The sequence below is a fragment of the Schistocerca nitens genome, chromosome 9 (assembly GCF_023898315.1).
Source record: "Schistocerca nitens isolate TAMUIC-IGC-003100 chromosome 9, iqSchNite1.1, whole genome shotgun sequence".
NCBI lineage: Eukaryota > Metazoa > Arthropoda > Insecta > Orthoptera > Acrididae > Schistocerca > Schistocerca nitens.
In genome coordinates, this window is record NC_064622.1 from 309,615,117 (window position 1) to 309,759,295 (window position 144,179).

General features: G+C 42.4%; 1 protein-coding gene across 1 annotated transcript; it reads left to right on the forward strand.

The window, feature by feature from the left end:
* The first annotated feature begins 2,923 nt into the window (after positions 1 to 2,923).
* On the forward strand, positions 2,924 to 71,259 carry LOC126203369 (collagen alpha-5(IV) chain-like). Its single transcript, XM_049937665.1, has 12 exons — positions 2,924 to 2,992; positions 10,451 to 10,737; positions 14,805 to 14,969; positions 18,039 to 18,289; positions 38,737 to 40,748; positions 40,992 to 41,214; positions 42,730 to 42,909; positions 44,119 to 44,919; positions 49,617 to 49,762; positions 52,057 to 52,322; positions 64,729 to 64,895; positions 69,819 to 71,259. Exons 2-12 carry the CDS (start codon positions 10,452 to 10,454, stop codon positions 70,092 to 70,094), a joined length of 4,773 nt encoding a protein of 1,590 aa, XP_049793622.1. The 5' UTR covers positions 2,924 to 2,992; position 10,451; the 3' UTR covers positions 70,095 to 71,259.
* The last annotated feature ends 72,920 nt before the right edge of the window (positions 71,260 to 144,179 follow it).

The window sequence follows — 144,179 nt, forward strand, 5'->3', positions numbered from 1 at the left end:
CCTCGGATAAAGACTTTACCGCTTGGCAGGTACGAGGGCTATTTGTTTATTAAGGTCCGATCGGTCGCGAAATGGAAACCACAGAGAAAACCCGATAAAGCTTTGCACATATGTGTTGGGCAGTGTCTCTAGTATAGTCGTCGATTCCATCACGCCACTCTTTTGCGTTCTGAGCGCACAGTGATCACGTAAAAATACCTAGAAATTAGCACCTCCCGAGATGTATGGGTGTTTGCTGAGAGATTTCGCCTGATTTCAGGCACGTAACGTCACTGCCTCCTTCATGAAAATTCTCGTCCACACACTGCAGGGGCAATTAAGACGTTCCTGCACCATTTTGCATAGGAAATGTTTGATCACTTACCATTCAGTCCGGACTTGGCTTCCTCTGAGTTTCATCTCTGTTTGCGTGAGCCCTGACTATGAAGACAACATTTTGACACAGACAACTAGCTGCAGACCAGCACAGAAAATTGGCGGAAAGCACAGGCGGCTGCCTTCTATAACGAGGGTATTGGAAAATTAGTACGACCATACGACAAATGTCTAAGTCGGGGCGGTGAGTATGTAGAGAAGTAGCTGGAAGGTATAGTTAATTGTTGCAAATAAAGTATTTTTGATTTTCTCTGAGGTTTCCATTTCGTGATCGGTCGGCGTTTCGTAAACAAAGAGGTATCGTATTTACAGAATGACGACGAGGTGAGCGAGTCAGCACGTTTCCTGAACAGCCAAAATCCAGACTTCTACAATTAAGGGTTGTTCCAAGTCACCCCGCATTAGGAAATACATTGCTGGAAAAAAATTTGTACTCCCTTTTAGAAGTTTTCAATTCCCTCAAGATATATTGTTGCAACAGTGCATCCGGCGTCTATGAAATGATTACATTTACAGATCAATAGAACATGCGGTTTTGAGGTACCAGGTATCGACCCATGGTGAAACACCCATATTAATAAATGGGCGGCAACGCAGGCGCTGGTTCAAAATGGTTCAAATGGCTCTGAGCACTATGGGACTTAACTTCTAGGTCGTCGGTCCCCTAGAACTTAGAACTACTTAAACCTAACTAACCTAAGGACATCACACACATTCATGCCCGAGGCAAGATTCGAACCTGCGAACGTAGTGGTCGCGCGGTTCCAGAGTGAAGCGCCTAGAACCGCTCGGCCACACCGGCCGGCCCTGCCACTACGAAGGCCACGATTTGACCCCTTTCAAACTCGCTCAGTTGGTTGTTGAAAGCACGAATGTGTCTGTGAAGCATAGCTGCCTGCTTGTTTCATACGTTTGCACTGCACTGAGCCTTCTGGCTGGGCATTCCCTGTTAAAGGATAGACACAGATGGCACTCTGGTAGCTAAATCACTACGCTATCCGTTGGTGGACGACGTTTAATCCATTATCAGTAGATCTACATCCAGATGGAATATGCCGTCATCAGATCTACATCTACATCTACATTTATACTCCGCAAGCCACCCAACGGTGTGTGGCGGAGGGCACTTAACGTGCCACTGTTATTACCTCCCTTTCCTGTTCCAGTCGCGTGTGGTTCGCGGGAAGAACGACTTCCGGAAAGCCTCCGTGCGCGCTCTAATCTCTCTAATTTTACATTCGTTATCTCCTCGGGAGGTATAAGTAGGGGGAAGCAATATATTCGATACCTCATCGAGAAACGCACCCTCTCGAAACCTTGTGAGCAAGCTACACCGCGATGCAGAGCGCCTCTCTTGCAGAGTCTGCCACTTGAGTTTGCTAAACATTTCCGTAACGCTATCACGCTTACCAAATAACCCTGTGACGAAACGCGCCACTCTTCTTTGGATCTTCTCTATCTCCTCCATCAACCCGACCTGGTACGGATCCCACACTGATGAGCAATACTCAAGTATGGGTCGAACGAGTGTTTTGTCAGCCAGCTCCTTTGTTGATGGACTACATTTTCTCCTAATGAATCTCAACCTGGTACCCGTCTTACCAACAATTAATTTTATATGATCATTCCACTTCAAATCGTTCCGCACGCATACGCCCAGATATTTTACAGAAGTAACTGCTACCAGTGTTTGTTCCGCTATCATATAATCATACAATAAAGGATCCTTCTTTCTATGTATTCGCAATACGTTACATTTGTCTATGTTAAGGGTCAGTTGCCACTCCCTGCACCAAGTGCCTATCCGCTGCAGATCTTCCTGCATTTCACCACACTTTTCTAATGCTGCAACTTCTCTGTGTACTACAGCATCATCCGCGAAAAGCCGCATGGAACTTCCGACACTATCTACTAGGTCATTTATACATACTGTGAAAAGCAACGGTCCCATAACACTCCCCTGTGGCACGCCAGAGGTTACTTCAACGTCTGTAGACGTCCCTCCATTGAGAACAACATGCTGTTCACTGTTCACCATGATGGTGGACAACACACACACCCAGCAGTGATTTGGGAATCAAAATCGACATCCTCTTTCCAGATGTATTAACTTTTTTCCGACAGTGTCTGTACCACATTCTAAGGTGAATATGTGGAGAAGGGTACTTGCAAGTTTCATAGTCGCAGTTTGATTTATTGAGATGGTAATTAAAACCTTATGATCCTGCCACATGGTGTATCTGCATGACACACCACACCTGCAAAGTGGTTCTGGACTACGCTGCTTAATTGTCAAGCAGTTTCAGCACAGCGGGATGGCCCACGGTCCAGCTGAAGGAGGTCAGCCGTGAGTAAGACAGAGCAGCAGAAGCAGCAGCGGGCCTGGTCCTGGAGCTGGAACGTGCACGGGGGCGGCCGCAGGATTCCCGAGGGCCGCGGATGAGCGAGCGACGCTACGCGCAGCGGACGAGGCGGATCTTCGCCAAGGACGGCCGGCCGCGGGCCGCGCCGTATAAAAGCACGGCTCCGCCGGCGCCGCCTCAGTCGCTCTCGCACCGGGGCGGACAACACATACGTCAACCAGTGCCAACGGAAGACTCTTCAGCACGAGACACAGGTACGTGCTACGGGACGTCCACTCCCATGCGCTAAGTGATCTTCTACTTCGCGATCCAACAGTTATTCTCACGAAGTAATGAGTGCTATCGACAGGGGACGTTATATTGACTTCAGAACCCTTTTGACGCCATTCCTCACAAGTGACTTCTAATTAAATTCCTTGCCATCTCAGTTATGTGACTGGAATCGTGATTTTCTGCCAGAAAGGTCACAGTTCCCAGTGACTGACGGAAACAGAGTAAAACAGTTCTCCAAGGAAAAGTTATAGACCCTCTGTTGTTCCTGACCTACAAAAACGATTTAGGAGACAATCTGACCAGCCTTTAAGATTCTTTGCAGATGATACCGTCATTTACCGTCATGTAAGGTCATCAAATTATCATAATAAATTGCGAAATGATTCGGACAAGACATCTATATGGTGCAAAAAGTGGCAGTTGACTCTAAAAACTCAAAACAGTGAATTCATCCTCATGATCACTAGAAGGAATCTCCTAAATTTCAGTAACACTATAAATCACACAAATCTAAAGGCTGTACACTCAGCTTAATACTTAGGGGTTACAATTACGAATAACTTAAATTGGAACGATCACATACACAACATTTTGGGCAAAGCTAACTAAAGATTGCGATTTATTGCCAGAATACTTGGAAAATGTAACAGGCCTACTAAACAGACTGCTTACACTACGCTTGTCCTCCCTCCTCTGGAATGTTGCTGTGCGTGTGAGATCCGCATCAGACAGAATTGACGGAGGGCATCGAAAAAGTTCATAAAAGGGCAGCTCGTACTGTACTGTCGCGAAATAAGATAGAGAGTGCCACAAATACGAAACACGAATTTGAGTGGTACTCATTAAAACGAAGGTTTTTTTCGCTGCGGCTAGGCCTTCTCATGAAATTTCAATCATCAAATTTCTCCTCAGAGTGTGAAAATATTTTGCTGGCGGCCACCTACAGAGGAAGAAATGATCATCATGATAAAATAAGAGAAATTAGAGCTGGCACGGAAAGATTTAAGTGTTAGTTTTTGCCGCGCGCTGTACGAGAGTGGAATGATGGAGAAGTGGCTTAAAGGTGGTTCGATAAACCTCTGCCAGGCACTTAATTGTGAATTGCAGAGTAATCATGTCGATGTAGATGAAGCACGAAATGGTTAGTCACAACTGGCAACGGTAACTTTGGGCATCCTCTCTCATATCTGTTCTGTAATGGCTTCTAATCAACTTAGGCTTTCCGGAAAAAAATTTAGCAGAAACATTATGATTTTGGATACGCTTTTCACGAGTATTCGAAAGAGCTACGAAAAATTCTGCACGACGGGGATTAATTGGAAATACCAATATTTAATATTTTCAGCCGCACAGAAAACAAACAATTTCTTTCGTGTGTGTATGCGTGTGCGCGTGTATGTGTGTGTGTGTGTGTGTGTGTGTGTGTGTGTGTGTGTGTGTGTGTGTGTGTATGTGTGTGTGTGCATAGTAATATTGTTATGGTGAATCTGCAGTGATGAAAGACGAAGATAACCTCAACTACGAAAAAAGTCGCAGACGAATGAATGACTGAACTTAAGTCTAAGCGGAAGACATCAGTTACCTGAATGTGTGCTAAATTTTCTGAGACTTGATCGTTGTCATCACTGTGTTACCGGTTTCGTCTTTTACTTACCCGTTATTGATTTGCATATGAAAGACTGACAATCCCAGTTAATAGATATCCTACAGGTGTAACTGCTAAGGAGTTGGATCATTGCGACAAGTCGATCGCACAGAAATATCACTTTTTTTCTCTTTTTGTATTAGCGATAACACAATACTTTCTGTCAATTGCTTTACACTATACTGTACGAAGCGGCAATACTCCAGATGTATGTTGCTTTCTGTGTTGCTTGATCTCCTGACCAGATGTATCAAACAGTACAACTCCAAAATGGTCCTCTGGCGTTGGTTTCCAGTATGATACGTCACCATCTCCCGTAGTTTCAGTCTGAGGCGGTCTGTCTCTTCTAATTCATCATAGGAACGTATTGCATACACTCAGCAACCTATGTCCATCACGTAGTCTTCTTTTTTTTCCTGTTTCACGTTCATTCATCTACGATTATTTCACTGGGCTGTGTTTAGCGCCAGAGACGATAACACTCCGGAACACCTTTGCTTCGGGACGTAGTCCTACACTATACCATCCTCTGACATTAGTATGGTACCTTAGTGTTATTTCTGGTTAAAAGGAAGAATTACGGGGATTAAACGTACACATAAATAAATATTCTTAAGCTTTACGAGAAATACTTAATTTGCAATTGCATACTAGCGTCTTCTTGTGCTTGCTACACGAAAAGAAAGCTACGGAGCACGAGAAACTACGAAAATGTGTTGTTTTGCGTATAAATTAATATGCTATAATATTTGTGAAGCTAATAACATTCACGCGCCGTCAGCAGTAATATCCTATAAAACTAAAATATTTTTCAATTTTCCTCAAAAAAATACTCCACGTACCAGTTTTTGGAGATAAAAAGCAATTTAACGTTGGAGAACAAGTATGCCAAACACATCCCATGAAAGATTAAATTAATTATGAATTGAAACGCGGCGTACCACCCTGAGAGGCAGATCTAATACAATTCGTTTTGGCATCTACTGGCGGTAGATGATCGGTAGATATCGTTACCTTATCGAAGACAGACTGCAAGAGCAACCGAAACAATGGATTTTTTGCACCATGACATTACGGTAACAATAAATACTTTTCGTCAGAAATGATGCTGGAATTTTGTGCAAATATTCTAGCCCTGTTAACTACCTGACTTGTATGAAAACAGGGGATTTTGAGGTTTTCTGTCTCAACATTTTGTATTGGGTATCTATGTTTACATCTCTTCGCACTCTAGGCCAATGGGTGGTATAGATAACTACATAATGGGTCCTGTTAGTTGGGAAATAGTTTAATCTGTCTCATAGTTTTAGCTTCATATAACAGTAAAACGGCAAGATGTCTTTCAGTTGCGATGAAGCAGTTAATTTTCAGACAACATTGCTCGCTTTAGTGCGAGATAATTTACTGTACTGGACTCAATACGACATTTTACTGTATCTGCAAATGACTATTACTAAAAATGTTAAGCTACGTTCGAATCAGGGTGTTCAAGCCCGTATGACTCAGAAACACGGCCGAAATGCTATAGTTTCTGTATTAGCCTTCAGTTGCTTGTACCACTGGCCACCTCTGCCGTATTCTTCACAGTACGTGCAGTCATTGCAAACCGGAAATATGACGCTGGGATGACAGTCTGTCACTTCTTTACGAAGATTCGGATGGGAGCCACCACTGTTCCCAACACAGTTACTATACGCTTATGCCATGGCTTATATCACCTACTGTCCCGACGTACGGGAATCTGACCGTAAATCTCTTGCCTGTCCGTTTTGCACCGTTGCTTTCTAGGACAGAAGTCAGCTGTTAGCATCTCTACAGTCTCTGGTTTCTAAAACTTGTTGCTACGCTTCATCAAGCTGGTTGTATCAGCGATTGATCCATTTGTATTGCAACGAATATGTGGAAACTACTCGCAACGCACTAATTCTGCATTACCTCAGGTGTTGGGAAAACTTACATCTCCTCTTTGTCTATGGGCAAGTTACATGTACTCTGTTACGATAAATTTTGGTAACATGAAATTTTTATCGTATTAAGAATACAATAATACAAAATTTGTAAGCCTAGTTCTATATCTATTAGATAATTTTTCCCGAACGTCATACATAAATATCTACAAGGCTTTCTGTATTTCACTCTAACTGTTACTTAGAGACAACGCTTTTCAGTACTACTAAATATAATAAACTACTTGAAACAACAGACTAAAATCGACATTCTTAGGCCAACAGCTCTTACAGAGCTCTACATAACGTCTTCTTGATGCTCCCGAAGCTATTGTGCATTGGGAGGACAAGCAGCACCCCGATACAGCAAAACATCCAACACTGTTTAAGGATGTTGTCAATGTGTCGCTGTTCTGGTAGGTGAAAGAGTTCGTTTGTGTTCACCTGTGGTAGAAACAGTACCCACTTGAAAAAACGTGCTGTACTTACACAACGCTAATGTGATGAAGATGCAGGCTAATGGGAAACTAATAGAATCTTCAGTTCGATGGATTTGACTAACACCGTCAATTTCGACGACTCATTTCTCTTCGGCGATTCCGTGTTCTAGTTTTGCAATAGCTGAATGATCTCATTATGATGAGAAATCAGCTTCTATTTGTCAACGACTTAACGAATTATCTAAATAATACGCGGATTGCTAGACTGAGTTTTGGACCAAGGCCTCTTTTCGATTTTTTTGAAGCTAGAGGTATTGAATCTTCCCGGTAGATTAAAACTGTGCTGTAACGAGACTCGAACTCACGGCCTTTGTCGTTCGCGGGCAAGTGCTTTGAGGACAAAGCTAGTCAATCACAATCCGTCCTCACAGCTTTGCATATGCCAGTACCTCAGCTCATACCTTACTGAGGTACTAGCGATAGTAAAGCTGTGAGGACGAGATCTGAGTTGTGCTTGGCTAGCTCAGTCGGTAGAGTATCTGCCTGCAAAAATCAAAGGTCCCGAATTCGAGTGTCGGTCCGGCACACAGGTTTAACACAGGAAGATTCATATAAGCGCACGCTCCGCTTCAGAATGAAAAATTTCAGTCTATAGACATTTTTCTGTAATCAGAAAGTGACATTTTTGAAAACGTATCCGCTGTGTGCAGCTGGTGCTAAACACGGTTGTTCAGTTATGACATTTTTGCCTGACTTCATTCCGAAGTCATCCCGTATTACCACTATACTTCAGTTACTGAACGATGACATGAAGTCCAAAACGATTTTCCAAAGAGTCGAATGTAAATTTTTATTGCTTTAAACAACTATTGAGAGAATAAACAACTGTAATGCCACCCATTATCTACTGGTATCGCCTTTCACATTTTTTTCTTTACGTCAGAGAATCCACAGTAAAGCTTTCATTATTGCAGATGCAGCGAATGGATTTCTGTAACGTAACGTGTCATACAACTATTTTCTAGATACAAAAAACATAAGAGCACAAATAAATGTGTTTCTGAAATTGTATGGGTCGTTTTCTGTCATAGCAAAACAAGAATAGTTCTTTCGCTACGTGATAAGAATCAATCGGCAAAGACTTATCAGTGGTTAGAATTATCACTCGAACTTCTGGTCTCTCCATTCTGAAATGTAACTTCGATCTGAGACTTCTACTTGGAATAGGCACGAAATATTTTATTTAGTTCACTGGCATTACACTTCAGATCAGTCATCGAAATGCTGCCTTTAAAGCTTATCTATTCGTTAGTAATATGGAATGCAGAAGTTATTGCTGGATTCTTTTTCCTCGCAAGCCCAAACAACAGTCTGAGGTTACAGATTACTTCAGAACAGTATCAGGTAATCGAAACTTCGGGTCAGTAACCTTATGTGTTAGTTAGTTCGCCACAATTTCATGAAGACATGTTTGTGATGTCGAAAATAGCACATGCAGACGATTACTCTGTGCTAATGGAGTTCAGACCATACATCGGGCGAAGAAAGCACGGAGTGCTTCATCAAGTCAAAACACGGGAGACATTAGTGCACGGAAAAATGCTTACCTGAAGAAGGAATTGATTATTGGGGCTTTTGCTATGAAGCTCACTGTTTACACCCACGGTTGTTTAGTAGTAAAATAGTATAAGGATGTCGCTCTTACCAGAAGACATGTTCATTGTTTTCCACTTTGGGGTTGGGATATTTCAGTTATGCATTAACACCAGTGGTTTTGTTTTATTTGCTTGGCAACAACTGGTTGTTTGCGTAGTTGTTTGCGTTGGGTGGAATAGATGTATTTTCTCTACAGTTAGTCATGTGAAGTTTCTCGTTAAATTGCTTTCAGACGTGCGTATATGTCGAAGTTTTCGCGGTCATTCTTGGGATTGTTCTCGTTCTGCTACAGTTGTCGGTGATTCTGTCGTGGTGACAGGCCTGCATTTTTCGTTATATACTACTTAATCATACACAGACATGCACTTTTCTGATATTCTCACAATGAAAACAACGATTACTTCAGAAATGCTTTACTTGGCATAGAAAGAAGTAGTACAAGTGGAAAACAACAGGGATACACTAAAACTACAATATTTCTAAAAAATTATTCAAGTTGTTTCATGTAATCAGTATGAAAAAACAACAAGTTAGCACCAGGGCTGTTCGTTTTTTTAGATCCGATCGGTCGCGAAATGGAAACGACAATGAAAATGAAAAATGTTTATTCGCAACAGTTACCTATACCTTCCAGCTGCTTTTCTAGATACTCGCCGCTCCGACTTAGACAACTTTCCAATACCATCGCCATAGAAGGTAGCCGCCTGTGAATTCCGCCAATTCTCTACGCTGATTTACAGCTCTTTGTCTGTACCAAAATGTTGTCTTAATAGCCAGCGGCTCATGTGAACACAGCAAGCCAACTCCGAGCTTTATGACGGGGATCAAACACTTTCCCTCGAAAACTCTGGAGCAGCATCTTTGTTGCCCGCGCAGTGTGTGGCCCAGAATTGTGATGAACAAAGGTGTGCATTACAGTTATGTTATGGGGGCTGCATGAAATCAGGCAAACTTCTCAACAGACACTAATGCTTGGCAGGAGACATTATTTTCTAGGCATCTTTAATGGCTCACTGTGGACTCAGAAATGAAAAGACCGATATGATGCTGTCGACGAGCATACAAAACACACTGCCCAATACATCTGTGCAAACCTTCATCCGATTTCCACTGCGGTTTTCATTTCGTGATCGATCGGACCTTAATAACCGAAAAGCCCTCGTATGTTACAGTTGAACAACAGAGAGAGAAAAACTCAATCCGGAAACAACCACTAGGGGTTGGCTAAGCCATTTCTCAGTGATATCCGTTCTTTCAGAGGTGCTTGCTCAGCTGGGGATATAGAAGAGTTTCTGTGAAGTTTGAAAAGTAAGAGAAAGGTACCGGTAGAACTGAAGCTGTGAGAGCGGTACGTGATTTTCACTTTGAGATTTTGGTTAGTAAAAACATTCTCCATGAAAGGCAAGTTCAGAGTTACAGTCTCCGGTAGGCACACAGCTTCAGCCGACCAGAAAGTTTCAGAACAAAGTACACTACACTGCAGAGTGAAAATTACTTCTTAAGTCTTAAGATTAAAAAAGTGCGTACAAAATGCAATACCTTTTTTCCGAAAATAAGCGTTTTATATGATATATTTGTTGTGGTTGGTGAGACTGTTTTCAGGACTTCACTTCAGGATTATACTTCAGTTGCTTGTGTTCTAAATGTCCCATATAGAAAGCCAGTTTAAAATGTTAATTTAATTAAGCATTCAAGTACGTTAATGTAGGCGAGTAGCGTTTCGTGTTCCACAGAGGTGTATGTGTTTGGCAGGATGCGCGCTCTGCTACCCTTGCTGGTGGCAGTGGCCCTAGCGGCGGCCGCGGTGTCGGCGCAAGGCTACGGGCCGCCTCGCAAGTCGCACAAGAAGCCGGTCAGCAGCACCACGCCCGCGCCGCTGCCCTCCAGCCCTGCCCCCGTGCAGCCTCCCAGCGAGGACGAGCTCCAGCAGAACTTGCTGCCCTCTGACTTCGGCCTCAGCAGTAACAACGGTCGCTTCTGGTGGCAGCAGGGGGCCTTCAGTGGCGCCACCGCCTCCTCTAATTCTGGATCCATAGCTGGTGAGCACTGTTACCCTTATGCAACCCAAGCACATTTGAACGTCCTAGAAGGCGCTACAATATGATGAGCATTGTAGGCTGACTTAATAATGTGGATGTACGTTACCCAACCCTGTTCGACTGGGAGACTTCAATGCTCGGTAGGAACAGAAACTCTGTACCGAGTGAGATGGAGGTTTCGATACTGACTCTCATTCGGGAGGAGAATGAACCAAATCCCCATCCGGCCATCCACATTTATGTTTTCTATGGTTTCGTGGAACCTCTAGAGGCAAATACTTGGATGGATCTTGCAAAGGGGCCACAGTCGATTCCCTCACTCGGTACTGACAGTTTACGCTCAACAACTGTGCGGTTAAAAGGCAAATTCGGGTAAATTAAATGAAGCTCGTAACCAATAATGAAAACTGAAATAGAATGTTTTAATAACCATAACATATGAATGGAAGTATTCCACGTGATAAAATTCACGCTAGACAATAGCGACAATTTGACAGTAATGTGTGGGCTCAAACTGTAGGTGTCGTTTTCTCTAGCAGCACATATTACAGGCCCTATTAGAAGACCTTTATTCGTAACATCCTTCCAGACATGCTGCTGAATTATTTCTACAGACAGTAGGAAGCATGTGGTTTCTCCACAATAAGACTCCAGTACATTTCAATCACATTGTTCGAGGCGGATGATTGCTACCATGATAAATGGACAGGTGGGGTAGGGACAGTTCTATAGCCTGCACGTTTCCTCGATATGTCCTTTGGCGGGTAGGAGCATCTAAACAATTGGTTTATGCATTGGAAATTTCTACATGAGAAACATTTCGTTAACATATTATGAAAGTCTGTGAAACCATGCGATACCAAACCCCACTAAATCCAGTTAAATGGTATGTGAGTACATGAAGTAAAAGTTTCATGTCAACGATTTTACACATACGAGCGAAGACAGTTCTACAATCAAATCACAAGTAAAGCACGTCTTTGGCAGTTAGGTCTTCAATAGCGTTCGTAGCAGAAGGATATGTGGCGTCTGAATTTTATTAATGACAGAGGTTTACGAATGGGAGACAAGATCCTTTTGTTAAATAGCGGCAAGAGGAAAATGTAATACATATAAATAATGAAAATATATTAAGCCATAGGCCATTCACCAGTCACCTGTGAAAACGTAAATATGTGCAGTTATATTTAGTTTAAGGACAACAGATTCCTATTACATAATATAAGTGGTTACCACTTTTTACTCTAAAAGGATGATTGGGGAAGGTAGGAGGGGCAAGGGAAGAGACTAAAAAAGAGGAAGCAGGCTAGATACTTAACACACTTCTAATGTAACTGCCAGTGTTGCGCAGTACTGGAGAATATGATATACACAACAAATAAAGAACAGAATACGTACATCATGTTCGTACTTTAGCTTGTAATGGCTCTATGGGCTTTTAGTTTTGGATTGGTATTTTTCAGTTTAGATTATTTATCTATATTTTTTTCATTCATTTATACTCACAATTGAATAATAATGTCCATCAATAATGAGTATGCGTAGAGCAACATATTGTTAACGTCACTTACTTCACGCGCTTTTCATAAAAAAGGCACCAGTTTCGTAAAAGTCGTATTTACTGAGAGATGAGCACACTAATTAAATGTTCAAATATTCGTGGGCGAATGTTGAATGAAGTCCTTAGTGAGGAAGAAAAATGGAGAGAAATGAGATGTAAGTGTGGAAGGCTTGTGATTTCGTCAGAAAAGGGAAATGATGATAAAAAGTCGTAATTGTCATTATTTTAATTTAAATTGTCTAAGATTTAATGGACAATAATACGCCATTTTGACTGTAAAAGGTTGTAAAGGGGAAAGCGGCTGGGACTGGCGGGATCAGCTGGCTCGGTTCAGTTCAGATTTTTGTTGGTAATTTTCGTTGCATTACATTCCTGGATTAAAATTTGTATGAAAACTGGAAATGATGACCTTCAAAAGTTCTGAATGTATCTGTCTCTCCTGGAATGAATAAATGGGTAGTTTTACAAATTCTGAATCAGATTATTTTCTTCAATTAAGGATCCTGGGTATATTAATTCAGCATTAAATTTAGAACTATGTTTTTATTATAATCCTAACAATATACGTCTCATCGATGGCATGTAATGATATGATACATTTTGTATATAGATTGAAGCGGCGAGTGCAAATTTGTACCAAAGCGGGGAATCGAAACCCGGTCTCGTGCCTACTAGGAAGGTGTGTTAGCCATTAAGTCACTTTGACACAGCTGTTCACACAGCTACACGGATTACCCTGGCACGCCTCCCTCCTCAATCCAAATTCCCACTGCAGCACCAGTCTACTCTAAATTCCCCCTTACGCTCGAACAGAATTGCCGAGGCTCTCCATGTTCTGGCATGGCACCTCAGCATCGAACGTAAATGGGGGACCCAGCCTGAAACCCAGGTGCAGGTACGAATACAAATGAAATGTCACATTATCAGATTTGAGTATGAGAACTGCAAAGTCTCTGAGATTGTATCATTTCGTGTGATGGTATGTTTTCGGTTGTGTTGTCAACAAAATCACGACAGAATTAATAATATTTTAAAATTCATTTGTGAGTAGGTTAGACGCAAAAATCGATCGAAAGTTATTTAGAAATTTCTTATTCCGCGGCCCAATCTGAATGAGTGTGACTTCTTGTACACTACTGGCCATTAAAATTGCTACACCACGAAGATAACGTGCTACAGACACGAAATTTAACCGACAGGAAGAAGATGCTGTGATATGCAAATGATTAGCTTTTCAGAGCATTCACACAAGGTTGGCGCCGGTGGCGACACCTACAACGTGCTGACATGAGGAAAGTTTCCAGCCGATTTCTGATACACAAACAGCAGTTGACCGACGTTGCCTGGTGAAACGTTGTTGTGATGCCTCGTGTAAGGAGGGGAAATGCGTACCATCACGTTTCCGACTTTGACAAAGGTCGGATTGTAGCCTATCGCGATTGCGGTTTATCGTATCGCGACATTTCTGCTCGCATTGGTCGGTATCCTATGACTGTTAGCAGAATACGGAATCGGTGGGTTTAGGAGGATAACGGATCGCGCAGCCACGTATCGATCCCTAACAGATAGGGACGTTTGCAAGATAACAACCATCTTCACGAACAGTTCGACGACGTTTGCAGCAGCATAGATTATCAGCTCGGTGACCATGGCTGCGATTACCCTTGACGCTGCGTCACAGACAGGAGCGCCTGTGATGGTGTACTCAACGACGCACCTGGGTGCACGAATGGCAAAACGTCATTTTTTCGGATGAATCCAGGTTCTGTTTACATCATCACCATGGTCGCATCCGTGTTTGGCGACATCGCGGTGAACGCACAATGGAAGCGTGTATTCGTCGTCGCCATACTGGCGTATCACCCGGCGTGATGGTATGAGGTGCCATTGGTTACACGTCTCAGTCAGCTCTTGTTCGCGTTGACGGAACTTTGAACAGTGGATGTTACATTTCAGATGTGTTACGACCCGTGGCTCTACCCGTCATTCGATCTCAGCGAAACCCCACATTTCAGCAGGATAATGCACGACCGCATGTTGCAGGTCCTGTACGGGCCTTTATGGATACAGAAAATGCTCGACTGCTGCCTTGGATAGCACATTCTCCAGACCTCTCACCAATTGAAAACGTCTGGTCAACGGTGGCCGAGCAACTGGCTCGTCACAATACGCCAGTGACTACTATTGATGAAATGTGATATCGTGTTGAAGGTGCATGGGCAGCTGTACGTATACACGGCTTCCCAGCTCTGTTTGACTCAATGCCCGGGCATATCAAGGCCGTTATTACGGCCAGAGGTGGTTGTTATGTGTACTGATTTCTGTGGATCTATGTACCCAAATTGCGTGAAAATGTAATCACATGTCAATTCTAGTATAATATATTTGCCCAATGAATACCCGTTTATCATCTGCATTTCTTCTTGGTGTAACAATTTTAATGGCCAGTAGTGTAATAAGGAGATCGCCACAGACTGCTTACTGACGGCGCACCTTTCCTCTGCAGGACCAGGATGTGGGCCGGGCTCGGCGTGCTCGCGGCCAGGGCCGGCAGGCACCACGGGCCAGTACGGCGAGTCCTCGCTGCTGCTGCCGGGGTCGCGGCCAGCCTCCGGCTGCGGCGGTGCGTCGGGCGGCGCCTGCGCTCAACCCGGCTTCCCAGGTGCCCCAGGTCAGTACTCAGCGTCACACACAAAAACGAACACACACACACATACACACACACCATTAACGCTTTGTAATACAATGATGAGCCAAAACATTATGACCACTGCGATCAGCCAAAACATTATGACCACTGCCCACCGCGACGTTGGACGCCGCTTGCTGGCGTTGCGAGCATGTGACGCAGTGACGAAAGCGGAGCAGAGACGGACGGGGGATCACCCTAGCGAAGATATGGACCGCAAATGGGAAAATCCATTGAGATGAGCGATTTTGACAAAGGGCACAATATGGTTACGCAGAGCCTGTGAACGAGAATCTCAAAAACGGTGAAGCTGGTCGAATGTTCAAGTGGTACTGTTGTGAGAAAGGTAGAAGAACAGGTGCTAAATGGTTGGAAGTCCACGACTTTTCACAGACTGTCGGGTTCGCAGGCTTGTCTGCTCTGGTAAGTAGGATAGATGGTGATCTGTGGCATGTCTGCCGAAATAACACAATAGTGGTGCACGCACGAGTGTTTCGGAGCACACCGTTCGTTGTAGTTGTTGTACATGGAGCTCCGCAGGAGACCTACGTTTTCAAGTCGACCCAACGATATCGTCAATTACTATTGCAGTGGGCACGGGGCCATCGGATTCGACCGTCGATCAAGCCAAACGTGTCGGCTTTTCGGGTGAATCACCTATTTGCTACACTAGGGTGATAGTCGTCTCCACAAACGCCCCCATCGAAATGAACGGCGGGTCGAGATGTGCAGCGCGCCGCATACGCAGGCTGCAGGGGGCAGTATTATAGTATGGGAGACATTCTCCTGCGCTTGCGTGCGACCTGTGATAGTAATCGAAGACACGCTTGTAGCTGAGAACCACCTACATCCCTTCATACTTGACGTTGCCGAAGGGGCAGTATAATTGTTCTTGTTTCGCAGCCAGAACCGTGCTACAGTGGTTTCAAGAGCATTGTAATGAATTCACGTTGATGACTCGACGACCAAACTCGCCTGGCCTTAACGCCATGGAACCCATTTAGACCTCTAACGGTAACCATCAGCTCGTACGAAAATCAGCAGCCCGTTATTTACGCAAATTACATGGCCTGTGCGTAGACATCTAATGCCACATACCTCCACAAACCTACCAATAAAGTGTCTCATCCCTGATACGCAGAAACAACGATGCATTTCGTTCCAAAGACTGTCTAACAAGCTATTAAGCAGGTGCTCATAATGTTTAGATCATCTATGCATATATTCATTACTGGAGACCCCTGCCTATAAAAATGCAATATCGACAACCCATTGAAACCCCATTACCTACTTAAAACCGGTATCAATGACATTTTTCAATCACTACGATAAACACGTTAGATGTCGCTGTTTCCACTTACACAGTCTAGGAAAACTCCAGGCAGTAGATACAAAGATGAGATGTACTGGTTACTTGTTAACTGTCACTGCTCATCAATGACGGAATCCCAGACCAATTATAACACTTCGTCTTAGTTGAACAGAAAAGAAGAGATGATGCGGTGCCAATCGCATCGTCATAGATATTCCTTACAACTTGTCAAGTGTTGTTATCCTGTTGTAAACAGATACACGAATGATTTGTGGCCAAGTTGTCACCTAGCGGCGTCTCCGTCAGTAACCAGATATCGACTATTGCTTCGCCATGCATTATAGTCATACGAGTCGTTCCTTATTTCTTTGTAATACCATTTACCATCCTTCTATTAGGTCGAGTTCTCGGTTGTTTCTTATCACTTGGATTTCAGTAACGAATTTCTTTGATCCAACGCTATCCTGGGCGAGCGGTTCTAGGTGCTACAGTCTGGAACCGCGAGACCGCTATGGTCGCAGGTTCGAATCCTGCCTCGGGCATGGATGTGTGTGATGTCCTTAGGTGCGTTAGGTTTAAGTAGTTCTTAGTTCTAGGGGACTGATGACCTGAGAAGTTAAGTTCAAAATGTTCAAATGTGTGTGAAATCTTATGGGACTTAACTGCTAAGGTCATCAGTCCCTAAGCTTACACACTACTTAACCTAAAGTATCCTAAGGACGAACAAACACACCCATGCCCAAGGGAGGACTCGAACCTCCGCCGGGACCAGCCGCACAGACCATGACTGCAGCGCCTTAGACCGCTCGGCTAATCCCTCAGAAGTTAAGTCCCATAGTGCTCAGAGCCATTAGAACCAACTCTATCCACTGGCTTCATTACATACCGTGACGATTTCAGTTTCATTTTCATTCCAACCGTAATTACGGCTTCAACTCCACCCTGTTTCCTCATAAGTTTCTTTGATAAGTTGGTAACACGGCGTATACGTGGTACCATATACCTACTGTTATTGGACAAACCATCCATATTACGTAATGACTAATCTGTTTCGCAGTTTTAGTTACAGGCTGCCTATCTAATGGCTTCCAGCGGTAACAAATTGATTTCAAATATTCATACAGCTGCTCACCAAATTTAAAATACTCCCATAATCTACTCATTAGGAGAGATAGTCTTGTGTTATATTACGACTTGTGCATATGTCTCGGCGCTCGAGTTACCCAGATTATATTCATGCTGTATTTGAGACCGAGAGCACTTCGCGATTTCCAGCAAAATTTGCAGATAATTTCAAATCTTTACGATACACCCAACAAAATCTAGTGAAAGTTAAAAGTTTGTGTTACAAGTTATACTGTATTATCACTGTTCATGCAGTAAACCTTCATCAGGCATGACGTTTGAATTTATGACGTCTTTGCTAGTAACTCTATCCGCAGCACATTTTGCAGACATTATCCACATTATCACTGAATGTACCTGCTGAACTATAACATCGTACTATACATAGTTCAGGAGATATGACGTCATAAACCTTGAGATGCGTCAAAAACTAGCTATTTCTTAAAACGGAGCGCAAATTTCCCAGATGGTACTCAGGAAGGCCATTGAGGCTATTTTAGACATGGAATTTCGATTCTTAAAAGATTATGATGTTTGCTGGTGTTACTCTGTACAAATCAAGTACATATTGGAGCTACGCCGCCGCAGTACAACAGTTTTTCCCGGTTTATCAGGCACGACGGGAGCGTTTGGCGAGACGGGCCTGGGAGGCTACCCGCTGCCTGGCGCCCCCGGCACCACGGGGGCGCTGGGGGAGACCAGCCTGCAGGGCAACCCCTTCCTGAGCGGTCTCCTACCAGGGGGCGGGTCCGCAGTCGGCGGCGGCACGGTCCCCTGCAAGACCAGGAGCGGACACGCCTGCGTCCAGAAGACCCTCTGCAGCAACGGCAAGGTGCTGCCTGGCGTCAAGATCAACAGCTACACGGTGAGTGCTTGCCACCATCTCAGTCTGCCCGGTCGCTCCCTCCATTATTCTCAGTCTTTACCCTTTCTGGCCCGACAGCTTGCCTCATCACTTCAAGAGGGAAAAGAAGAAAGAGCGAAACTCGAAAGGTGTGGGGGTTGTGAAAGAAATAGGCTGTGTCTTTTCAAAGGAACCATCCTGGCTACCTTAAGCCAAATAGGGAAACCACCAGCCACCAGGGTAATCGAGAGCGCTAACGCGCTGGTTCCTGGACTCCGGTAGGCGCCCCGGCCCCAGATCGAATCCGCCCGGAGGATTAACGACGACAGCCGGTGTGCCGGCCAGCGTGGATGTGGCTTTTAGGTGGTTTTCAACATCCTACTAGGTGAATATCGGGCTGGTCCCCATGTCCCAACTCAGTTCCACGACTCGCAGACATTTGAAATACATTCACACTATTTCACGATTTACAATAGACGCAGACAGTTGGGGTACACTACTTCTGTCCCGCGGAGTATGGGGTGGCGGCAGGAAGGGCATCCAGCCACCCCTTAAAATTAACCGTGCCAATTCCGTACTTCACCCTGCCGACCCTGCGCACAATGCGGGATAAAGGCGGTAGCAAAAGAAAGAAAGAAAGAAATAGGGACACCACCGAAAATCTGACGGGAATATGAGCTCCCAAATTCGAGCCGTGTGCCACGCAGCTCATTCAGGAACTGAAGACGCTTCCTTAGTGCGCGTACTGTTCACTGCCGTTCACGGAATAGATATCCGTCGCTGATGTACTGAATCGCCGCCAACACTGCATCGGCTGGCACTATACAGGGCCTGCTGTCTGGCTCCACCTCTCTATGAAAAGCCTCGACTAGACTGCTTCGTTCCACGAGTCTCTGACCTATTTGCTTCCACACTGGACAACATACTTTATCAGATGCCTGGTTGAATAAGGGAAGGTAAAAAAGAAAAGCAAGAACTCCTAGTCTTCAGTACAACTTTTCCCGAATTTGTGACCGCGCCGCCATGTAAAGCAGCCTGACAACATGAATTGCATAGTCTCGGCTGCCAACAGTAGCCGGCCTACAAGCCGACAGCGCTCTAGAGGCTGCCACACCAGGCGCAGGCAGTACACCAGTACACATACATGTCGAAGGCCCACACGCATTGTGTTGTTCCAACCGGCATCGAACACCGCGGTAGCAAAATACTACGTCGCTGCGTTATTTTGGTCCTCATTCGCCGAAACTATCCAACAGGATCATGCCACCCAATACTAAAATAGACGTATCCGACAATTTGACTCTAGAAGCAGGGTAAAATAACACCATGCAAGTTCTCATCGCGGTACTAACACAGTGGTAAATACATGCCCTGAGAAAGACCACTTGCAACTCGGGCACAAACGTCGGTCTACATTTCATGAAGTCATTACATATCCAGAAAAGTATAGGACGTCGACAAATTATCTTTAAAACTTTAGACTGTAATAACTATAAAACTATACTGCATAGTAACAGCAGTTTTTCAACATGTGACAAGATAACTCATAAACAAATGAAACTGTATGTGTCCCGAGAAGTTTTAAAGCCTCAGACATCTATGATGTACATATGCAGACTAAATTGACGAATGAAAATTTGTACCAAGGCCGGGATTCGAAGCCAGCTCTCCTCCTCACTAGGCTCATGCGCTAACCGCTACGGCTCAGTATCTTTGCACAATTGCACGGACTACCCTAGCAGGCCTCCCTCCTCAATTCAGATTCCCATTCACTCCTCATCCAACTTGCTATTCCCTCAAAACTCGAACTACATTGCAGAGGTTTCGAACCGAATTGAAACAGCACTTCAGCAGCGAACGAAATGGGGGATCCTTCCTGAAACTCAGACATAGCGCTTCAGACTGCATATATACTTCATAGATGTCTGAGACTTCAAAGAGTCTCTGGAACCATATAGTTTCATTTGATTAAAATACCTATCCCTGTGTTTCAGGCAGCATTCGCCGTTTCTTTCGATGTTGAGGTGCTATACCAATACAGTTGGAGAGTCTCTGCAATGCAGTTCGAGTTTAGAGGGTATAACAAGTGGGCTGAGAGGTGAATGGAAATTTGGATTGAGGAGAGAGGCGTGCTAGCGTAGTCCTGCAATTGTTCAAAGCTACTGTGCCAGGGTGGCGTAGTGGATAGCGCATCTAGTGAACTGGAGATCTGGGTTCGAATCCCAGGCTTGGTACAAATTTTCATTCGTCGCTTCAGTCTGCATACATTCATCAAAACTCATACAGTTTTGTTTCCTTATTCATATATGTCTATGTGTGCACTACTACTGACATAGACATCCTCCAGTCGGTATTTAATTTCCCACGCTCTAGGAACGCCAAGGCGGTATGTTCAAACGCAATCCGAATGCGTGCCTTGACGTCCGGTAGGTCTGTAACTTGGTTGGATACATCTGATCCTTCAGAAAACGCCATAGAAAGAAGTCTCTTCGTGAGAGGTGATCGGGGCGGTCCCAAGTGGGACTATCTCGTCGAGTCCATCGATCTGGAAACTTTTCATTCATAAACTGGCGGAAAATTAGGGACCAGCAAAGTGGTGCCCCATCCTGCTCAAACATGACGTCAGCTTGCAGGTATTCCAAACGTAGCTCTGCAAACGGTAGACTCTTTCGAATAGAATGGACTAATGATGCAATTGTCCATTACTTCACACCACACACTGACCTTAGAACAGTCCCTTTTCACTTCACAAGTAACATGAGGACACTATGATCACCATTTGCGAACGGCATGATGATTCAGTTTGCGAAATACACAAAGATTTCACTCATCGGGGAAACAAACCTTTTCCAAAAATTCGTAGATTCCGTAATCGTGACTGGCATGTCCACTGCATTCTGTTGGCACCGATGTTCATCCATAGGCTTTAATGCCAGAAGCAGCTGCACATTGTAGGTATAAAGACATAACATCTCGTGAAAGGCTGTGCACTGTCGATTATGACATTTCCAACTCACTGGCAGGACTCCTTGAAAATGGAGTCTCAAAGATGTGGGTTCCCCGTTTGTGGGGAACACGACCTGTTTCCACAAATGACGTATGCCGAGCCCAAATAGGTGGTTGGAAGGGTGGTTCTGTTCCGTATTGCATCCGAAAGTATCCTTGCACTTTTATATCTACATCTATACTACGGAAACTCTATTGAATTCACTTGGGTATCAAAAATGGTTCAAATGGCTCTGAGCACTATGGGACTTAACATCTATGGTCATCAGTCCCCTAGAACTTAGAACTACTTAAACCTAACTAACCTAAGGACATCACACAACACCCAGCCATCACGAGGCAGAGAAAATCCCTGACCCCGCCGGGAATCGAACCCGGGAACCCGGGCGTGGGAAGCGAGAACGCTACCGCACGACCACAAGATGCGGGCTACTTGGGTATCGAGGCTCGTCTCTAAGGAGGAGGCTACACACTGAGATTTCTTCTGGGGCTTTTACATTTTCGTCAGAACTGAGGCACCTGGACAATACTTAATTAGTTATCTTGTCACACGCTGAAAACCAGTTGCTGTTGTCTAGTATAGTTTTTAAGTTATTTAAGATGTACATTTATGAAGCTAATGTATGGACTCTCTGCATTACTGAAGTACTGGAAAGGACAACAGTCGCGGAAGCCTAGGCTCGCACGTAGATTCTCAGTTTTCACGAAACGTCGTAGTGAGACGCTGTAAGAGCTTCCGCGCATAGATAATGTAATGCGACCTTCACCGTTGGAAAGGGAAGAGCGAATACACTGGTCGCAGTCAGTGTGCCTTATCGCAGGCGCGAACAGCGTCGGCGTGCATCCAAACGGGCGCGTCAGATGCAAAACACGGCGGCTCGTTAGTCGGACTTAGCATTTGGGCTCCGTGCCGCGGGCTCCTTAATGAGGAAGCACCGGGCCCTTGGCCGTGGCGGCACCTCCGGGAAACCCGTGCGACGCGGCGGGGCTCATTTGCCCCGCTCGGCACGCACGCGGCGCGCTTGGAGACTCACAACCAGCCCGCGCCGAGGTCAGGCCGTAATAACTGCCCGATGATACGGCTCCTCACCTGCCGCCAGCCAACTCCCCAGCTTGCGTAACGAGCAGCCAAGTCGACCGCAGTTCCGCGCCGGAAGCAGAGTTGCCAGAAACTCCTCTAAGGACACATTAATAATGTCTTTCTCTTTGATAAACAGTTCTAAATCCAAAACCGTGTCGCGCGGGATTAGCCGAGCGGTCTAGGGGGCTGCAGTAATGGACTGTGCGGCTCGTCCCGGCGGAGGTTCGAGTCCTCCCTCGGGCATGGGTGTGTGTGTTTCTTCAAAATGGCTCTCAGCACTATGGGACTTAACTTCTGAGGTCATCAGTCCTCTAGAACTTAGAACTAATTAAACCTAACTAACCTAAGGACACCACACACATCCATGCCCGAGGCAGGATTCGAACCTGCGACCGTAGCGGTCGCGCGGTTCCAGACTGTAGCGCCTAGAACCTCTCGGCCGGCTGTGTGTGTTTGTCCTTAGGGACTGATGACCTTAGCAGTTAAGTCCCATAACATTTCACACACATTGGAACATTTTTTTTTCCAAAACCATCGCCAATACTGAAGCAGATATTGTGGTGCACTGATGCCATGATTAAATCCCAAATATCTCTTCTGTGGTTCACGGAAAGAATACTTGTGATGCTACTGCTGGCTTCCCATTGGTCGAGTAGGATCGTTTAGGTCAGTGACCGTCTTGGTGCTAGTCGAGAGAAGTAGGCTATATAGCAGCACCACAATTTACCTTCTGTCTTCCCTTGCATAATCGCTCATAACACAACAGTACAGCGTACAATCATTCGCACGAAGCATAAATGCGCTTGATACACGTCACATAAACTACTCTAATATTTCATTATGGTCCATGAACACTTTTAAGTTTGATATTGAAATCATACGGAAATAACACTTCGAGGAGTCGTTGATGATGTCTTACGAGCCATAGCACAACCTCATGACGAGGAAGTATTCAAGAGGAGCCGGACGGAGTGGCCGAGCGGTTCTAGGCGCTACAGTCTGGAACCGCGCGACCGCTACGGTCGCAGGTTCGAATCCTGCCTCGGGCATGGATGTGTGTGATGTCCTTAGGTTAGTTAGTAGTTCTAAGTTCTAGCGGATTGATGACCACAGCAGTTAAGTCCCATAGTGCTCAGAGCCATTTTTTATTCAAGAGGAATTCAATTACGTCCTTTTCAAGAAACCATCCCCAAATATGCCTTCAGTGCTTTTCGGACACTTTGGATAACCTCACACTGGATCAGGATATGAATCCCCCTCATCCAGAATGCGGGACCGATCTCTTACTCACTTCAACCCTACGCTCGATGAATTCAGATTACATCATCCGTGTTTGTGCTATTGATTCTCTGCGGTATGTTTCTTCTCCTGCGGCTTGAACACTGTAATCAGTATTAGCTAGAAAAGATTCCAAACGTGTTTTGTAATACACTGTACTGTAAAAGGATTTCCTGACCTTGATAGGATGAGACATATGCATTAACGTAATAGCTTGTTTACTAACTTCCAGCGTGCTGGAGTAGCTTGGGTCAGCAACTTCTGTGTGCACTAGAAATGTTCATTGCACATTTTTAACATCTTCGGAAATGCCATTTTCGACTATGTTATGATGATTTTAAAATGGGTCTCGGCCCAAAACTAGTAATCAAATGAATAAAAAGTAAAAATTTGCAAGTTTGACTGGTTTTTCGTTCTACTGTAATATCTTGTATTCAATAGTTGCGTCGTGTTACAGTTACGATTATGGTTTTGATCACACAGCATAGCGACGTTTTCTTTACATTCCTGTCACGAAAAAGAATGATTCTCTGCTCTTCAGCCTTTGGTATCGGACCTCTCATTAAACTACGCAAACAAATTATAAAGCCAGTGACTGAGCATTTGCCGTAACAAATCTATTCTGATATCTATCTACAGCAAAATTAACAATAGAAGAAACCTATTTTGCGCCATATAGAAAATGCTACTTCTTCCTACGAGATGGAGTTTGTGATTGGAGGAAGAAGTCCTCGCGAGTCACAGAGCTATGCGAATCTTCATTTGGTGGAAGTCACATCAGTGGCATCCTGCCCAGCCGGCCGAAGTGGCCGTGCGGTTAAAGGCGCTGCAGTCTGGAACCGCAAGACCGCTACGGTCGCAGGTTCGAATCCTGCCTCGGGCATGGATGTTTGTGATGTCCTTAGGTTAGTTAGGTTTAACTAGTTCTAAGTTCTAGGGGACTAATGACCTCAGCAGTTGAGTCCCATAGTGCTCAGAGCCATTTGAACCATTTGAGCATCCTGCCCAGCTACGAGAACAGTTGAGTAGTGTCTTCTTCATCCTTCGACCGACTTGTGGCACAACACTTGTGGCGGACCGATGGTGGCACACAAAGGCCACAGCACTCGCGAAGATATTACATTCGATTCCCCTTTCTCCACAAATAATTGCAAACCCTCGTTTACCAGCTCATCTTACAATATTATAGCTCCTCCAAAGCACACGTTGTCTTCTAATGACCGGTCCGTTGGTAAAAAGAGAAATACTGATAACTCCGAGTCATCGTGGCTCTTGAGTGCTGCCGCAAAACCTTCTAGCGAAATATGAAGGCCAGGATGTGTCAGTCTCAGAATGTAATTATTCCCGGCAATTATCGATGGCTCACGGGCTTGAAGTGGAACTAATTTGAAATCATACCTCTCTTATAAAAAGAAATCATATCTCTCTTGCAAAAACTTAACTCAGTTGGCACGAAGACGTTCAGTACATTGTAACTTAAACTCTAGTAAAATACGTTGCATGTTCCTCACCTCCGGATTGTTTAGATAGCACATGATAAATTCCGCTTTGGGTAGGAGCAATGTCGATAACTGTTTCGTTTAGCTTCTCTTCCGTGTTACATTATTGCATTTCTACTCAGTGTTTAATAGTACCAGTCTGCAGTGAGTTTTCTATTGGACGGTTAGTTGGTGCGGATTCCAATTAAGTTTTTGATCGCTCGTTTGTCCAAGGCACTTGAGTATTTCAGTTATGTGAATCGAACGGTTTTAGATTGTGATGTCATCTTGTTAATTCGAATATTTAGATTAGTAAATTGTTTGTATTTACGCAAATTAAATATTTCATTGCGGCAGGTAAAACCTTAGTTCTACTGATAGCACCACCGTAAAAATATTACTTTTGTAAATCGCTTGCGGCATTATTCAACAGTTATGTTGGTTATTTGAAAGAAATATGGCAACAAGACACATCTTCCTTAAGTTTATTTATGTCAAGAAGCGTTTAGGGTATTAACCCGACTCCAGCTAGTGCAGTACAGCACAAGAGGCTGATTGCACTAGTTTTTCAAGTCGTTTAATACGCCGCAATAAAGCTTAGTCAACATTATTACCGATATATTAAGTATGATGGCTTCTCCGCCTTGCTCAACGTCTATATCTGCTTACACTTGTAGATAGACAGGAAAACAGTCACGCATTCTATTTACGATTCATAATGCACGCCGACAGTGCATCTCCTGCAGGAGCGGAGCTGAAATGCCAAGGTTGCACGACAGGAGACGTTTATGTACGTCGCTGTGTGTGGTCACTGCTTCAAGTAGCAACACACACCCACCTGGCCGCCACACTTGGCTTCCTCATATTTCTTCGTATTACCTTTTTGCAAGGACGTGCTGTTGTACCATCAGTTCACAGGCCATGTCTACCGATACGTGAACTGCTTATGGCTATTAGTGATTAACGTTGCAGTTTTTCTTGAAGTGAGCCGGCCGAAGTGGCCGTGCGGCTCCAGGCGCTGCAGTTTGGAACTGCGAGACCGCTACGGTCGCAGGTTCGAATCCTGCCTCGGGCATGGATGTGTGTGATGTCCTTAGGTTAGGTTTAAGTAGTTCTAAGTTCTAGGGGACTAATGACCTCAGCAGTTGAGTCCAATAGTGCTCAGAGCCATTTGAACCATTTTTTTCCTTAAAGTGTCTACAAGCGGCTGGAGGCGACCGCAACATAGTTCTCTAGTCCCCAAACTCCCAGAGTCCTAACCCAGTAGAAGGTGTGTGAGACCACCTCGTGATCATCGTGTTCTACGTGACTATCTGTATATATGTTGTGCCCTGTATTAGAATTTCTTCCAGTTCCTTTTATAGATGTGGCGTGGGAAGATGAGTGTTTATACGTCACTATCGGAGTTGTTATTTGCATTTATTTATCAGCACGGTCAGAAGGGTGGAGAATATTTTCTCTTCTGAAAGATTTCTTGTAGTTTTCTGGGTAGGTTCTAGTGCCGATGTGTGGTGCATTTGTTACAATGTCTGCCAATTATACTTTCTAACATTTCTGTTACCCTCCCTCGACAGTCAAAAAAGCTTGTGACTATTTGCACAGGCCTTTTTTGATGACGATGATGTTTGGTTCGTGGGGCGCCCAACTGCGCGATCATCAGCGCCCGTACGAAGTCCCAAGTTTTTCACAGTTCAATTTTTTACACAGACCAATCTAACCACTGTCACGAATGATGATGAGGAGGAGGAGGAGGAGGACAACACAAACACCCAGTCACCGGGCAGAGAAAATCCACAACCTGGCCGGGAATCGAACCCGGGGCACCGTGAGGCCTTGTTTGTATACTCTCCATGTCCACACAGAAGTCCATACCATTGAGTAGCGTTCAAATAGATGCATTTCAAATGTTTGGTGTGCAATAACTGTTCACGGCAATTTCGTAGCATTCCGTCAGTGAATTTGCTTTACCTACAGTTGAGCCTATGTGGTTTCTCCAGTTCATACCGCGTGGTTATAATTAAAGTGCAGCTATTGACGGAGGTCCAGTGTGGACTGTAACCATCCACCGAAACTTGGTAGATGTGATAATGCGTTAAAGTTGAATCGCTGGAGAAAAGTAGCCGCCGGCCGCAGAGACCGAGCGGTTCTAGGCGCTTCAGTCTCGAACCGCACGACCGCTACGGTCGCAGGTTCGAATCCTACCTCGGGCATGGATGTGTGTGATGTCCTTAGGTTAGTTAGGTTTAAGTAGTTCTACGTTCTAGGGGACTGATGAGCTCAGATGTTCAGTCCCATAGTGCTCATAGCCATGTGAACCATTTGAAAAAATTAGCCAATTGTGGCCACCAGTTGCACTTCGGGCACTATACAGCATCCTGTCGACGTCCCCATTGCTCCTATTGAACAAACAACGTAAGTGGGAGTTAATAATAAAATCAATGTTATGCCTTTCTCACTAGTTTAACCATTTCTTCCCACGTCCCGTTCTAATACCCAACATATGGAACGATTTCTATGCGTCTTTCTTGCATTCACAGCGACAGACTTGCAGCTAGTGGCCAGAATTTGGACTTTTTTTTTTTCAGCGTAAATCGGTTGCGCGTCGACGCATTAGAAAATCTGCCAAGATTCACTCCCATGCGATAATTGCAGCCCACACTACACCTCTGTGAGTAGCTTCACTCTAATTATAGCCACCCGGTGTAATAATAAATAGTCCAGTCGTAGTTGGTTTGCTGTTGGCTTCCTTCGACTGTTATGAAGTGTCAAGTGTGTTCCCGTGTCATGTGGATGACCGTGATGAGAGAGTACGCGGTGTAGTGTTAGGTTTTTGTTGTTATGGATGAAGGGAAGGGAGAGTATGAAGCCCGGTGCCATCACATAGCGCACTCCTCTGGAAGGAAACTAACGGCGCCACCGAACCTAACGTCCACATCCGACAGGCGGATCACCCTCAAGAATGTCACATGCCCTCACTTCATGAGACACTGCAGAGAGGTTTGCAGTTTAATTCAGGACACTGGCGCAAATACTGGTGATTAGAAACTTTACCACCTCTCGTCCACTTCATCGAAATGAAATTTCATCCACTAGCATAATTCGAACCGTCTTACCTCCAAGACACAGGCATACATTAGTGACCGTTGATTTTTTTTCTTTTATCTGATTTTGTTCGTTATTGTTCGTTGCATTTGTTCGGGGTGGAGGTCTCCTGACACCCTTTGACGTTCAGTGTTGATCCATTCACTCAGTTTTTATTACATAAGGCAGCTAACCCTCCTACCGAACACCCTGAACTACCGTGCCGACGCGACTTCGGCAACGGAAGCGGTTTCTACTGCCCACAGCTGCTCATTACTACACCCAAATATTTGTATGACATGGCAGAGTGTGGCTGTGATTAATTAATCCTGTAATCAAATACGAGAGTTGGAACGTATATAGTGGTAACTATTTATTCGCAACCGGGACAAAAGAGTTACATGTTTGCACCTGTTACTGTCCTTCAATGTGGTCACCAGCGTTGTGTAGAACCCGTTGCCAGCGATGTGGAAGGCGTAGTATACAGCTAGCAGAGCCTGTTCTGTTGATGGCGCGAATGGAGCGGTCTGCAGCCTGTCGAATCTCCGGAACAGTTCCGAAGCGAATGCCACGAAGTGGTTGCTTCATCTCCGGAATGAAATCAGGGTCACAGGGACTTAAGTCCGGGGAGTATGGTGGGTGGTACAGTACTTCCCAGTCCCATCGACCGAACAGAGAAGCCACAGCTTGCGCTGTATGTGCCCGGGCATTGTCGTGACGGGTGGGTTGCGCAGAAAGTGTCGCCGCTTCTTTCGCAAAGCTGGGCGCAGATGATGCTCCAAAAACAAACAGTAGTACTGTGCATTGACGGTCTGCCGTGGAGGAACGTAATGCGTTAGGATAACGCCATCACAGTTGTACACGAGAATCACCATAACTTTAGACCGCTCCATTCGCTCCATCCTGGCAACGGGTTCTGCACAACGCTGGTGACTACTTTGAAGGATAGTAACAGGTGCATATACGTAACTCTTTTGTATCGGTTGTGAATAAACAGTTTACACTATTTAAGTTCCAACCCACGTAATACTCCGCTTTAAAGCCCGAGTTTACATGTCTCGACATTAAGAGATATTTGGAAGTTTTTTCTCCAAGCTGATACGGCTTTTCGAAATTTAACTGGATATTACGAAAATTTTTCCTGCACAGATTTTGTGAAAAGTATAACGCTGCATCTATCTCTACCCACTAAGTCAGTAATGTACAGACATATGGTGAACGGAACGGTGCTGCTATACTTCCCCGCGTCACATTATATTTTAATTCAAAATCTACAGATGAGCCTCCATCCAGGATAGCGCGCTATTTCCCGTCCACCAAAACATTTTCGATCCAGTTGCAGATCTGCTCAAATAGTGGTAGTTGCGAGAACTTCTGTCACCCATTCAAGAGGCTTGAGTAGCGCATCAGACATCCGTGGCTCAAGATATTCGTGAAGACTTGTCGGTGTCTAAGACCAGCTAAACCTAGCTGTCGTTCACAACACAAGCACAGTAAGTCGTCAGGGTATTTGGTAAGTCGTCTATGGTGTTCAACGGCAAAGCGGCGTGAGAATATAAAAAGCGCTAGGAAAGAAGGAAAACGAGACGACAGGAGATGGGAGCCGCTAGGTGAGTGGGAGGCGGGCGCCTCTGCGGTTGCTGGTCTCGGGCGTGTCGTGTGTGCAGAGGACAGGTCATCCTCTCGCAGACACATCCGGTTCGCCTACGCCTGCGGAGCTTCGCGCCAGCTCTGATGGCCCAACATAAAAACCGGATTGCCTCAAGAGCGCGGCGCCCGCTCTGGGAAGATCCGCGTGCAAGGACGCCTCCCGCGACCCCACACCGGGCCAAGCGTGACGTCACCGCCGCCGTCCGGGCTATTAGCGCCCCACGTAACAGCCTGACCAGTACCCGGTGCCCACACAGTCAACATCCGCGCCGCGACATCGACGCTATCCGCACCCATCCACAAACATCCTCCATTCGTCTGCCGAATACGCATTTGGCCTAGCGAACTGTAAAGTGCATGCAACACCAATACAATTTCTGCTTGGGTCCTGGTGTCTTTATTTAGTGATACACAGACCATGAAGTTCTGCCATCTTTTCAAAAACTCATAACTTGGTAACTATTAGAGATAGGGAATCGTGGTTTGCTGTAAAATATTTAGCAGCTCCCAAAGTCTTTTTTTTTTTTTTTTCATTAGGCCAGAATTTCAGTATGTACCCCACTCGACACTTCTCGAACATCAAGGCGATATTCGAATTCTGCCCTAGTACAAGTCAGTATCAACACCTCTGATTGCTTCACTGATTCTTTTACGAATGATAGAAATGCCGTTGACTCGCGCTGTCTGCACACAATTCTTGATGTAGCCTCACGAAAAGAAATCTAATGGTATGACATGAGAAGAGCTTGGGGGCCATGCATTGGGACTGTCTTTCAAATTTTTGAACCACTTTATAATGCTTGTTTACGTGAACGGTGCCCTCCCATACTAAAAATGGTTCAAATGGCTCTATGGGACTTAACATCTGAGGTCATCAGTCCCCTAGAGCTTAGAACTACTTAAACCTAAGAACTACTTAACCTAAGGACATCACACACATCCATGCCCGAGGCAAGATTCAAACCTGCGACCGTGGCAGTCGCGCGGTTCCGGACTGAAGCGCCTAGAACCGCTCGTCCACCGCGGCCGGCCCTCCCATACTAGTGTCGATACTTCTTCACTACCATCATCACAAATTTGGATTCTGCATACCATATGAAACATTGCGCCTTCCCCTGGTCTCTCGTTACTTTGTTACACTCCATGTCAAATCTGCAACAAAAGGACAAAAGAAAAAAACTTTGAAAGCTTTTACATGATTCACAGCAGAGTCACGATTCCCTATCTCTAATAGTTCCCAAGATAAGACTTTTTGTAGTGATAAAGGTACGTTTGGACAACTTGTACTATGTTCCTGACCAGACGCGTTTTCTCCATGTAGCATACAATGAGGTGAAAAAGCCATGGGATGTCACCTAATATTGTGTCGGACCTCCTTTTGCTACGCGTTGTGAAACAGCTCTTTGTGACATGGATTAACAAGTTGCAAGTCCCCTGCAGAAACACTGAGCTATGCTGCCTTATAGCTCTCCAGAATTGCGAAAGTATTGCGGTGCAGGATTTTGTGCACGAACTGACCTGTAGATTGTGTCCCATTAACGTTCAGTGGGATTCATGTAGGGTGATCTGCGTGGCCCAACCATTGGCTCCAATTGTCCAGAATTTTCTTTAAACAACTGCGACCTGGTGACATTGTGTGTTTTCGTCCATATAATTTCCACCGTCTTTTGCTGCGAATAGTCTCCAAGTAGCCAAACATAACAATTTCCAGTCAATGATCGGTTGAGTTGCACCAGCGGACCCAGTCCATTCCATGTAAGCATGGACCACCACCAGCTTGCGCAGTGCCGACAACTTGGATCCATGGCTTCGTGGGGTCTGTGCCACACTAGAATCCTACCATCAGCTCTTACCAACTCAAATCGGGACGTCATCTCAGAGTATGTGGTGCGTGCTAGCTACGTCGTACTGTCAGCGCTCCGCAGCCGCACTGCACAGTTTTTTGCGGAAAATTAGTTAGAAGTTTTCAATTGAAAATGTTAATATTTTTTAGGATAATGGACGCATGACTACGCATCGCTGGAAATGACAGAGAATTTGCATCAAATTTCGTGTATGTCTGTGCGCTTGAAGAACACATTCGTCGTAATTCTCCTTTATTCAAGTACGTTCTACGTGTTGTATTTACATGTCCTGTTCTATTCTTGTCAGTTGTGCGCTATTAGGAGCTTGTACATAGTACTCTGAGCACTATGGGACTAAACTTCTGAGGTCATGTGTCCCCTAGAACTTAGAACTACTTTAACCTAACTATCCTAAGGACATCACACACATCCATGTCCGAGGCAGGATTCGAACCTATGACCGTAGCGGTCACGCGGTTCCAGACTGTAGCGCCTAGAACCGCTTGGCCACCCCGGCCGGCTACATAAGTAATAATCAAAAACTTTAATTTCAGTTGTGTGACTATCTTATCATTCACTAAAGGCAGGCTTGTGTTTAAATCAGTGAAACAAAATTTTATTAGACCTTATGTTCACATTTTATATGAAAGTAAAATAATGTGTTTAAAAATATATGAGTACATATGGCTGAGTACTGGCCATACAGTTCATAAGTATTACGCGTGAGCTCCAATCGGTTCTGTTCCTGCCTGAAACTTCTATGCACCATATTTAACATGTTCATTCTCCATTTTAGCTAGTCTGTCCGCAGCTCGTGGTCGCGCGGTAGCGTTCTCGCTACCCGCGCCCGGGTTCCCGGCTTCGATTCCCGGCGGGGTCAGGGATTTTCTCTGCCTCGTGATGACTGGGTGTTGTGTGATGTCCTTAGGTTAGTTAGGTTTAAGTAGTTCTAAGTTCTAGGGGACTGATGACCATTGATGTTAAGTCCCATAGTGCTCAGAGCCATTTTTTTTCTTTTTTTTTTTTTTTTGATGCTGCAGTCCTACTGCATAAACAGCGAAAATAGTGCTCAGAGCCATTTGAACCAAGTCATTAGCTAGTCTCTCGTTATCGTAGCGCTAGAGATGCCTGAGTACGCCACACAGGCCGTCTAAAATATTTAAATTATCTTCGGCAGTCTGCATAGGATTTAACGATAATTGTTCACAATACATCAGAGTGGCGCAGCGGAAGTCGAGATGAACAATTTGATAGAGGGCACTTGAGTTCTACTAAGCCGGGAAACAACCTGAAACTGGCCTACAAAAGCAACTTAAGTTACAGCTCATGGGTGCCGCGTGAGCTGTTGAATATCCTCTCCCCGTATTACGTCATCACTTTTCGTTAACGTTATTAAATTGACTTTTCTTGTGAACGTTAGTGAAAGAAAAAACAGTTCTGAACACGTTATGCAAAAACGTATTACATTTAGAGTTCGATCTAAACTTAAACTTTTTACAGACGTAGTAACAAAAAAATGGTTTAAGTGTTAATTTTACGCTTTTAAAATTTACAAAATTATAAGTTAAAATATTCACAAACGTCAGTTATACAAATTGTAAGGGTGCAGCTAAGATGGTAGCATTAGAGGCCGTGAAGAAACTAAAAATATGTGTCGGCGCGCATGCGCTGTAGGTTAGGTGGATTTTGAGGGAAAATTTTAGGTTGTCACCCGGGATGTTGGACCGCAAGTGTCGTACATGAAATTGTTCGTGTCGAGTTCTTTGACACCACTATGGTGTGCTGATAACAGTTGTCGTCTACACTACACAGAGTCGAATGGCGGTCGCTGGACTGTTAGGTGGCAGGCAAGCATGCGTTAGACTTGCTCCCTGACAATGACACAAGAGCTGAAACTGGCCAATATCAAATACGAACAGCACTCACTGTGATGGAGGGAATCATGTTGTCCTTTTGTACATTTTATACGGGTGTGGAAACTTACAGAAGGAAGTTCTCGAACTACTCAGTTCAGGATCCTCTAGCGTGCGAAAACTTTCGACCGTATAGGCTTGGGATACCCTTTACACGGTGCATTTTGGACATGCGTTCAGGTAGAAATTGCTATGACATTTTTGGTGGAGTGATTTGATTTCAGTATTCAGCTGATGTGATTTAGCGAAGTTATGGAAATTTAAATTAGGATGCCTGAAGGGGTATTTGAACTCAGTCCTTCTGCAACATGAATCTAGTGACTATTTCGACATCTCGCTCTGCAGAGTGCTGAAGGAAGGCTCTTTACTCTACTGAAGTCGAGTCTGCTTCCGCCCATTCCCTCGTGGTTTTTGCAGAGCCTCACCAGCTTTCACTAGGGATTTTCTTGCGGCTTGAGTATTGTGCTGACACCTGCACGTGGTCGACGACCCGGCAGTACTATATCTGAAGCCTGCAGCGGACGGGACGTGCAGCTTTTTCGGCGGGGCACGTTTCTTCTCCCGCTGCAGTTTCGCGACAACGCCGCGCCCCTCAGCTGACCGCACGGGACGGCGGCTTTCTTGCCACAGCGACGTGTGCCGACCGCTTCCGTCTGAGGGCCTCGCGGTCGGATGACTCGCCAGCACCTCCGTGACGTCACGTGCGTCCGGTTTGGCCTTCCGAGGCGCCGCCATCACAGTGCGGCCGTAACCTTCACCGCACCGAACACAAGACTTCGTTTCCAATTTTAGCTTTTTACATTGTGCACCCCAGGTAGTGACCATCTACGAGGTGCGACAATAAAGTAATGAGACTGATGTGAAAAAAATGTTGCTTACCGTTTTAGTCAAGTTTAGTGTTGTCTCTTTCAAAGTAGTTCCCTTCTGATTGCACACACTTTTTCCAGCGCTTCTGCCATTGATGGTAACATTTCTGGAACTCATATTCTGTAATATCCTCCAAGACACTCGTCACAGATTTTTGGACATCTTGTGTTATTTAAAAATGGGGTTCCTTGACCGCCGTTTTGACTCTTGGAAATAGAAAAAAGTCGCACGGAGTGATATGTGGTGAATAAGGTGGTTGTGGTAGTACTGAAATTTGTTTTGAGATTAAAAATTTATGTAGTGACAGAGCAGTATGGGATGGCGCATTATCCTGATGCAGAATCCAATTATTACTAGACGAAGTGTTTCTCGATTGATGTTCAGTTCTTCTGCAATCATTTTCACGGATAATCTTCGATCAGACTGTACGAGTTCACGCACCCTGGACAAGTTGACATTCGTCCGTGATGTTGATGGTCGTCCACTGCGGTCTTCATCTTCAACATTCGTTCTGCCTTCGCTAAACATTTTATGCCAACGAAAAACTTGAGCTCTTGACATAACCTCCTCTCCAAAAGCCTTCTGAAGCTTGCCGTAAGTTGTCGTCGCGTTTTCACCCAATTTAACACAAAAAGAAATGGCATACCGTTGCGCAATATTATGCGGTTCCATTTCCCTGACGAGAGACACAAACACGGGTTAACTTATTGCAGCACAACTGACGACTGAGCAGTTGCACTGATGTGCCGCTTGGACTAGAAGCAGTTTATAGACCAAGGTCAAAAATATTGTGCCTACGCAAGCCTGCAGGGTTGCCACATCTTGTAAAAAAAATCAGTCTCATTACTTTATTGTCGCAACTCGTATGCAGTGATATTTATTTAGGGCACAGCAAACAATTTAATATGTTCACACACAATTAGGCGTATCCACAAACATCTTCTCATTATCTGGCTGCCTCTTTTTAGATCATCAGTCAGAAGTATTTCAGTAAGCAAGGTACAGGTAAGATGTAGTTCTGCGTCGGGCCCGAACGCCTGCCGTGTCATCCTCGCCAATGGCGCCTTCGGGGGGGCCTCTAGTCAACACACCACTGCCCCGGCCTCGGAACCGCTACTAATCGGTCGAGTAGCTCTTCCGTTGACCTCGAGAGACTGAATCCACCCAGTGACAACCCTCCCATCAGGAAAAGCCCTGGTAGCACCGGGAATCGAACCCAGATTCCCGCAATGCAGACAGTTGCGCTGACCAGTCGGCTACGGATGCGGACAATATGCAAAATAGCATTCATAAATTGAAGTCATTTGGACGAATTGTCCCCGTTAGAGACCAGCAATGAGCTCCGTATACTCGCTCCAAACTCGTTAGCAAGTCCTGTGACGTTGTATCGGACTCGCTGTCTCCGCGTGCCCGTGGACTCGTGAGTCTCTGTCGCTGTCCACTCATAACCTGAGTTACGGTCGCAGATGGACTTCAGTCACTCAGGAAAGAGAGAGAGTACACTGGTTCCCAAGTATAGCAGCTGACTCGCGGCATTTCCGCTACATACGCAACCGTTCTGAAACAAATTCCGCCATTAAACTGTAAATTACTATTCACTTATTTTATACCATCATGATTTCCGATTTGTAGCCATCCTCAAGTGCAGATTGAAATGTCACAAAATGTCCGACCTGTCTAAATGACAGAAGCAAGTTGTATGTTAAAATAACGACTCATCGGTTAGCAGTCTGCGGCTTGCCCCGGCGGAGGTTCGAGTCCTCCCTCAGGCATGGGTGTGTGTGTTTGTCCTTAGGATAATTAAGGTTAAGTAGTGTGTAAGCTTAGGGACTGATGACCTTAGCAGTTAAGTACCACAAGATTTCACACACATTTGGTTTTTGATTAACAGTCAGTGTTGTTATGGTTGTACATAAATTTATGTAGGTAAAACTGTTTCGAGTACTAAAATATATTTTAATATTTAATATCTATACAGAGAAGTCGAACAATTACGTTGGCATATGCGCACTTTCGAGGAGTTACCGAGTCTGAGACGACAGTGCCAGAAAACATGTCATGAGGACGAAGTGCAATCTGTCAGTGGTGATTAGCCCGTAAACACAAGTTGCCACGACCAAATGAATACAGAAATAACGCGATTTTTGTGGTAGAAATACAACAGTGACGTTGCTCTGTGCCCAGTTTTCCCTCAACGCAGCACATACGTTTTCTCAATGTCGACGGGGAGCAATCGAGAATACAACCATTTTGTTTCCATTGGACGAAATTTGTATGGTTTTCGTCTGAAGCGTGGACTACAGCGTGAAACTTATTCGAGGAATCCCTCCTCTAATGGAACACATTTGCAGTCGAGTACTTCGCATCAATTAGTTTCCGTCTTATAGCCTCCACAGTCTTCCTAAACACAGCTACTTTACAAATCATCCGATCTGGACAATCGGTCATTTCACCTTGTCTGCACTACTTTACAGCAGCAAGATCTTGTACTCATCTTTTGGACTACCTACGATTCGCGACTAGCCTTACACTCCTGCATGCTTCAGTAAGGCGGGACGAGTCGACGAGTCTGAAGCGACCGCAGCGCCACAGTTGTCAGGCACGTCATACTCGTGGAACTACAGCGGGAACGAGGGAAGCACTGATGTAACAGCGCCGCCTAGATTTGTGAAGTATGCAACCCGAAAAGTAGACTCATACTTGCGATCTCTTAAACCTTGTCTATGTTTAAAATCGTGAACTCGAGTCGCTCTGTACTGTAAAGTAACACTATCTCCGTTCATCTACCATCTCTGGCAGCGGCTGACATCCAGTACAAACAGTAAACCTCGACTATAAAGAATCGAACTCCGTTGCATAAAACTTCATACCTGCCGAACTGTACATCGCACAATGATATAATTTTGCAGCTAAGTTTAGTGGTATGTGCGGATACTATCAGCAAAATCTGTTGCGCCGGCCGCGGTGGTCTAGCGGTTCTCGGCGCGCAGTCCGGAACCGCGCGACTGCTACGGTCGCAGGTTCGAATCCTGCCTCGGGCATGGATGTGTGTGATGTCCTTAGGTTAGTTAGGTTTAAGTAGTTCTAAGTTCTAGGGGACTGATGACCACAGATGTTAAGTCCCATAGTGCTCATAGCCAGCCAAAATCTGTTGCAAATAGAGTCTGTACTAAAAAATTATGACTTAAAACGTCATGCCTGATGCTGCAGTTGCCCGCATCTCGTGGTCGTGCGGTAGCGTTCTCGCTTCCCACGCCCGGGTTCGATTCCCGGCGAGGTCAGGGATTTTCTCTGCCTCGTGATGGCTGGGTGTTGTGTGCTGTCCTTAGGTTAGTTAGGTTTAAGTAGTTCTAAGTTCTAGGGGCCTGATGACCATAGATGTTAAGTCCCATAGTGCTCAGAGCCTTTTTTTTTTTTTTTTGATGCTGCAGTCCTACTGCATAAACAGCGAAAATAGTAAGCTATAATTTTTTTCGTTTCATTATTTTGTTGTTTGGAGGACGGGGACGGGGGTGAGGAGGGGAGGTTGTCGGCGAGAAGAAGTTTCGTCAAGATTTGAAATCATGTGTAAAACCTGTTGGAAGTCGCTAAGAGCTCTTATTCTCAACCACTGCAAGAATATAACTGAGTAATTTGCGCTTTGTGACTTACACTGGCGCACACAGTTACTAACAGTAATAGCGCAGATTGAAGTTGCCGTTTCTAGTGATTGCCGGTCGAGGTCTCTGTAGCATTGAACACTGGTAAAAGGTAACTGAAAACACTGATCGAAAACGTAATTGGAAAAGGCGTGTTGAGATTGTTGTAATTGCATGTAAAACATATACTCTTGTAAAATAGGATGGTTCTTACTAAAATAACGACATTGTTCTCCTTTTTGTAAGTTAATATCCATCCCAAGTTTGCGTCTTCACTCATGTAAAGATATAGTCTTGCCTCAAACCAGATGAAACTCGTTGAAACACCCTATGTAAAAGGAAATTATATATGGAAATATACCATTCCTATGTTACAGGTATAAATATGTAAAGTAATGTTTTCCACTCTCCCAGGTCTACTAGATAACAAACCAATAGTAATTCGTTGTGTCTTTGAGAAATACAACCAGTACTGATTACAATGCAACACAAAATGTTTGAAAATCTAAATTCATAGTTAATTCTTCTGCACTCTTATTTCCGTTCCTTGCCCTGATATTAAACCCAAATATAATACTGCCTATCCCTTAATAATTCCGTACGTGTCCTGCACAACTATTCTGTTGTTACAGATCCGTGACTGTAACGCCGCAACAGAAGTTTGCTGCCAGCTCCAGACAGAAGTATCAGGCGCAGGCACTGGTGGCACCTTCGTTGTAACAACGCCGCGACCTGGAGTTACAGCGACAACACCAGGCCTTGTTCACATACCGCCATCCACTCCCGGTGGCCTCGTCCACATTACGCCTTCTCCTTTCCCTTCAGGTTCCACAGCCGTCCCAGGACACGGTCTGGTACACATTGCGCCTGGCCAGTACGGACCAATAAGCCCAGGCTCTGGACAGCCAGGTCAACCTGGTAAACCTGGCACCCCTGGAACTCCCGGACAACCTGGGCAGCCTGGTCTTCCTGGACACATTGGTTACCAGCCTGGGCAGCCAGGACAGCCTGGACAACCAGGAAAACCTGGGCTACCAGGTCAGCCTGGGCAACCTGGATACCCTGGTCAGCCAGGACAGCCTGGTCAGCCTGGGACACATGGACAACCAGGACAACCTGGCCAGCCTGGATACCCAGCACAACCTGGACAGCCAGGTTATCCTGGACAGCCTGGACAACCTGGGCAACCTGGAAAACCAGGATACCCTGGACAGCCTGGACAACCTGGGCAGCCAGGATACCCTGCACAACCAGGACAGCCAGGATATCCTGGACAGCCTGGGCAACCTGGACAGCCAGGGTACCCTGGACAACCAGGATACCCTGGGCAACCTGGACAACCTGGACAACCTGGAAAACCAGGATACCCTGGACAACCTGGACAACCAGGATACCCTGGTCAACCTGGACAGCCTGGACAACCTGGACAACCAGGATACCCTGCACAACCTGGACAACCAGGATACCCTGGTCAACCTGGACAGCCTGGACAACCTGGACAACCAGGATACCCTGCACAACCTGGACAGCCAGGATACCCTGGACAACCTGGGCAACCTGGTAAACCAGGGTACCCTGCACAGCCTGGACAGCCAGGATACCCTGGACAACCTGGACAACCAGGTAAACCAGGATACCCTGGACAGCCTGGACAACCTGGACAACCAGGATACCCTGCACAACCTGGACAGCCTGGATACCCTGGACAGCCTGGACAACCTGGGCAGCCGGGATACCCTGCACAACCTGGACAGCCAGGATACCCTGGACAACCTGGACAACCTGGAAAACCAGGGTACCCTGGACAACCTGGACAGCCTGGGCAGCCAGGATACCCTGCACAACCTGGACAACCAGGATACCCTGGGCAACCTGGACAACCTGGGCAACCTGGAAAACCAGGATATCCTGGACAACCTGGACAACCAGGATACCCTGGTCAACCTGGACAGCCTGGACAACCAGGATACCCTGCACAACCTGGACAGCCAGGATACCCTGGACAACCTGGGCAACCTGGAAAACCAGGATACCCTGGACAGCCTGGACAACCTGGACAGCCAGGATACCCTGCACAACCTGGACAGCCAGGATACCCTGGACAACCTGGGCAACCTGGACAGCCAGGCCAAACTGGCCACTCTGGATACTATCCAGGGCAGCCTGGAAAGCCTGGGCAACCTGGGACCCCTGGCCAGCCAGGGCTGCCTGGACAACCTGGATTACCTGGGACACCAGGGCAACCTGGGCAACCTGGACAGCCTGGCCAACCTGGCCACTCTGGATACTACCCAGGACAGTCTGGAAAGCCTGGACAACCTGGAACACCTGGCCAGCCTGGGCAACCTGGACAGCCTGGACAACCTGGACAGCCTGGGAAACCTGGTCAGCCAGGCTACACCCCTGGTAAACCAGGCAGTGTGACCCCTGGAGGAATCCCCACTGGGCGTCCTGGACAACCTGTTGGAGTAGCTCCTGGCCAGCCTGGCTACATCCCTGGCCAGCCAGGCCAGTTTGGTTTCATCACTGGCCCCACTGCCCAGCCGTCACAGCCCACGTATGTGTATGGTCAGCAGCCACAGCAACCTGGACAGGTCCTCGTCCCTGTCAGACCAACAGGGACCATAAACCGTCCCACTACTGGGTAAGTGATTTATGTTTTGACGCAAGATGATATAACACGGAATAAGCTATTTTTAAAACATTTATAAATGGATTGAATCAGTACTAAACACAGAACTGAGTTTTGTGAAGAGTATCGTTATTGCTATAAGAAGCAAAGCTTTCATTCTTACTGAATTCAGCAACTATAAGTCACCTCAGTAATAATGAACTAGCTACGTGACACGTAATGACAGATTGTGAATATAAGATATAATTTTTGTAGGTCTGGCTACTACGGAGTGCCCATCGGTGGGTCCATCTACGACACAGTGACGCCCGCAGGTGCGCAGAAGCCGTACACTGGTCCACTGAACACCACGCCGCACCCAGGCTGCGCTGCCGCCCTCAAGTGCGTCTCCATCAGCTACTGCACCGCTGAAGGCGTCATGTCCAACACGCCAGTCGTACTCACTCGCGAGCAGGAGGAGAATCGTGTACCACTTACGGTAAGCCGGCCAGAGTGGCCGAGCGGTTCTAGGCGCTACAGTCTGGAACCGAGCGACCGCTACAGTTGCAGGTTCGAAGTCCCATAGTGCTCAGAGCCATTTTTGAACTTACGGTAACACCTTTCTTCCATCTTTTGTCTCCAGCATCATCATCATCATCATACTCTCCTTCCCCTATCCTCCACAGTTCTTCACACACGTTTGACGTGCAAAGAAATAGGAATATTCATAGAGCACAAGTATGATTTCAACCTGTTTCTTTTCTATCCTGTCTCGATAGAAGACCGAATTTTCTGTTTCTATTGGCAAGTTCATTTCATTAACCTATAGATAGTAGATTATATAGATTATTAATATATAGATTACAGATGAAAGTAATTGGTACACTGGACCAGTAATTAGTCCCCCCAAAGAAACAGCACGCTAACGCTTTGTAACACCACATCTATCCTTGAGGACAGTCTCATTCGGCATGGAAGAGCATCCACAAGTTTCTTCAGGTTGCCCCTCATTGGTAATGACATCCCATTGAGTTAACAAATTGTGGCGATGTTGAATGGAACGTTTCGTACGCTGCTCCAGTTACTCCCTAATACCTGGTATGTGGTCGGATGATTTACACTGTCAGTAGGTGCGAAAATGCCTGAGTACTTATAGAACCAGCAACATATGCTTAAGGTACTGTAAACACGGCTATTTTCATATAGGCAGACCGGATTTTCAACAGTCCATTCATCATAGAGATGTAGACGAAAGGGCAACACTGGTCACAGAGAATGTGAAACAAACACTAGTTGATTTTCACGGTTACGTGAAAGAATGGACACAAGTCATGATACGTAAAAGGCAGCAAAATATGATAAAGCCAGCTCCAAAGTTCCATACACCGCGGGTTAAACACCCCATTTGGTCGTCGATGCATTTGGAAAGAGGCTATCTGACGTCTAGACGGACCACACTACTCAGCTCCGGTCAGTGTTTAGTCACTGAAAACGAGCAGCTGTGTGTGCTGCTGCTACCATTTGCTTGAGTCCATATTTCCATAGCATGCACTTCTGCTCGTAATGATCGTTCAGAACTGGAGGTAATGATACTGCATTTATTGACAGCAGGAATTCCTTTATGACCACGTCGTATTACATTGCTGCGACTAGTACTCCATTCTTTTAAACGTGTTGGAATGTCTACTTTGGCAGGGAAACAAACCGGGCAGCTTCAATCACGGCATCGTCATGGACACGTCCAAACAGTACAGCTTCATTCTGCCATTCTGTCACATCTCTAGTCAACCCACCCTACTGCGCTGATTCGATACAATAGATTGGCCAGTACACACCACTTTACTGTCACGACTTACGCCAGTGGTGGAGGGTCGTGTGACCGCGTCGTAACCGTTATACACTATTTGTCCCGTACCAAATTGTCTATGTGCTGTTTTGAAGGAATGACTAGTATTTTGCCTCATGAGCTTACTTTTCATCTGTCCTGATGGCACTGTGTTTGCCCTCCACGCAGGATTGCCAGGATCCAGACACGGGCATCATCGGCAAGTGCTGCCGCGACCCCAACTATAAGGACCCCTGGCCTGGCGGTATGATGATGAAGACTCCCCAGCCGGACGAGTGCGCGCCGCTCGGGGCCACCTGCCAGCCCGGCTACCAGTGTGGGGCATCCGCACGAGTGCAGCCCGTCAAGGTACGTAACCAAAACACGAGGCAACTTACTGATTGATTCTTACCGACTTGAGCTATCCCGGCACGACTCACAATCATTTCCGCCTGTACCCACACATTACAGAAGCTCTCCTGGATAGCTCAGCCGGTACTGATGAAACATAAAATAATGCACCAGACACTGGTAAAACCACAAAAGATTAAACAGTTAAAGTCTCTAGGAGAGATAATCCAAGATAACAGATCAGTAAACCAGTCATAGATGAAATGATGCAGAAGATGGAAAGAGGGGATGAAATAACGAAAAATATTTACAATAACAAATGTATTTCCATAAATTAAGGAACATAATATTGCAATACAACAGTGGAATCGGAATGCCTCTACATAATCGACTGCCTACAAATGAATTACAGATTAGGTAAACTAAAATTACTGGAAAGATTAATAATTACAAATATTATAATCCAATAAGAAACACTCGAGCCCACAAATTAAGAAGCGATGTCACAACAAATAAAAAAAATCAGAAACAACAAAGAAAAGTAGGTTGATTCCAAGAGATAAGAAAAGACCTGAGTGTCGACCTAAAGGAAGGTGGATAGGTGACATTAGAAAATGTGCAATAGCAACATGGATCTTGTGGCTAACCACAGCACACAAGAAACTCTAGAGGAGTTTTCGTACTGATGTCTTTCGATGATACTGACCAAACGAAGAGAATATTTTGCATATAACTGGCAAGTGATTACAATCAGCGAGATTGTAACACCGTGTTAGACTACAAGAAAAGTCATAGTGGTTTGACATTACAGACTGAGAGGGGAAAGGCTTCTACAGTTCTTCCATTGGTTTTTGATGATTGTGGCAAATATCCTCTTCAGAAATCACAAAGAGAGAAGGTACATTTGGCAGGGAGTGGAAGGTATGGAAAAATATCTACTGGAGTAAGTCATGGTTAGATAAGATTCAAGATCAAAACGTTTCCTACAAGGGAAACCTGAAACCTTAATCAGATATCTTGGGAATAAATTACATATCAAGCACAGTAAGTCAACAGTTGTTATGTTCCGAAGTAGTTCACATTTCTTACTTTTCTGAGATGAATGAATGTAAATAATGCCCATAAAGATAAGATATTTTTGTGTGCTATGCAAGTTGTAAGGTAGTTGGCACACAAATGGCACTCCATGTTCACATTGCTGTGATGTACGCTCTTTGTTTATTTCAGAACTGCAGAGTCGGCCTCGATGGATCGTCTGGCGTGTGTTGCCGGTTCCAGCCTAGTTCGGGCAACCCCTTCCTTCCTGGTGGTGTGTTCACTGGCAGTACCAAGAAGCCAGAATATGGCTACGGACCATCGTCTCCATCTCCTGGCAAGCCACTAAAGACTCCAGGCCCCAACGTAATTGTCCCTGGAGGTACCACTGCCATTGGATTTCCAGTCACAACGACGCATTCTCCATTTGGACAGCCAGGTTTCTCCACAACACCCTCCCCAGTTTCCTACAGACCTGGCTATACCGTTACTTACCAGCCAGGGGCCTCTTCCACTCCAGGTGTGTACCAGCCTTCTGGTACTGCTGTCTACCCTGGTAGCTCGACCCCGGGTGTGTATCAGCCAGGCTACTCCACTCCAGGAGTATACCAACCATCATCTACACCATCACCATTCCAGCCATCTGGCACACCTGGATATTCAAGTGGCACCACGCTGTCGCCTTACCAGCCTGGTTACAGTACAACTCCAGCACCCTTCCAGCCTGCAGGTGGCACTAGGTTCCCCTCAGGTTCGAGACCCGGGGTATTCCCATCAGGCTCTACGCCAGGTGGCACTGTGTACCCTGGATCGACCCCATCATCGTACCAGCCAGGTGGCGTGACTGGTTATCCTACAGGTACCTATGTGCCAGGCAGCCAGACAGGCCAGGCAACACTGCCTGGTTTCCAAGGCCGCCAACCATCTGGTACCAGCCTCGTAGTAGCCTACAGCAAGATCAGCCCACCTACCTGCGGCATTGGCACCAAACAGGTAATATAGTAACACACTGTCATCCAATTGAGCCTAACACTAGTTGAGAGCAGTTGATTATCAGTAAAACGATCAATGGCATAAATTAAATTGACAAACCACTAGTGAAAAAGCTGGTCTTAGTTCTTCGTTTCTGAAATAGATGGATGAGGAGAGCGTAAAGGTAGTTACCCGATTTCCAATCCAATGGAAAGTCACAGAGGCAAAATATGATAGAAGATAACTATTGCAAGAACAAGTTGTAAATCGAGCAATTTGCAGTAAGAGCTACTAAGAAAGAGATGACTGTAACTGAAATGGGAAGAGATTGTACAACACGTGTTACGTGTGATAGGATCCTAAGATATATAAATAAATTAATCGGCCTGTGGCTACAGTAGTTTTCTCAATAATGCTAATCGCACATCGGGACGTAGTAGGGCTGTCATGTGATCAGCTGGTCTACATAAGAAGACTGCACACTTTCGAAGAACAAATACAAGTGACAAATGCAAAATTTGAGGCATGCAAGAGTACGAACACGGATCTCCTGCTTATTGCGATTAGTCTGCTTAAACAGTTTGCTCGGACTATGTGTCTACATCGACTAAAACTTTCATTGTAATACCTACATCAAACTTTTTCAGTAATTTGTTGTATGTATTCTAATCTCCATCTTACCGCGTAATGTTTGTCCTCTACTGTTCGCCCGAGTAGCATGGACGTAATTCCTTGACGTCTTAACATATTTCCTACTATTTTATCCGTTCTTCTAGTTAGCGTGTCCCACGTACTATATGGAGCAGGGAAATGAAAACGAGACAGGTGGAAAAAAGCAAATAAACTGTTTATTATTTCAAAAATAGTCGCCCGCCCACATGTTGCCAAATTTGTTTCGACTACAGTGCAGAAGTTTCCTGGGAAGCCCTTGCACATGCTCTGTACAGTCATGATCTCTCCAAATGTGATTTTCACATTTTTTGGAACCGTGAAGAAATACATTCGTGGCCGTCGATTTGCTACGGACGAAGACGCGCACGTCTGGGTGCAAACATGGTTCCGTCATACAACCACAAACATTCTTCAAGAAATCATTGACCGTTTTGTTTCACAGTGGGATAAATGTATTAACAGCTATGGCAATTACTTTTGAAACAATAAGCAGTTTATTTACTTTTACCATCTGTCTCGTTTTCATTTGACTGCCCTTGTACTTTCCTCGCCAGTTCGCGGAAAGCCTCCTTCTTTGTTTCCTCGTGAGCCCAATTTCAGTACCCTTCTCTATCACCGCATCTCAAACGGTTATATTTTCAACTTTTCCGGTTTTTCCACAGTCCATGATTCACTTCCATAGAATACTGTGCTCCAGACTTGTTTTGGCACAAATTCCTTCCTCACGTTCAGGTTTATGTTTAATACTAGTAGCCTTCGTTTCCCAGTCCTAGTCTGCTTCATACGTTCCCCTAGCTTCCCATTTTCAAGACAGCATAATTTCGTCACTTGGTCTACAACATGATCCCCAATTTTGATGCTAATCTCATTTCTACTTCTGCTTGACATTATCTTTCTTTTGATTCTCAGTCCGCTTTCTATGCTCGGTAGATTGTTCATTCAATTCAACAGATACCACACTTCCATCTCACTTTCGCAGATGATAGCAAATGTTATGAATTAATTTTATCGTTGACATCCCTTCACCTTGAATTTATATTCCACTATCGAAACTTTCCTTCATTTGCTTCATTGGTTCTTCGGTATGGACAGTAAAATACAAGGACTACGTGACCTTCTTACTCCGAGCATTTCTATCCTGGTCATCTATTCTAATTGCTCCTTCTTGGTTCTTGTATTTATCCGTGTTTCCATATAATGTAGGATTCCTAGCATTTTGCTCCACTTTACAGTACCAAACTATTTTTTAGAATAATAGATCCTAATAAAGCGTCTTAATTTTTCTTAAATCTTGCTTCCTTTAACAAGGATTATCCCTTTATTACTTGCAAACACTAAAATCAGATGTTCGCGCGCTAGGAATAACGCCTGCAAAGGTATGGATATGATATAGAACCGTAGCTTTCCAGCCACTGTAATGCATACTCTGAACCCTAACTCTACCAACACACTTTTTGAGGTCGTTCAGAGATATTTTAGGAGTATTTTGGTGTGAGATGGCCGTACTCGCCAATGGCTCGTTATAGAGTAATTTCAGCTCATTTGGTTTTATTATGTCCATTTGTACGGTATTTTCAACGTTATTACGCTGAAAATATCTCAACAACAGGACAGATGTCGACTGTGCGTGCTGTGTGTATTGTTTGCAAACAAATTTGCCCCACAATGAAATTTTCACTCTACAGCGGAGTGTGCGGTGATATGAAACTTCCTGGAAGGTTAAAACTGTGTGCTGGACCGAGACTTGAACCCGGGACCTTTGCCTTTCGCGGGCAAGTGCCCTACCTACCGAACTACCCAAGCACAACTCACGACCCGTCCGCGCAGCTTCAATTCCGACAGTACCTCGTCTCTGTGAAGTTTGGAAGGTATCCAAACTTCACAGAAACTCTCCTGACAACCTTGCAGCACTAGCATTCCTCGATGAAAAGATATTGCAGGGACATGGATTTGCACAGCCTGAGGGATGTTTCCAGAGTGAAGTTTCCAGTCTGCAGCGGAGTGTGCGCAAATACGAAACTTCCCGGCAGCTTAAAACTGTGTGCCGAACTGTGGCTCGAACTCAGGATCTTTGTATTTCGCGGGCAAGTGTTCTACCGAGCAGGAGAGCCTCTGTGAAGTTTGGAAGGTAAGAAACGGGGTACTGGCGGAATTAAAGCTGTGGGGAGGAGTCGGGAGTCGTACTTGCCGCAAAGTTCCCGAGTTCGAGTCTCGGTGCGACAGACTGTTTTAATCTGCCAGGAAATCCCAAACTTACCCCATTCGCTCGCGGTACTTAATGATAGCAATCGTAATGGCCAGTTTACTATTTGCCCACAAGCTTACCTTCAGTATTGTTCGGTTCTGTCTTAGATTTACTTTTCCGATAATATTTGTTACACTTTAACATTGATACCCAGCAATGTGACTAGGTTTACTAATAAAGAGCTGGCCGATACGGACATGGTGTATGGGTTCACTGAATGCAATCGAAGAACGGATCAACGACGCCATGCCGAGCTGTCCCCGCAATGAGACGGAAACCTCGTCACAATATTTTTCCAGCTGAGCGTTCTTACATTACTCTGAGTTTTGTGTCGTTCGATTTGGTGATTGCACGTTACAGGCTTCGTCACTGTTGTGAAGATTTGTTCACACAGACAAAGGGAGCTCAGGTAGCGAACAGATTAAATTACTCTTGCATTATTACTTTGTGAAGAGCCACCGAAGCCACCGGGAGTGTTACAATGAAACTGGTAAACTCCGCTGTCCCCCGTCCCCCATTGATTGTTAAGAGAATAGAACTCCTGTACATAAAACAGCTTCAGACGTCTGATTACTTTACATATGAGCTAATGTGTTAAATATTTGACGCTAAGCGTATTAAAACTTTATGGTTGAATACGCAAAACTGTAATTACATTAGTTTTATTACTTTCGATTATTTGCCCAAACACTAACCAAAAATTTACATTTTCCTAGTTTTTCTTCTTAGTTATGCATCGTACAACCTCCTCCTCGGAAAAGTAAATTATATCGTTGCACGATATAATTTTGTAAGTATCTTCGTGGTATATGTGGATACTGTCTGCAAAATGGTTAGCGAATGGAGTAAAGAGTAAAGAAATAACAAATTAAAACGTCATGCTTGATGCTGAAGTTTTACCTCAGGAAAACCGAACATTCATTAAGCGATAAATCGTTTCCTTTCTTTATTTTGTGCGGCAGTTACCGAGAAAAGTTTGTAAAAAGATTTGAAATTATTTTGAAAGTTTTTGGAAGTCGCTAAGTGCCCACATGATCGAATACTGGATGAATATGATCTGGGTAAGTTATGCGATGAGAGTTGCAATGCTTCAAGGCAAATACACTGTTTCTAACGTTAATACTTGACTTAGTGTGTTAAACCTTACACGTAACATTATACTCCTCAGTGAGTAGATTATGACAGCATTTTAAATTTTAGCATTCGGCCAGTAATTATACGAAATATTGAAAATCAAATTTTTGTTGTTCCTGAAAGCTGTTAGAGACACAAACTGCAACTTGGCCCTGGTGACGATTTTAGACGTTTAGTAATGTAACTACTCAGAAAAATCCACGAAATGTTGTTGGTGGAGTATATCTATTGAATTTTATAATTTTTAACAGTTTTATGCAGCGACAGCAACTGATATTGTTTATATAAGAACATACAGTCTCTAGTCACAGGACGAGGCCCAAACAACGGGCTTAAGTGAATTTGCTACAGTTTGGTTAATAGAAATGACAAAACCTTATGGTTATGCATCAAGTTTTATAAAGTTGACTTAGGACAAGGCTTGTTTTAGGCAAACATTTAAATAATATTTTATGTTCTGAAGGAGACGTTATTACTAACGTTGAAACCTAGGTAAACGATAAAGTTAACCTGCAACTGCAGGCTGTATATTCTTATATATCTATTGAATTCATTTCGGTGAATGTGGTTCAGTTGACATGTGAAGAACAGGAGTCTTCAACGTCAGCTGTCTCCTGTCTGCATGTCCCTGCTCTGGCCTGAATTTTGTTCGCTGTGTGTGTCACAGAGGCAGGGCGTGCCGGAGAACGACGCGGCGCCCGGCGAGTTCCCGTGGGATGTGGTCATCTTCTCTGACGAGCTGCAGTCGGCGCTCTGTGCAGGAGTCATCGTCACCGAGAAGGCCATCCTCACCACCGCCCACTGTGTCGAGGGGTAAGCACCTGTCACCGTGCCACTCTGTAGTCGGTTGTTGCTCTACTCCTTAAAGCCGTCGTCACACAGACCGTGCACTCGAACGTCAACGTTAAGCTTTGCCGAGTTTCTGACGTCATGACGTGGAAAAAGCGCGCTACGGAGTCTAGCAATATCGAGCATAGCAGATATTGTGAACGCGCACTTGAAGATAGACTAGACAAATGGAAGAATAGTACCTTCGTCAAGTGCAAACCATCTGTCTCTTTTTAGTGCAGAGTTGGAAGGCGTCATATTTGTTTTCAGTTGCAGCCCATATTTGGTGGGTGTCATATTACAAGTAGCCTTTTCACCACAGCTTTTCTCACATATGTATTTGTCACATCTATTGAGCACACCTCCTCCTACCCCCTCGGTGACCACCACTTCCTCCCTCTGTTGTCCACCTCATCCTCTCATCTCTATCTGTCTGTCCCCTTCTCCCCACTCTCTCTGCTTCTTCATCACGTCCTCTGCCTCTCATTGTCCACTTCTTCCACTCCCTCTCTCTAACCATATTTTCCTCCTCAGTCCCTCTGACCATGCCCTCTTCCTTTTCCACCTGTCCCCTACCCCTCTTCAACTTCTACCTGCCTCATGCATCTCTCCATACTCCCTTCTCTCTGTCCATTTCCTTCTCCTTTTACTCTGCCCATCCCCTCCTCTATCTATCTCAACCTCTCCCCAGCCATTGGCATGTGTAGCTCATGGAATATAGTTAAGTAAAGCAGCCCAATACCACTCCCACAACATGCCTGTCATGCAGGCCAAGCTACACACCAGGTGTTGGAGAAAAACAAGTTTTTGCCACTATCTCTGCTCCCATTGTAGCTAGAAGGTTATAAACAATACAGTGCTGATACTTGTGAGGGTTTCTGTTTCTGTGCCAAATTTGGTTCAAACCGATCAAGGCGTTTGGGAGGAGATGCCAGACATACATACACACAAACAGTCTGCTTTACGTATATAATAGATGATATCCTATGACTATATGCCATTTCATAACACCAGCACATTGAGGAACTCTCAAAACCGTGTCGTTGTTGGCAAAATTTGTTGTTAGAAACTGATGGGAAACGTCATATTGGTGCGTTAAGTGTTTTTGTATTAGTACCCCTGTGTTACCAAAATATGCTGTTTCAAGGCATCGGCGCACTGAAGATCTTTCAAAAATGTATTGTCTTGGTATGATCTGTTCCAATTAAATGTCAGAATCAATTTGTTATTCCTTTATATACCCTTCGGTCTGAGTCTGAATTAAATAGACTGCCCATCTAGAGCACTGTGGAAGTTCCAAAAAACATTCTGCATTCCTTTGCCCAATGACGACTGGCTTTTTGCCTTTTTCAGTGGTGGTGAATGCACATGTTTCCCTTGTTTGTTTTGCTCTTTTACCGTGAGCTCATAATGATATATCAACAACAACTCGGTCATGTTGACAAGGCGGCTAAAGAAGTCACAAGAATTGGCCTGCAAAATTTCCGCTACTACCTCGGTCTGGTGGACTTTTTGAACGGTTGTGGGCAATCGAAAAATCTAGCCAGTGGCGGCCTTTGTCATAGCTAAAATGTCGTGCAAGATGTTGAAAACTGATCCATGACTGCCCACTATCGATTCGATTGTGATACACCGGTATTCGAACACCAAAAATATTCAAATGTGTGTGAAATCTTAAAGGACTTAACTGCTAAGGTCACAGTCCCTAAGCTTACACACTACTTAACCTAAATTATCCTACGGACGAACACACACACCCATGCCCGAGGGAGAACTTGAACCTCCGCCGGGACCAGCCGCACAGTCCATGACTGCAGCGCCCAAGGCCGCTCGGCTAATCCCGCGCGGCTATTCGAACACCAGGCCCTCCTCTTGTCTTGCAATTCCCAGAGGGATGGCCTGTCACTTGATGGAAGCGTCTGCACCACCAAGCGACTGTGTCATTTATGATAGTACACTGCTGTAATTCAGCACGTACTGTTGCAGCGTTGTTCCCCTTCAAATACAGAGAACGAATACGAGTTAGACTCTCCAATTTATCAATGGGTTATGCTGTTTTGCTTCAGCTGCCGTGGAGGCATGCTCTGGTACAGTGGCGCTAAGATTTCAATGCATATCAAGACCGCAGTCGTGTACCTACTAGTAAACAATAAAATATTGAAGTCACTTTATTTTGTCGAGGTGACAATTATAACTTTATGACCTCCCCTCGTAGTGATTAGACACGTTCCTGTTGACCCAGTCCTTGTAGTGAGCGTCGGTGGATGGTCGCATTACAGACGCGAGAGCTCCGACCTGACGGTGAAGGCGGGCCTGCAGTCGGTGGGCGGGCAGCCGGTGGCGCAGTCCCAGGTGGCCGCCACCATCCGCCACCCCAACTTCGACCCCAACACGCAGTTCGACGACCTGGCGCTGCTGGTGCTGGCGGCGCCACTGCCGCTGGGCGGCGCCGGCCGCCTCTCCGCCGTCTGCCTGCCGCTCTCCAGGGCCTCCGGGCCTTCCAACGGCTGTGTCGCCAGCGGCTGGACCAAGGCTGCCATACAAGGTAACACACTTTGAAAGTCCCCTTCCGTTCGGGACTTGGTTGTTTACTTATTTATCAATGCTAGCGATTTCCTGTTCAGGAGGTATTATAGTGTGACCTCTACATTGTCAAGACAATGTGAAGCATAGTGGGGTGATGAGGATCTGTCGAACGCCCACAGGCGCTAATGAGACAGTGTTATCAGAATATACATTATTATTCACACGTGCGGTTGTCTTCTTTCACGGTAGTCAGTAGCCAGGAGAGCAGAAGGGCGCTGACCTTGCGGTATTATCCCAATCCCTCTCTTCAGACTTCCAGTTCAGATATTTCTGCAGCTGAAAGCCATTCTTGTGTACGGCTTATGCTTTGTTGCCTCACTGTGCACGGTCAATGGAATGATGTTATGCTCCCTTCTCCGCAAAGTCACTCTGCTGCATCGGCGAACTGGTCTTCCAGCTTGGGTGGTGTGTGGCAGCTTAGCTCGGTGGTGGGCTCGTGCTACATATACTTTTAATGAAATTCTCTTAAAATTCCATCGAGCTTCACGCTGGGTGCCATTTTAACGATATTCCTGGAATGAATGATTTGAAATTTCGTAGAAATAAAAAAGGAAATAATAATTTTATTTCTTGCTTAAAAGTTAATTTGCCTTAGTGCGAACTTTGTTGTAGAACCACTCTCTTCATTACGTGTGGTAATAAAAAAACAAATTTTACTTTCTTAAGGATTACGTACATTTAAAGGAAATTATTACGTGCACTCATATTAATTGGATAGTACTATCTGGATAAGAACTGAGTCTCTTAAATCATTCGGCCTTGGCATACACTTTCCAGAATGCAGTGGGTTTTTCTTTTTGTGAAATATTTTTACTGACTTTTATCCCGGCACTAGCCATAGAACACAAGAATATTTTAATTAACAGAAAATGTCTTAATTATTGCCAAGCCGACATTTATCACTGATCAAACCTACTACATTACGCATGTGATTTATAGATGACGTGGGCATGCTCATTTACATAAATAATTCACACTTTTAATGAATACTAATATATTTAGCCCAAACAACAAGTCAACTCACATTAATTCGTAACGCTTCAATTAAAGGCGGCTAAGTCCCGACAGATACAAAAGAAGTACATCTTAACTCTGCTGGACAACCACTATGCATACACAACCTTTAGTGCCCACAATGCGGGTTAATGAATCAGGCGCGTCTAATGGGCGCGAGCGTAGCTGCACATCGCGTCTGCTAGAGCGATCAAGGATTAACACTTCCTCACTTCTTCCTCACTTCAGCTGCTCTGTCCACAACTGACCCTTCCTCACTCTAGCGGCTCTGTCCACACAACTAGCTGCTCTGTCCTTACAACTTAGCTGCTCTGTCCACACAACGACAGAGAGTCTCCACATGCCAAAGATAAACAACGGCACGACTATTACGATTATTAACATTTCTTTGTAAATCGATTTCTAGCAAATATCGCTGATACCGCAAATACTGACACTTTTACATTCACATAATAAATATAGAAATTTCCTATCCTAATACAGAGAAATGTTACAAAAAAATATAATAAAAAATAACAAACATATTTCATACCACATTCAGTAATATTAAGATATATTATATATATATATATATATATATATATATATATATATATAACTTGCCCAGATCGGCGTATATGTTACAAATAAATTGTGAAAATGCCAGGGAACGTTACATTGCCCCCTGGCAGCATTTGGCAAAGAGGTTTTACCCTTTGACACAATGGTGCCAGTAACGTTCTTTACACCTCTGTATGTTTTATGGAGTGGCTCTTGTAATTAGCCCCAGGATTATATAAGTACATGGCTCCCCCATTTGGGCGTAGGCAATCAGGAAACCTGGGCAAAACTGTGCCGGAGCCCAGCCATCCCAGTTGGTTTATAGTCCATATTAACAGTTTTTCATTTGAAGTATTTTTGCAGTTTGTCACAAACGGGTTTACACAATTACACAATATCACTATTTTTCTTGTGATACACTACAAGGTCACTTGTCCTAGGATATATCAATTACGGACGTACATAGTACATGTTCAATGTTTATCAAAATGAAGTCATTAATATGTTATTCAGTTTATGTAAACATTCCAAAAGCCAATAATGTATTTGATGAGCGGTGGGGTGCGGCGCTCGGCGCGGCGCGCTGACTTCGTGTAGGTCACCGCCCCATCGTTGACAGCTACGGCGCGTACGGGCGTGGCTGTCAGGTCTGCTACGGGCTGCTGTGGCCGCTGCATAGCTGCTATAGCCGAACGCGTTGGATACCAGCTCGCCCGTGCTACGTCTTCTTGCGGTGCTCCAGGAAACATGCAACAAGTTCACAAACAGTATACTATCCGTATTTCCTGCTGTGGGAAAGAACGCACACAATTAGTGGTAGTTATTACTCAGTAGGCCTTCACTAGTCTGGTTCGCACAAGGTTTCATTGTCACAGTACACTTTTATGGGCACACAATATTTTCCACCGTCATGACTTGTCATTAGTCACACGCTCTTTCCTAGCGTCCCTTTACATACAAAAAGTTAAAATTTGACACTAGGTTTATCCACCGTCCGTTATCGGTTCACTATTCGTGTTGTGCTAGTTCTTTATCAGTGACTGTCACTGTCTGTTTCTGCCGCACAATACTACACCTTTGTTAAAGTTTATTTATTTCTATTTACAATGTCCGCTGCTGAATTTGTTTGCAACAGCACATTCGTAACCTTTTACCAGAGTGTAAGATTTACGTACATACAATCAACGTCCTACGTAACCACAGTGAAGTCTCTGTAGGCGAAAATTTACTTGGACCGTATCTGGCTAGCTCTTTCTTATTGATTGAATCTGCACATGCTTCAATTGAAGCTTCTTTGTGAGTTTCTTTACGCTACATAAATTTACAACAAGGTTGCCTCCCGTGGTGCTCTCGGGTCACTACTGGGTGCATTATTTTGTGATAACACTAGTGAGATAATAAAGTTCTCAGGGCCTTATATTACTAATATTGTTCCGGGTTCAGATCTGTCAATCTGACAGCTACACATAGATACACATAATATAAAGGATTGTGCCAAGAAATATCTCAAATTAAACACAAATTAAAAGAGTACATAACACAAATATCCACACACATGAAAAAGGTCAATCATATTCTTATAACTATACACTCCTACACTAGTTCACCTTATTAATGTTCATTGTTTACAAAGGAACGGTGTCCGCATAGGACTATTAGTCTTTTACTGTAGGAATGCTTTTACATCCTTACGCGGATACAGTCCCCGTACTCTCCCTGAGTGGGGATCTGCTAAGAGATAGCTACACTCATGTGGCACACTTACTACTCTAAAAGGTCCATTATACACCAATTGCCACTTGCTATTCTGTTTCAAAGATGCCGAGGACTTAGGATGATTGCGTAAGAGCACCAAGTCCCCAACATTAAATGTTTGGTTATTCGTTACATGTCGATTATATTTTTCCGTCCTTTTCTGGGCGCACCTGGTAAGGTTGCATCCCGCTTTTCTTATCTTCTCTTCCTTAGGCTCAGGAATGACTGGGACCTTAGGCAAGGGTGCCAGCCACTCGTTCAGAGCTCGATTATTATTCATTAATATCTCATTTGGTGGATACCCCGTAGAAGCATGCGGGGTTGCGTTGTGAATTTCGACAAACTTATGTATCATATCTGGCCACCTTGTGTGCTTATATGCAATGTATAACCTGCAAAATTTATTTAACTCTCCAAATACTCTCTCTACTAAACTTGCTTGTGGGTGAAAGCGGGAAATTAGTATACGCTTTATATCTTGTTCATATAAATAGTTTTTCCAGGTATGGCCTGTAAAATATGAAGCATTATCCGATATTATCGCTTCAGGCTTACCTACTTGTATAAAATATTCTTTGCCTAACCATTTCACTATTCCACGAGCAGTGGCTGATTTAAGGCAGTATATTTTTAAATATTTTGAAAAGAGGTCATACACCGCTAAAATGTACTTCAATCCACCCCTGGCTCGTGGGTAGGGTCCTGCTATGTCTATAGATACTAATTGAAGTGGTCGATGAGGCACAATAGGATGCAGTTCAAACCTTGTGGACTTATTTTGAAACTTAGCCTTTTGGCACAGAGGACAAGTCCTGATAATGGTGCGAGTCTGCTGGCTTATCCCTTTAAAATAACAGAATTTGGATAAAATCCTTATTGTTTTGCCTATCCCAGCGTGACCCCATGCTAAATGCGTGTGCCACACTACAGCTGGGATAGCCTGTTGTGGTATACACACGACTCCGTGGTCATTTGACACACTTGTTTTATAATACAGAATATTATCTACTATTTTGAAATTCTGAACACTTTTAAGATTGGTTCCTTCTTTAATTTTGCTAATTATATCTCCCCAGATCGGATCAGTTTCCTGCAATATAGACATATTCTTACACATGTGTAAAAAGTCCCTCCTATGTACTTTATCTTGTACCAAGAGTATTCGATATTCCTCCGATTGTTCTAAAATATTTGACATTGAGGATTGCCCTAGTGGAAGCCTCGACAAAGCGTCTGCCACAACATTATCTTGTCCCTTTAGGTACATGATTTTAATTTTATATTCCTGTAATGCTAACCTCCATCTTAGCAAGCGGGTATGGTATAATTTACAAGTCATTAAATAGCTCAGAGCCTGGTGGTCACTGAATACTTTGACTTCCTTACCATAGATATAGTAGTTAAATTTCTTTACCGCCCAGACCACTGCAAGAGCCTCTAATTCGGTAGCAGAATATGCTCTCTCGCAGCTGCTTAGTGTGCGGCTGGCAAACTCTATTATTTTTACTGTTGTGGGGTCGTTGCTCCTTTCCCACTGAAATAAACAAGCACCCAGACCGTATGAACACGAATCTGTCGCTATGCAAAAATCTTTTGTCATGTCTGGGTGTCGCAATATGTTTGCATTCACCAAGGCGTTTTTGATAGCGTCAAATGCGCGTTGACATTCGTCTGTCCACACCCAGTGCGCATTTTTACGCAACAGGCTCAATAACGACTCGTTATTCATTAATTGGTTCGGGACAAATCGTCTAAAAAAGGATGCTAGACCTAAAAATGCCTTGAGCTGTTTCTTAGTTCTAGGACTAGGAAACCCACGAATTGCATCAAGTTTTTTGTTGTCAGGTTTGATGCCTTGTGGTGTTATTATGTGACCTAGGAATTGAATCTGATTACGTCCAAACTTGGATTTATCAAGATTCGCTGTTACCCCTGCTTGCTTAAACCTTTCTAAGACTTTACTCAGTAGTTCTACGTGCTCCTCCCAGGTGGCAGTGGCAATCACTAGATCGTCTACATATACTGTCACCCTTTGCAGCAACTCCGGACCCAAAACCGCGTCAAGGGCTGTTATGAAAACTCCTGCACTTACATTTAGGCCGAAAGGTAGTACCCTAAATTGGTAGCTTCTTCCCCCAAATATAAATGCAGTATATTGTCTCGACTCGGGTGTAAGTAGAATTTGCCAGAAAGAACTTCTCATATCAATAGATGTCAAATATTGCACTCCATGGAATTTTCGAAGTTGCTCATCAAGGTTTTCCGGATGAGTCCTGACAGGTACAATGATTTCATTTATGTCTCTTGCATCCAGTACTAACCGTACCTGTCCGTCAGCTTTTGCTACCGCCACCAATGGACTACTATAAGGGGACAAAGACGGTTCTATTATTCCCCATTCGATCAGTTTTCTTATTTCCTTAGCTACTATTTCCTTCTTGGACCAAGGAATGGAGTATGAGGCTCGACAGTAAGTTTTGTGAGGCCTTACCTCGATCTTGTATTGATATCCCTTAACAACTCCTGGTCGTTCAGAAAATACATCTGCATAATTAGATAATAACTGTACTATTTCCTCCTGTTGAATTGAATTTAAATTTTCGGACTGTGATACTTTGTTCACTAATATATCCATATTCGCCTTTGATTGATCACCTTGTACGTCAGGATAATAGAGATTCTGCCCTGGACAATAATTGTCTAATTGTAGTATCGATTGATTCCTACATTTTATATTTATGGCGTTACAATTAGGTACAGGTACCTCTTCAGATCTAAGCATGGAAAATTCTATTCTCCTACCAGCATTCATCAAACTTAATTTTCCCCGAGAAAGGTCTATTATTGCGTCCCTCTCTCTCAAAAAATCTACCCCCAAAATGCAGGCTACCTTTAAACCCTTTACTACCAGGAATGAGCTCGTTATGGCTTCTTCCCCTATATACATCTCTACCCGCACTTGGAGCTTAATTATTTGTCGCTGTGCACTTATGGCTCCAGTGACTCTACAATTATTCACGGGAAAAGTCAGCATACGCCTTTCCTTCCCCAGTACCTTGAATAAGTCCATACTCATAACACTAACAGTAGCACCTGTATCTATGACCACTTGCACATCAATATTGTTAATTTTAACTTCTATTATCACTTGTACATTGTCCTTGTGTTCCTTTATGCACGTGGATGGTTCGGTTATTAATTCATCTCCCATCTGTACCCCGTCATTATACCTAAGGATACAGATTGTTTTCGGTGTTTTGTTTTGTGTCGGGCTGCTCTCACTCCAAACCGTAGCCGACGATGGAGAGCGTATCTCGGCCGCATCTAGTTTGTTGAATTATTGCTAGTGGATGGGCGTGGCTGCTCTGTGTCATTGACCTCCACTATGTGCACGTTGTGTTGCGTCGGCCGCCACGGCTGCGCAATTGGCGCATTTTGTGGTGGCGGTCGGTTATTGTCATATCTATCACTGTTTTGCCGGTCCGGACTGGGCCTTTGGTTCTGTGGCCAAGTTCGGTTTGCATCATTATAAGTATTAGTGTTGTACGGCCCCCTGGCATTTTTCCATCTATGACTGCTTGGTGGGCCTGTTTCATACCGGTCATCGAACCTCCTTTTCCTATCATTATTCCCCGGTGGTCTATTTCCGTTCCGGTCTCTATCTCTATTTCCGTTTTGTGTATACCCTTGTCTCCTATTATTACCTCCGCCGTTTCTATTACTGGTTAGAGGCGTGTTATTTCTACCATTTCTATAACTATTTCCGTTACTTCTAATCTGTTCAGAGGCCGCCTTAATGTCCTCCTGAATCAGGTCAATTGCGTCCAGAATAGACAAGAAATGTTCCATATCATTTTCGGGCACGTGTATAAGCTTTTCCTTTACATCTATCGGCAAGTGTGATTTCAAAAGTCTGATCAAATCCCGAGATGAAATCTGTTCGTCCCAGTAACGGGTCTTATTAATGTACTTCTCAAAATATTTTCGCAAATTGCCTAATCGTGGAGAATACGGCTCTGGATTATATACTTCCTTCCGTAATCTCTCCTGAATACATGTTGACCAATATTTGGCCAAGAATGCCTTTTCGAATTGCTCATATGTATCGCAACTGTCAGCTGCTTCGGTTGCCCATAACGCAGCATCTCCCTGTATGTAAGACATAACAAACTGTATTTTCTGGGTATGACTCCAAACGCTAGGCAAAATGTTTCTAAATCCCTTGATAAACACTACAGGGTGAACAGATTTCTTCTCCGTTGTAAAAATCTGAAACTGTCGGTTCCTAATCAGACTTTCTTCAATCACTACTTTGGAATGACATTTATTTGTTCCGCTTACATCGGTTGCCTGTCCTGTCTTGCAGTCACAATTGTGTACTGCTGTATTTATATGCCTATCATTGTTTGACTGCCGCAAACTTAGCTCCATTTCGGCAAGACGGCGGTCCACACTCCGCTGCCACAGCGGAATGTCCTTTTGCACTATCTTTTTAAGATCTTGCACATCCGCAGTAGAATCCATCTCTCTGGCCTCAATTGCGGCGTGCACTTTCTCATCTAATTCCTTTATGAAGTTGCGTTCTATTTTGTGCACATGTTCGATCACTTTGTTCTCAATTACGTGGGTTGTGTTAAGTTCTAGTTGTTCGACCCTATTAGTCAGGACACTGACTTCCTCTACGATATTGGCATTAGCCATTTGAATACTATTTAGTCCTTCGCTTAATGCTTGCACCGTTTTGGGCATGGTTTCATATTTTTGTTTCAAGTTAACAATGTCACTTTGCATAACTTCTAAAGCTTGCATCAACTGCAAGTCCCTCTCATGCATGCGTCGGTCACGCTCTGCTTGTTTGGCATCACGTTCTTTATCACGCTCTGCTTGTTTACATGCAAATTCAGCTACCAATCTCTGGTCACGCTTTGCTTGTTCGGCATCACGTTCTTTATCACGCTCTGCTTGTTTACATGCAAATTCAGCTACCAATCTCTGGTCACGCTTTGCTTGTTCGGCATCACGTTCTTTATCACGCTCTACTTGCATTTGTACAAATTCAGCTTGGAAAGTGATCATGCGCTCAAACATATCTTTTAATGATTGCACTTCTGACATCACACCACTCTCTGGTCCGTGCCCAGTGCTTGCGGATGGCTCACTATTTACGCTATCAACTGAATCACTGGGTGGCAGTGGCAACATTTCTTGCCCTTCTGCCCCCAGATTCTCACATTGTACTTCCTGAGCTACGTCACTAACATTACTTTGTGTCCCATTTTCTAACTCGGTATCACTATTAACTAACTGTTGCTCATTATCCATGTTGATATCTTTCTGACTACGCAATCTGACCATAGTAAACAAAAGAAATAAAATCTGAACTAAGTATCCTAACACTTCAGGTTTCACTCACATAAGCACACAAGAAATGGACATTACCCAATACATACGTACTATATACTACAATGACTAACTACTTAAATGTCCTGTTATTTTAAAACAAAGTACTAACAACAAGCACACCACTAATGATCCGAGGACACTGCACGGAGGCTACTTTACTACCTACAGGACAACTACACTGTAGCTTTACCTTTTGGTGATCTATCTTGGGTGCTGCTGCCCCCTGATATTGTGGAAGGTTATTAATTTTTCAAAATAATGAGCTCTCTGCTTCAGCTCCGGATACATAGTGTTCTCATGCAAAAAATCATACACAGGTATTACCACACAATATTGGTTAAGCAATACATACAGTACATGACAAAATTATTAAATGTCCTGCAACAAAGTTCGACTATATTAATTCCCTAGGTATCTCAAGGGTATTTCGTGGCCGCTGCATATTCGTGCCCCACGCTGGGCGCCATTTTAATGAAATTCTCTTAAAATTCCATCGAGCTTCACGCTGGGTGCCATTTTAACGATATTCCTGGAATGAATGATTTGAAATTTCGTAGAAATAAAAAAGGAAATAATAATTTTATTTCTTGCTTAAAAGTTAATTTGCCTTAGTGCGAACTTTGTTGTAGAACCACTCTCTTCATTACGTGTGGTAATAAAAAAACAAATTTTACTTTCTTAAGGATTACGTACATTTAAAGGAAATTATTACGTGCACTCATATTAATTGGATAGTACTATCTGGATAAGAACTGAGTCTCTTAAATCATTCGGCCTTGGCATACACTTTCCAGAATGCAGTGGGTTTTTCTTTTTGTGAAATATTTTTACTGACTTTTATCCCGGCACTAGCCATAGAACACAAGAATATTTTAATTAACAGAAAATGTCTTAATTATTGCCAAGCCGACATTTATCACTGATCAAACCTACTACATTACGCATGTGATTTATAGATGACGTGGGCATGCTCATTTACATAAATAATTCACACTTTTAATGAATACTAATATATTTAGCCCAAACAACAAGTCAACTCACATTAATTCGTAACGCTTCAATTAAAGGCGGCTAAGTCCCGACAGATACAAAAGAAGTACATCTTAACTCTGCTGGACAACCACTATGCATACACAACCTTTAGTGCCCACAATGCGGGTTAATGAATCAGGCGCGTCTAATGGGCGCGAGCGTAGCTGCACATCGCGTCTGCTAGAGCGATCAAGGATTAACACTTCCTCACTTCTTCCTCACTTCAGCTGCTCTGTCCACAACTGACCCTTCCTCACTCTAGCGGCTCTGTCCACACAACTAGCTGCTCTGTCCTTACAACTTAGCTGCTCTGTCCACACAACGACAGAGAGTCTCCACATGCCAAAGATAAACAACGGCACGACTATTACGATTATTAACATTTCTTTGTAAATCGATTTCTAGCAAATATCGCTGATACCGCAAATACTGACACTTTTACATTCACATAATAAATATAGAAATTTCCTATCCTAATACAGAGAAATGTTACAAAAAAATATAATAAAAAATAACAAACATATTTCATACCACATTCAGTAATATTAAGATATATTATATATATATATATATATATATATATATATAACTTGCCCAGATCGGCGTATATGTTACAAATAAATTGTGAAAATGCCAGGGAACGTTACATACTGAAGAGTCAAAGAAACTGATACACTTGCCTGGCATCGTATAGGGCACCAGCGAACACGCAGAAAGGCCGCAACACGGCTAATTTCTGAAGTAGTGCTGGAAGGAACTGACACCATGAATCCCGCACGGCTGTCCATAAATCCGTAAGAGTACGAGGGGTGTGTAGATCTCTTCTGAACAGAATGTTGGATGGCATCCCAGATATGTTCAATAATGTTCATGTCTGGGGACTTTGGTGGGCAGCGGAAGTGTTTACACTCAGAAGAGTGTTCCTGAAGCCACTCTGTAGGAATTCTGGACGTGTGGGGTGTCGTGTTGTCCTGCTGGAATTGTCCAAGTCTGTTGGAATGAGCAATGGACGTGAATGGATGCAGGTGATCATACAGGATCCTTATGTACGTGTCACCTGTCAGAGTCGTATCTAAACGAATCCGAGATCCCATATCATTCCAACTGTACACGCCCCATACCATTACAGAGCCTCCACCAGCTTGAACAGGGTCCATGGATTCACGAGGTTGTCTCCATACCCATACACGTCCATCCGCTCGATACAATTTGAAAGGAGGCTAGTCCGACCAGGAAACATGTTTCCAGCCATCAACAATCCAGTGTCGGTGTTGATGCGTCCAGGCGAGGCATGAAGCTTAGTGTCGTGCAGTCATCAAGGGTACACGAGTGGGTCTTCGGCTCTGAAAGCCCATATCGTTGATGTTTCGTTGAATGGTTCATACACTGATACTTTTGATGGCCCAGCATTGAAATCTGCAGCAATTTGCGGAGGGGTTGCACTTCTGCGGAGTGTAGATGCAGGCTTAGATGACAGGAGGGAAAATTCAGGTTTTACGTTCCGTCGACGCCATGGACATTAGAGACCGAGTTCAGACTCGGGATGGGGGACGAAACCGGCTACATTCCTTATAAAGGAACTATCCCAGAATTTAGGGGAGCCACAGAAAACATAAGTCTGGATGACCACAGAGGTATTTGAACTGGACCCCTCAAGAAAGAGAATGCAATGTCTTACCACTTTGTCTTCTTGCTCGGTTGCAGTGACGAGACTGAGGTCAAGGTCATCAGATATGGAACTCTAGTTTCGGTTCGCTAAGACTGGGAATGAAAATCAGCAGTGACATTGTTTAAGAAATCATTCAGTTCTTCGCAGAAGTGCTTCAGAGAGACTACCGAAAACCTCGAATAATAGCTGTGATCTGAATCACGTTCCTCCTGAACGCAAAGCCAGTGTCTTAATGTTGGAACCGTATCATTCGGACAGAAATACTAAAACTTGGAATGCAATTTGATTGGTGACAGTTTGAATTTCTTATGAGGCAAGACTCCTGCTTCAGAGGACAGATGAGCGTTCCAGTGTCCAGCAAGAAACGGCACAATCATGGCTGGAAGTTCATGAGCCTTTAACAATAACGTTACGACTTGAGGTACATTATCTTTTCATTCTCTTAGACCATTAATCCATGTGGTAGGGCGTATTGATCAATTTTGTTACACTTTCATCATCAGACGACGTAGTTATCATACGGTATGATTGTTTTAAGTAGGCAGACTCTCTCAGCAGAGATTACCTTGCTACTCAACTCGAAGTGATTCTAACCAGTACGACCAGAGATTCAGAGTTATAACCCAACCTCTACGGATCTTAGCCCAATCGACCCTTTAATGGGTTCATTCGTGCGTTGTGTTCGCTTACTGAACTGTCCACCAACAGTGGAGACATTCAGCATCTGAATCGCATAGCTGCTGTGTGTACGGTGCGGTACGGTATCAGATGATAGTATTAACATTAAAGCACAGCAACCCGAAGGATGGTTTGAATAAGAGGCTGGGGTCTTAAAACATTGCACCACCTTACTCGACAAGTAGACGTAATAAAATTAGTATTTACATAAAAGAGCGCTATTTTTAAAAAGGTGAGAGGAAGTCGGTACAGGGTTGAATGGTGGGTGTTACAGGCAAGGTACGTGGAGCTGACGCCACGATGCACCGGGTCCCGGTGAACCTGATCGAGCCGGCCACGTGCCAGGACCTGCTGAGGAAGACCTACCTCGGCAAGTACTTCGTCCTCAACAAGAGCTTCGGCTGCGCACTGCCGGCGACCTCCACGGCCAGCTTCTGTATGGTGAGTTCTTGCAACGTGACTTTCAGCTCCAGCTGTAAGACGATTGACATCGATCTTAAATTTACATTGACTCGTGCAAACTTTCCGTCTTTATCGCTTTTTAGTTTTATAATCTACTCATCTTAAATCGGCTGAAGCTATCATCAGGATCTGTCAGTTAAGCATGAAACAAAGGTAGGTTTGTATGTTAGTATCTGACGGGACACTGTGTATCGATGCCTTTCAATGTGTTATGTTTCGTGTCACATATACGTACATATTTAAAACTTGCGTTTGGTGCATACTGCCTCTCATTTGTTTCTCTCTTATCTGATAGATTCTGTTGTTGGATTAAGTAGAAATGCGTTAAGGCCTGCCTATGCATATTATAAATTAAGGTCCCACACCGCATTTTTCTGCTTCTGCGTGAAAGCTAATCTCAGAAACTATTGTAGGCATTTTCATAAGGTTTTCACTATAGGCTGATTCTCGAGGAAGATTTGTGTATATAACCTATTACCTCTGGGTCATACAGTTTGCATACGGCACTAGACACAGTACACACGAGATGTGAAACCGAAGCATGTCGCTGTTAGTTTATAAAATAAAAAATCGCTAAAGACAGAAAATTATATTGAGACGGTCGCGCACTCCTGTAAAAATTTTATCATTTACTCACTTTGACTCAATTAATTTTCCCAAGAGATAAATTTCAGAAGAAAGCCGTAGAAAATTTCGCAAGAAATGTAAATAAAAATGTATTGTGGAATCCACACGAAGGTAGCTAGACTTTTTGTTCCTTTTTCTTCATGGTCACTGTTTTAACCCCAAGCATCTGTGTCGCGGCTAGAAAGAGCTTTTTAGAATTCCGACACTCAGGAGCGTACCCAGGATCAGAGCTACGTGGCAGCTCGTATTAGTTCCACGGCGAATGGCGAAATAGGTACACTTGCTAGTAGCTGGAACCCATCACATGTTTCTCCTTTCTTCAAACTGTTATAATCAACTGGTACCTCTCTCTGAGTGGCAGGGCAGAATGAGAATTCGACTTATGACGATAATTTTCTTTTTTCTGGAGGGGGGAGGGGGGGGGTGTAGATGGCCGCGTCCTGCCCTCCTTCTCTCCCTCCCTGTCTTTCCCATCGCTGGGTTCGCGCTTGTCGCCACCCGCCATTTCACAGACGATCCAGAACAGGATTTTTCTACAGTTTAGTATCTTCAAAACGTTAAACAGCAACCTCCTTCTTGGACCGTAGGAAGAAAGGATGGTCACAGAATACGGGAGCAGGGTTTTTAAGGTGCGAGACGATGTTAAAAATATTTACATTCGAATTTTCAAACCGGAATCGGTTGGATAGTATGAGGAGGTACGGGGGGAGCGGCGGGAAAACCTGAGTGTGAGCATATACTGAAACTAAGATTTCCAAATACTCATTTCTGACTCGACTCGAACGTCTCTGTTTGTTAAAGTTTGACACTACACACGAGATGTTATTGAAGATCCCAGGTCCAAATAATTTTCGAAGGATATAGCTGATTCATCCCATCATGCCGTTGTCATGATTTATAGTGCAGACTGTGTTTCTCTGAATTTTTTCGACGTTCATTAACTTGAATGATGGCTGTGTGTTAAGATTCGCGAGTCGTTTGCGGGCAGTTTGTCCCACTCCAATTGCTGCTGTTTCTGCAGATGTGCCGAAAAGCCTGATTATTTTTGTAAACTTGATATGTAGGAAGGGAAATGAAAGGGAAAGAATGGGTGGGAAATGGTGACGGCTAGCCGCACAGGACATTGTGGTAATGCAGTGGCGAAAGTTGAAAATTTGTGCCTGGCCAGGGCTCGAACCACTCCTCATGACAGGTTGCCTTAACTGCGTCTGCCGTCCGGAAATGAGCTCTGGCTGACTCAGATTTCCACGCTCTAATGCAGCATCCATCGTCCATTAAACTTCCTACATGCAAATCCTGATTGCCGTAGGAGATCGGACGATATTTGTGCATCCACAATGAAACAAACGTCGAGGAGCCATTATCCTCTTTTTAACCCCGACGCAAACGTTCAACGTGTGTATATGTCTGTGACATCATAGCTGCCAAACGAAAGGTCTGATTTCAATGCAGTTTTTTTTTTCAGAATTGTATATATCTGAGTGGTGTCTCTTCTGTCGGACATGCCCAACAGATCAGTCGCCACTCAGATATATACATTTCTGATTATTTTGTCTGTGGGGTACATTTGCTGTGCTGTCAACTAAAGTCCCTTTCGAATAACTTATAACCGGGTGTTTCGTCGACAACCGCCAATATTTCGACAGGTGGCCATACTGTCATTTCCGAAGCAAAACTGCAGCAAGTAACCGCTGCAGTTTTGCTAAGCGCTGCAGTTTTGCCTTGAAAATGGCAGGGTCGACACCTGTCGAAATATCGGCCGTTGTCGACGACGTCACCCGGCTGCATCCCCATAAGTTATTCTAACCTTGTGTACGCCGGTAGAAACTTGGGTCTCAAAGGGTCCCGTATTTAGCAGGCTTCCAGTTTCATCTCATATGTCCAACAGTAACGCTCTCTCATTCTGACTACTGCCTTGTTGGACCATAGTTGCTGAATCGCACCATGAACATTTATATGCATGCCGGTTGATGTACGCATTATTTGCAGTACTGAAAGCCTAAGGCCAATTCTTCGATTAGCGACTTCGCCTTTCTGCACGTAGATCTCCCTCATCACAGCGGTTCAGAGCCGTTGAGAACATTTATTGAACCGACAGCCAAAATATCGTTCCAGAATGAATATACAAGTTACCCGTTCCATTCTCTATGTAAGCAGTTGGTTCGTCTTCATCACTACCATGTCAGTCTACAAGAGCCGATGAATATCCTGAAAATCAAAAGTGATCTGTCTGGTCACTACAGCCAGCCTGAGTCTCGTTCATTCACTACTTCCCAAAATCAACATCTACATCTACCTACATTTGCATACATACTCAAACCTGCATCCGACCCGTGGCAGAGGGTACTTTGCACCACTGCTAGTCATTTCTCTTCCTGTTCCACCAGAAAATAGAGCGAGGGGAAAAACAATTACACTACTGGCCATTACAATCGCTACACCACGAAGATTACGTGCTACAGACGCGAAATTTAACCGACAGGAAGAAGATGCTGTGATATGCAAATGATTAGATTTTCAGAGCACTCACACAAGGTTGGTGCCGGTGGCGACACCTATAACGTGCTCACATGAGGAAAGTTTCCAACCGATTTCTCGTACACAAACAGCAGTTGACCGACGTTCCCTGGTGAAACGTTGTTGTGATGCCTCGTGTAAGGAGGAGAAATGCGTACCATCACGTTTCCGACTTTAATAAAGGTCGCATTGTAGCCTATCGCGATTGCGGTTTAACGCATCGCGACGTTGCTGCTCGCGTTGGTCGAGATCCAATGACTGTTAGCAGAATATGGAATCGGTGGGTTCAGGAGGGTAATACGGAACGCCGTGCTGGATCCCAACAGCCTCGTATCACTAGCAGTCGAGATCACAGGCATCTCATCCGCATAGCTGTAACGGATCGTGCAGCCACGTCTCGATCTCTGAGTCAACAGATGGGGACGTTTGCAAGACAACAACCATCTGCACGAACAGTTCGACGACGTTTGCAGCAGCATGGACTATCAGCTCGGAGACCATGGCTGCGGTTACCCTTGACGCTGCATCACAGACACGAGCGCCTACGATGGTTTACTCAACGACGAACCTGGGTGCACGAATGGCCAAACGTCATTTTTTCGGATGAATCCAGGTTCTGTTTACAGCATCATGATGGTCGGATCAGTGTTTGGCGACATCGCGATGAACGCACATTGGAAGCGGGTATTCGTGATCGGCATACTGCCGTACCACCCGGCGTGATGGTATGGGGTGCCATTGGTTACACGTCTCGGTCACCTCTTGTTCGCATTGACGGCACTTTGAACAGTGGACGTTACATTTCAGATGTGTTACGACCCGTGGCTCTACCCTTCATTCGATCCCTGCGAAACCCTACATTTCAGCAGGATAATACACGACCGCATGTTGCAGGTCCTGTACGGGCCTTCCTGGATAGAGAAAATATTCGACTGCTGCCCTGACCAGTACATTCTCCAGATCTCAGCCCAATTGAAAACGTCTGGTCAATGGTGGCCGAGCAACTGGCTCATCACAATAAGCCAGTCACTACTGTACTGTACTGTGGTATCGTGTTGAAGCTGTATGGGAAGCTGTACCTGTACACGCCAGCCAAACTCTGTTTGACTCAATGCCCAGGCGTATCAAGGCCGTTATTATGGCCAGAGGTGGTTGTTCTGGGTACTGATTTCTCAGGATCTATGCACCCAAATTTCGTGGAAATGTAATCACATGTCAGTTCTAGTATAATATATTTGTCCAATGAATACCCGTTTATCATCTGCATTTCTTCTTGGTGTAGCAATTATAATGGCCAGTAGTGTATCTATATGCCTGCGAACGAGTCCTAACTTCTCTTATATTCATGGTCGTTAAGCGAAATGTATGTTGGTGAGAGCAGGACCGTTCTATAGCCAGCTTCAAATGCGGGTCCTGTAAATTTGCTCAATAGCATTCCGTGCAGGGATTTCCATTTCAGTTCCCCAAGCATGTCTGTAATACTTGCGTGTTGATCGAACCTACTGGTAACAATCTGGCAGTCCAGCTCTGAATTGCTTACATGTCTCCCTTTAATCAACCTGGTGGGGATCCCAAATACTCTAGCAGTACTCAAAATGGGTCTCATCAGTGTCCTACACCCGATGTTATTTACACATGAAAAACACTTTCCTAAAATTCTCCCTATAAACCGAAGTCGAGCATTCGTCTTCCCCATAACAATCGCTACCCAAACCGAAGATTTGACTCTTTGTTATCGCTGTCCCGCCTGCTCCACAGGTTGACGCAGGTTCTCCAGTGACGTGCGAAGACGCGGCGGGCCACCAGGTCCTCCGCGGACTGTACAGCTGGGACGTGGGCTGCGCCGCTCCGTCGGCGCCCGCGTCTCTGTCCTCCGTGGACACCGCGTGGATAGAGTCGGTGCTGGCCATTCCCACCGACGAGCTGGTGCGCCAGGAGCTCAACGAAATCCTGCGGCGCCAGCAGCTGGAGGAGCAGCAGCAACAACTGGACACCGAGGGCAAGCCGGGCTTCGCACAGGGCTACGGCAAGTAGGCGGGCCTCGGGGCCGCGAGGCAGCGTGCGGCGGAGGGCGCTTCAGCGCTTCGTCGGTGGCCACCGCTTTCCAGAGTCGAACAGTGCAAACGGCTTCCACTACTACTCTTCAAAGGACTCCTCATTCCTCATCATACTGAGTGCGATCTGTGCTGTTTTACATATCTTCGCGCAAACTCATTCAGATATTATTAGTTCCATATTACGTGAAATCATCGACACTGCAACTACTGGCAGCTTGATGCACTCATTTGGAAATGTCGGGGATACTATCGCTTTGCAAGGGTATTGCTTGTATGTAATTTTTGGGACCCTCTGGACTTGCACGCTTGCCAAGTGTGGATTTACACTCCAAAAGGAACGTCGGAGCGTCGATACCTCTTGTACAGCTTCTTCGCATTGACGCTCCAGACGTTCCCCTTTTAAATTCCTTAATGGAATGGCCAGTGGACAAAGAAAGTGTGCTATGCTTTCTTTTTAATTCTGCCAATTAATTTTTTTTAAATAAAACGTTTTGTAAACACGTTTTCGTAATTTATTTCCAGCAGCGATTTCATAAATGTTTACTAAACTGACAAACGCTGATGGAACAAATTTTGCTGAGACTGACTCATAATGGTTTGACTACTCCCCGTGTAGGGCGATTGACTGAGGAGGAATCTTTCACCTGTAAAGCAGGAAAAGGAAGCACGAAATGAAGATGAGAGACTAGCTACAACTGTTAGTTTGACGACGATGTGGCACTTGTTTCGTTTTACTGAAAGCAACAGTTAATTACATTTTTGTTATAAACAATGGCCAGTTTACGGTTTTCTGCGTATTATGCTACAAACTTTGTGTGTAACAACCAAAAGAAATGCTGCTGTGTGATTGAGTCATGTGATTCACTTATTTTCTAATAAATTTTCTGCTCAAACAAAAATACTGCCATATAAAAATCTTGATAATTTGTAACGATTTTTTGTAAAAATGACCTGTATTTTGCAGAGTACATTCTAAAGATGATATGATCTGATTTTGTTACTGTAATGCTTAAGCAATATTTACAAATAAAGTATGCGAAACAGTAAATAAAATGTCCTATAATATTTGGGCAGTGTTTCAATTACATCCGGCACAAAAAAAAAAAAACAGACAGACCTACAAATGTTCAACATATCTTCAACAGATGCGCAGTTCCAACACAACGCAGGAAAGAAACTGAACCCACACTCACTTATGTACTCACAAATGGGAATAAAAGCTGTTTCTTTGACATGCCCTGTACTAATTTTCTACGTAAATTACACAGTATTAGACATAATGTTCTGATATGAGACCAGTAACTGAATATCTTTATGTAGAAATTTAGTGCCTGTGGTGATAACATATACCCAATAGGTTCTATGACATCGTTGCAGTGATAAAAGTGCCGCACTATGAGGAAATGTTTCAGTTCTTAAAACAGGTGAAAGCAGCTTGCAGTCAGTTAAGAGCAGCGGGGAGTGTCAGGAGTCTCCTCCAAAGAAATGGCATCAACAGGATGGTCAGCCATTGTCTGGTCACGATAGTATACAGTGAGCATTATTTTCAGTCAGAATTACATCCATGGTAAACTTATCTCGCCATTCATTTGGTGCTGTTACAACAGTATATTACAATACACGTTAACATTGTAAGGAGCATTAACTTCACTAGCAACATTTCTTGCGTGCCTTTCTGAACACCACGTGACCACTGATACAGATACATTAAGTATTACAGGATTAAGATGCTGTGCCGTTTATTTTGGTGCAGTTGTCATAGCGTCTTACTTCTCTAGAGCTGGCATGGAGAAAAGCTGTCAGATTCATCAGAAATTGCCATACATTACGGTACTGATATTAATAAAGTTTATTTACAGCATCAACTGAAATAACATAGCACAGAAACAGACTTTCAGTACATCAGTCACCAGCAGGAAATAATCTATTCATAAACCGCCTTTAAACTCTATTGGCTCATATAACAGAAAAAAAGCAAAAGAAATAATGGTTGCTGCCGATTTTAATAAACATTGCTGCCCATCAGAATTGTGACACCATGGAGACGGCATGCAATGAACACCATATTAGCATGAAGTGCACCACTTGCTAGCATATACAAATGATTCGCATTTCAGCTTAGCCACCTACTTTCTGTATGTAAGGCAACATTAATAAGCGCGTTTCTCATTCAGAAATCAGATCTGAATGACGGTCATCGATAAGACAGTTGCGTCATGCCTCGTGTAACGAGGAGAAACGTCTACCAATACAGTTCACAATAGTGTTGCTTCTGTTGGTCAGGATCCCATGACTGTCATGGAGATAAGAAATCAATGCATTCAGGAGGGGCGTACTCAATGTCATGCATGTACTCAATGGCCCTAAACGAGAGGACAAAGTTAGTTAGTTACATGCTCAATAGATCAAGTGAACGATTTTTTTAACGATACGATGTGGAACGAAACAATTTACAGCAGCCATTGACGACCTTTGGTGTTCCACGGGCCTGATTCAGATACTTACATATGCTCGCAGACTGCATCATCACAACGCGACATCAACAGAGACCGCTGCTTTAATGTTTATAGGATAACGCACCAATATGGCTGGCACCTTATTTCCCGACAAGGCACGCCATGCAAAAAAATTATGCTTCAAACTCGTGTTTTTGAGAAAATGTTCATTTTAGGTTCACTCCGAGTTTCCTCTGTGGACTGGATTGAAACCAATCGTGGGTTGGATGTGACCCACAGACTGCTGGTTGCTCACCAGCGGTTTGTGGATATGTACGCACTGATCAGCCACAACATTATGACCACCTACCTATTAGCTGGTATGTTCACCTTTGGCACGGATAACTGCGGCAACGCAACGTGGCATGAAAGCATTGAAGCCTTGGTAAGCCTCTGGAGAGGTGGTACCGTACCACACTTGCACTCAAGTCACCTAATGCCCGTAAATTCCGGGGAGGTGGGCGACGAGCTCAGATGTGTTCGATCGTGTCGAGATCTGGCGAGCTTGGGGGGCCAGCACATCAACTGGAATCGCCACTGTGTTCCTCGAACCACTCTAGCACACTCCTGGTCTTGCGACGTGGCGCACTATCTTGTTGACAAATACCACTGCCGTTGGGAAACACGGTGGTCATAGATGGGTTAAGCATAATGGAGCCACCGCCAGCTTGTCTCCATCCAGCAGTAAAAGTGTCAAGCACCTGTTCCCCTGGAAGACGACGGATTCGAGCCCCTCTCATCGTTATAACGAAGAAGATATCGGGATTCATCGGCCCATGCAATGCTCTGCCTCTGCACCGACGTCGAGTACCGATGGTCACGTGACCTTTTCAATCGTAGTTGCCGATGTCGTGGTGTTAACATTGACACATTCATGGGTCGTCGGCTTTGGAGGTGTTCAGACACTCTTGTAATCTGCCCAGCATTAAAGTCTGATGTTAGTGTGGTGTCACAGCCAGCTAGGTGGTAGCTTTAAATCGGCCGCGGTCCATTAGTACATGTCGGACCCGCGTGTCGCCACTGTCAGTGATCGCAGACCGAGCGCCACCACACGACAGGTCTCGAGAGACTTACTAGCACTCGCCCCAGTTGTACGGACGACTTAGCTAGCGATGCTCACTGACGAAGCCTCGCTCATTTGCAGAGCAGATAGTTAGAATAGCCTTCAGCTAAGTCAATGACTACGACCTAGCAAGGCGCCATAGCAATTGATAGTTATCGTATGAAGCATGTCTCATCAAGAACGATGTATACAAATGATGGATTAAAGTTAAGTATTCCAGAAGCTACGTACTTTTCTTTATAGCATTCATTACGTATCCTGTTTCAGACCTCACGCCATCCTGCGTGAGCTTATAGCGTGCATTTCGGCCTTCTCTAGCTATACAACAGTTAGTTCCTCCACAGTTCGCTGTCTGTCCTGTTTTACCAGCCTTCCCAGCCTACAACGTCCGACATCTGTAATGAAGGGTGGTCGCCCAAGCCCACGGTGTCTGGACGTAGTTTCACCTTGCTTTCGCCACATGTTGAAGACACGACGGCATTCCTCGAACACCCGACAAGTCGTGAAGTTTTCAAAATACTCGGGCCACCACAGTCTGCCCTCGGTCAAACTCAGATAGATCGCGCGCCTTTCCCATTCTACACACGGAGAGCACACTCGCTGATACCACATGCACCGTGTGTGTGCCTGACAGTCATTCCTCGCCAGGTGACTTTGCTTTCGCCAGGATGGCTTTATATCGATGGTGGGTCGATGGTTATAATGTTTTGGCTGATCAGTGTACATTTCTGGTGTTAACATTAATGCACGCGTTATTTTTTAGACCTACTCGTGCAACTACAACAAAAAATAATGTTTTAGGCTTACAGTTTTTAAACACAAATTCGTCGATGGAATACAAAAAGTTGCCGGGAGAAAATATTTTTGGTTAGATTTAAAACTTGATTTTCTACCTGTCAGACACTTTATGGGCAAATGATCAAAAATTTTTGTTTCTGCGTACAGAACTCCTTTTTTGAGCCACTTACTTCTTTAATAATGGATGATAAGGTAATTTTTTCCTCTGGTTTTGTACATGTGGACGTAGCTATTCTTCTTAAATTGTGAAGTGTTATTTATGACGAATTTCATTGACGATGCAGTTAAAATGCCAAACTCCTGGAAGAGATACCCAAATGGCGGCCACAGGTGAACACCACATACAATATTATTCTTACTGCTCGCTTTTGTGCAATCAATACTTAGTGATGAGTTACACCTGAATATGATTGCGTAAGTCATTATTGAATGGAAATACTCAAAATATGTCAGAAGCTCAATTCGTTTGTTTGGAAAATTAGCAGTTATATGAAGAGCAAAAGTGCCCGAACTTAATTGTCTGGGTCTCTTAATTATATGCTTCTTCTAGTTCAGCCTTTCGTCAATATGAAACCCAAAAATATGGAGTGTTCCACACTATTTAGGGACTCCTGTTCATGCGCTGTATCAGTCACTGATATGACTCTGTTTGTTGCACAGAACTGAAAATAGCATGTTTTCCCAAAATTAATGAAGACTCCATTTTCAGAGAACCAATCTCTTATGTTGTTTTCTCTCTAATGGGATCCACTGTAACACTAGTATCGTCCGCAAAAAGTACCTATTATGCTTGTTGAATGTTAAGAGCAAGGTCATTCACATATACACGGTGGATTACCTAAAACTTGCACCATAAATATTACCGGAAATGGAAAGTACTATTGAAGTCCGGTTTTCAAGAGTAGATTGGTAGTCAGGGGTCATATTGTTAGCCAATCAACAAATTGTAATAATACTTATAAAGTGTATTTTTTTGCTTTTAAATGGAACAATGCCTATTGACATTAACAGATCAAAAGTAGGGTAAATTAGAATGTCAGTGGTCTTTATTGCAGGATTATAGTGCAATTCTTTTACGAGATATCATCTTTTCAAAAGTTCCCACACTGACACTTGTACAGTCCCTCTTGTAGCATACACTAAATAACAACCAATTTCATACGTTAGTTATGTTGATGCTGACCAGTAATGGGATAGCTGACCATCACAGATTGAGTTCAAAATGACCACCGGTAGTAGCAATACAAGCTTCCAGTCTACTGCACATGTGCTAGTGTTTCAGCGAGTATGTCTGAGCAGGTGCAGTAATACATTGTTGGATATAATTGGGTGTAGTTCTTATGTCGTTGTGGACGGCGTCTCTCGGCTTTCACCACAGAAAAAGTTTACAGGCGTCAAATCCAGGAAACGAACCAATGAAGGTACAGACCCCCTGCATCAAATCCAACGATATGGAAACAATTCGTGAAGGCATGCTGTAGTACCTCATGTACTATGTGCTATACAGCCATCATGTTGGTTAGGTTAGGTTAGTGTTGTTTAACGTCCCGTCGACAACGAGGTCATTAGAGACGGAGCGCGAGCTCGGGTTAGGGAAGGATGGGGAAGGAAATCGGCCGTGCCCTTTCAAAGGAACCATCCCGGCATTTGCCTGAAACGATTTTAGGGAAATCACGGAAAACCTAAATCAGGATGGCTGGAGACGGGATTGAACCGTCGTCCTCCCGAATGCGAGTCCAGTGTGCTAACCACTGCGCCACCTCGCTCGGTATCATGTTGGTACCATAGGTTCCTCCTAGTCTGGAGAGGAACGTCTTCCAGCACAGACTTAGCAAACTGGACAGAGGCAAATCCAAAGAGTTCAAGGTATACTATAAAAATTACAAAAACACATACAGGAGAGTTATCAAATGGGCTAAAAAAGCTCATAATGATAAAACAATTAGGTGCTCTTCCAAAAATGTAAGACCATCTGGGGTATAGTAAATGAACAGACTGGTAGAAAGTTAAGGATAGAGGATAAAATCACACTAAATATAGAAGGACAAATGACTGAAAATGCTCATAAAACTGCCAATAAATTCAACAGATATTTTTCAGAAATTTCCACAAATCTCCTAACCAACTCTTCGAATACTGTTCACTCTCCTCCCACAAATATCCTGACTAACTCTTCAAACACTGCACACTCTTGTCTCAAAAATAATACTCCTCTGAACTCCTTTTTTCTATCTCCTACAACACCGTATGAAATTGAAGATATTATTAAAAAAAGAGTCAAAAGGTTTATTCTGCAGGGTATGATCTGATACCCTGCTTCTTACTTCATAAGTGTTCAAATTACATCAGTGGACCCCTGTCAAATATCATAAATACCTCATTTCTAGAGGGAACATTTCCAAACCAGCTAAAACTTGCTAAAATTAGACCTCTCTACACAATGGGAGAGAAAACGGACATGACAAACTATAGGCCAATTGCTGTACTATCTGCCTTCTCAAAAATATTTGAATGCTGTATGTTAAATAGATTAAAAATACGTTTAAATTCTAACAACATAATCACATCTTCCCAATACAGATTTCGGAAAAATAGGTCCATTACACATGCTCTGTATGCATTTCTAGAAAAGTGCTCAAGTTTTGTTGACCATAAACAACCTGCTGTGGGTATATTTCTTGATCAGTCCAAGGCCTTTGACATGGTCGACCACAATCTGCTGCTTATGAAACACCGTAAGTATGAGATTAGAGGTGTAGCCCACAATTGGTTCCATAGCCATCTTAGTCAAAGAAAGCAATATGTAGAAATAAGAAAATCAGAGACATTCAGGCACTGCAGGTCAGATATACTACATACAACAAATGGCGTCCCTCAGGGATCTGTCCTTGGCCTTGTTCTTTTCATATTGTTCATAAATGATCTCCCAGAACACATACCAAATGCCAGCTCATTTCTGTATGCGGACGACACAAATACCTTGATAACCAGTAGAGGTGACACATTGCAATATGCAGTTAATGAAACTACTTGTCATTTACAATTGTAGTTTGAAGCAGATAGACTACTCATAAATACTCAATAAACTGTAAGTATGAACTTCCATACTAGACAAAATCTAGCTCCCTTCAATGCAGTTATAGTTATCAGCAAAGATGACATTACAAACAGGCAGGACACCAAATTTCTTGGACTTACCATCAGTAACACACTAAATTGGAAACCATATATTGAGGCAATGTCACAAAGGTTAGTAAAACCTGCTATCTATTACGATCATTAAAAGATACAGCCAGTGTAGATACCTTGAAGCTGGTGTACCATGCCCTGTTTGAGTCTGTCTTGAGCTATAGCCTAATCTTCTGGGGAAAGAGCTCTGATTCTCTCACAAGTAGTAAGAATAATGAAATGTAAAAAAAGAACTGAACACTGTAAACCACTATTTCAGCAGCTAAAAATCCTGCCACTGCCATGCCTCTATATATTGGAACTAGCTTGTTTTACAGTACAGCACTTGGATGCCCTCGACAGAAATGCAGACCGCCACACACGACAGCAGAAACGAAACACAGTTACAAATTATAGCCCACAACACAAAATTATATGCGAATGGGGTTAAATGTATGGGCATTAAAATATACAACCACCTCCCAACAGACATAAAAACAAGCAAAAACCCAAAAATAATGAGAATTAAATTAAAGGAATTGCTACTAAATCACTGTTTCTATTCCGTACATGAATTTCTTGAAACAAAATTTTAAATACTTGGAATAAGCTGTGTATTCAGTTGTAGATGTTTCTACTTAGCAAGATAATTTAATTATTGTATCTTATCTATATTCTGTCTGTATCTCATATATGTATTCTGCTATGTGAACTATGTACCACAATATTTTAATTACTTGTAATAAGCTGTATATTCACTTGTAGATATTTCTACTTAGTAAGATAATTTAATTATTGTTTGTTACTCATATTCTGTCTGTATCTCTTATATGTATTCTGCTATGTGCAGTATGCACCACCGACATCTCTCATCACACACAACCTTTTTTATATTTTGTCTATATACCCTATATGTATTCTGCTATGTGAGTTATGTGCCATTACTGTCATCTCTTGTCATATACCATCTTAATATAATTTTTCAAATTGACTTGTCCTATATCATGATGTGCTTTGCTGTACAAATTTTATGATCTACAGGACCAATAATAAATCAAATCAAATCCATGGAAGATGGTCTGCTAAGAGGCTGCGATACTTGTGCATTAGAACCTATTTTGATGGAGAACGCTTAAGACACTTTCCTGACTCGTGCCACTGTGCAATTGCACAGGAGTTAATGTATCGATCAACTGCACCAGCAGCATGAACGTTAATTTACCCCTCTGCTGTCATCACTTGTTTCGTTCTGTTATGTTGTCAGGGTGTTACAGTACCATTTTCATGTAACTGGTTGAAGAAAATGATAAAAAAACTGTGAGGTGGTTGATGTCTATTGGGATATGTCACTGCATACACTGTACAAGAGTGAACTGCATTCTTCCGATACTCTCTCCATACACTATGTCAACTTTTACTGCATTGGTAAATCTCATTGTCCACTCATGACCTACTGCTTAGACTGTCACAAACTAACTGACTAGCAAGTTGCTATGCACTCAGGGAACACACACACACACACACACACACACACACACACACACACACACACACACACACTGTAAGCAAACAAAAAAATCATACCTAAGAACTATGCAGGATGAGTTGCACAAACAAGTGTCAGTGTGGGAATGTTTCAAAATACGATATATCATAATTGACTCATGGTAGAGTCATGTAACAAACATCACTGACATTCTAATTTATCATACTTTTAATTTGTTAGTATGAATATCAAGAGCTCAGATGAAAACCCTGTTCTAAGCAAAGAAGGGAAAGCAAAAAGGTGGAAGGAGTATATAGAGAGTCTATAGAAGGGCGATGTACTTGAGGACAATATTATGGAAATGGGAGAGGATGTAGATGAAGATGAAATGGGAGATATGATACTTCGTGAAGAGTTTGACAGAGCACTGAAAGACCTAAGTCGAAACAAGGCTCCGGGAGTAGACAACATTCCTTTAGAACTACTGAAGGCCTTGGGAGAGCCAGTCCTGACAAAACTCTACCATCTGGTGAGCAAGATGTATGAGACAGATGAAATAACATCAGACTTCAAGAAGAATATAATAACTCCAATCCCAAAGAAAGCAAGTGTTGACAGGTGTGAAAATTACTGAACTATCAGTTTGATAAGTCATGGCTGTAAAATACTAACGTGAATGGAAAAACTGGTAGAAGCCAACCTCGGGGAAGTTTGGATTCCATAGAAACGTTGGAACATGTGAGGCAATACTGACCCTACGACTTATCTTAGAAAACAGATTAAGAAAAGGCAAACCTACGTTTATAGCATTTGTAGATGTAGAGAAAGCTTTTGACAATGTTGACTGGAATACTCTCTTTCAAATTCTGAAGGTGGCAGGGGTAAAATACAGGGAGTGAAAGGCTATTTATAATTTGTACAGAAACCAGATGGCAGTTATAAGAGTCGAGGGACATGAAAGGGAAGCAGTGGTTGGGAAAGGAGTGAGACAAGGTTGTAGCCTCTCCCCAATGTTATTCAATCTGTATACTGAGCAAGCAGTAAAGCAAGCAAAAGAAAAATTCGTAGTAAGTATTAAAATCCATGGAGGAGAAATAAAAACTTTGAGGTTCCCCAATGAAATTCTAATTCTGTCAGAGACAGCAAAGGACTTGGAAGAGCAGTTGAACGAAATGGACAGTGTCTTGAAAGGAGGATATAAGATGAACATCAACAAAAGCAAAACGAGGAAAATGGAATGTAGTCGAATTAAGTCAGATGATGCTGAAGGAATTAGATTAGGAAATGAGACACTTAAAGTAGTAAAGGAGTTTTGCTATTTGGGGAGTAAAATAACTGAGGATGGTCGAAGTAGAGAGGATATAAAATGTAGACTGCAATCGCAAGGCAAGAGTTTCTGAAGAAGAGAAATTTGTTAACATCGAGCATAGATTTAAGTGTCAGGAAGTCATTTCTGAAAGTATTTGTATGGAAGTGAAACATGGACGATAAATAGTTTGGACAAGAAGAGAATAGCAGGTTTCGAAATGTGGAGCTGCAGAAGAATGCTGAAGATTGGATGGGTAGATCACATAACCAATGAGGTGTTGAATAGAATTGGGGAGAAGAGGAGTTTGTGGTACAACTTGACTAGAAGGGATCAGTTGGTAGGAAATGCTCTGAGGCATCAAGGGATCACCAATTTAGTATTGGAGGGCAGTGTGGAGGGTAATATACTAAGCAGATTCAGGAGGATGAAAGTTGCAGTAGGTAATGAGAGATGAAGAAGCTTGCACGGGATAGAGTAGCATGGAGAGCTGCATCAAACCAGTCTCAGGACTGAAGACCACAACAACAACAACAACAACAACAACAACAACAGTATCAATATCAATGTTCCAGTAGAAAAGTTTATGTTTGAAAAAAAAAGTACACTTCTTAAGCATTATTACAATGTGTTTATATCTAACGGTACGAGCCCCTGACAACCAATCTTTCTGTGGAAGCAGTACATTTGTAGCACTTCCCATTTCCATTATTTCTGTCTTGCAATTTTTAGTTGATTCACCTCACATAAGGAATAGGAGTGGAACCATAACTCAACCCTGTAATTTCTTCCAATTCACTAAATCTTTTTATCTTTCCAACATTATTTGAATTATTCAGCACAGATTTCTGCATTATGTTTGTTAAGTTGTGTGTAAATCCATCAGTTCCATAGAACTTAAGTTTTCTAAGAGTGTTGTTTGCTAGACCATGCAGGATCATGCAGTCATATCACATACCTTGAGTCATGTAATGGGCTTATTTGCAGCAAGGCAAATATCAGTGAGGGCAATGCAATAACTTCTGAAGCACATGGACTGTCAGCGCTGCCACCAATGTGGTGGCTTCTCTTGACACAGCAGTAGAGGCAGGATTACAAACAGTGGTCCACCAGTCATAACAATGGATACAGCATTGGCAGCATGTCAGATGAGAGTTGGTTCTGTATACAGCATCATGACAGACATATCTGCATATGGAAGCTACAAGGAGAACAAAAATTGTCAGACTGCATTCACCTTAGTCAGAAAGACCCAGCATCTGGTATGATGTATGGGGTGCCACTGAGCAGCTACATTATCACCACTAGTTCACACAGCCAGTAATTTGGGCTGCAGTATTACGTTTTTGACCTGTCAATGCCAATGGTAGTGCCTTACATGTGAGGTCTCCATGACATTTTTCAACAAGATAATCCAATACCACATATTTCCATGCTGTCCTGGTCTATCTGGATACAGATGGTGTTCGACTGATGACCTGGCCAGCATTTTCTCCAGACCTCTTGCCCAGTAAAAACATCCAGGCATGTTTTACCAAGAGATTAGCATGCCACCACTCAACAGCCACTACAACTGAACAGTCCTTGCACAGAGGTGAAGCAGTAAGGAATGATACACCTTCACCTGTCATCCAAACTAAGTTTGACTCATCCAGCTGCGTTAGAGCCATAGTTTCTGCCAGATGTGGCAGCTCTTTGTACTGAATTTAACATCCTTGTGTGCCCCAAATCACATTCAAATCTAATGATGTATACTATGCTGTATATGCACAATAAGTAAAATTTTGTTATTTTTTATCTTTCCTGGTATTGCACTTTTAAATGCCAGTAGTTTAGATTTTCTTAAAAGGTCTTCGAGTAAGCTTTTTTTACAGTCTTTAATATCATCGTTCAATTTAATTCATGTGGTAACTTTACCAATTAATGCAGCTACTTGTGTCAAAATAGTCACTAATGTTATCATTCCAAACAAATTTAATGAACAGGATCATTTCACAAAACTGATAGTCAATAGCCCCTCAAAGTATTATATAAAGTTTGGTTTCCAGTATTGAACAGGATAAAAAAAATCTACTAAATCTGGGATCAGAAGGGAGGAACAGATCAAAATTTAAGTATTTTAGGAAACTACTCAAAGTAATAAGCTGGAAAGAAGTTTATAGTGCTCATGATATGAAGGTACACTACTTCAAATTTATTGACTATGTTCTCCTTTTATTGGAAAACCAATTTTCCCCAAAGGTCATTCAGATCAGATCAAAGTTTAGAAAAAATGGGTAAAGGTATCTGAGAAATAAAGGTATGTTCTACGACAATAATGCAACTGTTCTGTCGGTCAGTAACAGCTCTGATGTTGATACTGACCTGCTGACCTCATAACAAGAACTACTGAAGACTATCAAAGGAAGTAGTCCACACATCAAAGTAAATGCAGTATAAAAAAGAGGTAACCACATCAGGCAACAAAATAAAGCCAATATAAAATACAGTGAAGGAAGGAACTGGATGAAATGGAGATGAAAAGGAACCTATAGCTTTAGTTTGGAACAATAATAGGTGTGACAGATATGAAGTGTTGTCAAGCTCTTGAATGAGGACACTGTAATATTTGTAAAGTGGGGTTGTCATTGTATGTAAATTCTACCTCCGAATAGCTGAGACCAACCTTTACAAATAAACTTCAGTAACATTTTTATGACACTAAACCAGAGGTAGTAATCACTAGCACAAATCTTTAAAACCAAAAATGTAGTGTTTGTGATAATATATAAACAAAGTTAACTGATGGGGCTCTTATGAGTTTAGTAACATCTTCAGTTATTCATGTAACCAACCATTTATCAGTGGAGCTTTTCCTGATTGGCTGAGATATACTTGAGTATAAGTTATTGTGTAAGGAAGAAGACAAAGAAATATCATAAAACTCCTAGCCATTGTAACTGTTTCCAGTAGTTTCTGATACAAAAAACAATTTACACATATACTGACAATGTGTTTACTTCATCTGACAGTAAAATATAGGCAATAGCATGAATACACCATGTGATCTATCAGAGGCATTTGACTGCATGAATCACATCATTTTAATCCTGCTCCTTTCCTTGGAAAGGCAACATACATGTATGCCCTTAAGGTCATGATGACCTGACTGGTATTTAGGGCCATAATACTAAAAAATTGTTGAAAGTTATTATAATTTTAAATTTATTTTATATTTGTTCATGTACGGTAACATTCTTGCCACGGTTTTATGATTGTGGAATATTTCTGCTCATTTTGACCACAGAATGCCCATGGGTGCTAACATGTTATTCATTCTTTGTACTCTTTGCTTAGACTTGTAATGAAAGTGGAACACACATGAGATGCAACAGAATTGTTTCTATGACTTTATGGCAGGAATAATGACTCTACCTGTTTCTGGAGCCAACAAACTCTTTGTTGATTCATCATAAAATATCTACAGACTAGTCAGTGATAACAAACCAATATTAGATCCAAGTGTAATTTGATCTCATTCTTCCCAGCTGTCACTGAAATGGGCCATGTATTTCAGTAATTAGCTGATGATTTGCCACACAAATGTTCAGTGATGTGACTCAGAGTGATGATATATAATAATTTCTACTGTAAATCATGCCTGTCATTCAATTTGCATTATAAGGACATCTGTTCAGCATATTAACAACAAATGGACATAGATAATTCTCTGTAGATAGATCTTAAAAATTTATTACAACACAGAGATTCTGAAAACAACATACAGAGAGTTCACATGACTAAAATTGAACATATACAGAACTGACACACAAAAAAAAACTGATCCAGGACTGAGCTAAGACTGATCTAACACTGCAATGCCATAGATTTAACTACACAGCTTATGCAAACTAACAAGAATGAAAATAAATACATGCATTGTTGGTTGTTTCCTTTTTCTGAATTACAACTAAACTTTCACAAATATGAACATTAAATGAAATAACAAGTTTACTGTTACCAGTCACTGTTTATTTATCTCCATTGCATGTTTCAAAGGTTTAAACTTCCATCATCAGGTGGATTTACATTTGTTAGTATGACATTTCTGTGTGTGTTGTGTTATGATTTTTTGGAGGAACTTGTGGCACTGTCTCCAGTGGCCACAGGTTCCTTTACCTGTCATAACACATCACATGTATACTATCATATTTTGTAAATAAATATGGCATCTGGAAACTTCAATAAAGTGATAGTTGTAGCAATCTGTTATGAACAGGGGAAGCTCATGCCAGGGAAAAGAATGGAACTGGATGGATGTGGACTGTTAATAAATAGGACATCATGTGAAATAGTGGGACCTATTTTATGCATACTGGCCACAATTTTGGAAAAAACACATCTGAGCATTTCACAGTCTCAGCTGTATTGGTGAGAGAAACTTATGTAAGCGTTACAGTTACGAGTCTGACTGCCTTGAACCAGTCTTTAGGACCCGAGCTAATTCAGTCCATAGAGAAGCTCATTAATGATCAGGAGGTGTAAATCTACAAGGAGACATTAATGCAGCATGTGGATCAGCTCAGGGAGAACCAATACCAGAAAGAAACAACACTGACCATTGTCATACCTAGTACTGTAGTGACATTTGCTCTGTTAAGCATTGTTCTTGTTTACATATGCAAGAAGCAGAACAAAAGACAAAGTTTGTATCCAGCCACTGTTCAAATCCTAGTGGACTGGATTCCCACAGCCTAAGAGGCAGCAGAGGTATCTATAACAGGAAGTTAAGCTAAACAGAAATTATCAGCACTTAGGGTAAGTAGTGCATAAGGAAGAATAATGGGAAGAGCAGTTTAAGAGCAGACTAGAGCCACCTGGAAACTTGTCTGTCTGTCTAATTTGGGACTGTATTTGATCAATGTTCAATTGACCTTTCTATTCTCAGTGAATGAACTGACAAAATATGGGTGTGCTAAAGGCATGGTTTGTAATAAAGAGCTTCCCAGTTGATACTACAACAGTGTTCTCCAGCAGAGCTGTGTGAGCTATTCAACAAACATTCAAAGTACTGAACTGACTATGAGGTATCTGCCGCCAGAAGTCTTTCACTTTGTGTATTTTCAGAAGGATTGGGAACTATTATTTTCTGTGATTTTATTGTAAATAACTTATGCTGAAAAAAATGTGTGTTGTTGAAGAAGCAGACTTTATCATAAATCAGCCACTAAAAACAGTAAAATTCTGGTTATGATGAGATTTCAAGTAAATTGTGCTAGTTTGGAATCGCCCCTCCTTCTCCCAAGTTATCTTGCTAACCAGTTGATGGGCCAAGGAAGTATCCCTTTACAAATGCATTTATAAAAGTGGAGATAAGATACTGATCTCTAATTACAGATCCATTTCCCTCCCTCCTGTGATAAAAGAAAATTTGGGGAGGAAGCTTACAACAGAATATTAGACCATATTTCTAGCTCAGTTTAACTTCCACAATGACCCTCTCTGTTAGCATTGCATGATCTAAGAAAAACCAGTCCTGGTAGAAAAAAAATATTGTCAATGAGTTTGGCTGAATAGATAAAAAAATACTACTAGAGAAAATAAAACAGTATGGCATTTAAGGCATGCCTCATGTGTTTTATTTCGATAGAGCATTATCTTAACACTTTAAAACGTTAACAAATGATACAACAGATGTAAGACTAAATTAAGAGAAAACCTCTGCCATGTGCTTCACCGTGGTTTGCAGAGTATAGATGTAGATGTAGATGTAGGCAAAATGATTTTCTTTATGGCAAGGTTTGGCTAAGGTAACTCAGAATTATTTTAAGCATGTTCTCATGTCTACATTGAACTGTTTATGGCAAGGTTTTTAATTAAATGGAATTGAAAAATATATGACAGGAAAGAAATACAAACATCAAACAAAGTTTTGCATCACCTCAATTCCAAATACCCAATAGCATGTTGTCTTGCATTGATGCATGCCTGTATTCATCGTGGCATACTATACAGAAGTTCATCAAGGCACTGTTCATCCAGATTGTCCCACTCCTCAACAGCAATTCAACGTAGATCCCTCAGAGTGGCTGGTGGGTCACATTGTCCATAAACAACCCTCTTCAATCCATCCCAGGCATGTTCAATAGGGTTCATGTCTGGAGAACATGCTGGCCACTCTAGTCAAGCGATGTTGTATTCCTGAAGGAACTCATTCACAAGATGTGCACAATGGGGGCATGAACTGTAATCCATGAAGATGAATGCTCACCAATATGCTGCCGATATTGTTGCACTATTGGTCAGAGGATGGCATTCATGTATTGTACAGCCATTACGGCACCTTCCATGACCACCAGTGGCATATGTCAGCCCCATATAATGCCACCCCAAACCAAGAGGGAACCTCCACCTTGCTGATCTTGCTGGACAGTGTGTCTAAGGTGTTCAGGCTAACCAGGTTGCCTCCAAACACGTCTCCGATGATTGTCTGGTTGAAGGCATATGCAACACTCATTGGCGAAGAGAATGTGATGCCAATCCTGAGCGGTCCATTTGGCATGTTGTTGGGCCCATCTGTACCGCACTGCATGGTGTCATGGTTCCAAAAATGGACCTTGCCATGGACGTTGGGAGTGAAGTTGCGAATCATGCAGCATATTGTGCAGTTTGAGTCATAACACTATGTCCTGTGACTGCATGAAAAGCATTATTCAACGTGGTGGTATTACTGCCAGGTTTCCTCTGAGCCACAATCCATAGGTAGCAGCCATCCGCTGCAGACTAGCAGCCCTTGGGCGGCCTGAGCGAGGCATGTCATCAACAGTTCCTGTCTTCCTGTATCCCCTCCATGTCTGAACAACATCGCTTTGGTTCACTCCAAGACACCTGGACACTTCTCTTGTTGAGAGCCCCTACTGTCACAAAGTAACAATTTGGATATGACTGAACGGCGGTATTGACTGTCTAGGCATGGTTGAACTACAGACAACACAAGCCCTGTACCTTCTTCCTGGTGGAATGACTGGAAGTGATTGGTTGTTGGACCCCCTCCATCTAATAGGTACTGCTCATGCGTGGTTGTTTACATCTTTGGGCAGGTTTAGTGACAGACAAAGGGACTGTGTCTGTGATACAATACCCACAGTCAATGTCTGTCTTCAGGAGTTATGGGAACTGGGGTGATGCAAAACTTTTTTTGATGTGTGTATTTGCTGGGAAGACTGAGTAAGCATGTAGAAAGATCAAAACTATCTTTCTTCAAATTAAAAGTGTCAACATTAAGAATGAAATAGGATTTTCATTGTTAAATGGAGATGATGAGGCTGATCAAGTGGAAATAGCACATTGGGTGTATCTATTAGGGAGGAGCACCTGTCTGATGATGTTGTAGAAGACGTGGGAGCCACTATGAAAGACGTAGGGGATCCAGTGGCATGTGAGAAGACCTGTGATCAACACAACCATTGCTAGGTGTTTTGCTGCTCTAGGCAAGAACTGAAAAATGATATCCCTCTCTTTTTTTAGTACCATCAGTCCCCCAATATCCCTAACACTCCACCACGCATCTCCACCATCACCAGTATCCTATTTCACAACAATGTAGGTCTCCTATTAAACATTTAATCGTTAAACTAAAGTGACTGACCACACAACTTCATTGTTTCTGCATGAAAAGACTTGTGATCAACAGGGCCATTGTTAGGCGTTTTGCTACCCTAGGAAAGAACCAAAAAATGATGTCCCCTGTTTTTTACTACCATCAGTCTCCCCTATATCCCCAGCTCTACTCCTCACCCCGCTAACACCGCCAGAATCCAATAGCATAACAATGCAAATCTCCTATCATACATTTAATTATTAAACTAAGGTGATCAGACATCCTCATTTTTTCTGATCATTTGCCCAACTTTTTCACTGTTTGGTTTGAAATTAATTTTTTCTGCCCTTTGCTGCCCCTAAAATGTTGCTGCCCTAGTCTTGCGTTATGGTAGAAATGGCCCTCATGATCAAATAAGTCAGAAGGCACAAACAACATTCCTTTGTAACTTCTAAAAACATTGTGAGAAGTGGCAACCAAAGAATATTCAATATATTTCGTAGATTCTGAGTCTGGAGATATACAATCAGACTTTTGGAAAAACACAATCCTGAAGTTAGCAAGAGCAGATAAGCATGAAAACTATTGCACAGTCACCTTAATGAGCCATGCATCCAAGTTGCTGACAAGAATACAAAAGAATGGGAAAGGAAACTGATGATCTGTTAGAAGACAATTAGTTTGACTTCTTTGAGGAAGGTAAACATGCCATTACGCTGTTTCACTTGATAATGGATGCAGTGACTTGAGAAAAATTGAAACACATTCATAAGTTTCGTTAACATAAAAAGTCTTCAACAATGTATATGGCGCAAGATGTTCAGAGTTCTCAGGAAAACAGGTTTAAACTACAGTGAAAGATGAGTGTTATACAATATGCACATCAACCAAGAGGGAAAAATTTGAATGGAAGACCAGAACAAAGCACTCAGATTAGAAAGATACAAAACACGTATGTAGTCTTTAACCCCTACTGATCAATGTACTCATCGTAGAAGCAATGATGGAAACAAAATGAAGGTGCAGGAAAGGGATTAAAATTCAGAGTGGAAGGATATCAATGACGAGATTTAACATTGAAACTAGAGACCACGAACTATAAGAAGTGGAGAAATTCTGTTATGTTGGGAGAAAAATAAATCACATGCGAAGGAAGGAAGGTGTAAAAGGCAGACTAGCACAGCAAAGAGGGCATTTCTGGACTGAGAAGTATACTAATATCAAACATTGGACTTAATTCGAGGAAGAAATTTCTGGGAATGTATGTCTGGAGCACAGTATTGTATGGCAGTAAATCATAGACTGCAACAAAACCAGAAAAGAAGATAATTAATATGAAATGTGGTACTGTAGAAGGATGAAAATTAATGGACTGATAAGATGAGAAATGAGGAAGTTCTCCGCAGAGTGGGTGATGAGAGGAAGATACAAAAAAAATTGGCATGGAGAAGGGACAGGATGATAGGACATATGTTAAGGCACGAAGGAACAAATTCCATGGTACTTGAGGGAGCTCTAGAGGGTAAAAACTGTAGGAGAAGACAGAGATTGTAAAACATCCAATGAATAATTTGGGACATTGAGTCAAAGTGCTACTCTGAGACAAAAGAGTTGGCACAGGGGAGGAAGTTGGAGTTGGCCGCACCAAACCAGTCAGAGGCAACAGCTCCCTTTTTGCTGTCAGCACAGATCAGGACTATACTTTAGCCTGACAGCCACAATTTTGTTCAGAAATCCATTGGTTACAGGACAGTCTCAGCTTCCATATTCTTCTTGCTGCATTCCAGTGTACTCTCGGGAGCCTTCCTCTCATATATTCTTCAATTCATTGTACTTTTGGCACTGACACATAGTTTTGTTGTAATCTTCCATAACACGAGTATACTGTATTTTTTGTTGTGACTTCTTCCATTGGTTCTCATTCTCTGTTAGTGGTCCAGTTTATTCGTGTCCTCCCCACTTCCAATTGGATGCCACATGAAGACAAGTACAGGTGGCATCACCTGACGTAAACATGTGAATACAAATTTCCATGAGTTGACTGTGGGCTGAAGTGTTCATATTGCTTATCTGCTGTGGTGTTATTTTTTGTTGGGGAGTTAGGAAGCATGCTGCAGGCAATCTGGAACCACCTTCTCTGTTCAATTTGATTCCAGTAATGTAATTTTCTTTGTTTCTCTGTCTTTCCTCTTCTAAATGCTGGATTAACTTGCAGGTACTCATAGGTTATTAAATGTGACAACCTGTCCACATCATTAATGTTATACTGAGACTGGTAACCTTCTAAGTAATTGACAGTGGAGTTCTTATTTCCCTATCTTACCACCAATTTCTATTACCTGCTCTAGGCAAGATATGATTAATTGTTCCTGGGGAGAATAAGAAACACTCATTTTATAAGATAATGTAGCAGTGTAAAACATACAACAGAGAGAAGAATGCCTCACAAAAACATTCAGACATTTGTGCAAATCATTTGAAGAAGATTTTTGTGGATGAAATAGTATTATTTTAAACATGGAAGATCCAGAGTGGGATGTAACAATATTATGAAAAGGATAGCTGCTACTCACCAAAGAGGGGAGATGCTGAGTTGCAGAAAGGCACAATGCGCATAACTCCTTCCAGCCATTCTGCAGTCATATTCAAAGGTTACTTATAGCATTCTTAAACTTGAATTTTCTCTGGTCCTGAATGAACATTCAGATTTGGCATCAAACTGTTCATTCACTCAGTATGATTCTTGTGCTTTAGTGTTTATCAAAAGAAACAGTTTGATAATATTGTTATTCTCTTTTAGTACATGGACCTTGCCGTTGTTGGGGAGGCTTGCATGTCTCAGCGATACAGAGAGCCATACCGTAGCAACAGCAGCCTTTTCAGTAGTTGCAGGGGCAACAGTCTGGATGATTGACTGATCTGGCCTTGTAACACTAACCAAAACGGTCTTGCTGTGCTGGTACTGCGAACGGCTGAAAGCAAGGGGAAACTACAGCCATAATTTTTCCCCGGGGCATGCAGCTTTACTGTATGGTTAAATGATGATGGCGTAATCTTGGATAAAATATTCCGGAGGTAAAATAGTCCCCCATTCGGATCTCCGGGCGGGGACTACTCAGGAGGACGCCGTTATCAGGAGAAAGAAAACTGGTGTTCTACGGATCAGAGAGTGGAATGTCAGATCCCTTAATCAGGCAGGTAGGTTAGAAAATTTAAAAAGGGAAATGGAAAGGTTAAAGTTAGATATAGTAGGAATTCGTGAAGTTTGGTGGCAGGAGGAACAAGACTTTTGCTCAGGCGAATACAGGGTTACAAATACAAGATCAAATAGGGATAATGCAGGAGTCGGTTTAATAACGAATAAAAAAATAGGAGTGCTGGTAAGCTACTACAAACAGCATAGTGAACACCTTATAATGTCCAAGATAGACATGAAGCCCACGCCTACTACAGTAGTACAAGTTTATATGCCAACTATCTCCACAGATGACGAAGAAATTGAAGGAATGTATGATGAAATAAAAGAAATTATTCAGATAGTGAAGGGAGATGAAAATTTAATAGTCATAGGTGACTGGAATTTGGTAGAAGGAAACATAGTAGGTGAATATGGATTGGGGCTAAGAAATGAAAGAGGAAACCGCCTGAAGAATTTTGCACAGAGCATAACTTAATCATAGCTAACACTTGGTTCAAGAATCATAAAAGAAGGTTGTATACATGGAAGAAGCCTGGAGATACTAGAAGGTATCAGATAGATTATGTAATGGTAAGACACATATTTAGGAACCAGGTTTTAAATTGCAAGACATTTCCAGGAGCAGATGTGGACTGCGACCACAATCTAGTGGTTGTGAACTGTAGGTTAAAACTGAAGAAACTGCAAAAAGGTGGGAACTTAAGAAGATGGGACATGGATAAACTGACTAAACCAGAGGTTGTACAGAGTTTCAGGGAGAGCATAAGGGAACAATTGACAGGGATGGGGGAAAGAAATACAGTAGAAGAAGAAGAATGGGTAGCTTTGAGGGATGAAGTAGTGAAGGCAGCAGAGGATCAAGAAGCTAAAAAGACGAGGGCTAGTAGAAATCCTTGGGTAACAGAAGAAATATTGAATTTAATTGATGAAAGGAGAAAATATAAAAATGCAGTAAATGAAGCAAGCAAAAAGGAATACAAACGTCTCAAAAATGAGATTGACAGGGAGTGCAAAATGGCTAAGTAGGGATGGCTAGAGGACAAATGTAAAGATGTAGAGGCTTATCTCACTAGGGGTAAGATAGATACTGCCTACAGGAAAATTAAAGAGACCTTTGGAGGAAAGAGAGCCACTTGCATGAATATCAAGAGCTCAGATGGAAACCCAGTTCTAAGCAAAGAGGGGAAAACAGAAAAGTGGGAGGAGTATATAGAGAGTCTATACAAGGGCGATGTACTTGAGAATAATTTTATGGAAATGGAAGAGGATGTAGATGAAGATGAAATGGGAGATACGATACTGTGTGAAGAGTTCGACAGAGCACTGAAAGACCTGAGTAGAAACAAGGCCCCGGGAGTAGACAACATTCCATTGGAACTACTGACGGCCTTGGGAGAGCCAGTCCCGACAAAACTCTACCATCTGGTGAGCAAGATGTATGACACAGGCGAAATACCCTCAGACTTCAAGAAGAATATAATAATTCCAATCCCAAAAAAAGCAGGTGCTGACAGAAGTGAAAATTACTGAACAATCAGTTTAATAAGTCACGGACGCAAAATACTAGCGCGAATTTTTTACAGACGAATGGAAAAACTGGTAGAAGCCTACCTTGGGGAAGGTCAGTTTGGATTCCGTAGAAATATTGGATCACATGAGGCAATACTAACCCTACGACTTATCTTAGAAGAAAGATTAAGGAAAGGCAAACCTACGTTTCTAGCATTTGTAGACTTAGAGAAAGCTTTTTACAATGTTGACTGGAATACTCTCTTTCAAATTCTGAAGGTGGCAGGGGTAAAATACAGGGAGCGAAAGGCTATTTACAATTTGTACAGAAACCAGATGGCAGTTATAAGAGTCAAGGGACATGAAAGGGAAGCAGTGGTTGGGAAGGGAGTGAGACAGGGTTGTAGCCTCTCCCTGATGTTATTCAATCTGTATATTGAGCAAGCAGTAAAGGAAACAAAAGAAAAATTTGGAGTAGGTACAAAAATCCATGGAGAAGAAATAAAAACTTTGAGGTTTGCCAATGACATTGTAATTCTGTCAGAGACAGCAAAGGACTTAGAAGAGCAGTTGAACGGAATGGATAGTGTCTTGAAAGGAGGATATAAGATAAACAGCAACAAAAGCAAATTAAGGATAATTGAATGTAGTCGAATTAAGTCGGGTGATGCTGAGGGAATTAGATTAGGAAATGAGACACTTAAAGTAGTAAAGAAGGTTTGCTATTTGGGGAGCAAAATAACTGATGATTGTCGAAGTAGAGAGGATATAAAATGTAGACTGGCAATGGCAAGGAAAGCATTTCTGAAGAAGAGAAATTTGTTAACATCGAGTATAGATTTAAGTGTCAGGAAGTCGTTTCTGAAAGTATTTGTATGGAGTTTAGTCATGTATGGAAGTGAAACATGGACGATAAATAGTTTGGACAAGAAGAAAATAGAAGCTTTCAAAATGTGGTGCTACAAAAGAATGCTGAAGATTAGATGGGTAGATCATATAACTAATGAGGAGGTATTGAATAGGATTGGAGAGAAGAGAAGTTTGTGGCACAACTTGACTAGAAGAAGGGATCGGTTGGTAGGACATGTCCTGAGGCATCAAGGGATCACCAATTTAGTATTGGAGGGCAGCGTGGAGGGTAAAAATCATAGAGGGAGACCAAGAGATGAATACACTAAACAGATACAGAAGGGTGTAGGTTCCAGTAGGTCTTGGGAGATGAAGAAGCTTGCACAGGATAGAGTAGCATGGAGAGCTGCATCAAACCAGTCTCAGGACTGAAGACCACAACAACAACAACAACAGTGATTAATGAATTTAAAGTTTACATGTACACAGAATTTCCAATTGTTGTTACATGTGACCAACTTTTGTTTACATACTAAACTAACACAAGCAGTGAATTGTTCACAGCAATGCGTATTTTACATTTTGCTGTGAATATCTGCAATAGTGTCTTTTTTACTGTCACACAAGTGAAGATTTGGCTTTCCTGCAGTGTGTTATCTCATGTTGTTTTGAATTTCTGCTAGGTGCACCTTCAGTCTAATGTTTTGTTCACATATATCTGGCATCACCAATGCTCTTAGAGATCTCAACACATTATAATGAAGTTAGAGATTCTTATGGTGAAACAAATATAATACTTCTCATAATATTAATTGAGTTTCAAATACTTAGGGTTCCTTTTCCTTTGCCATCAATATTTTATTTGACCACAAGTGGAAACTGGGGCAGTTAGTGTCATAATGTAAGTAGTGGGACACACTATGAGAGCTATAGCAAATTATTTCACTATGTGGAATGTAGTGGGGAGAACTCTGGGTAGGTCACTGAGGCTCTCTTTGGAACAGCAAAACATGCAGTAGGAACACATTCATAGGGCAGCTGAGGCAGAGAGAAGCCTCAATATGATGTAGGAGTAGGAAATGTGCAGCAAACACTGCCCATGAGTAGAACTGTTCCACAGGGGGAGACTGCACAATTGTATCTCCCTTAAACTGTTGGATGAATGACAAATATAAAAATAAGTGATTTTTGGAGGGGAAAGCAACTGAAATCATGCAACAGAGGAAAGAACACTAGAACTGACTGAATACAAGTACGATACCATATAGAGTACATGAACGAACTTGTCCCTTTTCGAACAGCAGTGTACTGGTACTGTACACATCTGGAGAAGCAATGATGCATTCCTAATGACTGGAAAAAAATCACAGGTCATTTCCATCTTCAAGAAGGACAGTCAGACTGAAGTTGCTTGTTTGAAACTTGCTTTATGGTTGGGTATTATGACATATCTGGAGACTGAAAATCTCCTCTGTAGGAACCAATACAGATACAAAACAACAACTGTGTGAAACACAGCACACTCCTTTTTGTCAGTGAGACCCAGAAAGAAGTAGATGCAGGCACCCAAGTAGATGCCATGTTCCTTGACTTCCAGATGGCATTTGATACTCTTCTGCCCTGCTGCCTAATGAACAAAATATAAACGGACAGACTATCAGAGCAATTCTGTGATTGGATTGAAGAGTTTCAAGCAAACAGAACACATTATGTTCTTCTCAACAGAGAGAGCTATTCAGACATAATAGTAACTTCAGGTGCACCCCAAGGAATGTAATAGGGCCTTTACTTTTCACAAAACTTCAGAGAAAACCTCAGTTCACTTGTATGTAAGTCATTTGGTAGAGACTTCAATCATCCAACATTCAGTTGGGAAAATTACAATTTCTTTAATGGTTGGCATGATATGACATCCTGTGAAACATCACTAAATGCCTTCTCTGAAAACTACCTAGAACAGATAGTTCATAACCCCACTCATGATGGAAATATATTGTGTCTAATGGTGACAAATAGACCTGATCTTTTTGATTACATCAAAACTGGTATCAGTGACATGATTTGTCTGTGGCAACAATGACTACCAAAGTACAAAGGACAACTAAAACAAGCATAAAGATATATATCTTCAGTAAACTAGTTAAAAAAATCAACAGTGTCATATCTCAATGGCGAACTTGAAACTTTCAGAATAGTCTCAAGTTTAAAAGAACAGTTGACCATGCAATGGGTAGATAAGTACCAAGTAGAACAGTTCATAATAGAGGAACCATTCATGGTACACAATCACTGAAAATAAAATTCTAAAGAAATGGAGACTAATGCATGATAGGTGTAAAACAAAACAAAGGACTGCAGATAGATAGATGCTGAATAAAATGTGTTTGGCTGCCAAGAGTGCAATGTTTGATGCCCTCAGTGACCACCATAGCAGAATATTGTAGTGATCTTTCACAGAATCATAAGAAATTCTGATCCTATGTGAACATTGTTAGTGGCACCAAAGTTAGTGTCCAGTCATTGGCATACAAGACATGAAATGAAACTGAGGGTAGCAAAGCAAAAGCTGAAGTGCTTAACTCTGTGTTCAAATGATTCTTTACAAAGGAAAATGCAGGAGCATTGCCTCAATTTAATCCTAATATTGCAGAAAAGGTGAGTTAAATAAGTATTAGTGTCAGTGATATTGAGAAACAGCTGAAATTCTTAAAAGTGAACAAATCTGTAGGTCCTGATGGAATCCATATGAGATTCTTTTTTGAATTGTGGCTGAGTTAGCCCCTCTTCTAACTCTTATCTATCATAGATCCCTTGAAATCAAAAATCATGCCCAGTAATTGAAAGAAAGTACAGGCCACCCCTCTCTACAAGAAGTGTAGTAGAAGTGATATACAAAACTACCATCCAGTATCCTTGTCATCGATTTGTTAGAACATACACTAAGGGACAAAAGTCATAGAGTACATCCTAATATCATGTTGGGCCACCTTTTGGCTTGTGTTGTGCATGGGTATGGGTATGGGTATGATGTGGCATGGGCTCAACAAGTCATTATTGGAAGTCCACTAAACAAGTCATTGGAAGTCTCCTGCTGAAATACTGAGCCAGTCTGCCTCCATACTCATCCATAATTGAGGATGCAGGATTTTGTGCATGAACTGAGCTCTTGATTATTTCCCATAAATGTTCAATGGGACTCATGTCACCAGTCTGGTTGACCAAATTATTCGCTCAAATTGTCCAGGATGTTCTTCAAACCAATCGTGAACAATTGTGGCCCTGTGACATGGTGCATTGTCATCCATAAAAAAACCATCGTTGTTTGGGAACATGAAGTCCATGAATGGTTACAAATGGTCTCCAATAATCTGAACATAAACAGAGGACCCATTACATTCCATGTAAACACACCCCACACCATTATTCAGCCACCATCACCTTGCACAGTGCCTTGTCGGCAACTTGGGTCCATAGTTTTGTAGGGTCTGCACCACACTCAAACCCTACCATCAGCTCTTAACAACTGAAATTGAGGCTTGTCTGATTAGGCCATGATTTTCCAGTCATATAGTGTTCAACAAATATGGGAAGGAGCCTAGGAGAAGCGCTGCAGGTGAAGTGCTGCTAGCAAAGGCACTCACATCAGTTGTCACTGTCATAGCCCATTAAGGCCAAATTCCACTGCACTGTCCTAACAAGTACATTTCTCCTATGTCCCATATTCATTTCTGTGGTTATTTTATGCAGTGCTGCTTGTCTGTAAGCACTGAGACCTCTATGGAGGTGCCATTGCTCTCAAACATTAAGTGAAGGTTGTCAGCCACAGCATCGTCCAGTGTGAGATACAATGCCTGAAATTTTATGTTCTCAGTTCACTCTTGACATTGTGGATCTTGGAATATTGAATTTCCTAATGATTTCTGGAATGTAATGTCACTTGCAGCTAGCTCCAACTTCCACTCCATGTTTGAAGTCTGTTAATTCCCATCGTGTGGCCATAATCACATCAGAAACCTTTTCACATATATCACCTGAGTACAACTGACATCTCTACCAATGCACTGCCCTTTTATACCTTGTGTATGTGGCACCACCACAATCTGTATATTTGCATATTGTCATTCCATGACTTTTCTCACCTCACTATATTCTGAGTTAACATAATGAGACATCTCAAACACAGTGACCTCCTCCATGCCAGCCAGCATGGATTCTAGAAATACTGATCATGTGAAACTGTGTTCACATCTTTTCCATATGACAGACTGAAAGCTTTGTGTCAAGGCAGTCAGGTAGATGCAATACATCCTCATTTCTAAAAAGCATTTGACTCAATACCAAACCTACACTTAATGTCAAAATTAAGATCTCATGGTGTATCAAATTTGTGACCAGACTGAGGATTTGTTGGTGGGAAGAACACAGTGTATTGTCTTAGATGGACAGTCATCATCAGATGCAGAAGCAATTTTGAGTGTGCCCCTGGGTAGTGCATTGGGACCCTTGCTGTTCATATTGTATATTACTGGATTTGCAGACAATATTAATAGTAACATCAGACTTTAAGCAGTTATCTATAATGAAGTACTGTCTGAAAGAAGATGCATAAATATTCTGTCAGACTTTGACAAGACTTCAAAGTGGTGCAAAGATTGGCAACTTTCTTTAAATGTTCAGAAGGTAAAACTGTATGCTTCAAAAGCTGAAAGAACACTGTGAACTAAGACTATAATTTCAATTGGTCACAGTTGGTATCAGCCAACTCATACAAATACCTAGGTGTAACACTTTGTAGGGGCATGAAAAGAAATGAGAGCATAGCATCAGTTGTGGGTAAAGCAGGTGGTAGTCTTAGGTTTATTGCTAGAATATTGGGAAAGTGTAGTCAGTCTATAAAGGAAATTGCTTGCAAATCACTCTTGCGATCCATTCTAGAATACTGTTCAAGTGTGTGGAACCAGTATCATACAGGTCTAACAGAGGATATTGAACATATGAACATATACAGAGAAGAGCAGCACAAATGGTCACAGATTTGTTCGAGCCATGGGAGAGTGTCACAGTGATGCTGAAGAAACTGGACACGTAGGCTCTTGAAAATCAACATAAACCACCCAGAGAAAGTCTGCTAACAAAGTTTCAAGAACCAGCTTTAAATGATGACTCTCGGAACATTCTAAAAACCCCTAAGTACTGCTCACATAAGCATCATGAGGACAAGATTAGAACAATTACAGCACACGTACGGGCATTCAGTCAATCATTCTTCCCACACTCCATATGTGAATGAAACAGGAAGAAACCCTAATAACTGGTACAATGTAACATACCCTCTGCATGTGTTTCACAGTGGTTTGCAGAGTATAGATGTAGATGTAGATATCTATAAATGTTACAGAAAACAATGTTAGAAGTTCAGTAAGGCTTCTCATGTGTGAAACTGTTACATACAGAAAAGTCACAATGCTAAAAAATTGTAGAAAAATGTGGGAAGATCTGCAGAGGATCAACAGTTGGTCCAGGGAGGTCAGTTGACATTTAATATAAATGAAGGGAACATATTGCTTGTATATAGACAAAAAGATCCATTGTTGTATGATGACATGGTTTTAGAACAAGCACTGAAAACAGTTACTTCCATAGAAACGCGTAGGAGTTTGTGTCTGGAGTGATTTAAAGTAAAATGATCACATAAAACTAATTGCATGTAAGGCACATGCCAGACTGATATTCACTGGAAGAATCTCTAGGAAATGTAGTCCACCATCAACAGAAAAAAAGCTTACAAAACACTTTTTTGGCCAATAATTGAATATTGTTCATCAATATGGGATCCATATGAGAGAGGACTAATAGAGAAATCACAGAAGATCTACAGAAGAGCAGTATTTTTTACAGTTTCATTTAGTAAGCATAAAAGCACCATGGAGCTGCTCAATCAACTCCAGTGGCAGACACTGCAAAAAAGAGGTTCTGCATCACGATGTGGGTACTATCGAAGTTCCAAGAGTTTGTGTTCCTAGAAAAGTCAAACAATATGTTGCTTCAACATGTCATCTCTATGGTGAGTAGTAATCTATCTTTTCCTTACATTGTTGATATTCCAACCTAGAGTTTCCATTGTTTGATTTCACAAAAAGACTGTGTAGATAAAACCAGAGAGATCTGAGCCCACATTGAGGTTTATCAGCAAGTTTCTTCCCATGAATCATTCATGACTGGGGTAGGAACAGGGGGAACTGACAGTATAACACAAAATACCTACCACACATTCTGTAAGGTGGCTTGCAGAGTACAGACGTAGATGTAGACAAAGGCTGGCAATAACACAAATGTTAGGGAGAACAGAGGACTGCTCCAGCTCCTCTGTTGAATGTGAGAATAGTCCATCTTTTCCGGCAGTGTAATTGGCCTTATCTTGGCAGTGCTGTACAAGGGCTTAATGAAAAGCTGGAAATGGCTCTGATGATTGCTGACTAGTGCTCTGATGCCCGTGGAAACTATTGGGAGATGGGGCTACACAAGACATGGCCTGTGCCTCAACAGATCTTGGATGGTGTGACAAATTACTTAGATTCGTCCTATCTCCCATGTGTTATGTTTTTCTGCTCAAAAAAAAAAATTCAAAAAAAACTTTTTCTTGCTACAGTATATCTTTTTATTGACATATTTAATAGTGACAGGTAATACTTTCCTAAAAATAACAAGATCTTAGTTAGACTCAATTTCACTTAAATTTATTATTCCAGTACTCATTTCAAGTTTTCTGTTCCCATTTATGTAATTAGTTTTCATTAGGGTACTATTAATTAGAAGTTATAGTTCATTACAGTTAGCAGAATAGTTAACTATATACTAAAACCAATGAGCTAATCAGAACTCCATACAGTGGCCTACACCATTTGAAAGTTAAGCATCCCAACTTTCCTGTTATGTATTTTAAATTACCAAAACTATTATCTTCTGCAATAATTAAATGAGAAGTACTGAAAGAGTACCATCTTCTATCACAGATTTTGTCACTACCACCATCATATTCCTGACTTCAATTGATTACTTTTGTTACCTTAATTCTTGTATACTGTCTGACATACAATATTCATTAATTACCTCACTAATTAATAATTTAATTTAATTTACTATATTTCACTGCATGGTGCTCATTTATATAAATGAGAGGATTCAAATTGGTGTAAGGATAACAGTTCTATGTAGCTCTTTAATTTGTATACAGTAACATTTTCTGTAATCCAAAATTCTATTGAGACTTGTAGTTCATTAAAACCAGTAGATTCCAACCTAGCCAAATTTTAAAGCATTAAATAATTTTCAAAGTAGTAATATGTTCCTATTCCAGTCTCTATAAGGCCATCTTAGACATGGAATTGCCAGCCCATGGTCTGAAAGTGAACAAGTAACATTTTTACCAGATGCATTCTCGTCATTGACCCATGCCACAAATATTCACAATTTATAAGTGAAAATATGTGTTCCAACAACCTAGAAACTCAATAACTTTAATGTGCAATTATTTTCAAGTGATAACTGTAATCTAAATTAAGGGACGTTTTTTAATTTAACTGTGTTGTGATCAACAAGTATTATGAACTGTCATTGTCACTGGACTGAGATACTGTTACACTCGAGGATTAATGTTCTGGACTGTCTTAAATGAAACATTGAAGTTTAGTAGTCTTTAAGAAATTACTAAGGGACTGAGCCAAATGAGAATTATCTTTTTTAAACAAATGTGAACTGTTAGTCTGTGTTGCAATAGAAAACTTTCCAATATGATTGTGCATGCTGGCCTGTAGACATGTGCTACTGATTGCTCATAACATAAAAAACTGGTCATCATAGCTAATAACTGAACTTTACATGAATAAAATATATGTTTTAAAATCAACAAAATATGGTGTCATGTACATCAGTAAACAAAGGCTATCCATACACAGTGTGAGTAATTGAAACTGGTGCTATTGAGAGGAGACTACAAAATTCAGGTCAGTTTCCTCACAAAGGGGAGGTTGGCATAGTTTTATTCTCCCTTAAAAGTGTCTCATCATGTTTTGTCAACGTGTACATGGATGACAGAAAGTATCCCACAAGAGTGCACAGTCACCACAGAAATTTGCTAGGAATTATTTATTCCTCATCAAAATGTGTAGTCTATTGAACATACAGCTCTCCAGCTTGAAACTGAATCACAGTTTTATGAGGTGTTTGTAAAAGGTCTTGGCCTCTCTGATCATTACTGTAGACAATAAAGCTAACAACAGGCTTGATGAAACTAACAGAACTGCTGTACTTTTTTCTAGGACATTGTCAAATCAAATACAAGATGAAGAGCACAAGGAAAACAATGTTGATGCTAAGTTTTCTAAATTCTGCACATTGTTTAAATTAATTATTCAGGAGACTTTTACAAAAGAAACCACTGTGATATAAGCAGCTAAGGAAAACAGATGGATAGCTGTGGACATTTGAAAGTCCTCTCAGATGTGTAAATTTCTCAGTTCATTACAAAGGCACTACACTAATCCACAGTTCCTAGATTATTATCACAGATACAAAAAGATGTGCAGGAGGGTTCAGGTTGCTGAGAGAAAAAAAAATTCAATGTTACACTAGTATACAACACATAAAATAAAAGCAAAGTAATATCGAATTTCACCAAGCTGGAAAAGGCAAACACAAGTAAAACAAAATGTACATCAAAGATGATGAAATGGGGAAGACAAGAATAATATAAAATTCTGAATAAATGGCAAATCATGTAGTTTACTCTTTCTCTGGTATTGCGGAGAAGATGCAACAAAATCTCCCAAAAACACAAGAAACTATAGCAATGAATTATGCAGTAAGCACAATGATGATGATTCCCAGAAGAGAGCTTAAAGTCAAGCGGATAACAGAAATTAAAGACTGGAAAAATCAGCTGGCATAAATGGTGCTCCAGTTTCTATTTTGAAGGCATGCATTGACAGCATACAAATCCATTTAACAGACATAATAAATAAGTCCTTCAGTTCAGATCTGTATAAGCACACGAGTTGTGGCCTTACTAAATACAGGTAATGCAGAGAGTATAAAAAACTGTAGGCCTGATTCATAACAGTCAACATTCTCAGCAAATGAATGGTTCCACTCTTATCTAGAAAAGGGGGTGCAAAAAGCAAATATAGTTCACATGCATGCTGATAACAAAATTTTATTAAAACATTCATCAGAGAAGAAACACATTAACATATATGTGCCTCAGAGTAGTGTGTTAGGCCCAGTTCTGTTCTTAATATACACTCCTGGAAATGGAAAAAAGAACACATTGACACCGGTGTGTCAGACCCACCATACTTGCTCCGGACACTGCGAGAGGGCTGTACAAGCAATGATCACACGCACGGCACAGCGGACACACCAGGAACCGCGGTGTTGCCCATCGAATGGCGCTAGCTGCGCAGCATTTGTGCACCGCTGCCGTCAGTGTCAGCCAGTTTGCCGTGGCATACGGAGCTCCATCGCAGTCTTTAACACTGGTAGCATGCCGCGACAGCATGGACGTGAACCGTATGTGCAGTTGACGGACTTTGAGCGAGGGCGTATAGTGGGCATGCGGGAGGCCGGGTGGACGTACCGCCGAATTGCTCAACACGTGGGGCGTGAGGTCTCCACAGTACATCGATGTTGTCACCAGTGGTCGGCGGAAGGTGCACGTGCCCGTCGACCTGGGACCGGACCGCAGCGACGCACGGATCACGCCAAGACCGTAGGATCCTACGCAGTGCCGTAGGGGACCGCACCGCCACTTCCCAGCAAATTAGGGACACTGTTGCTCCTGGGGTATCGGCGAGGACCATTCGCAACCGTCTCCATGAAGCTGGGCTACGGTCCCGCACACCGTTAGGCCGTCTTCCGCTCACGCCCCAACATCGTGCAGCCCGCCTCCAGTGGTGTCGCGACAGGCGTGAATGGAGGGACGAATGGAGACGTGTCGTCTTCAGCGATGAGAGTCGCTTCTGCCTTGGTGCCAATGATGGTCGTATGCGTGTTTGGCGCCGTGCAGGTGAGCGCCACAATCAGGACTGCATACGACCGAGGCACACAGGGCCAACACCCGGCATCATGGTGTGGGGAGCGATCTCCTACACTGGCCGTACACCACTGGTGATCGTCGAGGGGACACTGAATAGTGCACGGTACATCCAAACCGTCATCGAACCCATCGTTCTACCATTCCTAGACCGGCAAGGGAACTTGCTGTTCCAACAGGACAATGCACGTCCGCATGTATCCTGTGCCACCCAACGTGCTCTAGAAGGTGTAAGTCAACTACCCTGGCCAGCAAGATCTCCGGATCTGTCCCCCATTGAGCATGTTTGGGACTGGATGAAGCGTCGTCTCACGCGGTCTGCACGTCCAGCACGAACGCTGGTCCAACTGAGGCGCCAGGTGGAAATGGCATGGCAAGCCGTTCCACAGGACTACATCCAGCATCTCTACGATCGTCTCCATGGGAGAATAGCAGCCTGCATTGCTGCGAAAGGTGGATATACACTGTACTAGTGCCGACATTGTGCATGCTCTGTTGCCTGTGTCTATGTGCCTGTGGTTCTGTCAGTGTGATCATGTGATGTATCTGACCCCAGGAATGTGTCAATAAAGTTTCCCCTTCCTGGGACAATGAATTCACGGTGTTCTTATTTCAATTTCCAGGAGTGTACATGAATAATTTTCCAGACAGTATAAGACCTCAAAAAGAGTTCTCTATGCTGATGACAGTCCTATCAGAGTCACTGATAAAATACCTGATCTCACATTAGACAAAGCAAATGAAATCCTCAACAATGGTTACAACAAAGTAGTATGTAATAAATTAACATAAATATAACAAAATGGATTCACTTCAGCATAAAGAGAAGAAACAACTCTGTCACCTTAAGCATAGATGATATACCTGCAGGTTGTGTAACAAAGACAAAGTTTTTAAGGATAAATGTTGATTGTCAATCAACACACTGGTGACAAAGGTACTGTCCCAAGCACACTATGTTCTTACAGTTTGATCATCAGCTTGTAACAGACAATATCATATTGTGACACTATTCTTGCGTAAATTCTTTTCTTAGCTGTGGGATTATTTTCTGAGGATGAAAAGCACAAAGCATGGACACAGTTTTCTAACTGCAGAAATGGGCTGTAAGAATAATAACTAGCTGGGATCATTGTCACAAACTACATAAAACACTGCACAAAGTGAGTACATCTACCAACCAGTTTTGTATATAATGGAAAACTTTACTAAGTATAGTAGTTCATTAATAGATCTATACACAATCATGAAACAAGAGTCTGTTTGGACTTAGATATACCAAAGAAAGACAAATAAAAGACTAAAAACAGAATTTTCTATCAGGGAATAAAAATGTATATTAATTCCCATGGAGATGAAAATGATTACTTATCTACAGTCTGGCATGTTAAAAAGGCAGCTAACACATACATAAAAATTAATGCATAGGACACAGTTAAAAATACTTAGAGGACTCCGAGCAGCAGTTAATAATGAAAGAGGACAACTAAAAAACCTTTCATATTACAATACATAATAATAAAGCAATGTTTTTATGAGAAAATCATGTGTGAATTTCTATACTGCATGCTAGTAATGCCTTGTCATTCTCCAAAGTTCATCATCTCACTCGCCATGGGTGATGCTGACTCAGTGTTTAAGATGGGCTGTAGAGACAACATGAAGATGTGCATGTGGCACAGTTGCTCGTTTAAGGGCCTAGAGTCAGTTTTTCTAATGGACTGGAGGAAGTGTAAGAGGCATAGCAGCATATTGATGCTCCAGGAGTTACCTGAAACTGTCCATAGTGTGTGCAGTGATAATTTATGTATTATAAGTTATCTGGTGTAAACTGTGTATGATCAAAAGAGCACTGTACGATAGGAACCAACCAAATGAGGCAACACAGTTGTTAAAACATTGATTATATAATCAAGAGGTGGCCCTCTAGGCCAGTGCTGCAAACAATTAGACACATTGTAGATAATGCCAACATTCATGGTCTAACCATTTGGATGTTTAAAGCAAGGAGTCTCTGAACCTAGCGTAGTGAATGTCATCAATTACTATGGGACAAAGTGATAGACATATGCCTCATAGGGGAAATTTCCTTCAAACCAGGGATCAACATGCAAATAGCCAAATACAGCTGCTACTCTGATGAAACAGGCGGTGGAACTGCCATCCACATCAAGATGTTGCTGTGGCACCACCTAGTCAAGCTGCTAGAGCCAGAGCACAGAATGGAATTTTCTCTTCATCAACACCACTGGGCATCACCTCCTTCATAATAAACATCAAAACAGCACTGTAAATCTGGCACAGCACTGGACTTTCTCAGCTGCAGAATACTCTGAGCAGCAGACACAGCAATCTTGAGTTGGTCACAACAGCTGTGAGAATTCTTAAGTGCCAACTACAACCCTACATATGGGAGGCAACCACTGAGAAGAACTGGCTGTTTCATGAATTTCAGCTGAACTGCCAACCAGACATGAAACACTGCATTACCCACACGAGGTGAGAGATTAAGATGGCCATCGACAAGCACAGGAACTAGGACTGGGCAGACCTAGTATCTACACTCAACATGATGACAGCAGCATCTGAGAATCACCAAAAATTTCCTTCATTAACAGCAACAAGGCCAACATGCTGGTTGATGCATTTGTGACCAACTTCATGCTGGTGACTGACATTTTGGATGAGATTCACATCTGCTAGGTCAAAGAGCACTTCTTGCCAGCCAGGGCAAAAGAAGACATCATTCCACTGATCAATGAGGAAGAAGTCATAGGCAACTCCTTTCTACAAACTTCAAGAAGGTTGGCAGCAACAATGAAGTCAACAACTAACCACTGACAAACCTTCCACTGTGGGTCCATTGGTCATTACCTGATATCTTCAACCAGATACTTAATTAGGGTGCCTATCCCCCCTCTACATAGAAACATGTGGAAGTCATGACTATCCCAAAAACTGACAAGAACTCATGTCAGTCAGCCAGCAACTGGCACGTCAGCTTGTCCCATCCCTCTCAAAGGTGTTTGAGAGGCTGTATGCAAAAAGGCTGATGCAACTCATCACTCAAGAGAGTGTCAAAGCAGAAAAAAAACTTTGTGTTTCAGAGTGGTCACTCCACCTCTCACCAGCTGCTATGTCTGGAAACAAGAAAGTACCTTGGGCCAGTGCTTCTTGATGTATCCAAGGCCTTTGACTACCTGTGGCACGATGGCAATGCATGCAAACTTTTTATGCTAAGGGATATTGATGTCAAAGAGGGTCCTTGTTTGAGCTACCTTGCTAGGAGGACCTTCAATGTGAAGGCAGATTATGTATCACCCACAGAGAGGCAGATACATGCAGATGTGACACAGGGGTTGGTGCTCAGCTAGTTGCTGTACTCCTTGTACACTGTCAACACACTATGGGTGATGTGTGTTGAGTTGGTTGGCTCTTTCCCCCGATGACACAGCACTCTTCATCTGCAGCATGAGTGTCCAGTCAACAACATGCCACCTCCAACTCAAGTGCAACTTCCTGGGCTGTGGTCGATGAAGTGGCACCTCAGATTCAACACAACTAATAGCCAGGCAGTAGTCTCCACCTACAGGATGCTGCCACCAAATCTGACCCATGTCAATATCCTGAGAGGCCCCATCCCATGTACAAAGACTCAACTACTTCATAATGACCCCTGATCAGCAGTTTATGTGGGCACCACTTAAACGTGATGTCAGAAGCACAGCAGTGAGATGCCTCCAAGCATGGTATCCTTTGCTTAATCTTCAGACATTGCTGCCTCTCCACCTCAGTACAGCATGTATCAAAAAGAATAATCTGAATTGGCATGCCTATATTTATGAAACTAATAAATATATACAATGAATTTTGTTTTTTGATGAATGGGAAACTCAATTTTTTTTTCATACCTTTTCACAGGTGTTCAATATGCGACCCTTCAGATACACAGTATATGTCAACGCGGTATTCACATTGTTCTCACGCTGCAGTCAGCATGTCTTGAGTTACAGCTTCCACAGCTGCTGTTATGCAATGTCTCAGTTCATTCATTGTTGTTGGTAATGGAGGCACATAAACAGAGTCTTTTATAAATCCCCACAAGAAATAATCATGTACAGTCAGGTCCTGTCACCTTGGAGGCCAGTAATGTAAGGCTGAATCATTAATCCTTTGATTTAAAAATTCCCACACTTCCAGATGCCAGTGCCCCATCCCATTGGTAAATGAAGTTGTGTGAATCAGTCACCAATTGTGGGAAAAGAAAGTTCTCAAGCATATGGAGATATCTGCTTCCCTTAACAGTATTCTCGGTAAATAAAATTGGACCATACACCTTTTTCCATGAAACTGAACAAAGCACATTAAATTCTGCAGAGTCCCTCTCATGATGTACAACTTCATGTGGATGTTCCGTACCCCATATTCTCACATTACGACGATTCACCTTTCCATTTAAATGGAATGTTGCCTTGTCACTAAACACTAAGTGTGAAAGAAAACTGTCATCCTCCATCTTGCCAAGAACGAAATTACAGAACTCCTCACATTGTTGTTCGTCACCCTGAAGTAGCTGAATTTTGTATGGTTCCATGTGTAAATGTCAATGCAACACATGCCACATAGACATCGGGGCATGTTGAGCTGTCAAGCTGCATGGTGAATAGATTTCTGCAGACTCCTTGTGAAACTGTGGTGGATGCATTCGATGTCTGTGTCAGACACTCAGGGGTGGGCCCTGTGGTTTGCCTTTAAACAAACAAACTGTACCTCAGAATTGTTCATGCCATCATCTAATGCTCTGTGCTGTAGGAGGATCCACACCACACCTAGTGTGAAAGTCAGTTATTACTGACCCACACTGTGCAAAACATAGAACACAAAGCACTTTCTGTTGTCCCAACATCATTTTTACTAGAACTGAAGTGGAAACCATGTAAAACTCAAGAGTTTCCTTTTTCCAACAGGATGTTGTTCATGCACATATCTCAAATAGCATAATAGTTATGATTTTTTAAAACTGGATGATTCTGTTTGAGACACCATGTATTAGGCTCTACTTAACCCTGGCCAGACCACTGTTGGAGTACACCACCATGGTGTGGGGAAAAACTACCAACACATGCATCATAGCATTGCAAAGGCTGCAGAATCAGGCTCTAAAGCTCACTCTGTGCCTCCCAAGGCTGTATTCAGCTGGTCTTCTGCACAAAGATACAGGATCCTGTTGTTGTGAAACAGATTCCAGCCTTGGAGCAGGGCTACCAACAACACAGCAGGCTGATAACACGTTGGCAGGACCTGCTGCTCCACAGCAACATGAGTCTGAGGAGAACTCATCTTCTCATCACCTGAAGCCAAATCAAGTCAGGTGTCATATTCCACACCAAGAGGAGCAGCAGGAATAACATACCCATGTTTAGCTCACACACATGCTGAGCAAGGACACACAAGGAATGCTGAACAAATCAGCATCAGTGAGGATGGAGTTTGCTCTGTAGGCCATCCTGATTTATGTTTTCCAAGGTTTTCTTAAATCAGTTCAGGCAAATGCCAGTACAGTTCCTTCAATAACATCACAGATGATCATTGTCCTATCCTCATACAGACATACTTATTTATTCTATGCATTTTTATATTTTGAGCTATGTCTTTCCACCAAATCATAATGACAATTCCTGTATCATTGTGAGATGATCCTTGGATGAATCAATAACTATTATTGAGTCCATCAAACTCCAAGATTCAATGGCAAACATCTGCTACCATCATTTAACATATTATCATCCATTTTAACATGTACATCATATATGAATGGAGACACAAATTCAGTAAACTGCCAATCCTGTCATTTGAAAGGGCACAGTTTCTCCCACTTTTAAAGTCAAAATCACATACATTAACAGGCTTGAAGGTCTTTATTGTATAGTGAAGGGCATGTAGTTTCCAAAATAACTGTGGCATCTCTGGCATAAAGCACCATGTCTTTGGACTCGATCATTTTTTATTTATCTACCTGTATGTTATAAAGCTAGGTGTCTTAATGCTTCCAAATGTATATGCGTGGAAAAAAAAAAACCATTCAGGATTTATTGGCTTGCAGCGTGCTCCAACCATCGGACAGCAACTGGTCTTCACATATCCAAATTGTTCCTAAGAAGGACAGCTCTTTACGCATGTGTGGGAACTACAGCTTCCTTAATGCTCTGACAATTATCGATAACTATCCCATTCCTCATATCCAGGATTTCACACAACCACTGCATGGCTCAAAGTTCTTCTCTGTCTTAGATTGTTCAAAGGCATATCACTAAATTCCTATGCAGCCGCCGGATATTCCGAAGATGGCCATCATCACATCCTTTGGAATATTTGAATACCGTTACATGCTTATGGCTTGAAAAATGCTGCACATACGTGGCAAAGGTTCATTGATTCCATTTTGCTACCTCTGCCAGTAGGCCATACTGTCTCAGCCAGCAGCCTTCAGCCAACGGATTCTTGTGTCAAAACCATTCTTACACTGCCTCTTCCTGAAGATTATGTTCAACTCCATCGTTTTCTGGGTATGGTAAACTTTTTTGATGCCCCATCCCTCAGACTGCCTCCATCTAATTGGCTCTTACCAATGCCCTCTCCAGTAAAAATACCATGGGGAAACAAAAGTTGGACTAAACCAAACCCATGCTCGACACATTTGATAATCTCAAAACTGCAATCACGAAAGCTGTCACTCTTGCCCACCTCGATCCTGAGGCCCATGGTTCTATTACAACTGACGCAAGCGAGTCAGCTGTGGGCACTGTTTTACAACAGCACACCGCTGACTCCACTCAGTTGCTCTGCTTCTTTTCAAAAAAACTAACCAGGAGTCAGTGTAAGTGGTCGGCTTTTGACCGCGAGCTTTTGGCAGTTTATGAGGCAATCAGACACTTCTGAAGCAACCTCGAGGGTGCCCTTCCACTATCTACTTGGACCACAGGCCTCTCATGGAAGCAATATACAGCCTGGCGAAGGATCTTCCACTGTGATGTTTCTGTCATATGGACTATATATGCCAACATTCCTCAGATGCTTGCTACATCCGCGGTGCGGAAAATGTTATAGCAGCTGACTATCTATCTCGTATCTCAGTACTTACCGCACCCTTGATCTTAGATGACCTCACCTGACTCCAGACCAAAGACATCGATACAGAGCGATTAGTTTCAGACAAGTCTTCACTCACTATCGAACCACTTGTCTTGCACAAGTCGACGACCTCGGTCCTTTGGACATTTCTACAGGCTCCCCACACCCCTTGGTACCGTCTGCTCTTTGGTGTGGGATCTTTGATGCTTTACATAACTTGACCCACACCAGAACATGGGCAATGACTAGTCACTGAATGCTTTGTCTGGCCTGGCGTGCGGCGTGATTGACGCACTTGGACCCACGCATGTGTCACATGCCAACGTAGTAAAGTCGGCAGACGCATGAGGCCTCCGTAGGCAAGTTTGACGTCCCAAGACATCACCTTCAGCACATCCACATTGATGTGGTCAGTCCGCTCCCCATTCCGAGGGGTACAAATACAACGACTGTGTAACTCGTTGGGTCGAGGCAGTCCCTCTCATCAACATAACAGCAGAGTCCATAGATTGCGCTTTCTTATCTGTGTGGGTTGCAAGGTTTGTCTGTGTGGCAACATGGCAACATGGGCAATGACTAGTCACTGAATGCTTTGTCTGGCGTGCGGCATAATTGCCACACTTGGACCCATGCATATGTACCATGCCAACATAGTAAAGTTGGCAGACACGCACAGCCTCCTTGGGCAAGTTTGACTTCCCAAGAGGTCACCTTCAGCATGTCCACATTGACATGGTCAGACTGCTCCCCCTTTCTGAGGGGTACAAATACATCAACATCAACCACATAACCTGATGGGTCGAGGCGGTCCCTCTTGTCGACATAACAGCAGAGTCCATAGCTTGCACTTTCTTATCCACGTGGGTTGCAAGGTTTGTCTGCCCTCTGTCACTCACTACTGATCAGGGATGACAAATCAAGTCCATGCTTTTTGCTTGACTGTATGAGCTGTGCAATGTCACAAAATTACACACTATGGCCTATCACCCGCCTAGTTGAACAATGGCACCAATTTCGAAAAGCCACGCTCATGTGCCACGGTGAGTTAAGGTCTGAGGCTCTCCCTTTGGTCTCACTCGGCACCCATTCTGCACATAAGGAGGACCTGAATGCATCACTGGCAGAGATCCTATATTGAGAACCCCTCCTCGTGCCAGCAGAATTTGTGAAGGATGCACCGCCAGCTGACACCATCGACCTTCCGGCCCTTGTGGAACAGGTGCGTGCACACGTTGCTCACCTACGCCCCTCCCTGCTTCACCCTCATACCATGCTGCCAGACCTGGCATCATGTGTATTCATGATGCTGCATGACAACTCTGTGCGTGTGGCATTGCAATGGCATTATTTGGGCCCGCACCACTTCTTACGTTGTGACATGAATATTTTCCTAATACATCTCAAGGGATGACCTCAAACAGTTTCCGTTAACCACTTAAAACCAGCGTGGTCCCTCTATGAACTGCATTCTCACACTTCTGATCTGCCTGCCTTCACTGCCACGCCTGTTGACGCCACTGATGTCGCCTTGAGTGATGTTCCACCACCTACACAGCAGTCCGACGCATGTGACTCTGTCGCTGTGGCTTCCGATGCACCCACTTCTCGTGCTGTATGCCATCTTCAACTGCCGTGCTGGCACAGAGATTTTGTGTTCAAGTGAGAAAGCTTCCCTCCGCACTGGTGGGGTGAGGTGGGGGGGGGGGAGGGGGTGTTCTGTGGTGCCTCAGGCATAAAGTGCTATATTGGGCTCAATCGTCTTTGATTTATCTTTGTCTATGTTCTCTCAGCGCACTATGTTTTTACTGCCATGTTGTATTCGCTTACTTTTGCGCTAAAAAATGTATATTCGATGTCTAAAGTGTGTTATTACTGCCCTACGACATGTAATAGCCACACAGCCATTTGTTGTATGACTTCAAGCTGCTGGAGGGTGGCAACTGTTGATATAGTATGTGAATAAATGAAAGGCATGGCTTTTATTACAAATTATGAAATTTTTCATGAATTGGAGGAAGATTTTGTTGATAGTGACAGTGAGGATGATATCAATGAATCAGGTGGCAAGAAGAATTGCATCAAATTTCAAGTAAGTGTTTCTCATTTTGATTTTGTGAAATGTTTGTTGTGATGTTGCATAATTTCTGCTGTGTTTGTTTGTTTTCTGAACCCCCAAACATGTTTTTCTTCGTTATAGCCAAAGAAGAAAGGCTGTGAGAAAAGATGCTACATACCAATGCAGAGCGTGCAAAATAACCCAGTGCCAAGAGCCTCATTTCAAAGTGCATACTGAAAAAAATGTGTAACAATTTATAATTATGGTTTCATCTTGTAAGATTACAATTACTGAAAGTAGAGTAGTGGACTATAATGGTAAAAAAAACTATTTTGAGTTTGGTAAACTTTTATATTGTTTGCAAAACCTAACACACATTAAAAATACAAGGAAAAAATCTAAACATTCAAAGAAGCTGGAAATATGTAATCCAGGAAAAGTAGATCAAATTTTGTATTTGTGGGGATCCACAACCTCCAGATGTTTAATAAATGTAAACATGGTCTGTAGTAGGCTGTAATGCGATTTTTATTTAATCGTGTGATTACCTAATCACATGCTTAAATAAAAAGTGCACCTCTGTCCACATTAAACCCACCAACCACCAACACTACCTGTATTTTGACAGCTGTCATCCCTTATAAACTAAAAATCCCTCCCATATAGCCTGGCTACCTGGGGACAGTGAATCTGCAGTTACAAAAAGTCCTTTGCTCAGTATGCTGAGGGTCTCACCAAGACCATCACAGACAGGCATTATCCTCCAGATCTAATCCACAAACAGATCTCCCTTGCCTTTTCCCCTCACAGTTTCAATCATCTCACCACTACCAAGAACCAGCCACAAAGGAGTGTCCCCTTCATCACCCAGTACCACTCCAGACTGGAACAACTGAACCACATCCTTCGCCAGGGGTTTGATTGCCTATGATTGTGCCTTGAAATGAGAGACATACTACCCAAGATACTTCCCATCCATCCTAAAGTGGTGTTCCACTGCCCACCCAACCTCCACAACATCCTAGTCCATTCCTACACCACTCGCAATCCCAATTCGTCGCCACAAGGATAACATCCCTGCGGAAGACTCGGGTGCAAAATCTTCCAATACGCACTCTCAGCACCTCCTATTCCAGCCCTGTAACAGGTTTATCCTATCCCATCATGGGCCAGGCCACCTGTGAAAGCAGCCGTGTCATTTATCATCCCTGCTGCAATCATTTCACTGCTTTTTATACTGATATGACTACCAACCGGCTGTTCACCAGGATGAACGGCCACCACCAAACTGTGGCCAACAGCAAAGTAGACCACCCAGTGGCACAGTATGCAGCTGAACACAACGCACTTGATTTTAATGGCTGCTTTACTATCTACCGTATTTACTCGAATCCAAACCGCACTTTTTTTCTGGTTTTTGTAATCCAAAAAACCACCTGCGGCTTAGAATTGAGTGCAAAGTAAGCAGACGTTCTGAAAAATGTTGGTAGGTGCCACCACAACTAACTTCAGCTGTCGAATATATGTATCGCTACACAGACATGCTTTGCAGGCACAAAGATAAATACTGGCACCAAAACCTCTGCATCAGTAAATAAATTAAAAAAAAAAAAGGTGGAAGACGAGCTTTTTTTCTCCGCCTCGAGTTTCGACCACTGCATTTTCATACATTATCGAATGAAGTAAATACAAATTCCATACTGTTCATCTTCAAATGTAGCAGCATTTCAATGCACTATGAAAATTCGACTGGCAGGACTGTTTGGGATGTTTGTCAATATGGACAACTCTTCGTTCTGAATTTTTTCCTACCTGTGAGAATAAATGGTTGCTAATAGGAACTTTTATGAATTGTGAATCACATGCAGTATTCTCTTCACCATAAGAATAATTTGAATATAAACATTTTGCCATGTATTCTTTTGTGATTGCTGCTATCTCATTTAAATCCTGTCTGCATAATAAACTACGAAACTAGTGTGAGACAACAACAAACGCGGAAGAATATACATATCATGTCATGTTTATATTCGTATTATTCTTATGCCTAATAGTGATGCAGTCAGAAATGAAGCACGGCAATTGACTAGATTTTTAAATCTAAGATGACTCTAATTTCTGTGCAGAATGTAATGTACAAAAGAGGCATCTGCAAAGATTTTCAAATGGAGAAAAATTTTAGCTAAACTCTCATTCAGAACATCTCCTATCATACGCAGTCTATTATTTGGTTCTTGTTGATCATTATCAAAGAAATCAGCAGTGTAAGTAACAACAAATAGCAGTCTCTTGCCATTGTTTCACTAATGAGACAATTCCTCTCTTTTTTTTTTTTTTTTTTTAATTGTAAGCGGCGGTAGCGCACACAAAAGCAAGCCATGCCGCGAGCGGCGATAGACCGTAATCACTCATTATCAGAATGCGACAAACAATGCATGACACAGTACAGTAATGCAGTTTCAGCTAATAGTGACGTAAACACCTATAACAAAGAGAACGGCACTTATCAGATCAAAGAAAAATAAGCAATCGATTCAAACCTGACGAAGCATGTGAAAAAGGAAAGGTACCCATATAAATATGAATGGAGCACCTGACGCTTAGCAATGGCTACCTGGTAAAGCTTAACTGCTAAGCGTATGACTCGAACCAAACTACTGTAGCTGTATCGTCATTCATTCGACCTAAATTGTGTCTCATATTACAATGGACCAACTTTGTTTCAATTTGGAGGTGCGGCCTAACACTTTTTTCTCCCCTTGAATTTTGAGTCTCAAATTTCAGGTGCAGCTTAGATTCGGGAATTTTTTTTTTCCCTTGATTTCGAGTCTCATTTTTCAGGTGCAGGTTAGATTCAAGTGTGGCTTAGATTCGAGTAAATACGGTAAGCCATCTGGATCCTTCTCTCCACTAGCAGCTTTTCTGAACTGTGCAGATGGGAGTTATCCTTACAACACATTTTCGGCATCCATAATCATCCCGGCCTCAACCTACAGTGATATACTGTCCCTACACCCTCCACCCAACAGTTTCCACCCCGTCTGCCCTATCATCTATCATCTCCTCCCCATTCTATCACCAGGCACCCTGTTTATTCGTTGCCCTCTGCAGATATATATATATATATATATATATATATATATAGAGAGAGAGAGAGAGAGAGAGAGAGAGAGAGAGAGAGAGAGAGAGTGTGTGTGAGAGTGAGGAGGGGGGGGGGGGAGGGGGAAAGCTGTATGTGAGTGTCTTTTACTTGCGCCTGTCTGCAACTTGATGTGCCTTCTTTACAGTAAGTAGCAATGTCTTTTCCTACATTGTTGATATTCCTACATGGAGTTTCCACTGTTTGATATTAACGAGAAGTAGTTGTTTCAGGTTTTCATAAAATATTAGTATCCCTGTTATATGTTTGCTAGTTTCATATCATAATTGAGTTTTAAGATTAAATTATTTCATTCTTACATCTACATTAGTAAACCTACACTGGAATACTTTCCAGAAGGAATAAGTGAAGCTATAATACCAATAAAAATTATTTATAAAAAGAAAAACTGAAATTAACTTGAAATTTTTGAAGAACTGAACAAAACTGGAAGAGACTGAAGGAATTAAAAACTACTCTCAGTATAATGTAAACAAGACTATATGGATAAAAATTCCTGTAATTAAGAAAGAGGCTAGTATAAGTATAAATGTCAAATGAGGATGTCACCTCTCCCCCATTTATTTAGTTTTTCTGTTACAAAAGTCAGCAGCAACAAAAAGCATCACCACATTTGGATAAAACATGTAGTAAACAGATATACTGCATTAGATCTTCAGATGAGTTTGCAATAGGACATACATAAGCCTACATATTGATAATTTTAACTGGCACCATGGACAACTATAAACGAAAGATAAACACAAATAAAGTCAGAGTAATTCTTGCCATCATACTGTAATGTTCCAAACAGAAGAACTACAAATGTGCAAAAATGTAACATGTTCTTGAACTTGATTTTTATAAGGAACCAAATTGAAAGGAACAACTACAAATGTTGGAGCTGCATAAAACTCATTAAGTTACAGAAAGTTTTTCTATTTATGGTGTCAAGAAGAGGGAATGTCTCTTATCTTTGATCCTAGCTCTGAAACTGTAGATGTATTTGGAAAAACAAGAGTTTATGCTTCCCAAAAGATGCAACTTAAAAACTGAAAACAGATGAAACATAAACAGGAGGAACAAAAATCTTCTTCTTCGTTCCGCTCTATCCAACATCTGCTCTAGGGGTATCAATTATACACCACTTTACTCAGTCTTTCCACCATTCTTCTTCCACAATTTGGTTCCATAGCAGGTTTCTCCTCCTTAAACTCATCTTTATTGTATCAATCCATCTTGCCCTCAATCTTGAACTCCATCATTCTTCGTGGTATTCTTCCCTCTCCCACCCTCTTCACATACCCAAACCATTTTAATCCATTATTTTCAATTTTCTCAGTCAACTTCTCCACTCCAGTTTCCTTCCTAACATCTTCATTTTTCACTCTGTCTCTCCTCGTCTTCCCTAGCATACTCCTAAGAAACTTCATTTCACTGGATTGTATCCTACCCTCCTCTCTTCCAGTCATAGTCCAAGTCTCTGAGCCGTAAATTAGTATGGGTGTGAAGTAAGTCTTGCATAGCACCAGCCTGCACCTCATTGGCACTTCCCTTCCCCACATCAAGCCCCTCACACACTGGCAAAATGTTCTACTCTGTTGTATACTTCTGCTAATTTCTGTTTCCAAACGAGCATTCCCCATTAATAAACTTCCCAAAAATTTAAACTTGTCCACTATTTCAATATCCCATCCCTCAATATCAATTTGTTCCTTGCCCTCTCTATCCCTTCTGGTTACTACTGTGGACTTGCTTTTCTCCACAATAAATTTCATTCCATATTTCTTGACCTTATCATTTAGGATGTCTATTTGTTTTTGTACCTCCTTACTGCTTGTTCCCCACTCCACAATATCATCAGAAAATAGTAACAGCTTCATCTCCCTTCCTCTATGGGCTTCTTTTGTCTGACTATTTCATCCATCACCATTATAAATAGTAGTGGTGATATCACATTTCCTTGTCTTAGTCCTGTAACATTCTTAAACCATTCAGTTCTTCCAACTGGTGTCTGCACACAACTAGACCTTTTTTCATACATTGCCTGGATGACTTCAAGTGTTTGCTTCCCAACTCCCTTTCCCTTCAAGGTTGCCCATACCTTTTCCCTGGGAACACTGTCATATGCTTTCACTAGGTCAAGAAATGTCATCACCAGATCTTTCCCACACTCCCAATGTCTTTCCATCAACTGTCTCATACTAAAGATTGGGTCCACTATCGATCTACCATGACGAAAGCCATACTGCTCCTCTTCTAACTGCCCTTCCCCTTTTTCTCTCACTCTTGTTTCCAGTATCCTCTCTATTATTTTTGCTACTTGGGATATGAGTGTGAGCCTTTGATAGTTGTCACATACTTTCCTGTCACCCTTCTTGAAAACTGCGATTATTATTCGCTTTCCCCATTCTTCAGGTACACAGTTTGGGTCCAAATGCATCTTATTAGTCTATATAACCACTGTAGCCCAACTGGTCCAGCTGCCTTTATCATCTCAACAGTAATTTCATCTATCCCAGATGCCTTTCCTGTTATAATTTTTCTCAGAGCTAGTTCCACTTCTAACATCGTTATATCCTCCTCTTCTTCCAGATCACCCCTCCCCCCCCCCTGTCAACTTCTATTCCTTTCCATTGCTGTTCTTCACATTTAGTAATTTATCAACATACCTTTCCATCTTTTCCTTATCTCCTCTGGTTGCATTAATAGCTCTCCACTTTCCCCTTTCGCTAGCTTTGTGTATGTTTTTTCCTTCCTCATACTCTCTGTAATTCCATATATCATCCTCTTACCACTAGTAATATCTTTTTCCAACTCTTGGGTGAATTTCCCCTGCTTTCCTCTTTTCTTCTGCTGCCATTTTCTTACACTTATTTTTACTATCCTGGTATTTCCTTTTACTTTCAGTGTTTGGTCTCTGTTCCATTCATGCCAGGCTTTCTTCTTTTCTTTTACTGCCTCCTTGGCCCTCTCATTCCACCATGGTGTCTCCTTTTCCTTCACCCTTTCAGACACTCTGCTGCAGGGCTTCTCAGCACAGCTTACAAATGCTCCTTTGAACTTACCCCATTCCTCTTCCACATTTCCATACTAGATGTTAGGGATTTTATGCTTAAGTAATTCCTTAAACCTTTCTTGTACCATGCCATCCTTTAGTTTCCACACTTTTATTTTCCTTTCCCTTTCCTCCTTTATGTCTTTCAATTCACTGAATCTCATCTTTGCCACCACCACTCAATGATCTCCAACAAAAGCCTCTCCTGGGAGTGCAGTTACATCTGTCATCTGTCTCCGATTTTTCTTTTCCACCAGAAAGTAATTGATGACCATCTTTGTCCATCTACCAGTCCATCCATGTCTCGTTATCTTTTAGCTATTCTTTTTAAAGAACCATGTGTTGCCCACAATCAACCCGTTTCTTTCACACAAATCAATCAGTTTCTCTCCTTCCTCATTTTTCCTCCCATATGCATATGGGCTACCCCCATGAACCATGGACCTTGCCACTGGTGGGGAGGCTTGCGTGCCTCAGCGATACAGATGGCCATACCGTAGGTGCAACCACAATGGAGGGGTATCTGTTGAGAGGTCAGACAAACGTGTGGTTCCTGAAGAGGAGCAGCAGCCTTTTCAGTAGTTGCAGGGGCAACAGTCTGGATAATTCACTGACCTGACCTTGCAACACTAACAAAAATGGCCTTGCTGTGCTGGTACTGCGAACGGCTGAAAGCAAGGGGAAACTACAACTGTAATTTTTCCCGAGGGCATGCTGCTTTACTGTATGATTAAATGATGATGGCGTCCTCTTGGGTAAAATATTCCGGAAGTAAAATAGTCCCCAATTCGGATCTCCGGGCGGGGACTACTCGAGAGGATGTTGTTATCAGAAGAAAGAAAACTGGCATTCTACGGATCAGAGAGTGGAATGTCAGATCCCTTAATCGGGCAGGTAGGTTAGAAAATTTAAAAAGGGAAATGGATAGGTTGAAGTTAGATATAGTGGGAATTAGTGAAGTTCGGTGGCACGAGGAACAAGACTTTTGGTCAGATGAATACAGGGTTATAAATACAAAATCAAATAGGGGTAATGCAGGAGTAGGTTTAATGTTGTTGTTGTTGTGCTCTTCAGTCCTGAGACTGGTTTGATGCAGCTCTCCATGCTACTCTATCCTGTGCAATCTTCTTCATCTCCCAGTACCTACTGCAACCTACATCCTTCTGAATCTGCTAAGTGTATTGATCTCTTGGTCTCCCTCTACGATTTTTACCCTCCACGCTGCCCTCCAATGCTAAATTTGTGATCCCTTGATGCCTCAAAACATGCCCTACCAACCGATCCCTTCTTCTAGTCAAGTTGTGCCACAAACTTCTCTTCTCCCCAATCCTATTCAATACCTCTTCATTAGTTACATGATCTACCCACCTTATCTTCAGCATTCTTCTGTAGCACCACATTTCGAAAGCTTCTATTCTCTTCTTGTCCAAACTGGTTATCGTCCATGTTTCACTTCCATACATGGCTACACTCCATACAAATACTTTCAGAAACGACTTCCTGACACTTAAATCTATACTCGATGTTAACAAATTTCTCTTCTTCAGATACGATTTCCTTGCCATTGCCAGTCTACATTTTATATCCTCTCTACTTCGACCATCATCAGTTATTTTACTCCCTAAATAGCAAAACTCCTTTACTACTTTAAGTGTCTCATTTCCTAATCTCATCCCCTCAGCATCACCCGATTTAATTGGACTACATTCCATTATCCTCATTTTGCTTTTGTTGATGTTCATCTTATATCCTCCTTTCAAGACACTGTCCATTCCGTTCAACTGCTCTTCCAAGTCCTTTGCTGTCTCTGACAGAATTACTATGTCATCGGCGAACCTCAAAGTTTTTATTTCTTCTCCATGAATTTTAATACCTACTCCAAATTTTTCCTTTGTTTCCTTTACTGCTTGCTCAATATACAGATTGAATAACATCGGGGAGATGCTACAACCCTGTCTCACTCCTTTCCCAACCACTGCTTCCCTTTCATGCCCCTCGACTCTTATAACTGCCATCTGGTTTCTGTACAAATTGTAAATAGCCTTTCGCTCCCTGTATTTTACCCCTGCCACCTTCAGAATTTGAAAGAGAGTATTCCAGTTAATGTTGTCAAAAGCTTTCTCTAAGTCTACAAATGCTAGAAACGTAGGTTTGCCTTTTATTTATCTTTCTTCTAAGATAAGTCGTAAGGTTAGTATTGCCTCACGTGTTCCAACATTTCTACGGAATCCAAACTGATCTTCCCCGAGGTCCGCTTCTACTAGTTTTTCCAGTTGTCTGTAATGAATTCGCGTTAGTATTTTGCAGCTGTGACTTATTAAACTGATAGTTCGGTAATTTTCACATCTTTCAACACCTGCTTTCTTTGGGATTGGAATTATTATATTCATCTTGAAGTCTGTGGGTATTTCGCCTGTCTCATACATCTTGCTCACCAGATGGTAGAGTTTTGTCATGACTGGCTCTCCCAAGACCATCAGTAGTTCTAATGGAATGTTGTCTACTCCCAGGGCCTTGTTTCGACTCAGGTCTTTCAGTGCTCTGTCAAACTCTTCACACAGTATCTTATCTCCCATTTCATCTTCATCTACATCCTCTTCCATTTCCATAATATTGTCCTCAAGTACATCGCCCTTGTATAAACCCTCTATATACTCCTTCCACCTTTCTGCCTTCCCTTCTTTGCTTAGAACTGGGTTGCCATCTGAGCTCTTGATATTCATACAAGTGGTTCTCTTCTCTCCAAAGGTCTCTTTAATTTTCCTGTAGGCAGTATCTATCTTACCCCTAGTGAGACAAGCCTCTACATCCTTACATTTGTCCTCTAGCCATCCCTGCTTAGCCATTTTGCACTTCCTGTAGATCTCATTTTTGAGACGTTTGTATTCCTTTCTGCCTGCTTCATTTACTGTATTTTTATATTTTCTCCTTTCATCAATTAAATTCAATATTTCTTCTGTTACCCAAGGATTTCTTTTAGCCCTCGTCTTTTTACCTACTTGATCCTCTGCTGCCTTCACTACTTCATCCCTCAGAGCTACCCATTCTTCTTCTACTGTATTTCTTTCCCCCATTCCTGTCAATTGTTCCCTTATGCTCTCCCTGAAACTCTCTACAACCTCTGGTTCTTTCAGTTTATCCAGGTCCCATCTCCTTAAATTCCCACCTTTTTGCAGTTTCTTCAGTTTCAATCTGCAGTTCATAACCAATATATTGTGGTCAGAATCCACATCTGCCCCTGGAAATGTCTTACAATTTAAAACCTGGTTCCTAAATCTCTGTCTTACCATTATATAATCTATCTGATACCTTTTAGTATCTCCAGGATTCTTCCAGGTATACAACCTTCTTTTATGATTCGTGAACCAAGTGTTAACTATGATTAAGTTATGCTCTGTGAAAAATTCTAACAGACGGCTTCCTCTTTCATTTCTTCCCCCCAATCCATATTCACCTACTATGTTTCCTTCTCTCCCTTTTCCTACTGACAAATTCCAGTCACCCATGACTATTAAATTTTCGTCTCCCTTCACTACCTGAATAATTTCTTTTATCTCGTCATACATTTCATCAATTTCTTCATCATCTGCAGAGCTAGTTGGCATATGAACTTGTACTACTGTAGTAGGCATGGGCTTTGTGTCTATCTTGGCCACAATAATGCGTTCACTATGCTGTTTGTAGTAGCTAACCCGCACTCCTATTTTTTTATTCATTATTAAACCTACTCCTGCATTACCCCTATTTGATTTTGTATTTATAACCCTGTAATCACCTGACCAAAAGTCTTGTTCCTCCTGCCACCGAACTTCACTAATTCCCACTATATCTAACTTTAACCTATCCATTTCCCTTTTTAAATTTTCTAACCTACCTGCCCGATTAAGGGACCTGACATTCCACGCTCCGATCCATAGAACGCCAGTTTTCTTTCTCCTGATAACGACGTCCTCTTGAGTAGTCCCCGTCCGGAGATCCGAATGGGGGACTATTTTACCTCCAGAATATTTTACCCAAGAGGACACCATCATCATTTAATCATACAGTAAAGCTGCATGTCCTCGGGAAAAATTACGGCTGTAGTTTCCCCTTGCTTTCAGCCGTTCGCAGTACCAGCACAGCAAGGCCGTTTTGGTTAATGTTACATGGCCAGATCAGTCAATCATCCAGACTCTTGCCCCTGCAACTACTGAAAAGGCTGCTGCCCCTCTTCAGGAACCACATGTTTGTCTGGCCTCTCAACAGATACCCCTCCGTTGTGGTTGCACCTACAGTACGGCCATCTGTATCGCAAGGTCCATGGTTCATGGGGGGGGAGGGGGGGGGGGGGTAGGTTTAATAATGAATAATAAAAAAAAAATAGGAGTGCGGGTAAGCTACTACCAACAGCATAGTGAACGCATTATTGTGGCCAATATAGATACGAAGCTCATGCCTACTACAGTAGTACAAGTTTATATGCCAACTAGCTCTGCAGATGATGAAGACATTGATGAAATGTATGATGAGATAAAAGAAATTATTCAGATAGTGAAGGGAGATGAAAATTTAATAGTCATGGGTGACTGAAATTTGAGAGTAGGAAAAGGGAGAGAAGGAAACATAGTGGGTGAATATGGATTGGGGGAGAGGAATGAAAGAGAAAGCCGTCTGTTAGAATTTTGCACATAGCTAACAATTGGTTCAAGAATCATAAAATAAGGTTGTATACATGGAAGAATCCTGGAGAGAAGGAAACATAGTGGGTGAATATGGATTGGGGGAGAGAAATGAAAGAGAAAGCCGTCTGTTAGAATTTTGCACATAGCTAACAATTGGTTCAAGAATCATAAAAGATGGTTGTATACATGGAAGAATCCTGGAGATACTAAAAGGTATCAGATAGATTATATAATGGTAAGACAGAGATTTAGGAACCAGGTTTTAAATTGTAAGACATTTCCAGGGGCAGATGTAGACTCTGACCACAATTTATTGGTTATGAACTGGAGATTAAAACTGAAGAAACTGCAAAAAGGTGAGAATTTAAGGAGATGGGACCTGGATAAACTGACTAAACCAGAAGTTGTACAGAGTTTCAGGGAGAGCATAAGGGAACAATTGACAGGAATGGGGGAAAGAAATACAGTAGAAGAAGAATGGGTAGCTCTGAGGGATGAAGTAGTGAAGGCAGTAGAGGATCAAGTAGGTAAAAAGACGAGGGCTAGTAGAAATCCTTGGGTAACAGAAGAAATAGTGAATATAATTGATGAAAGGAGAAAATATAAAAATACAGTAAATGAAGCAGGCAAAAAGGAATACAAACATCTCAAAAATGAGATCGACAGGAAGTGCAAAATGGCTCAGCAGGGATGGCTAGAGGACAAATTTAAGGATGTAGAGGCTTATCTCACTAGGGGTAAGATAGATACTGCCTACAGGAAAATTAAAGAGACCTTTGGAGAAAAGAGAGCCACTTGTATGAATATCAAGAGCTCAGATGGAAACCCAGTGCTAAGCAAAGAAGGGAAAGCAGAAAGGTGGAAGGAGTATATAGAGGATCTATACAAGGGCGATGTACTTGAGGACAATATTATGGAAATGGAAGATGAAGATGAAATGGGAGATACGATACTGCATGAAGAGTTTGACAGAGCACTGAAAGACCTGAGTAGAAACAAGGCCCCGGGAGTAGACAACATTCCATTGGAACTACTGACGGCCTTGGGAGGGCCAGTCCTGACAAAACTCTACCATCTGGTGAGCAAGATGTATGAGACAGGCGAAATACCCTCAGACTTCAAGAAGAATATAATAATTCCAATCCCAAAGAAAGCAGGTGTTGACAGATGTGAAAATTACCGAACTATCAGTTTAATAAGTCACAGCTGCAAAATACTAACGTGAATTGTTTACAGACGAATGGAAAAACTGGTAGAAGCTGACCTCGGCAAAGATCAGTTTGGATTCCGCAGAAATGTTGGAACACGTGAGGCAATACTAACCTTATGACTTATCTTAGAAGAAAGATAAATAAAAGGCAAACCTACGTTTCTAGCATTTGTAGACTTAGAGAAAGCTTTTGACAACATTAACTGGAATACTCTCTTTCAAATTCTGAAGGTGGCAGGGGTAAAATACAGGGAGCGAAAGGCTATTTACAATTTGTACAGAAACCAGATGGCAGTCTTAAGAGTCGAGGAGCATGAAAGGGAAGCAGCGGTTGGGAAGAGAGTGAGACAGGGTTGTAGTCTGTCCCCAATGTTATTCAATCTGTATATTGAGCAAGCAGTAAAGGAAACAAAAGAAAAATTCGGAGTAGGTGTTAAAGTCCATGGAGAAGAAATAAAAACTTTGAGGTTTGCCGATGACATTGTAATTCTCTCAGAGACAGCAAAGGACTTGGAAGAGCAGTTGAACGGAGTGGACAGTGTCTTGAAAGGAGGATATGAGATGAACATCAACAAAAGCAAAATGAGGATAATGGAATGTAGTCAAATTAAGTCGGGTGATGCTGAGGGAATTAGATTAGGAAATGAGACACTTAAAGTAGTAAAGGAGTTTTGCTATTTGGGGAACAAAATAATTGATGATGGTCGAAGTAGAGAGGATATAAAATGTAGACTGGCAATGACAAGGAAAGCGTTTCTGAAGAAGAGAAAGTTGTTAACATCGAGTATAGATTTAAGTGTCAGGAAGTCGTTTCTGAAAGTATTTGTATGGAGTGTAGCCATGTATGGAAATGAAACATGGATGATAAATAGTTTGGACAAGAAGAGAAGAGAAGCTTTCGAAATGTGGTACTACAGATGAATGCTGAAGATTAGATGGGTAGATCACATAACTAATGAGGAGGTATTGAATAGAATTGGGGAGAAGAGGAGTTTGTGGCACAACTTGACTTGAAAAAGGGACCGGTTGGTAGGACACGTTCTGAGGCATCAAGGGATCACAAATTTAGCATTGGAGGGCAGCATGGCGGGTAAAAATTGTAGAGGGAGACCAAGAGATGAATACACTAAGCAGATTCAGAAGGATGTAGGTTGCAGTAAGTACTGGGAGATGAAGAAGCTTGCACAGGATAGAGTAGCATGGAGAGCTGCATCAAACCAGTCTCAGGACTGAAGACAAAGACAACAACAACAACATCCATATGGGTCAATTATCTCCTCCTTCCCTAGTCTTTCTTTGCCTACCTGCGCATTTAGGTCATCCATTACTATTGCTTCCACATTTGTAATTATACTCCCTAATACCTCTAGAAAATCCTCTATGTTCTCTTCTTTATTTCCTGTTTGTGGTGCATATACTTCACAGCATTCCTTGTCCTCAGCCGAATCCTCATCACCCTATCACTTGTGTATTCTACTGCTTCCACATATTCCTCTTGGTTTGGTTTTACTATGATACCTACTCCATTTATGGCTTCTTGTCCACCACTCCAGTAGTGTGTGTAGCCTTTCCTCATTTTTCTCCTTCCTCTTCTCTTCCATCTAACTTCACTAAGTCCCATCAGTTCTATGTTCTCCTTTTCCATGAGGTCTATCAACTCTTCTGCCTTCCCAGTAAGTGTCATCACATTAATGATACCCACCTTCATTGTGTTGGTGCCTAGGCACCCACTTCTCACACTTCCCCGAGCACCCCAAGAACAGCGCGTCACCTGCAGGGAGTGCCCTATCCTTTTCCAAGGCTGGTTCTGAAGTACTATTTCATATATAGGCTATTATTACGATGGACTCACTACTCCCAAAGGCACTTTAGAGTTGCTACCAGCATATGTTTAGGCTGCTCCTAACATGGCGAACTGCCACCATTTGTAGCCGCCCCTCTGGAGTACAGACGCTATGGGAAGTAAGATATGAAGACAGTTCTTCCGCTTTTCCATCACTGGGACTTGTAGAACCCTGGGAGGAACAAAAATACCTGCTTAAAAATCAGGATATATGAAATGTGAAGAAATTGTAAAAGAAGCAGAAAAATAGATAAATATTCAGAAGCATCCATTTCATTAAGTTCTTTAAGGGCATGGTGGTGGAAATTTGAGAAAGAGGAAAACAAGAAAAAGATTGGATGGACTATGAAGGAAGAAAAATCTTCAGTGACAACAGCTGTAAGAGAAAGAAATAACCAATACTATTGTTGTTAAAAGAGTTGTTGTAGGTAGAGAAAGAGAATAGGGACACCCCAGGAAAAGTATAAGAAAAAAGCAGTTCTTTGAATAATTGGGTAAAGGGAGGAAAGTGAATGTTCTTTGAAGTGATCTGCTGGGAAGAAGGAAAAAAATATAACTTGTGCAAAAAATGTGGATTATCGGAACAAACCTGACTAACATGGTGAGGAATTTAGAATTTTCACTTGATAGACTAAGCAGTATCAGGGATTACCAATAATCATGTGCAATCATATGATCCTCTATTCGAGGGTGTAACAGTAAATATAATCGGGTGAAAGAGAATAAAAATCTTACATGTAAATGATAACATTTGAACTTTTGAGACAAGTCAGAACTGTGGTCCAGACTGGGATCCAAACTGGGCTTCTTGCAATGTCTGTACAGTCCACCACCAACTGCAGTATTCAAGTGTGCCTCAGAAACTGACTCCAAGCTTCAACTTGCCACTAGATCCTTCCCATCCTTACAAACACTACAGACATTTTTTCATTGTGCTTCGGTAATAGTATCACAGCGAAAAAGAATACTGACAGTAGTCAGATTTAACAAAAGCTTCAGAAACATCAATGAATTAACAATTTCCTACTCTTGAATGGGATCTATTTGGCAAGGTAAGCTTGTGTAAGCTCAAACAATGCAACTGGAAGCAATGTATGCTCCTCAAAAGAGAAAACATTGCTAAAATTACTATGTTTGCTGATGATCCTGGGCACAAACACAACTGTACTCAATACAAAACAGGCGATAAATGAGTAACCACTGCAGTACAAAGTATCACTTTGGTTTAAGATGATATCTTATACCTTGATCTTACAATCCAACAAAAATATGTTCACAATTTTTTAAAGCAAATTTTCTTGTTATTTAGTGTGTTCATAGAATTTTTGGTATTCTCTTTTCATATACTATGGACTGCAATGATGCAGCATATCTGTGAAAGGGGGCAGTGGATGGCAATATTATAGAGTATTGTTAACTAGTTAGTTATATTTCATAGATTATTTGAATTGTTACTGCCTACCAGTTTTTAAGTAGAAATTTGTCAGTGGAGTAGAATGAGTTGCCCAGGAGAAATTATTTTAAATTAAATTTAAAACTTGCTTCATACACAAGACATTTTATGTCATGGAGCAAATGGTAAAAAAGTTTTGTTGTTGTATATGGAATTCCTTTCTGATCCACTTACAGCTTTAACAGTGGGTAATAATGGGCATTTTTCTCTCTAGTGTTGTAGGTATGGACATCACTGTTGTTCTCAAATTGTGATGCATCATTTATGACAAATTTCATTGTTGCTAATCTATAATGTAATTGGAAAAACAATAAAATTTACTCACTAAGCAGTGGCAGGAGAACACACATATAAAAAGGTATCAAAATTTGCAAGCTTTCAGAGCCAGTGGCTCCTTTTCTGGCAGAAGGGTTGAAGAGGAAGGAAGAGGGGTGAAGGAAGAAGACTGGTGGGGTTTATGATATGGGGAGCATTCAGAAACGTTACTGAGGACCACGGTTCAGAGGAGACTTACTGAATGGGATGAGATGGAAAGATTGATTGTTAGTGGCTGCACCATATGAGATTTGAAAACATGAGAGCTTGAAGGTGGAAGATAGGGTAAGAAACAAGACAGAGCTTATTGAATAAACACCATGCACAAGTTAATAAGAGCATAAATCTAAGTGCATTTTATGTGAAAATAAAAGATGTAGAAAACTAAAAGGAAATGGAGAAAGGTATAGTTACTGAGAAGAAATGCTGAGGCAGGAGAAATTAATGTAAATCAAGGCAGGTGGGTGGCGAGAACCAAGGAAATGTTGTAACACCAGTTTACACTTGCAGAGTTCTGAGAAACTGGTGTCCGGGGGAAGAATACGGATGCAATGTTTGATGAAAATGGCAACAAGGTTATGACTATCATGTTGCAGAGCATGCTCTGCAATAGAATATTTTGCATTGCCAGCATACATTCTCTGCCTATGCCCAATCACCCTACCTGATAATCTGATGGTAGACATGCCAATGCAGAAGGCCGAATAGCGTTTACAGCTGGTACGTGAGATGTGTCGCTTCACAGGCGGTTCTCCTTTTGATGGTACATGTTTTCCCAGTTGCAGGGCTGGTAGAGATCACAGTAGGTGGGCACATAGGGTAAGTCTTACAGCAGGTACAGTCATAAGGGTAGGAGTCGTAGGGTAGGGAGGTGGGTGCAGAAGCCGAATAGGCTCTGACAAGGATATTGCAGAGACTGGAAGGTGACAGAAAGCTATTCTCAGTGCAGTGGGCTAAATCTCAGACAAAATGGAGCTCATTTCAAGGTATGGTTTTAGGAAGTCATAGCCTTATTGCTGTAGCTGATTAACTCATTCAAGGCCTGGATAATACTGAGTGACATGAGGCATACTCTGAAGTTGTCTCTTGGAGAGATCAGTAGTGCCATGATTGAATGTGATGGCCTGGGAAATCTGCTTTTGAACTAGGCTAGTGGGATAATTGTGACCAGTGAAGGATGAGGTGCGAATGGTGGTGTATCACTGTAAAAGACCTGCATCTGAACAAATACATTTGGCTCTGATGCCAAGGGAAATTTGTCAGTGGAGTAGAATGAGTTGCCCAGGAGAAATTATTTTAAATTAAATTTAAAACTTGCTTCATACACAAGACATTTTATGTCATGGAGCAAATGGTAAAAAAGTTTTGTTGTTGTATATGGAATTCCTTTCTGATCCACTTACAGCTTTAACAGTGGGTAATAATGGGCATTTTTCTCTCTAGTGTTGTAGGTATGGACATCACTGTTGTTCTCAAATTGTGATGCATCATTTATGACAAATTTCATTGTTGCTAATCTATAATGTAATTGGAAAAACAATAAAATTTACTCACTAAGCAGTGGCAGGAGAACACACATATAAAAAGGTATCAAAATTTGCAAGCTTTCAGAGCCAGTGGCTCCTTTTCTGGCAGAAGGGTTGAAGAGGAAGGAAGAGGGGTGAAGGAAGAAGACTGGTGGGGTTTATGATATGGGGAGCATTCAGAAACGTTACTGAGGACCACGGTTCAGAGGAGACTTACTGAATGGGATGAGATGGAAAGATTGATTGTTAGTGGCTGCACCATATGAGATTTGAAAACATGAGAGCTTGAAGGTGGAAGATAGGGTAAGAAACAAGACAGAGCTTATTGAATAAACACCATGCACAAGTTAATAAGAGCATAAATCTAAGTGCATTTTATGTGAAAATAAAAGATGTAGAAAACTAAAAGGAAATGGAGAAAGGTATAGTTACTGAGAAGAAATGCTGAGGCAGGAGAAATTAATGTAAATCAAGGCAGGTGGGTGGCGAGAACCAAGGAAATGTTGTAACACCAGTTTACACTTGCAGAGTTCTGAGAAACTGGTGTCCGGGGGAAGAATACGGATGCAATGTTTGATGAAAATGGCAACAAGGTTATGACTATCATGTTGCAGAGCATGCTCTGCAATAGAATATTTTGCATTGCCAGCATACATTCTCTGCCTATGCCCAATCACCCTACCTGATAATCTGATGGTAGACATGCCAATGCAGAAGGCCGAATAGCGTTTACAGCTGGTACGTGAGATGTGTCGCTTCACAGGCGGTTCTCCTTTTGATGGTACATGTTTTCCCAGTTGCAGGGCTGGTAGAGATCACAGTAGGTGGGCACATAGGGTAAGTCTTACAGCAGGTACAGTCATAAGGGTAGGAGTCGTAGGGTAGGGAGGTGGGTGCAGAAGCCGAATAGGCTCTGACAAGGATATTGCAGAGACTGGAAGGTGACAGAAAGCTATTCTCAGTGCAGTGGGCTAAATCTCAGACAGAATGGAGCTCATTTCAAGGTATGGTTTTAGGAAGTCATAGCCTTATTGCTGTAGCTGATTAACTCATTCAAGGCCTGGATAATACTGAGTGACATGAGGCATACTCTGAAGTTGTCTCTTGGAGAGATCAGTAGTGCCATGATTGAATGTGATGGCCTGGGAAATCTGCTTTTGAACTAGGCTAGTGGGATAATTGTGACCAGTGAAGGATGAGGTGCGAATGGTGGTGTATCACTGTAAAAGACCTGCATCTGAACAAATACATTTGGCTCTGATGCCAAGGCTATAGGAGAGGCAACTTTTGATAATGAAAGGATGGAAACTGTCAACATGTAAGTACACTTGTTTGTTAGGAGGTTTAATGTGAACAGAAGTGTGTAGCTGACCTACGATGAGGACGAGGTAACATTAATGAAATTGGCTTGGGATTTGGAATAATACCTTGTGAAATTTAACTAATGTATTTACAGATTCCAAGAATTCTAACAGGTCATTTAACTATTGCAGAACTTGTTTCAGCAAACAATTACTCCATGCCTTTGACAACCCACCTAGAAGATACATTCCAGTCCATGAAATACCCATGAGTTGGAGACTTTGCTATTGACATCTCTATGAAGTGAAGTCAGTTGCTGCTTGGCAGCTCTGGTGTACATGATATGTTGCAATGGCTCAAGGTGTTTAACTTGAAGTTGTAAGCAACTGTTAAATGCAGTGTCCACATTGTTACTGGTGTTTAATACACATACTGCTAACAAGAAGAGTTTGAGATCACTGAGTAGTAGTTTGTTTTCTAAGTAACTTTTCAGGCTGACACAAGCATCATAACAACAAAGGAAAAGAACTCTGAATCCAAAATATCTGGGCAATGGGTACTTCTGCTTCTGGTTTCAAGTGCAAGAAGCTGAAATTGATACTCCACAGAGACTACTACACATGCAAACAGATGATACAACTGTATGTCACATCACACCCTGCAACTGCTTCACAGCGAAGAGTCTTTAATATTAATCTCTGAATATTTCAAATAAACTATATTACTGTCCTTGGCATACAGCTGAAAAATAGTTAATTAGAGAGACAAATACACCAAACAAACTCCAGGAGGTAACAGAGAAGAGGGACATGCCCCATACTGGGGATCAAAGGAGTCATCGAAGGAGGAGGCATTGGACACATGGCCATGCATGGCAGAAAAACAGCATGCATATCTGCTGAGGAAAAAGTCACAGCAGTATGACAGTGGTAGTTTGGCAGCTCTGGATACAGACTACCAACCAGACTAGTGTAAAAGGCACCAGTGTCCAAACAGTTGCCATGATGGTGGATAGTATTGAGACAGTGTAAAGAGGGACGGATGTGCAGATACACCCTTAGTTTATTTTTGAACGGACAAGGGACCAGTACAAATGCTCCTCAGGAAGTACCACTGAGGACATGTAGGACATCAAGGGACTGCATACAGTGAGTGGCCAGGGAAGACATAAGGGAGGGCCAAGAAAGTTTCCTATTGAGCACGAACCCCAGGAATTTCGTAGTTTCAATGAATGGAGGAGCAACAGGCCCATGATGTAAAGGTGGTGGAAGAAATCAATAACACAGCCAGAAATTCATACAAATGGTTTTGTCAGTAGTAAAGTGAAAGCCATTGTTGATGCTCTATGAGTAAGGACAATTGAGACATCACTGAAGAAGCTGCTCAAGGAGACAAGTCCATGGAGAACTGAAATAGATCACAAAATCATCAATAGAAAGGGAGTCGGAGATGCCCGGCAGCAGACAGGCCATAACAGGATTAATGGGAATAGCAAAGAGGATGACGCTCAGGACAGAACCTTCAGGCACACTGTTTTCCTGGATATAGGTGTCCGAGAAGACAGAACCCACACGTACATTGAAAGCTCTGTATTTTAAAAATTCCTGAATGAAATGGGGCATGCGGACACAGAAGCCCCATGTGTAGAGAGTGCAGAGGATACCAGTCCTCCAACAGGTGTCGTAGGATTTCTCCAAATTGAAAAACGTGACCACAGTATGATATTTCCGCAGGAAACCAAAGAAAGACAAAGTGACAAGGTGGTCAACTGCAGAACAGCGTGCTCAAAATTCACACTGCACAATGGTTAGTAAATTGGGAGACTTGAGCCACCATACCTGCTGTGCATGAATAATACATTCCATCACCTTGCAAACAAAGCTGGTGAGAGAAATGAGATGATATCTAGAAGGAAGCCATCTGTCCTTACCGGGCTTTGGTATGGGTATGACAGTGGCTTCACACCATCCTTCTGGGAAAAGTGTTCACTGCCCAGATGCAATTGTACATAAGAAGAGAAAGTGCTTGTCCTGAAGCAAAAGATTCTGCAACATCTGAATGTAAACATCATCCAGCCCTGGGGCGGAGGGTAGGGATGAAGAGAGAGTATGATCTAGCTCCCTCATAGTAAAAGCGGCATTGTAGCACTCACAATTCTGAGGAGAGAAGGGTATCACCCAAGCCTCATCCACTTGTTTGTGATGGAGGAAGGCAGGGTGTTAGGGGGTGGAGCTCGAAATCTCCACAAAATAGCAGCCCAAGAAGTTGCAGACAGCAATAGGGTCCATTATGAATCATCTGCTACTGTCAGGCTGGAAATTGGGGAATGGATCTTGGTCCCAGAGAGCTGTCAGAGGTTGGCCCACATGACGGAAGAGGGAGTGGAACTGTTAAAAGAAATAGTAAAGGAAATCCAGCTGGCTTTTTTGCAATCCCAAAGAACACAATAACACTGTGTGTACAACTGTTTATAATGAATGCAGTTTGCCATTGTAAGATGATGGTTAAAAACACAGAGAGCATGTCTCCATGTGAGTATTGCATCACGGCACACCTTAGTCTGTCAAGGGACCGGGACACTATGTGGTGAAGAGGAAGTGTGAGGAGCAAAAAATTCTGCAGCAGTAAGGATAACGTTTGTAAAATATTCTACCTGATAATCACAACTGGGGAAATGTTGTCCAATGAATGTCGCCAGGGAGGAGTAAAGCCTCCAGTCAGCTTTAGAAAGCTGCCATTTGGGTGTACATGTAGGTGGGGTAGGAGTTAGCAAATGGATAGCACACGAGAAATGGTCGCTCATGTATGTGTCAGAGGGAAAGAATCACTCGAGACAATGTGCAAGCTGGGCAGTGCAGAAGAAGAGGTCCAATGTGGGTGCTTCCACGTTAAGGCAGATGAGGTGAGGTTGATTGATAAGGTCAGCCAAGAGGGCATCTCTCAGACAAGCTCTGGGGGAAACCGAAAGGGTATAGTGTGCATTAAAGTCACTGAGCAGCAGAAAGGGGTGAGGGAGTTGCCCAGTAAGCTGGAGGAAGTCTGCCCTAGTGACACCAGACGATGGAGGGATGTAAATGGTACAAAGGGAAAAGCCCAAGAGAGGAAGGAAAATGTGGCCTGCAAAAACTTGAAGCTGGGTAGTCAGAGTGATGGGTTGACTATAATCATCATCTCGGATGAGCAGCATGACCCCCCCCCCCCCCATGGGTTGGAATGCCATCCTCGGTGGGAAGATCAAAGTGGACTGCCGGAAAGAAATGTGAGAGTTCAGTTCAATAGGGTTGTGAGGATGCAATTTTATTTCCTGGAGGTAGATAACAAGTGGATGCTGCAAATACAAGATGAGCTGTAAGTCCTCTTTCTTGGATCGAAGGCTGCGAATATTCATTGGAGGAGAGTCATGATGAGGAAAGGGGATGTGGGAAAAAATGAAGGGGTGTGACCTTGGTGGCTGCTGAGTGCCAGCCTTCAAAGACTCACTGGTACAGGGCACAAAAACTGGAGGATCCTGGACTAACAAATCTACAGATGCATCAACATACTCCTTCTGTAGGTCTCTGGAGACCAGGGCAGAAAAATCATAGGTGGTGCTCACTGGTGACATGGAGATCAGCCAGGCAAGGGTATCATGTGGCAACACCATGGAAAAGGATCTCTGAGCCAGTGAAAGAGAAGACTGTTTGCTTTGTTTGATTTCTTGGAGCCTTTCTGGTTGGCAGAGGAAGACTCAGATGTTTGTATGCTGGAGGGACATAAGAAGCCTTTGTGGGAGTATTCCTTCTGTCCTTTCTGGAATGACAGTTGTGTAGCAGGTGACTTTGCCCCATGAGGTGAAAGATTGTTTGCTTGTTGCACAGCTGGAGGAGGAGACAGGAATGCTACACTGACACTGGGCGATTTTACAATGGCGGTGCTGAATTTGTGGTCTCATGTCTGGGTGGTCACGTCTTTCATGGAGCGAGATGTAGCAAGGACAGTACCGTAAGTGGCAGATGGTAGAATGCAGGGTTTCCAACTATACAACAACTTGTGAGTGATTGGGTAAGACACTTTTTCCCTCATCCAGATGTCCTGGACGCCCTGCTTGGCAGTAGGTGGCATGGTCACCATTGCAATTCATACAGCAGGGAGGAGGAGTCAGGCAGTTGCCCTCATGAGCATCCCTACCGCCGCTTACACATTTGGCTGGGTGTTGACAGGACATTCGAGTGTGGCTGTAACAATGACACTGGTAGCAGTGCATCGTGTTCAGAATCAAAAGTGAGAAAAATAGTGTGTGTGGGCACTAAGGATGGATCTACTTTTTTCATCATGCAATGGACTGCAACGACATCCTGATCAGAGAGGTATTTGTGGATTTCTGCCTCGGTCAGACCATCAAGCACCCTGGTGTAAAGAACACCATGTGAAGAATTCAGTGTTTGATAGGCCTCGACACAAACTGGATAGCCGTGGAGGAGCAGAGCTGCAAACAGTTCTTGTGCTTGAGAATCAGAAGGAGTCTCCAAAAAGCAAAGTGCTGTTGCATAAATGAGAGCAACATTTCACAGGACCAGCAGTTGCATCAATATATTTCTGAATAATAAATGGATTTACCATAGCAAAGGACTGACTGTTTTCAGTACATGAAACCACAAGGGGCCATGGTGTAGCTGGAAGTGTCTTTGAATTGTTAGCCTCATTCCATTTACATTTAGTAGACATTGACTGTGAAGATGATGACTGGCTCCTCGGAGGGGGGATGCATCTGCCTTATGTGATTGTTCACGGCTCTTGTCACACCTCCCAAACATCTTACAGTGGGACCAATCAGCAATTTGGGAAGGTAGCAGCTCAGGCAATCAGCCCTCCCTGGGCCTAGCCTGTACCAGGGATACATGCAAACCATACCTGTCGACCCAGGGCTGGGAATTATGTGTTACCCAGTCATCTGTTACCATCAGAAATGTGGGCCGGCCCTCGGGAGTGCACAGGGAGGAAGAAGAAAAAGAGAAACCTCAAATGCCTAAATGGAGGAAGGATGGGAGAAGGGGAATGAAGAAAGAGAAAAGGAACAAAAAACAGTGGAGAAACTGTTCTGATATCAGCTACTGAAAATGCAGAACACATTTCCAAAAACATCCCAGATATGTTCGCCAAGGGAGGGGAAAAAGAATAGCACAAAGACAGACATCTGGCACAGATGGGAAAAGATGCTGCAAAGGCTGGGGCCCCATGTTAGCCAAGCACAAACCTGCCAAAGAGCAGTGAGCCCCCTGGAGGAACCACTGCCACTTGCCACTGAAGCCGGACCAGTGGCCAGACATGGTGAGTTGTATCTTTCCTTTTCATAATATTGTCATTAATCCATCTTGCATTTTTCATTGCTTGTTCTAACACCCTTCGAAATTCATTTTACTGGAAACCCAAACACAATAGAAACCAGTCATCTGTATCACTTCTGCTAATTACTGTCATCACCACATGTAGAAAACACGATATCATGTTTTAGTATCAATATGGCATCAGCACCATAAAATATAATTGTTCATTAAGGTGCTGCACTCACATTTCATTAACAGATTGGTGGCAGTTAGTATCTTTGAGCACTAACTTCTAATGGACTGGTGATGGGTAGCTTCAATGAAAGCTTTAAAATTTCTTTCTTCTGTGTACATCAACATTTCAGAGTTATGTGGAACAGCTCTGGAGATACAATGGATAACTTAACAAGACAACAGCAATAGGCTATCCCCACATTATCACTTATTCACTGTTACTTGTTACTTCCATAAACTACTGACTTTTTGCTATAAATAGCTGACATGAAAATTATACTTCTCACACCTCATTCATTCTTTTCGACTGTAAGATTATAGTTTGCACATCAATAAGGTTGACACACAAACAACATTCTATACAGTAATGAAATTTTACAATTTTCCTATAATAGTAAGAATTTCAAAGTTGTTTTATAAATTACCTTAGTTTTACATCACATTTAGAATCGCCATCAAATAACAGCTGTGGAAGTCTACATTCTTTTATTACAGATGTGAGAATCTCCTTGGTTTCACCCTAGCAGATTTATATTGGAATTATATCGACATATACTGTTGCTCCTTAAAGATGGATTTCCATTACAGTTGCACAGCACTGTTAACAAAGTAAATGACAAGCTACAGTTATGTTGTGTAGTGAAGTCTCAATTCTCAATAACAGTGAAATAGTTCATTGTGTATTTTAGCCCCAGGTTCAGTTAACATGTAATTGATATTATTTAACCCATACACACATGACATTTTTGAAGTACAGTTTTTCCCACGATTATGATTATCTTTACCTAATATACATACATATTTTTATATATTTTTTACATATTTGTCATTATGTAGAAAATATGAACTAATTTATATGTTGTATGCACGTACTGTCACAAATATTAACACAGCTCATTTTTGTTTAGTAACCCATGAGACATTTGTCTACTTGAAAGGATTCCAATTCCCCACATTGTGTATGACTATAAGAAATCTTTCATCTTCTAGAAGGGATCATTTTCTTTTCGTTTTCACTAGAAACAGTGGTAAGTGTCCCAGATTCCTGCCTTGAAGCCTTAGTAGATTTTTTGCTTTACTGGGTCATTCCTTTATGAATCCACATGATGCCTTTTCTTTAGCTTTGCACATGTGCATAAATTCCCAACTGTGCAACTATGCATGTATATTGGTGCACGCGTAAAGTGCACTGCTTTCTGGCATTGGTGGGAATCTTTGCACTTTTTAGCAGACGACAGGCAGCTGGGGTCCACATGTGTTTCATTGTATAGTGTGTTGAAGTTATGCTGTGATGCATATTTTAATAAATCAAACACAGCAATAATCCTTAGAATGTGATCTTTAATTAACAATATTCACTTTTCCACATAATCACCAGCCAATTGAATACATTTCTGCCAACGATACACAAGTTTTCTGAAACTGTCATGGAAGAAGTCAACACACTGTTTCTACAACCACAGTCTAACAATTCCCTCAACGTCTTCTTCAGAAGCAAAATGATGTCCCTGCAGATCGTCTTTCATGTCGGGGACAGATGGAAGTGAGACGATGCTAAATCTGGACTGTATGGAGGATGCCGTATGGTGGTAAGATTCAGTGTCTGAAGTTCTGCTGTGGTGGCACGTAAAGTGTGAGGTTTGCAAAGCAATAATGTGATCCACATGTTCTTGTGAAATGCTGATTGTGCTTGCAATTTCTGTCTGAGTGATGCAACGATCATCCTGAATCAATCTGTCAACATTTTGCTTGTGAAACTTGGTGGTTGCTGTCACAGGATGTCCAACTCTTTGTTTGTCATGCAGGTCAGACGTTCCCACCTCAACATCTTTAAACTCACTCACCAATGATGCACAGTACTCATATCAACACAATAAGCATAAACTGCTTTCATTCTCTGATGAATCTCCTTTGGGGTGACACCTTCTGCTGTCAAGAATTCAATGACTGCACATTGCTTAAATCACACTGACTGGCTGTCTGTGCAGGGTTCCACACTTTACACTGTAACACCACCACCGTTCAACGCTAAGACTTCCTGCCAACTGGAGCTATAGAGTAGAGGCTACGGTACAAGCCAGTACCTGCCGCATACAAATGCTGCCAACTGTTGAAGAGATACAAAGGTGAAGGCATTACTTTGCAGTCAATCCTTGTATGTGTCTTCTAGCGATATATTCTGTGTAGGTACAGGCACACCCCATTATACACTGACTTGTTTACTACATTTTCACGTATATGTGATTTTAGTTTTAACTCCAGTGCTGCAATTTCATAACAGTATGTGGAAGCAGTAATGCATTAGTGCTTCTCGGAGCAGATCATCTGCTGCATTTGTCAGGGGAAGAGGAGGAAATTAGTGTTTAATGTCCAGTCTATAATGAGGTCCTTATAGATGGACCACAAGCTCAGATTAGGGAAGGATGGTGAAGGAAAGCAGCTGTGCCCTTTCGAAGGGACCATCTTGGTATTTGTCTTCACTGATTTAGGGCATGTTTGCCAACACGTAAAAAAACGTCGGGTAAGAGGAAATAAAGTATCCCCATAAAGGGAAAGAGCCACCTACAGATGTTGTATTCTGCCAGCAGATGAAGCTGGAGCCAAGGAATTTATAAAGAAGTTAAAAGAAAGCTTATTTTCGAAGTGAATGCCTACCTGCACTGATTTCTACTGAAGAGAAAACATGGATAGGATTTAAAGCTGCACCATTATTTTCTGAGGAAATGTTGCAGGGAACTGTAAATTAAAATCCCTTATGATCCAGTACTCTCAGAATCCTGGGACACTAAAGGGTTCAGACAAGAGTAGGCTGGGAGTTCATCGGATATGGAATAAAGGTTGGATTACTTCTGCTATTTTCAGTGACTGTTTTTTAATTAACTAACAGAGAATTGAAGGCCTTCTCTGAGAAAGAATAAAATCTGTTTCAAAATGCTCCTCCTACTCAGTCATGTTGCCAACTGCCAGCTTCCCATTAGTGACTCACATAAAAACACTCAAACACTGTTTCCCCCACCAACCAATAAATTTATCTTGCAACACATGAACAAAGGAGTTATTTCTACATTGAAGAAATATTATTGGTATTAAATTTTCTCTAATCTCTCAGGAGAATGTGATTCAAGAGATGATTTTGCCACAAAGACTTTCTGGCAATGGATTAATATCAAAACCGTGATTGATATTAGCGACATGTGCACTGACATCACTCCAAAACATATGAATGGTGTCTAGAGGAAGCTGTGACCTGGTGGTGTGTGTCAGAAGATGAAGTGGTCACTGATATCACCATGCACCAAGAGAAATTGTGGACATGGCATGGTGGATTGGATTTACTGGTGTCAAAGTGTGAGACTTTGTAAACTCTCATTCCAAGGATATGGGTAACGAAGATTTGATAGTTTTCTGTGAGAATAGTAATGCACAAGAAACAGATGATGAGGAAATTCAAGCTTTTAGAAAGATGATGACAAAGAAAATGGCTTGGTCCTTCAGAATGATGATGCTGCAGTGAAAATTGTTGAGGAACAGGATCCTGAAGAAGTAGAGAGTGCAATTGTGAAGAGAGAGATGTTGAACAGTCCCTTAAATGTTACAAATGTTATACAATCAACTCGCAAAGACGATATACACAGCTAACAAAGATTTCTTTGCAAAACAGTGTGCCACTCGAAACAAATGTCAAGTTTCACAATCTGCAACATGGTCATGAATTGAATAGTGATGCAGAAAGTGTGGAATAAATTTGTTTATTTTTCTCTATGATCACAAACTCATCAGGTCCTCAGACTACTGGTTTCCATCAGCAATGACGATATTCATATCTGTTTTAAAAACATGTCCCAATAAAATGGAGCCATAGAGGCATGTGTTCATCTTTCAATGATGCCACTAAGGCTTCATTATATTAGAACATGTTTTTAAAAGAGATCTGAAGATGGTCAGTGCTGACCAAAACGAGTAGTCCGAGGACCTAACGAGCTTTTGATCATAGACAGAAATAAAGAAATTTATTTTATAAATGTCCAGCACCTAGTGAGAACATTTCTGCTACAAAGGGTTGGCATGTAAGGAAACCCGTCATGGAAACTAAAACGACTGCAGCACAACCACATCCTTCCAGTGAAGATGATCGAGCGACTATTTAGGATTCAGATGCAACAAAAATGTTTTCAGTGTATTATTGCGTTTTTCAGTGTTAAGTGTATAAATTTTGCATTAAAATGTATTTCAGAAACATGATAATGGTCATTTTTGTAAAATGCCAAGAAACTATTTTAATACATGTGTAAACTACAGCCTAACCCCATATTTTTCATATAACATGACACCCAACTTACGCAATTTCAGTATACATGGTGATTCTACAGAATGATGTATCGCACATAATGAGATTTACATGAACATTCAGTGGCGTATGTGAATGCTGTCTGCAGAATGTTTTGTGAATATGTGACAAAGAAAGTTGGGATTTTTTTACTTCCCTTCTTGTTTTGTCATCTGCCCCCTGAATTTTTTTTTTTTCAATTTTAACTAATTACCATTAACATACGTGAGTATGATCTGCACTTTCATAAAAGAGAAAGGTTGGCCCTCAGTTTTATAGAATATAACAACTGATCTAATTTTGTGCTTAGTTTTATGTATGTAATTGATTTTATAATTTATTTTGACTATTCACAGTTAGTATCTTTCATTATCGGGCAAAATCAATAATTGTTTCTATTGCTGAGATATAAACAAATATAAATTCTGTACTAATTATAAACATTTGGAGGAACAACTAGTAGTATTCTTAAAGGATCTATTTGGCTCTATTCGGAAAACCAGCCCTTAATTAATTCCACAGTAATTAACAGTTTTGTCAAAAGTATTGTTTGTGTAACAATATTTGTTAATTTCACAATTTAAACAAATAATTCGGCCTAACTTTTAGTACAAGAAACTGTTAAAAAGAAATAATTTTTCAATGTATTCATTAATTTAATGAGTTAAGCTTTAATTGTAATTTTGTAAATTTAACTTCGACCAATGTGTATTTTCAGCACCTATTATTGTGAGGATACATAAGGGCCCGAAAATGTCAGTCCATGGGCGAGTTTCAGATGAGAAACCTGTGTTGGTTAGAACAACAATGTATATAGGGGGTTCTGAACAGTGAAATGCAAATGTGTACCTTTCGGCTACATCATTTAAAGTAGACCGTGTTGAACTTCCAAACCCCCCCCCCTTTTTTTTTTTTTTCAGCCAGTGTATCAACGCAGTACTTTGACACCAAGGACTACCAACAAAGAAATAAAGCAGTCAAAGTTAGTAGCAAATAAGTTGTTGTTGTTGTTGTTGTTGTCTTCAGTCCTGAGACTGGTTTGATGCAGCTCTCCATGCTAATCTATCCTGTGCAAGCTCCTTCATTTCCCAGTACCTACTGCAACCTACATCCTTCTGAATCTGTTTAGTGTATTCATCTCTTGGTCTCCCTCTACGATTTTTAACCTCCACACTGCCCTCCAATGCTAAATTTGTGATCCCTTGATGCCTCAGGACATGTCCTACCAACCGATCCCTTCTTCTACTCAAGTTGTGCCACAAACTTCTCTTCTCCCCAGTCCTATTCAATACCTCCTCATTAGTTACGTGATCTACCCACCTAATCTTCAACATTCTTCTGTAGCACCACATTTCGAAAGCTTCTATTCTCTTCCTGTGCAAACTATTTATCGTCCATGTTTCACTTCCATACATGGCTACACTCTATACAAATACTTTCAGAAACGACTTCCTGACACCTTTAGAATTTGAAAGAGAGTATTCCAGTCAACATTGTCAAAAGCTTTCTCTAAGTCTACAAATGCTAGAAACGTAGGTTTGCCTTTCCTTAATCTTTCTTCTAAGATAAGTTGTAAGGTCAGTATTGCCTCACGTGTTCCAACATTTCTACGGAATCCTAACTGATCTTCCCCGAGGTCTGCTTCTACCAGTTCTTCCATTCGTCTGTAAATAATTCGTGTTAGTATTTTGCAGCTGTGACTTATTAAACTGATAGTTTGGTAATTTTCACATCTGTCAACACCTGATTACTTTGGGATTGGAATTATTATATTCTTCTTTAAGTCTGAGGGTATTTCGCCTGTCTCATACGTCTTGCTCACCAGATGGTAGAGTTTTATCAGGACTGGTTCTCCCAAGGCTGTCAGTAGTTCTAATGGAATGTTGTCTACTCCCGTCACCTTGTTTCGACTCAGGTCTTTCAGTGCTCTGTCAAACTCTTCATGCAGTATGATATCTCCCATTTCATCTTCATCTACCTCCTCTTCCATTTCCATAATATTGTCCTCAAGTACAACCCCTTTGTATAGACCCTCTATATTCTCCTTCCACTTTTCTGCTTTCCCCTCTTCGCTTAGAACTGGGTTTCCATCTGAGCTCTTGATATTCATGCAAGTGGCTCTCTTTCCTCCAAAGGTGTCTCTAATTTTCCTGTAGGCTGTATCTATCTTACCCCTAGTGATATAAACCTCCACATCCTTACATTTGTCCTCTAGCCATGCCTGCTTAGCCAATTTGCACTTCCTGTCAATCTCATTTTTGAGACGTTTGTATTCCTTTTTGCCTGCTTCATTTACTGCATTTTTATATTTTCTCCTCTCATCAATTAAATTCAATATTTCTTCTGTTACCCAAGGATTTCTACTAGCCTTTGTCTTTTTACCTACTTGATCCTCTGCTGCCTTCACTACTTCATCCCTCAAAGCTACCCATTCTTCTTCTACTGTATTTCTTTCCCCAATTCATGTCAATTGTTCCCTTATGCTCTCCCTGAAACTCTGTACAACCTCTGGTTTAGTCAGTTTATCCACGTCCCATCTCCTTAAATTCCCATCCTTTTGCAATTTCTTCAGTTTTAATCTACAGTTCATAACCAATAGATTGTGGTCAGAGTCCACATCTGCCCCTGGAAATGTCTTACAATTTAAAACCTGGTTCCTAAATCTCTGTCTTACCATTATATAATCTATCTGGTACCTTTTAGTATCTCCAGGCTTCTTCCATGTATACAACCATCTTTCATGATTCTTGAACCAAGTGTTAGCTATGATTAAGTTATGCTCTGTGAAAAATTCTAACAGACGGCTTCCTCTTTCATTTCTTAGCCCCAATCCATAGTCACCAAGTATGTTTCCTTCTCTCCCTTTTCCTACTGTCAAATTCCAGTCACCCATGACTATTAAATTTTCGTCTCCCTTCACTACCTGAATAATTTCTTTTATCTCATCATACATTTCTTCAAT

Bases quoted from the DNA above. Each gene is read 5' to 3' on its own strand.
- LOC126203369 (XM_049937665.1), top strand. From the start codon at position 10,452: ATGCGCGCTCTGCTACCCTTGCTGGTGGCAGTGGCCCTAGCGGCGGCC. The intron at 14,970-18,038 runs GTCAGTACTCAG...CCGGTTTATCAG, and splicing joins CGGCTTCCCAGGTGCCCCAG to GCACGACGGGAGCGTTTGGC. The intron at 40,749-40,991 runs GTAAGTGATTTA...TAATTTTTGTAG, and splicing joins ATAAACCGTCCCACTACTGG to GTCTGGCTACTACGGAGTGC.